The sequence below is a fragment of the Lagenorhynchus albirostris genome, chromosome 10, assembly GCF_949774975.1.
Source record: "Lagenorhynchus albirostris chromosome 10, mLagAlb1.1, whole genome shotgun sequence".
Classification (NCBI taxonomy): domain Eukaryota; kingdom Metazoa; phylum Chordata; class Mammalia; order Artiodactyla; family Delphinidae; genus Lagenorhynchus; species Lagenorhynchus albirostris.
The window spans coordinates 30,392,265-30,536,443 of NC_083104.1; positions in this window are offsets into that span (position 1 = coordinate 30,392,265).

Below are 144,179 nucleotides of genomic sequence, written 5' to 3' on the forward strand. Positions count from 1 at the left end.
AGTACAGCAGGCATTTGTAATTTTTAAAACTCCCTGGGTGATTCTGACTTGCAGCTGGGGGTTGAGAAACACTGAGCTACCAGCTTCTTGGAAATTCACTGGTCAATCCCAGCAGCACGTCCTGTTTGGGATGGGAAGAGGGACGACTGACAGGAGAGGAAGCCTCTAGACCAGAACCTGTCCAGAGATCCAGACCAGTCTACCTGGGCCTGTCTGTGCCCTCAGCAGTAAGAGAAACCGCTGCTCTACATCTGTGCACAGTCCACATGCCCTCCATTCTCCAAAGCAACCACCGCTTCATAATTGCAAAGCTGTGGATTTCTTATTGCTAACTGGGAATAAGAAAAGAGCATTTATTCAGAAATTCTTGACTTGTGGTAAACCAGATGCAACCTCAAGAAGAATTAATCTCATGTGTGCAGTGAAAATTTTTGTACAAACCCACAAAATGTCCAAGAAAAGTAAATAATGAGTGTCTACTTTCCCTCTGTATAATTTGACTAATTATATAACTTTCAGATTATAACAGTGCTTGGGTAAACATAATGATATCTTATTTGCCACAAATTCCCTTAGTTTAGTTAACGAATTACTTTTCTAATTCTTCAGGTATCATTAAAGCCATTCTAATTTAAGAATAATGGGCTTCCCTGGTGGTGCAGTGGTTGAGAGTCCGCCTGCCAATGCAGGGGACACGGGTTCGTGCCCCGGTCCGGGAGGATCCCACATGCCGCGGAGCGGCTGGGCCTGTGAGCCATGGCCGCTGAGCCTGCGCATCCGGAGCCTGTGCTCCACAACGGGAGAGGCCACAACAGTGAGAGGTGCACGTACAGCAAAAAAAAAAAAAAAAAAAAAAAAAGAGTAAGCAGCTGTGTATCATAACAGAGCTGCAAATTTAACCCCGGTTACCTAATAAATGTACAAAAGGGAAACAATTATCTATTCCTAATATGCTACTTAATTACATGGTTTGAGGAAGAAATAATACATGCTAATGATGAAATTAAAGACTTTAAGATCTAAGATCTAATTTGATTACATTCTGTGAACAATGGTTATAACTTGGCTTGCAGCTAAATCTATCAAGATGACCTTCCCATTCACATGGGGCTAAAAGCAAATTTCAGGCAAGAGGCTAGAGTCGTGGTGGATTGTTAGTGTTGGATAACTCTTATCATACGGTACCTCATGCTCTGGACCTATTAGTTGGTAACAAGCATATACCAAGCTAAGATGATGCCCATAAATAGTGCCATTAGCTGCTTGTATATAAGACAAAGGTGTCTAATGGACCAATATCACACACTTTCCTATAGCAGCAGGGCTTATTTTACAATGGGTTATTATGCTAATAGATTGTAAAATAGTATACAAGAATGCGGCTTTAATGTATTTACCCCTGTAGACAAGGCGGGGGGAAAATGCTTTGCAAGCGATTATCATGAATTATTACACTATCTAAAAAACAATTACTGTAGACTCATGTGTTTCAGTTTTCTAAGTTTATTACTGTTAGCATGCACACAGTGAAAATAATTGAGCAAGCCATTCAAATCTGCACTTACAAACATAACATCCTGAATGCAGGGATATGAGTATATGTGCTTCCATCTCCCTTTGCCCCCCCATTGTTCCCCCACTCCAGAAGGACTTTTCTTCTTGAATGCGCCAAGCACTTTTAAGAAAGGAATTGAACAATGGCTGTAATTTAGAATGCAATTAGGTGAGCCACTTTTCCTTTTTTACCTCAAATTATGCACAGCGACCTGCACACAGCTACCACAACCTCCTCCTCTCAGTCCCAGCTGTTGTTCTTGCATATCAGATCAGGGCGATGTAACTCAACCAGAGAAGCTGAGGCTAAGAGAGGTCCCCAAAGGAATCTGGCTACACCACAGCTCTTCTCCCGCTTCCTGCCTGGCTGACAACATCTGTTAGGCTGATTCCCTGGGGACTTATGCATCTTCACTGAAAACTCTCCACAGATTTGGAGTTCACGGTAACTACTCCAGCCCACACACTTCCCTGGCACGTCTCAAAACGTGTGCTCAGGGAAAGGGAATTGAGTCTGTGAAAGCAAGCTAAACGAACAGGGTCCTTTCAAAAGATAGGTCTGACCACGACCCCCTCCTCTACCCCTTTAAAACTTCTCATTGTGGTCTGCAAACGCTGCATGTTCAGATCTCTGCTCATCTCTAGCCTTTTCTTGACTTCTTGCACCACAGGGCCTTTGTACGTGTTGTTTCTGCCACTCATAAAACTCTTCATTCACCCCCTGCACCTAGTTAACATCTAACCAAACTTCAGATTTCAACTCCACTTTCCTCTCCTCTGACCTCCTTAGTTAGATCCCTCGCCCTACCTTCCCTGCCATGCCCATGTTATTCTCTCAGCATATCACATTCTACTCCTCCAAAGCCCTCACTGCATTTGCAGATTTGACTCTTATTTGTGTGATTACTTGCTTAATTAACATGGGTCCCACACCAGACTCCAAGCTCCACGAAGGCAGGAATCCATCTGCTTTACTTGCCATTGTAGCCCCTCTAGTACAGTATCCAGCACATGGTGGGTGCTCGGTGAATATTTCTGATTGATTAAACATATAAGCAAGAGCAGAAAGATAAAAATAAATATCATGTATGCAGGAACAAGAATAACTAACTTGGAGTGTGTGTATTGGGGCCCGGTGAGAGAGAGAATGGTGTAGATAGTAAAGAACCACTTACAGTCATCGTTGACAATACAAGATAAATTGTAACTATTTCTAAGGAAAAAAATCAACAGAGATGAGAGAGTATGGAAGATTTTCAAGGCAGAAAGCCTAGAAACTAGATGAAAATGTGTTTTAAATTGCGGGGCAGGTGGGGCACAGTGGTAATCAAGTGTCCAATATAACACGAACCAAGAATAGCTCAGGAAAGAGCAGAGAATTTGTCTAAAAAGGTAGAGAGACAGATGATTTTCAATGGAGTATTGGGGACAGGTGTCAGACTGCAAAGACGTAAAAGAAAATAGAGGTAAAGAAAAGAAAACATTTGGGTATGAATGGAGAGATAGAAACCAACCAACATTTACCAGCTACATAGTGTGGAGTGGAGAAGTGTTCCAAGATGGAAGTTCAGATGGATCTATGTAAAAAGGGGGAGGAAGCAGTTCATGGGGGGAGTGAGTGAGTGAGGGGCAGAAGACTGGGAAGAGGCTACATGGCCAGGCAGCACACAGGGAGCAGTGTCCCTCAGGAGACCACGGGCTGCAGGATGCTGATAGAAAGATTAGCTGTGGGAAGAGGCAGACTGCCTCCCAGGAGAGCACTAGCAAGGAGAGGGAAGAGAGAGGCACAGAGGATCCAATAGTACAGGTGTGGTGTAGCCTTGGTCTGTTTCAGGAAGTAAGAACCAAGGGCTTCAGGTGTAAACCCAGTCTGGAGAATAAAAGGAAGCCTGGAACATAGGCTTTTGATGCTTTGTCTGCAAAAAGAACAGGGAAAAGCAAATTCTCCCGCTCACATTATGAAGGAGAATGCCTCTTCTGGGTTACACCAGAGGAAAAGAAGTTTTAGAAGTTGTGTGTTGGAAGCACCAGTTGCCACAAAAGTGCTGACTTCCCCCGGAAGATCACATTTGGCCATCTGTTAGTGGCAGGGCTGAGCATTAGTAATGTGGACAGCAACCCAGCTGCCTGAGGAGACCCAGAGCATCTCCACCGCAGCATCAGGCGTGTTAGCCAGGACATATCAATTTGGTAACCTCGCTCTTATCAAATGATGAATGGCCAGGCTGTGAAGGAGAACCACGGTCCCTTAGCCCTGGAAGGCCTGGCCATCTGAACCACACTTGGCACTGAGTGAGGCCTGCACAGTGCTCCTCAGGTGGAACCGCCATCATCAGGAAACATTAGGAAAGGGGGGCATGCATTCCAGAGCCACACACAAGTTGGCAGCTCTGAAAAGGAGAGTTTGGGGGAAGAAGAATTACTACTGACAGCACCAACGTTTTTTCCAAACATACTCTTTTTTTTTTGCGGTACGCGGGCCTCTCACTGTTGTGGCCTCTCCCGTTGCGGAGCACAGGCTCTGGACGCGCAGGCTCAGCGGCCATGGCTCACGGGCCCAGCCGCTCTGCGGCATGTGAGATCTTCCCGGACCGGGGCACGAACCCGTGTCCCCTGCCTCGGCAGGCGGACTCTCAACCACTGCGCCACCAGGGAAGCCCTCCAAACATACTTTTAATTGATGAGCCCATTATATCCCTCCCAAAAGCATGTTTAAAACTTAATAAATGACTGCTTACTATGGAGCACAATACAATCCCTTACAAGTTAAGCTGTTCTCGTGAATCACTTGTAATTACTGGGCATTTTCAAGCCCAGGGGATGTATAACTATATTATTGTATTCCTGTGATTTTTATGAAGTCAAGACAAGAAAACAAATCACAGGAACTGAATTAATCTCTTCACCAGAGTTCATAATAATTAGCAGAAAACTTAAAAATCCCACAAACCAAAAAACCGTCACTATTAAATCATCAGGTCTTTTTCCAACCAGTACTTGGATTGTTTACTCCCGAAAGGAAAGGGGGAAAAAAAGGAGGTGAGAAGGGGAGGGAGAAAAGGATGGGAGGAAGGGGCTGAGTGAGAGAGATGAGGGAGAAGGGAACAGGGGGAAAGGGAAGAAGAGAAGAGAGGGACAGAGAGGAGGGAGCCAGGAGATTACAGTAGTTTCCCACGGCTGCTGTAACAGATTGCCACAAACTGGGTGGCTCAGAGCAGCACAAATTTATTCTCTCACAGATCCGGAGGTCAGAGGCCTAAATCAAAGTGTTGGCAAGACTGTACTCCTTCTGGAGGCTTCATGGGGAGAATCTGCTTCCTTGTCTTTTCCAGCTTCTGCAGCTACCGCATTCCTTAGCTTATGGCCCTTTCCTCCATTTTCAGAGTGCATTACTCCAGCCTCTGCTTCCTTCGTCCCAGCTCCCAGCCTTTGACCTGCTCCCTCTTATGAGAAGCCTTGTGATTGCACTGCGCCCATCCAGATAATCCAGGATAATCTCCCCATCTCAAGATTATTAATCACATCTGTAAAGTCTCATTTGCTGTGTAAAGTAACATAGTAACAGGTTCCAGGGGGTAGGATATGGACTTCTTAGAGGGGCCATTATTCAGTCGGCCACAGGCATTGAAAAGTTTGCCAACGGAACATGAAAAGTATGCCAACTGGAATCTCTACACCACTTTGATACTGAATGACCTTCAAGTCAGGCTGTAGGAATGGCTTTTTAAAATGCCCTCTCTAAAAAAGATGCAGAATGTGCCATGTTGTCCTCTTGACGATTTTTTCAAAACACATTCACACCTATAATCCGATTTTCTCCTCCAAAGATACCTTGTCAGATAAGAAAGGCAGCTTTTCCCTAGTTGCAAATGAGAGGACTGAAGGAGAAAGGCTGGCTGACTTCTGCCCCGCCCACCCCACCCCCGCCAATCACCCAGGGAGCCACCAGCAACTGAAGAGGACAGTTGTCCACTTCTCTTTCCAATGCATGACACTCATCAACTATACTTTCTTTATAGAGTTTCGTAAGAAAAAGGAAAAAAAAAGATGGAAAGAAAAGAAAGATGCAATCAAAGGCTCTTAAATTTTTCAAATCATTTGAAAAAGAGATCAAATAATTTACCCTCCCCCACCCACATGCTCTGCCTACCAAGCATTCCTGTCACTTGGCCGTGGTCACTGTGCATGGATATTTCCAGCAACGTGGACCTCACTGCTCGGCAAGTTAACCCACTCATAGGCACTACTCTTCAGGGTCTATTCCCTAAGTCAGTTGGAGTCCCAGGGCCTGCACTAAGGTGGTCTCTTACACAGAATTAAGGGCTGATACAGGAGGATATACAGGTGCTGTCCAGGGTCATAGGTCATTCTACAGGACATGTGTCCACAAGCAGTCCATTGGCATTGCACTGGCCAGGGAGTCTGAAGCCTGGAGTCCTTTTCCTTTTTATTCTTCTGCCACTGGCTTGTTGAACAGTGTTGGTTAAACCACCTTCCTTTATATGCAGCTGGTCCAAGGCAAAGTTTGGCGGAATGCTCTCACGTGATGCTCAAGAGGATAGAGCCCGGAGCCATACTAGCTACTAGTTACTAAATACTGAGCAAGTTCCTTAATCTCTCTGAGCCTCAGTTTCCTCAGCTGTAAAAGTGGGAGAGTAAAAGTCATCTGCATTGTAAGATCATTAGGAGGATGAGGGAGATGGTGTGTGCAAAGTGCACCAAGAGCATTTATAAAAGTAGCTCTTTCTCCAGGGATCTGGGCTCTCATTCTATGCTCAACTATCCAGCTTCCTTTGCTCCCACCCCATATGACACTGTGACTGGGTATATGCTCCCTCAGCAAAATCCCTTTGTTTCACATGCAACCTCTCAACACACACACACACAATAAGTGCTATGCCTATCAATGCTCTCAATATGCCACTGGTTCATTTAGCACTCAGCGTGCTGGGCACAATGTAGCACACAAAGGAAAATGAGAGTCTACCTTCTCAGAGTTTTACATTTAAGCAAAGAGAAGGCCCATGGGACAATAACTATAAGGCAAGATCAAATGTTGGAAGGTTCTAAGACAGATCTGTATAAATAATGTGCTTGAAGTTTCAGAGGGCAGAGAATAGCACTGGCTGAGAGTGGGAAAGCAGCAGCCGTAAATTTTCATTCATTGGTCTGGACCCGAAGATGTAGATGTGATGAGGAAGAGCACTGTAGGCAATGGAGAGGCTTACAGGGAATCAACATCATTGATGTATTTGCTAGGGCCCAATTCAGTCTTCCACTTTGCAGACCCAGAAAACTGATTAATTCAGAAGCCTAAGAGTGGAGCTGACACTCGGGGTAGACTCATATTAACCACCCTCAGGAACCTGAAGTATAACACCAGAGGGTCAGTGTACTGCTTCCAAAGAGCAATGACTTGGATTAGAGTAATCCCATCAGTATATCCATCATATGTTTTCAAATCATAATCAAAAAGTTGATTGACCATGAAAGCAGATCAAGGAGAGTTATGTAATGCAACTGTTTTCTGACTGACATAAGGCTACGGTGTCTGATGCACTTAGGTGTCCTCTGATAAGTACTGAGGACCAAGATGCCCTCTCTCCCTTTCCTTTATGACTAACCCAGCTCTTTCTAATTGACCCATCTTTGGTTTTTTTCTAAGTCAATTATTTTAATTACATCATAAACACCCTGCTGATCTGGAAACCAGCCCATCTCTTTGAAATGCTTTTGAATATCTCTACTCAGACTCATAACTCTCAGAGGGAAACAGAAAGCGGTTCAGTATGGTTCTGGGAGATGTGGCTGCAAAGGTCTGATGGGACCAGACCACAGGAAAGGAGCTGGACTTCACACAGTGGGTGTAAATGGGAAGACTATGTGACAGGGGGATAATGACACTGACGGGCCACTTTGCTGACCTTCGTGGTTATCCATCTGCTTTTCCACAAGGAAGGGATTGCCCAGGGTCTATGCCTTTCCCAGATGCAGGCTGCTGGGAGAAGTATTTTGGGGACAAGTGTGACTTTGAGTGCTCCTGAATCAGGGGACCATTTTCCGATCCACGGGTACAGCATCTGGGCTCACTCGGTATAAAACTCAAAAGAGTTGTGCTCTCAGGAAATGAGATGGGGATGAGGGAATGTGAGAGGGAATAAGAATAAAAGTGGCAAAATGTTCCTGTTCCTCTGTGTCATCCTGTCAAACTTCACCTCTTCAGTCTCCTAACACATTTCCGATATGATACTTCCTGGGAGCCCTCCTGAGCCCTCAGAATTAACCCCTCCTTCCTCTGTGCCAGGGGTCAGCAAGGGCTAAACAGTATGTATTTTAGGATTTGTGGGCCATATGGTCTCTGTCTCAACAACAATCAGTTCTGCTGTAACACTTGTTTCAAAAACGTGAATTTGTTCCGATGTGATTAACAACATGAGCATAACATGCATTTCATGTTTATTTATGTACAATTTCCTCTGTGAGAAATACTAGGTGGAGGCAGAAAACTGCAGCCTGCTGAAACAAGATGCATAGGAATACACAGAACACTCACATGCATTCACCTGCAACACCCACCGTCCACCTCGGGTCACCACACCATCCACATCCTGCGCTACAGCGTTCCGGCAGATTTCCCATAAGCCTTCTTCCACTACTTAACAGCTCACAAGCTGAAGCCTTTCTGGTAAACGCTAGGTCTTTTTTAAGGTAAACTTCCATATTTATTGTGGTATTTATATGTTTCTTAACCCCTTAACGTGTAAAATAGTGTTGCCATCTTTATTAGGTTCCGAACCATTTTATATGTGTCCCTGACCAAGTTTTTAAGTGTTGTCCTCAATGTCATTTTCCCCATATGTCCTTTGAATTATACTGCACAATCTTGCATAGTCTGGTGATTTTTAGGAATACGTACCATGTTGAAGCAGAACTGACCGTACTCAACTGTGCCATTTTAGGGCAAAAGTGGCCAGAGACAACACGTAAAGGAGTGAGTTTAGGTGTGTTCCAATAATATTCATTTATGAAAACAGGCAGCAGGCCAGATTTGTTCTGTTGTTTCTCTATGCTTTGTACATGATTCAGTCACTGCATTTAGCACCTGGAGAGAGATTTATTTATTTGAATGTCCCTCTCCCCAACTACACCATAAGTTCCATGGAGACTGGGCTTCTTTTATCAGTCTCTTTCCTCAGCACCCAGCACTGTATCTGGCAAGCAGTAGGCTCTCAGAAGTCCAGAGTAATCTACCTCAGAGGAGAGGCAATCTCCTCTCCCACCAGACATTCCAACCCCAAAGAGCAAGAGCTGTCCGTCCTCTATCTCTCATTTCAGCCTGAGGCTTGGTGTAAGTAGTATTTATTGAACCCTATCTCCTCAGCATACTGGAGTGGGTACATGAATTTATGTAATTTTATGCTGTTCCTCAAAAGAAACCTGAAAATATGTATATTATTTCCATTTCACGGGTAAGGGAGTTAAATCTCCGAGTGGTTAAATAATTGTCCAAAGTCACACAGAGCAGAGCAGGGAATACTTTGGGTCCAGGGGAGCGAACTCGGAGCTTATCTGGGGTGCCCTCATGCTGACTTCCTTTCCTCTCTCTCCACAGCCAATGTGTCATGGAAATAACAAAAAAAAGACCTAACCGAAAAACCCTCCTGTAGAAATGCCTTCTTATTATCTATTGGGGGGGCTTCCCTGGTGGCGCAGTGGTTGAGAGTCCGCCTCCCGATGCAGGGGACACGGGTTCGTGCCCCAGTCTGGGAAGATCCCACATGCCGCGGAGTGGCTGGGCCCGTGAGCCATGGCCGCTGAGCCTGCGCGTCTGGAGCCTGTGTTCCGCAATGGGAGAGGCCACAGCAGCGAGAGGCCCGCGTACCACACACACAAAAATCTATTGGGATGTTACAGTAACCTAAACAAAGAAGCTTTAGAACGAAATAGATGAGGTTTCTGGTACCCAGAAAAAGTATGGAGAAGCCAGTATTCCGCACAAACTTAACTTTCAGGAGTCTCTAGGACTACTTTGGCTCTTACTCAATTGGTTTGGTTTTATAGGATCACATTGGTTTTTACTCGGCTATGTGTGGTTCCTAAACTCTGTTTACAGAATGACAAAGGGTTTCAGTTTCACCTGATTTGCCTTAACACACTATAGCCAAGAAAGCATTTGTTTGGCCCATTCTCCATTTATGTAAGGAATATAAGCAACTGTGCATAGTATCTTGCCTGAACTGGCAAAATTACCATCTGGAGTCTGCAAATATGAGTCAAAGGAATCCCTGGGAAAAAAACCCAGAATGTTCAAAACCCACCTGGCCCCTATTATTGCTATGGGACCTTGTTCAAAGGCCCATGATTTAGCCAGTCCCCAAGGTCTGAGATGTCGATGAGGTGATCTGGTGCATTTCCTTGCAGACTGCCCTGGCCATGGCCGCCTCTTAGCAGAGCATGTCACAAACAGCCCAAGGGAGGAGAAGGTTTTCTGCTCTTTGATATGCTTCCTCCCTGGCTGGATGCCTGGACTGCAATGTGTACACAATCCATTTTATGAGACAGATGGAAATTGAGCTATAGCAGATAAATCATATGGCACTGCCTTTAGTGATGCCTTTCTATAGGGAATCCTCCTGTTGGCTAAGTGTGGCCTTGTACCTCCTCGATCAGGTATACAGATGTTTGGTTGACATTTGACTCCTGTGAGAAGCTTCTTATTTAAAAGCTCTCTGGAGCTTCTCAACATGCAGAGTCCTGCCACTTAGATACTGTGAAGAGATTTGGGAATTGATTATTACAACCACACTCATTCTGCAGACACACACCCAGGCCAACACAGTTATAGACACACAGCTATACCACCAAAATCGCCAGCGCCCCCAAATGTTTTGCACCCCACCCTACCAAAATGTCCCATGCAAAGGCTGCGACTTGTGCAAAGCAGGTGATAACTTGGACATTGTAGCTCAAGTATTTCTTTCACCATTCTCCAAATAGATGTCCTACATAAACGCTAGAAAATGCTTCCCAAAGAGGCAACAATCTGGAATTCCAGTTTTAACCATTATTGGCTGTGTGTCCACAGGCAACACAGCTCTCAAATCCAAATCTGTAAGGTTAGAATATTAATGCAACCTCATGAAGGTTTGGGGAGGAAAGCCCCTATAGCACAGTGCATCGAGCACTCTGTGTGTGTGTGTGTGTGTGTGTGTGTGTGTGTGTGCGCGTGCGCGCGCGCGTGCGCGCGTCTTTTATTTTTGTTTCTTTTGGAGGAGGAGGAGGGAGGTATTAATAAATACTACTTCTCTTCCCAGGTAACTTGCAAGTTTAAGGGCTGTCTACATTCTGGATGGCTTCTGGACTAAATATACAGAGCTGACGGAACTGCACTGCCAAGGAGCCAGACCTATTTATTGAGGGGAGATGATAACACAGGAAGGTGTAGCTATGCAAATAATACTATTGGAAAAAATAGAATATCAAATCTAGGAAAACAGACTAACACAGATTGGGCACCCACGGTATGCCAGGCACTTAACATAAATTATTTTATTTAATCCTCAAACCAAATGAGGAAGCTGAGCCTCTAAGAGATTAAGCATTTTGGCTAAGACCACCCAGCTCATGAGTGGCAGTCCTGCGATTACAACAAGGCAGGTGGGTCCGTCTAGGAAGACAGGCTTTAGTTTTGCCCGGGTGCCTCTCGCCTCCTCAACGCTAATCATGTAAAATGTGGGCAGTTACACAAGAACAGCACACATGAATAGAGACAAACAACACAGGACTACAATTCTGAGGAGGCCCTGTGTGCAGCAGCGGTGAGGCACAGTAAATCAATCGTCAAAACTGGTTAAAAAATATACGTGCGGCAGACCCCCTGAATAGCCACTACCGAAGTCCAGAGAAGCCCCCTCAAGACAAACAATGCTGATGTGCATACAACTGAATCCCGTTGCTTTTCTGAGATCAGAGTGTGAAAAGGAGTCAAACAGGTGGAACCTTGGATGTGCGCCAAGCCCATTCCAGATGAGAAAGAAAAGACAAATAGAAAAGCCAAATTCTTACACTTCAGAACTTGATGAACAAAGAGTGGAGATTCACTGACTGGGGTCAACTCTTCTGATGAACCAAAAAAGAGTCACCCTTGATTAATATTCTTTTGCATCATCCAAAGGAGATAGGTCAAGATAAGGTAATGATAAGGTAATCGATAGACCACACATCGCTATTAAAGGGGTCATCTGCCAGTGGAAAGGGGGCAGCTTTCTTCCCTGAAGAGGTCATACCATAGCTAGAAGCTGCTGCCATCCCATAATTCTTAATAAAAAGCTTAATCTCACTGTAATGACTTTTAAACTCCCATGATTTTCTTTCATGACATGGAGGGACAGCAAAATAAAGTCATCACCCGTCTCTATTTTTTTACCTAAATTGCTTCTTTTCTTGATTAATGACTAATTACCAGTTGTTTCATCTCTGCCTGGGGAGACTAAGGTGAAGAGCCCGCTGACTGCACATTAGAATCACCTGGGAAGATTTTACAAGATAATTGTTCCTGGCCCTGCAACAGACCAAATGACTCAGAATCCCTGGGAAGGGTGGGCCCAGGAACGGATTTTTTAAATAAGTTCTCCAGGTGATTCTAACCTGTGGGAGGGTAGGTAGAGAACACCGGATAGTGCCAAGCACCCAGACTTTGTCATAAGAATTGGGTCAGTGGTTTGGAATTTGAATTCTGGCTTCAACATTCACTAACTGTGTGACAATGGGCAAAACCTGATTTCTAAGGGTCAGCTCCCTCTCCAATAAAATAAAGATATTCAGGTTTCCAGGGTCAAATGACACAGAATATGCAGAAGACTTTCATAAGCTATGAAAACACTAAAAATAGGATTATGTTTATCACATATATTTGTTAGATAAAGTATGTTTTACACATAAATACACTCTACAACACCTTTAAATCCTATAAAATTGAGTAAGGCCATCTTAGGCTAGCTAATATGGATGAAAAAATAAAAATGATCAGGATCTCCTTAAACTTTTTGTGACAAGAAAATACAAAGGATATTTCTCTGGAAGATGGAAAGGGACATTCCCTGAAGCTGAAGAGTCGCCGATTTATCCTCAGGCTCACACTACTAAAGAGCTTATCCTCCTACAGAGGACATGTCCCCTTGGGTCACAGCAGCAAGTCCGTGTGTCAGTAACTGAGGCACCTGTACTTGTGGCATGCTAGCGAGTGATGACAATTATTCCTAAAGAGTCATTTATTGATCACTGGGTGGGAAGAGAAAGCAGATCCTTTATCTAAGTTACCTCTGATCAATTGATTTGACAGGTGCTGAAGATTAAGTGACAGGCAGAGGTTTGTATGAAATTAGCAAAACAGAATAAGCTATATTCCTGAATGATCAGCCAAAGTCTCCTAAGGGAGGAAAAAAAATCACAGATAGATTCAGTCCACGAGGCATGTGCTATTCGGAGAAGTACTGAAATGCAAAACTCAACAAGGTCTGATGATGGTTTGGAATAAGACACAAGAGGCTTGCTCCCTGTCTGACACAAAGGCCCAAGTGGAATACGGACAGTAACGACCAGCATTTGGGTGGCTACTTGAGGTTTATAAAGTAAGGGACCTGGAGGCCCCGAGGTGGTTATTACACGCTTGTACGTGCCAGCAGGAGAGCTCCGGGCCTGCCAACTTGCCTGCTCTAGTTGCAGTTTTATTCCACAGAATGGAAGAGAGAGAAGGCAAGAAAGGGACCATCTTTCCCAGAGTGTCATTTATTATAAAATTTTGCATACCATCAAGAGGTACCTTAATAGAGAATTGATTATGTAAACTGTCATGCATCTCTAAAATAGAATCCAAGGAGCCACTACAAACGATGTTACAGAAAAATGTCCTTGACACGGCAAATGTTGACAATATATTAGGTTTTAAAACGCAATCTATGTTTTATATGAGGCCTTTTATTAAAAATGGAGTAAATTTTACATATGTTCATACTACAAATATTTACTGGATGCCTGCCACAATTCTAGACATTGGGAAAATAACTGTGGAAAACAAAAGCCTCTGCTGCCTGGAACTTAGATTCTAGGGACAGGATGCAGGAAATAAACAAATGAGCATGTAAATATATAGTATGTCATACGATAATAAGTGCATGGAGAAAAATAAAGCAGAGTAGGGGGTGTAGGGATTTCCAGGGAAGGAACTCCCCTGCATATAAGGAAGGCCTCACTGTTAACCATCAGGGAGATGATTAGGAGATGATGATGTGCTTGGTAGAGAGAAGGCTTTGATGGGCAGGAGAGTGCTTGGTATACTCAAGGGATAGCAAAGAGTGGCAAGACAGATTAAGCAAAAGGAAGTGACAGATGAGGTCCCAGTGAAGTTGGAAGGGATCATGCCAGGCCATGTGGTATACAGATATATGCCACATATAATTACTTAGGGTATTCCCAGAGTGAGATGGGCAGTCATGGGAGGGTTTGGAACAGATTTGTGATGTGATCTGTTTTAAGATTAAAAGAGTCAATCTGGCTGCCATGTTGAACATGTGTTGGAAAGGGGTCAAAGCAGGAAAGCAGTCAGGAGTTTATTGTAATAATCCAGGTCAGCAACGACCATGCTTGGACTAGCATGGTGGTGGCACAGGGGCTGAGGAGGGGCAGATTCTAGACGTATTTGGCAGGTGAAGCTGACGTGGCTGCTGAAGGGCATGGAGTGTAAGAGAGAGGAGTCAAGAAGGACTCCAGGGTTTGGGGTATCACGTGTTGCTGACAAGGCATGTAGGAAGAGGACTGAGAAGTGATCATTGGATATGGGGACCTAGGTGATGTGGTTCAGATGAAATCTCAACTGAAGAGGATTGAAGAGAGGATGGGAGGAGAGGAACTGAAGACAGTGAATGTAGACAACTCGTTTGAGGAGATTTTCTAGGTAAAAATGGAGTGGTATGAGATGGAAGCTTAAGCAAGTGATAGAAATAAACGTGTTAACAGTGACTGGTTTTAAGTAGCAGGAGTCTGAGTAAATTTACACACCCTCACTACAAGTCCCCTTCACCCCCGGTTTGTTCACTGCTCATGTTTTCTAAATTTTCCAAATGAGCCTGCATTATATTTAAAAGTGGAAAACTAAAGTATTTTTTAAGAAAACACTAGGTCCTGGAAAATATGACTTCCTGACTTATAGGAGATAAGATATACAAAAAAGAAAACTAGCTCAGAACCAAAAATAGAAAAAGAGGAGAAAGAAGAGTAGAAAGCATAGCTCTCCTGTGAATTATATCTACGCTACCATTCGTGTAAATTAAAAGCGCATAATAGAAAACAACACTATATCTTTACGTCTGCGTGTGTGTGCATAAGTATAACAGAATAAACTGGAAGGATTCACATTAAATCCACAACAGCACTAAATCCACAACAGCGGCTACTTTTGGATGATGAGTAAAGGGTAATGGGCCAGGGTGTGAAGCAAAAAGGAACGTCAGTTTTATTTATTTTTGGTTAAAAATCAAAGACTGGAAGCAAATATGAAAAAGAAGTGTTCAAGGTAACATTTCTTATGGTGATTTCTTGTGGTGAATACGATGTTTGTCACGTTATTATTTTCAATGTTTTAAAAAAATCTCACCGAACACACACCAAAGAATCATACCTACTCCTTCCCCGCAACACCCTCATGCCATTCCATCTCTTTCCAAGTAGAATCTACTTACAATAAAGTCATGTGATAGCATCAAAACAATCTGTTAAATAAAGATTAAAAAATCAGCTTTTTAGCATTAAACACTTGTTTATTCATACACTATTAAGTGTGTACCCATAGTACACACATAAGATATTACAGTTGTAATTACATTGTAATGATCAGGATAAACAACTTCTAAACAACAAATGTTACATCCTATTAAGAGACTTAGAGTTGAGGATATAAAAAGGAAGAAAGGAGATGAGAGTAAACTCACCAACAGAAGACAAAATCAGATAATTCTGCATAGCATAGATTTTGATGAGATTATGACTTTTGATAAACCTTACATAGGTAATAGTTTAGAATATATATTAGCTGCTAAATCCAAATGCAAGGGAAAAATCAGGTATACATTGCTGATTTTTTGCAAGACTTCTTTCTTCCATTTTAGAAATAACCGTTTTGTTTCAAAAAGAGAACATAAATTTCTTTCTCATGTGAATGACGTCATCAGCCTTTATGGCCAATCAAAGGAAAAGGAAGAAACGCTTAGTGGCAACTCAACAATGTTAAACTTGTCCTTTTTCAAAACAGATTTACAGTTAGAAGCTAGTGAATTTCTACAGGACTAGAACAGGAGTGTGTATATCCCATTACCTCTGGAATTTCTAATCACCTTCACTGACCGCACTGCAGACCAGAATTTTCTCAGGAGAAAGCAGCAAGGTTGTGATTAATGTTTTCAGAACAGCATGGAGCTCAACAAACAAGAGAACTTTAGTCCAGAATAAGCTTCAGAATTCACATCCTACCAACCTGCACTAACCGAGAAAAAAAACCAAGAAAATAATGGATTTGTGAGGGTCAGACGAGAGAGCTAGAGCGAGGACTGGAAGCCCATGCCTTCTCCAAACTGTGAATATGTTTACATTTTATCTTTCCCAGGGTGATTATGTAACCCAGTAGCCAAACTTTAGCATAATTTAAGCCAGGTTTCTCATACATTTATAGTCTCTCATTCACTCATCACCCTACCCATCACTCTCACTCTACCTCCCTCTTGTTCTCTCTCTCCTTTCTAAACAATCTTTTTTCCCATCAAGTATAATATATAATACAGACTACTGAAAGAGCAGTTTTGTAAAGTACTCCCCTAAGGAGGTTCGCATATTTCACAAACACGAAAATGTTTAAACCTAAGTGAAATAGGATTAATCTTAAAGAATATTCTCAGTGAGAAAATGCTTCCTGCACTGCCTATTTCCACCATTAAAGTCAGTAAAGACAGAGTCCCTCAAATGAATTCTCTGTAAGAAATTACAATGGGTTTTTCAACTCAAAGATAATCTTCTTTTTAAAAAAGCATATTCTGGATTTCCTGGATGACTATTATCTAGTCAAGTACTGCCATGCAAATTCAGAGCCAGTATTTTTATTGGGACCCAGTTGGTAATACTTTCATTGTCTTGGGCAAATGAGAAAAGAACAAAAGCAAAATTAGCGAATATTCAAGATAAAAAGCCAAATTATGTCCAAGAATCCTCTATGAACAAAGTTTGAGAGGAAAAAGAAGGAAGAATTGAGTCATCACACAACAGATAGAACAGGCATGCTAAACTCAGGGGAAAAAAAAAACCCCTCCAATGGCCAATACTATACTTAAATTTTCTCAGCAATTTCATTTTCAGTAAAACCACATCATCTGTCACATTAAATTAGTGTACTTAATTTGAATTTTATTCGCTTTATGGATTGTTTGTATTTAATTTGTAAATTGCTTTAGTTTTATCTTTGTATAAGAGCTACAAACATGAGGTGTTTATAAGCAGTTTAATGTTTATATGTATGTATGTAACAATTTAATAAACATAAGTCACCATTGTAAAGCAATTATACTCCAATGAAGATGTTAAAAAAAAAATAAGTCAACACGGCAAGAGTCTATAAAATTTTATTCCTTTTAACAGGAGTCTATATATTGCTCAGTTTTGAGAAACACTAAGTTAAAATAATATCTACACTGAATATTACTTATAGCAATCGAATACTAGCCACCAAAATACGCTCTCAGCCCAGTCTCTGGAACCTGTGAATATGTTACTTTCTAAGACAAAAAGAATTTTGCATGTATAATTAAATTAAAAATCTTGTGACAAGGAGAGGATCCTGGATTATCCAGGTGGGCCTGATATAATTATTAAGATCCTTACAAGAGGAGACAGGAGATCGGAATGAGAAACAGATGTGAGGACAGAAGCAAGAGGTTGGAGTAATACAAGGAAGGGGGGAGGGGTCACAAACTGAGAAACTCAGGTGGCTTCTGTAAGCTAAAAAGGGAAGGAAACAGAGTCTCTCCTGAAGCCTCCAGACGGAGGTCAACCCCGCCAACACCTTTATTTGGTACTTCTGACCTCCAGAACTCTGAGAATAAATCTGTATTGTTTTAAAACACAGCATTTGTGGCAATTCGTCACAGCAGCAGTAGGAAACTAATGCACTTCTTAATCCATCTGTATAGAATGATCTTAAGACCAATGTGTGCCACTGTGTTAACCAGGAAACAGTTCCATTGCCCCCTTTTTTTTTTAAACATCTTTATTGGAGTATAATTGCTTTACAATGGTGTGTTAGTTTCTGCTTTATAACAAAGTGAATCAGCTATACATATACATACATCCCCATATCTCCTCCCTCTTGCGTCTCCCTCCCACCCTCCCTATCCCAACAAAGAGGCTCTAGTATCCTGAGCAAAGCAGAGTCAGATTTCAATGGGAGAAAGAGAAGGGAAACATGGAAGTGAAGAAGCAGCCAGGCAGAGCACTCAACTGGAAGGCCCTTTGTTGGAAATGGAACAGTACACAACTAGTTTTCTCATTAGACAGTGGGGGCTGGCAGGAAATGACAGGAAGCTGAAGCCATAGGACAGTAATCCGAAGGAGACAGTGGCTGGACAGGGGAGATAGTACTGGAGACTGACTGCACGGCCACCTTTGCAATTGTGCCTAGATCTGACCCTTGCCTCTGAATCTTTAAGTCTGTGCTCAAACTGTTTTCCCAGCATTTCTGTTCCCTGGGTAAGCGAGGCTCCGCAAAGATCTGCTCTAGGGAAGAAGGCAGATGCTGACAGCACTCCAGAGTCAAGGCAGATCACGCTCACCCCTACTGAAGCTGACCCAGGCTACAAGGCAGGGCCAAGGCATGGAGACCAACAGAGAAAGCCCTTCCCTTCCTGTCCCTGACTGAGGGATTGGGGAAGGAAATCGAGTCAAAGGACAGAGCCTGGATAATTACTCAGAAAGCAGCAGAAACGGAATATCAACCATCACTATTTTGTTATTTTATCCCCTAAGGAACTAGGAGAGCGATCATGCCCTATGGGTCTTGAATGATGCAGGCAAAAACCAAGCAAGATGTCACAGTGGCTAACAGGGAGGACAACACCAGCAGAGAAAAGAGGGTTTACTAAGTATAAGCTAAATGGTGTCCAGTAAGAAGTAATAGTATATATTCTTTCTGCCCCTGGATTCTCTTGTCTACACTCCAGTCATTTGTACTTCTTCCTGGGCCCCCTCCCTCCTTCACCAACCTCCCCCTACCCCCCAGCCCCCGCTCCTCTGTGGCAGGATTAAGTTGTTTTCAATTATCAGTCCTCTGATTCTCTTAAGTTTAATCTCTTTCTGAGCACAATCAGGCCAGGGCACACTAGTTTACTGCAGAGAAGTCCATCACAGCTGATAACAGGGCTAATGATGTTCTGTGTTGTCACTCAATACTTTCTCACCGCACCTCACACTGGTATTTGAACAGGAACCCAGTAAAGGGCCCTGCAGTACCATTTTATTAGGACTATCATTTAATAATCCAAGATTAGTTTACTACCTAAAAAGACAAAGATTCCAATTCTGTTCTAGAGCTTAAAGTCATCTCAAATCAGAAGCCTATTTTAAGCAATGGAAAATCTAGTGATACTATAACTATCTTCTCACAACACAGAATATTTAGAATACAAATGTTGCACAGGGAATTCTGAATCCATGCTTTCCACTCTTTAAAATATAATATCTTATTCTTACAAACTTATTTAAAGTGATTATTATCATCTTCACCACAATTTATTTTCTCATTTCAAAAACAAATTCCTTAAATTTCAGCTACCTCAAAATCCATGATAAATTTAAATTCGAGTAGAGTAAGGTTTATATCATAATATTTAAGAAAAAAGAAGGTTGTGAAGGAGATCATAACAGAATCTGTAAAATATTTAGGAAAAATGATTTTCTCATACAGTGTTGACATTCGTTTGGATGATGCTAATTACAAAATATGTCTCATCCTCTTAAAGAACTAAATATAGTCTCATTAAGCCATAGAACATTTGAATTGGAAGAGACCTAGAGTTATTTACTTCAATGGTTCAGACATGAGTAAATCTCCTCCACAATAATTCCGACTATTGGTTGCCCAGACCTCCTTGGACCACAGAAATGGAATGTACTCCAAACTTTGGCAGCTCACTTTTCCTTACTCTACAATGACAGTCTACCTTGGTGTCTTGTCCTTTCACCACACCTCTGCCCTTTGCAGCCATACACAATATAAGTCTTTCCCAAGTCAGGACCCCCCAGAGGCATCTCTTTTGACCCCTGCATACAGAGTCCGCCTTTGAACCTTCACCACCATTGTCCTGGGGCTCTGGTCACTCTGATTTGTTACTGCTTATCCTGTCATGTGGAGTCCACAACCCAAACTGGTATTCCAGCTGAGGTTTGGCCTTCTTTGGAGCACTTGGTTAAGCATCAGAATTCCGGTCAAACAGGGATACAATTACATTCATCAAATGCATTCTGTAAATCAGTCTTGCCATTGAGAATGCCCTGCCCTCCAATGAGCCCAAAATTAGGAATTGTTCTTCCTCTACTGTTCCTCTCTCAAGAGTCCAAATTGTCATTTCAAGTCATCCTTAGCTGTGAAAGTCAAAACAAAACAAAAGTAAAGTAAGCTTGCCTAAGAATCACCCCCAGGAATACAGAATAAATAGCCAAATATGATCAGGTGTACTATCTGCTCAATGTAAAAACTACTGAAAAACAAACTGAAAGAGAATTGGAAAAACAAGCTGGAAAAGTCTTCTAACCTAATAAAGTTTCTTTTATGAACTTTCCTATCTGAGGACAAATTGAAAGTAGAGTCATCCTTGTGAATGAAGTACAGAAAACATTATTTTAATAGTCCCTACTTTTGACACAAAGCCCTAAATTTACTAGCAAGATATTTACTAGGCCAGGTTTCAAAGCTACTTAACACTCTTGTTCTTAATGCTCAGAACTTACTAGGGGAAGCAGTGAATTTTGAAGGCGTAATGGCAGAGGAGAGAGAGAAGAGGGCCCACGATATCGGGGAGCAGCCCATTAAGCCTGCAGGCCCGATGGTGAGCAGAGGCGAGACCCAAGCTCATTGAGGGAACCATGGGCAGCTGTTCGGCAGGTGCCTTGGCTCCCAGGTGAACAGTTCACCACTGCTCTCACACTGAATTTTGTAATGAAACAAAAGATAATTACCCCCTTAGAAGCTGGGTGTTTGGGTTTCATACCTTCTCATTTGGGTGTTCTTTGTTTGGCCAACAACAAGGACTGATTGAAAAGAAAAACTCACAGAGATTTCAATTACTGTTAATGTTGCCTAAGTGCTTTCACTGTCACAGTATACGGCTTCAACTTTTTAATAAGTTTCCCGTAATTATTACAAGTTTTTGGCCTAATTCCAGCTGAGGGTTTAATGGGACTCATTCTGACAAGATATAGGATATTGTCCCAATAGATGTTCATTTGGAAATGGGCCACTTGCAATTTCAAGTGTGCAGAGCTGTGCAAGATTAAAAGCACTGGCAGTATAATTTCCACCTTGTGTTCCAGGCTCTGTGGATTTGTAGCTCATCCAGGCTGTCCATCTGGGGAGCAAACAGCATGTACTCCTTGATGAGAAACCCTGGCCAACCGACCAGCTGTGAAAAAATAGATTACTCTTGTCATTTTTTTTCTCCTAGGTAATTTGCTGGGAGTAAAAATATAATTTCTTAGAAGGTGTGCAGTTAAAAGCAAATCCTAGGGATGTGTCTGATTTGTATTTAAAACTTCTCTATACTTTTATTTGTTAAATTTAATTTTCAACAATACCCTGGCTGTGATAATATTTCCTAATTCAAAAAAGATGGAAAGGTTGGTTTCTGGCATTTGTACAGTAAGCAAGCACAGGAAGGGGAGTATGGAGGACAAAGAACGTAGGAGGAGGTCTCAGCTGGCAGGCAGAGCTGAGCACAGAGAAATGCACTGTTGCTCTTATTACAGGTAAAGGAGATATTATGATGGAATTAAATAACTGTTGAGAAAACAGATATTCCTATTGCCCCCAGGAAGCTAAAACGATAAATTCATCTTTGTAAACCTCTGACGTATAACTTCATCCTTGTGAGAATTCAGAAGGTCATGTTAGATGGATAATGAGGGTAATTCTGGATCAACTGAACTGAAGAGCTGAGAGAGGAATTGTTAATAACAGTCTGAATTGTGATGTAATATGTGACGTCTAGAGGTGTCACGTGTTCACCACGCTATATGTCTTCAGACAGGAGAATTCAACTGTTTTGTTTGTACCCAGCGGAGAGTTAATGATATAATTAGAAATTAAAGAATTTGCAATAATACTTCTGCACAGTGAATTACAAAATATATAGACATAAATGAGTGTTTCATGGTAACTTGCTATCTGGAATTTAAGCATTACAGTACTATACCTCACACAGTCTTTTGTCCTGACCCAGAAATTCTTAAAACAGAACTCCAAACAGGTGTGTTGGCATTTTAAAAACTTGATATATTAAAGTTACATATTATTTTATTTATTTTGACACTGACTATAGGTGATTGTACATTAGTATATATATTTACACACATACATGCATGCACAGACATAGGACTTGTATCCAGAGTCTACAATTAAATAAAGGAATCATTTTTACAACTAAAAAAAGGAATGATACTTATAATTCAATAAAAAGAAGCCAAACAAACCAATAAAAATAATAGGCAAAGATCTGAACAGGACCTCCACAAAAGAAGATATACTAATAGGTAATGAGCACATGACAAACTCAACTGCATGAGTTATCAAGGCAATGCAAATTAAAACTGTATTGAGAGGCTTCCCCGGTGGCACAGTGGTTAAGAATCCGCCTGCCAATGCAGGGGACACGGGTTCGAGCCCTGGTCCGGGAAGATCCCACATGCAGCGGAGCAACAAAGCCCGTGCACCACAACTGCTGAACCTGCACTCTAGAGCCCGTGAGCCACAACTACTGAGCCCGCCTGCCACAACTACTGAAGCCCGCGTGCCTAGAGCCTGTGCTCCGCGACAAGAGAAGCCACCACAATGAGAAGCCTGCGCACCGCAACAAAGAGTAGCCCCCGCTTGCTGCAACTAGAGAAAGCCCGCGCACAGCAAGGAAGACCCAACACAGCCAAAAATAAATAAATAAATTTATTTAAAAAAAAAAACTGTATTGAGATACCACTCCACATCCATTAAATTGGCTTAAATTTAAAAGCCTGACATTACCAAGTGCTTGGTGAGGATACGGAGCAATAGGAACTCTCAACAGTGCTATATATGCTATCTATTATATATAGTCATAATACTAAATATGACGGAACTGAATTCTCACGTTAAAAAAAGAGACGGTCCTTTTAGGATAAAAAACAAAACTCAACTACACTCACCCAACTAAAATAAAACAATCAATGTTGAAAATCACTTTATGTTAGAGCAATGCAAACAAATAAAAACAAAAGCAGCAATATTAGTATTAAAGGATATTAATCTAATATAGAGGATAAACTGTAGCTATCAAAAGTACAGTTTATGACGAGACTCTAACAGTTGTAAACCTACAGCCATCAAAAAACAGCATCTAAAATAAAAAGCAAAAATATGACAAATGAAGCAGAGCTTGATAAACAAGAATAATAGTGGAAACCTTTAACAGTTAAACAGATCTGGTAAACAAAAAACTAAGCATGGACACAAGGAAACTGAATGAAACAATAGATAAACTTGATTATGTGTGTATTTCTCAATGGAACACTGTCATTTCACTAAAATGTAAACTTTACAAATCAAGGTATATATATGTGCTGTTCACTGCTATGTTACCAGATCTGAGAAAAGAGCCTAGCATGGAGTTGAGTTTGATAAATATTGGATGAATAAATATCTGCATTCACAAAATTTGACTCTACTTGATTAACAAAACCTTTAACAAAATATTTTTAATGGATGTTTTAAAATTAGAATTTGTGCAAGCTACCCTCTCTGACCAAAAAGGTATACAAGCAGCATGAAATGCCTTTATTTGAAGCTATAAAATCATGTCATAGCAAAAAAAATCATAAAAGAAACCAAATTTACAATTAAAAAAGATATTGAAAAAGTAACCAGGGCTAGATGGGTTCACAGCTAAGCATAGCTAGACATAGAAGAGTTTATTCCAGTGTGACATAAACTGTTACAGATCATATGATAAAATATATTTCTCAAAAGAATGTTTCCTCAATTCATATTATAAAATAATTTAGCACAATTCTAAATAGAAAACATAATAGAAAACTGTAAACCAATATAATTCATAAGTAAGGGCGAAAAATGTTAAAGAACATATTAGCAACTGAATCCAACAATGAACCCATGGATAATAATAACCATGTAGTCAACTAAGGTATATTCTAGGAATGCAACAGTGACTTAATATCAGGAAATCTGTAATTATAATTCATCACATCATTAAATTAAAGGGGAAAAAACCCATGATCATGATCATATCAATATTTACTAAAAGGGCCTTAGATAAAATTAAGCAGCCATCACTAACATAAAAGCTAAATAGAATAGATACCAATGGCTTAAATATAATAAAGGTTATTTTCCAGTGACTGAAAAATATTATCCTAAATTATGAAACCCTAAACCCACTTTAATTAAAGTTGAGAGCTAGACTGAAGTGCCTGTTACTATCTTTAGTATTTAATAGTAACTTGGAGGTTTAAGAGAATACAACACAGCAAGATAATAAACTAATAGATATAAATATGGGAAAAAAGGAAGCAACACCTGTTTTTGTTGATTATACGACTGTATGCCTTATAAGCCTAAGAGACTCTAGTAAACTACTACTGAAATTAATGAAATAATTTAGCAAAGAGTTTGATACTGTGTAAATTATATAGAAGTCAATATTTCTGAATAAATGAAGAGTGATGTGCCTGAATGGGAATACTTAAAAGACACCAAAAAACTCCAAAAATTAATATACAAATTGAATGCAATTAAAACTGAGATGAGAGGGTTTTTTGAATTAGATCCACTTATCTTAAAGTTTAGATCTAAGAAAAAATGTCCAAAAGAAACTAAGAAAATATGAAGAAGAAGAAGAAGAAGAGACGACATGTCTTACCACATATTAGAACTTACTTCCATTCTAGTGTAATCAAAATATCACAGTGGCACTGAAATATTCACTGGGAGATTAGTGTAACAAATAGAGAATCCACAACCAGATCGCTTTATATTTAGAGAGAATTGAATATATATCAGAAATTATTTCAATTTAGCTAGGAAAGAATGGAAGGTTTAAATGGTACAGACCTAACTGGCTATCCATCTGGAAGAAAATACAGGTGGACCTCTCTCTCTTGCAACTAAAGTAAAAATAAGTCTCAGATAAAGACTAAATTATAAAAAATAAAACAATAAATCTAGGAGATTATATGTATAATCTAAAGGGTGTAAAAGACCTTTATAATAAGGACAGAAAACCCAGAGATAACAAAAGAATAGATGAATCCACACTGTAGATAAGTGTTAAACATTTATATGGAAGAAGATAACATAAAGTCCACAAAAAAATACATATAGATTTGAGGACATATTGGCAACAGAAATGAGAAATGGAGGGTTAGTATCTATAATACATAAAAATCTTTTTTAAATTAATAGGAAAAGATAAATATCCCAATAGAAAAATGGTCAAGAAATATGGGAAGATAGTTTATGCAGAGCAAATCCAAATGGCCACAAACATATAAAAACATGCTAAACCTCATTAAAAGGAAAAAACAATAATTAAAATATTATTTTCTATCTAGTGAAAAGGCAAAGATGAGAGGAAAATGGATTTATATCTCATTGCTGATGAAAATATTAATTGGTATAGCTTTTTTGGGAACAGTCTGGCAGCATTTATTAAAACTAAAATACCTTGTAAATCAATTATATTTCAATAAATTTTTTTAAAAAGTTGAATGACTGAACCAATAAAATTTGAGCCATTGTTGATTAAAAAAAAAATACCTAAAGGCTTTGCCCTAGCAATCCTGTACCTCAGAATCTCCCCTAATAAAAACACTAATACACAAAAATGTATTTACAAGAAAGTTTATAACAGCACTATTGGAGGTAGCAAAATACTTTAAAGTAAGTGGTGCCTTTCAGTAACAGGAAATTAAACTCTAGTCAAGTCACACTAAGGACTGTTATGTCTCTATTCAAAAGAATGAGTTTGAACTAAACCAATAGAGTTAGCGGACTATCCACTAGTATTATTAAATAAAATTTTAAAAGATACAGAAAGTAAGCATCACATAATAATATAATCCCATTTTTGTCGAACAGCGACGTAGAAACCATGTTTGTTCATGACCATACAACGACTGAGAATAATACAAGAGGATATATACCAGGTTGTTAACATGAGTTCCCTGTATGAGGAAGATTGGTGATGGGGACAAGTGGGTGGGAGAAAGGTGACAAGGAGGAGGAAGCCAAGCAAAAAAGGAAAGTACTACATTTTTAAAGCACACCATAGAATACTACATTCTTGAAGTATAAAGCAAGTAATCCCATTTATGCATTTGCAGTATATCTGTGTGTGTGTGTATGTGTGTGTGTGTGTGTGTGCACGCACGCACGTGCATGTGTACACTGTATATATATGTGTGACAGGAAGAGAGAAAAAGAGAATGTGAGAGAAATAATTCACTAGTGTCCCATGGAAAATACTTTTTTAAACTACCTTTAAATCATTTGGGCCTTTTCTGCTCAGATGAATTTTTCAAAACGTTCAGAGGATAAAAATACTTACAAATTATTTAACTATTTTACAACCTTTCAGCTCACATTTGCATTCCAGGAAAGAGGAAACACTTGCCTCCAGAAACTTTCTTATGACTGAAATGGTAAGCACTTTATGAAGACTGATAAAAATCACAGAATAATGCATATACAACATAAGTAACTTGAGTCCAGTCTCTTTTACTCTTAGGCTGCCCTTATTAGATTCTTATATCAGAGGGAGAATTATAAAATTATTTAATTTCATTAAATTATAAAATTATTTAATTTCATTAAAAAAATATAAGTTCAAGTTGGCTGTTTAATCAATAGACTGCAAAACCAAATTTAAAATAGTGAAAAAATACATAAAGAGCCTAGAATTTTTCAACATTCAAAGAATCATGAAATAAAGTTCAATTTTATCTTACAGATCATAAAGGATTTCCATAAGGATAGAAGAAACAGTCCATTCTCATAGACTATAATAGTTTCCTATGGCTGCTATAACAAATTACTGCACACTTGGCTTCAAAAAACAAAAATCTGTCTTACACAGTTTTAGAGTCCTGATGTCCAAAATCAGTGTCACTGGGCTGATATCAAGCTGTGGACAGATACACAGTCCCTTTGCAGGCTCCAGGGAGAACCCATTACTTTCCTCTTCCAGCTTCTGGTGGTTGCCAGCATTCCTTGATTTGTGACCACATCACTACAGTCTTTGCCTCTATCATCATTTTGCCTTCTCCTCTTCTGTCTTGTTTGTAATTTTCCTCTGCCTCTCTCTTATAAGGACAACTGTGATTGCATTTATGGTCCACCTGGATAATCCAGGACAATCTCTCCATCTCAGGACCTTTATTTAATTTAGTCACATCTGCAAAGACCCTTTTTCCAAATAAAGTAACATTACAGGTTCCAGAGATTAGGACTTAATACCTTTGGGGACCATTATCCAGCTTACTACAAACACTGGTAGAATAAATTAGTACAATCTTTATGGAGGATAATTTGTTAAACTATATTTAAGTCCTTAAAAATGTATATATCTTTGATGAAAAGTACCATTGCTAGAAATTTATTCTAATAAAACAATTCATTCAATTAATAGTTAATTTATACAATTATGTGAACATGGATATTTATCTAAAGGAATTATTTATAATAATGAAAAATCAGAATCAGCATAAACACCTAACAATAAAAGATAGGGTTTATAAATTATGCATTCATACAATGAAAAATGAAGTGACAATAAAATAATAATATAAATGTATATCTGTAGACATGGAAAGATATATATATTTTAAGTAAAGAATATAAGGTTATCAAACAGTGTGATTCCACTGAATTTTTGTTTGCTTACGTTTTTATGTGTTTGTGTTTATGAATATGAATTTGTGTATGTATATATATTCTGAAACACAAAGAATGGAAGTATATACATCGAAATATCAACAGTGATTATCTAAAGGTGATAAGATTATTTTTCTAAAGTGAACATGTATTGCCATAATAATTTTTTTTTTAAGTCAAAAAACCAATTTCTGCTACTGGAAATGAAAGACTAAGAGACTACTGAACAACTCCCCTGCAGACGAAAAACCGTAAAACCAGGATATAATACAAAAAAGTGCCAATCTGAAGGCAGTGGAGAATGAGCAGAAAAGACCAGTTCTGGTGGGAGTACATCCTCAGAGGAGGGGAGCTGTACAAAGTAAGATCCCGCTTGCATAGCCTTTAGCTCAGAGCTAAGTGTAGTTGACATGTAGCATGCAAGGTGGTAGAGTACAACTGGAAAAATCACAGTATTTCTGGCTTGAGTGACCAGAAAAATAAAGCTGGGGAAAATATGACTCTAGACGGTAATGGGGAAATCCTGGAAGGGAAAAAGCCAAAGAAAGAATCTCCAAATTCTTGACCCACATTTCTAACTAATCCATGAATCACACATTCATGGAACTGGCTCCAAACAGCTCCAGCTAGCAACAAAACATCTGAACTGAGGTCTGAGCTGCCACGACAAGAAGCAGGATTTGCAAATCCAGTTAATAAAATTACACGCTAAAACAAAAGAAGCAACATTCATGTGACAGATGACAGAAAAACAGAATACAGAAACTTCACAGCTTAGCATTCATAGTACCTAGTATACAATTCAAAAGCCCAATCAGGGCTTCCCTGGTGGCGCAGTGGTTGAGGGTCCGCCTGCCGATGCAGGGGACATGAGTTCGTGTTCCGGTCCAGGAAGATCCCACATGCCACGGAGCAGCTGGGCCCGTGAGCCATGGCCGCTGAGCCTGCGCGTCCAGAGCCTGTGCTCCGCAACGGGAGAGGCCACAACAGTGAGAGGCCCGCGAACCGCAAAACAAACAAACAAACAAAACAAAACAGAAACAGACTCACAGATAAGAGAACAAACTGATGGTTGCCAGAGGGGAGGAAGGTAGCAGGTGGGACAAAATAGGGGAAAGGAATTAAGAGGTACAAACTCCAGTTACAAAATAAATAAGTCACAGAGAGGTAATATACAGCATAAGAAATATTAGTCAATAACACTTTACTAATTTTATATGGTGACAAATGGTTAGTAGACTTATTGTAGTGATCATTTTACAATGTATTTATAAATGTTGAATCACTACATTGTACACCTGAAACTAACATAATATTGTACATCAGCTATACTTCAATTTTTAAATAGTCAATAGGAAACTTTAAATGAAATTCTTTAAAATATTCCCCAAAAAAGGTCAGAAAAAAAGAAAGACAGTTACATAAAATAGAGTGGACAAGCTGAAAACAAATAATGAAATGGTAGACCTAATCCCAATTACTTCAGTAATTACATGACATTAAACGGCTTAATACTCCAATTTAAAGGGAAAGGGCATCAGAATGGTTTACAAAGAAAAAGGACCCAAATATATATGGCCTATAGAAACTGCACTTTAAATATAAAGACACTTATAGGCTGAAAATAAATACTTGGGACAAAACACATCACAAAGACAGTAACATGAGAAGACTGGAATGGTTGGCTTCTGGATACCCATCTATGGGAGCACTGTCCTAACTACTTTTCGGATGATGTTTCCATCTCCAGTAGTTAGTGTGTGAGTTCAACCAGGACAGCCCTAGCACACGGTCTGCCCTTTGCCACCAGCCTCAAACTCATCATATAATCTCTCAACCCCACACTTATTGATTCACGATTGAATTCATGCCTCAAATGTCTTTGAAATTCAAAATATTTTCCTTTATTCTGGTAAACTTCTAATTTATATATCTCAAATGTAATTTCTAAAATATTCATCAAGTAACAATTGTGTGCAAAGTTTGGAGGTAAGGCTATGAGGCTAAAAAGATGACTAAGATAATCATCTCATAGCCTTTGTGAAAGGAAGGAGGAAATAAACAAGACCAAGTACAGTTCCTCTTTGCTTGCTATCTAGTAAGGATAAGCTAGGTACACAGAAATTATAAAAATTATATATTATAGATGAGATACCATAATGCTCAATTCTCAAGATTTTCAACTGAGGGTGAAGAAGGGCACATTTTTTTTAACCCAAATATATCAGAGAGTCTGATATGCCCATTCCTCTCCCACCTCCAACCAAGAGATAGGGAGAAATACTGCCATAGTGGTTTAGTGCCTTTGATGGAAGAGCTTCATATCCCTCATATTTCTTAGAGCTAAAAAATGGTGAAAACTTCAGCTACATACAATTATTTTCTAGTTAAGTACACATATATTAATGGTATACTGGAGTTTCATATGAAGTACAATGTAGTAATACAGAAAAAATTATGATGCATTAAATGTACATTCCATCATTTTGAATTTTTACTCATTTGACTCAAATTGCATGGCTATATTTCCAACAAAGCATGAACACCGACCGCTGACCTACTGACACACATAAAAGTCTTAAGGATACTCAAACTATGTATATAGATCTACATGCCAAATAACATAAATACATCATGAGGGGTTACCCCTACAGAGCAAAGTGCATGACCTAGGTCACGGTTAATTGAGTGACCCTGGAGACCTTTGGCTGTGTCCTGAATTGCTGAATGTTGTAGAAGTCAGCTTCCAGGTCACACGAGTTAGCTGTTATCACAAGCTATTTTGGTATTTAAATACAAGCACAAGCTATTAACTAGAATCATATTTTCATGGGAAAGAAAAACACAGATTAATTTTTCTCAGAGCTATCCACAGGATGGGGACTAGAGTGAGACAAATGCCTCACTTGCCTCACTCTGGTTCCAGATGAGAAAAGCCTACTTAGTGGGTCCACACATGTGGAAATCATACTTCTACCATTAACCTGGTGGCAACCATCCCAATAATAGGGATTACTGCTCTTGTCTAACTGCAGAGACTCAAACCTCCTGCACTTGCCCTAAAAAACTAAAATAATAGAAACGAACAGAATCAAGTGTTAAAGAAACCCTGGTTGACTATTAACAGATTCAACTATTTTCAGTTACTTGAGTTGTGTTTACATGATGCAAGGTCATCAGTTGATTGGGTTAATTTAGCCCAAGTGTTGACCAAAAGTTTCTAAAAGAGAAAAAAATAGCGACATCTGCCATCGTATTGCGTTGTAGTCAGATAGGTGTCAGCCCTTTAGTTGTGGTTACAGAATACTGAGCAGAGACAGAGGCGATTATGAAAATGGTAACTTCAGGTGTCAAATCAACACCTACATACAAATAGCAAAGCATCCCACAGAAACTTGACGCTGGTGAATTTAAGCTGATTTTGAAATGTTAAATCCATAAATACACATGACCAATTCCATTTTTAAACTTTTGTCTTTAAATGTTAAAATCTGGTATTTGCAATGAGAGATGTTGGGAAGCTTCCTATTAAATTGCTTTGACTATTTTGGTTTGCACAGGAAAAGTTATTTTTCTTTCTGTTTTCAAATTATAAATTTAACATACTTTTATATAGATAACTTGAACACTACAGAACTGTCAAAAAGCAGAAAGAAATCTCCCATAATCCTACCACCCAAAGGCAACTGTATTGTTCATTTAGATATATTTTCTTCTAATCTTTTTCTTTACATTTTATAGGTAAGATTATGGCAGGCCATTGCTTCATTATCCCTGTGGCTTGATACTACCATTTTCTTTGTGCTTATTTAAGAGGCAATTCCTTCATATTTTCAGGTGTTATTAGTTAAAAATCATGGTAGTGTATACTTGGAAAAATTCTTGGAAGAACTATGAGATAATGTTGTTAACAAAGGACTAGAAATATACTGCCAGCAGCCTACCGTGTCAACTGCATGCTTGAGACATCAGACATGCATTTCTATATCTGTGCAATTATGACTACAAATTTTATCTCCAAAGGAGTTTCAGAAAAACATTTCATGTATGTCCTGCTATTTTCTTGCAGGGTCTACCTAAAGTGATTCATTAGCAATAAACTCTCGAATAAAGGATTTTTTGTTATTATTATGTTGTTTATTTCTGTTTTTAATAAGAGCTAGTTAGTTTAATAAGAGCTAGTTAGCTAGTTTACACACGCTTTCCTATGAAAATCTACTATCAACAGTACCAATTTGGAGGACCTAAATGACATCTAGAGAATGACTATGTCTTCCTCATCAGAGCCGGGGTGTAATTAACCCCCCCACAACAATAACCTTAGCCCAGGAAAGCAGGAAACGAAGTTGGGAATGAGCCAGCTAAACCCGAGATGTTAAGGCTGGGAACATTCCAGAGCTCTGCATCTGGAGGCATCTACTGCCAAACCAGTCCCATCTATAACAAAGGCAATAAAGTCCTCTCTCAGAGGAGGGGAAATCAAAAAAGGTAAAACAATATTGCTTAGTCAGGTGTTTAGCAGCCAGTACCATTCCCCCCGTGAGCCTTCTGTTGGCGAACTGGTACCAAGAAAGGGCTAAACAGAACACAGGAAGTCAAGAATTGAAGCTAGAATGCTAATAAAATTCAAAAGAAAAAGCAAATTACAAGGATAATAAAGTTGGTGTAAAGAACATTGTTGTTTTCTTTTTCTCCCCCCCAAACCCAAGCAATAAATAAGATACAACAGTGCACCCTTCTGGTCAAAATATAAAATGACTGTTCAGATGAAAGTCTAGTCAACATTCTTTCTCTAGTTCCTTGGGGATAATCTCCAAAAGGGTTCCTGGTTTCCTCATCCAGTGTGAGGGTTCATAGCAATGCCCTCACTTGGAAACTTTTTTTTTAAGTGACAAATACACAAGATTTTCAAACACGAAACTTGTTTCCATGAGGGAGTTTTGTCATTCTGAATGAGGTGAACATTCAGGTTGCGAAGAAAATTGTAAACATCTTTGATGCTTCATTTATTTAATATTTATATGGGTATCTGATGCTTTATTAACTTGGCTTTCTTGGAGCTTTCCTATGGGGCCTTGAATGTGATGAAGACTTACTAAATATTTAATGAATCAATTAATCAAGCAAACTTCTGAAACTCTGGCCCTCAATAAAATCCAAAAACCAATTGTAATATTATCTCACAAGTGCAATAGCTCTGGAAGTTTCAATAAAGGGAAGTCCAAAGTACTGTAGAGTGGAAAAACAAGTATGAAAATGCCTAAGAAAGTCTTAGTCCCATTCTTGGAAATAACTATAGGTATGTCGCCACCTATTTTCAAAAGTTAAAGAGTAATCAGAACACGGATTCCTGAAGAGTAATTGAAATGCAAAATTCCACTCCCTCCCTAATGCAAATAAAAATATACAGCCTAGTATATTAGCCTTCCTTCCCTTTAGATATGCTCATGTTAGAATTTGGTATGTTCAAAGCATGTCTTCATGTATCATCCTTTTGTGGTTATATATGTGAAATTATCAAAAGACTCAAAATAGCATTATAAAAAGTCAGCAATATTTGCAAAGCATTCATTATCACAATATAACCATGTTTTACATCTCTATAAAAGTATCCATGGTTATCTTACTACCCTTAGTCACCTTGCAGCACTCTGTCTCTTTGAGAACTGTTTTCTGCCTTGGCCACAATATCTCAGAGAACTGTTTTCTGCCTTGACCACAATATCTTACTACCCTTGGTCACCTTGCAGCACTCTGTCTCTTTGAGAACTGTTTTCTGCCTTGACCACAATACCTCAGAATTGATGAGGTTAAGAATTAATGTTTTAATAAATGGGTACACTTTCTTTGGCACTAGGTTGACACTATGTTATACTTATAAATGCGTATTTGCCACAAGCTGTATCCCAATATAGAGTGCATTACATGGTCTGCTCAAGTAAATGATTCATCTGACAGACAACATCCTAAAAGCATAACAGTGTGATTCAGTGTCAGAAAAAATAAATTGTATACATTGATCAAAGTTTGGGAACATTCCTGTAAGGGACCTGCTATATACTACTTCCCAGGCACACCACCTAAGAACCTCTATATTGACCATATACAGAGAGTAAGAATTATTAGACATCGTAGAGCTAAAAGTAATCTCAAAGAATTATGAACGCTGATTTCCAAAAACAGGTGTTAGTCTGAAACTTTGCAAAAATCACCCCAGCTACAGGAAATCAATGAAAGCTGTAAAGAAGGTCTCTCCTAAAACCTACACCAAAAAAAAAAAAAAAAAAGGTTTCCTAAGATACATTTGGGATTCAATTTTTAGCAATAGATCATCTTGCCTATAAAGATTTCTTCCAGCAAGTTCAAGCCAAGCAAATATCAGACACTATAATGCTAGCATAAAAATTCATCACAGTACAATGGTATGAAGCAGAATTCACCAACAAAAGATCCAGACTTAACAGGGATATCAGCAGGGCGGAAGCAGAGAAGAGGGAAGAACAGAGACTTCCTGAAGAAATGAAAGCCTCTGCTCACTGGCTCCTCAGGGCAGTAGAAGAAACGCGTTTAAAACTGAAAAATATAGCCAAAGAGAGCAGCCAAGGGTTAATGTTTCTTGAAATAGAGATGAAACTGAGAACAATGAGAAGCAAAGGTTTCCAGAGCAGATAACCTGCTTCCCCAGATCTTGAGAATGCAGGCAGTGAAAGTACTCATATACTATAAAACACCCTGCCTATCACAGAAACACCTGGATCCACGGGCAATAAACCCAAAATGGCACCCATATCAAACAAAAGCTAAAGAAAGCATCAGGAAATAGCAGGCTGGCTTTGCGGAGTTAGAATGCTGTGATCAGGAAATGATATAAAATGAGTCGCTTGAAGAGTAGCAGCCATGGACAGGTAGGGGAGATTTATCTGGAGGAGGTCAGGCTCAGCAAATATTTTGTAAAATTAATTTAGAGGACTGTCAGAACTTAAACAGATGATACAATAAGCTAAGACTTTTAAGAGAGCCATTATATAGTGCTATATGAAAGGTTCATGGCGGGTGTACAAGTACAGAAATAATGGCAAAATCTATAACATGATGCAAAGATTTGACAACATGCTGAGGTTCATCTGTAAGCCTACTGTGTGCCTAAGCACTGTGGGGGCTGTTGACAGCATGAGGAGGAATAAGATGCTGTTTCTGCCCTCCAGGAGCACAGGAACTAACGCTTCTAGAGTGTTTTAATCTTTACAAAAGTCCTGTGAGATAGATATTATCACTTCCATTTTACAGATAAGAAAATTGAGGTTCGGAGAAGTTAAGTATCTTGCCAAAGGTGCACAGCTAGAAAATTGCTAGGTCAGAACGTGAAGCATGTGATCTTTTCACAGTTTCTAATTGATTACAGAATACGTGGCTTTTTAAAAAAGTAGCAACCAATACAAAATAGCATATATTAAAATTAAGAAAATTTGATAAAAGTAAAATGTATAAAAGTAAAATGTAAAAAGATAAAAGTAACATGTATGAATATAATGGAGTGTTAATTGTGTCTCCTAGACATCAATGCTAGAGCTGATCAGAAAAGACAGGGATCAAAGAAGACAGAAGGAATCAAAAAAAGCAATGAAAGAAGAGGGGGAAACCTCCTGGGAAGAGAACATGATGTGCAGATATGAAACTGAGCATGGTCCGTTCATGAGGCCTGACCAGAGTTGAGCTAGGAGGAGCCACTACTGAGAAATGCAACATGGGCAGGTCACACGGAACCTGGAGAGTCTGGTAAGACAGGTGAGATTTAACGTGGTGGGACAGGGGGCTGCTAAAGATTTCTGAGCAGAAGGGTGAAGGTCCTACTGCCCTACTGTAGTCCTAATCTCTCCTTCTACCAGTTTATTTTATAGCTGCTGTAACAAAGCTTAGTGGATCCAATAAAACACCAATTTACTATCTTACAATTCTGTCTGACACGGGTCTCACTGGACAAATTAATGTGCCAGCAGCGCTGCGTTCCTTTCTGGAGACTCTAGGGAGGAATTCCTCTCCGTGTCTTCTCCAATTTCTAGAGGCTGCCTACACACTTTGGCACCTGGGCCCCTTCCTTCATCTTCAGAGCCAGCAACATTACATCTCTCTAAACATTCTTCTGCAGTCGCCTCTCCCTCTGACCACAGCCATAAAAGCTGTCTGCTTTTAAGGATTCATGTGATTAGATTGTGCCCACCTGGATAAACCTGGATACTCTCTCCTGTGGTTAAGGTCCTTAACATGAATCACATCTGCAAAGACCCTTTGCCACGTAGGGTAACATATTCACAGGTTCCGGGAATTAGGATACGGATATTTGGGGGGCTGTCATTTTGCCAACCAGGCACCTATCACCTGCCCCATATGTCTCTAGCCCCCTGTGCCTGTAATACATCCTCCTTTCTGTCCCCTGGATAACCAGTCCTCTGCTCAAAATCCTCAATGACGAAAACCACTCACTGAACACCAAACTGCTTAGCCTGGCATTCCTGTCGAGCAACTGGGAGCAGCCCTTTATCAACTGAATAAAGGAATAAAAGCAGTGTATGAGGGAGACCTGAGAAAGATGAGAGTGAGGCAGAGGCAATGGATGGGAGGTTGTGAGCAGGACCTGCAGTTGAGTCCAGTGCTGCAGAGAGGCACACTGTGGCTTCAGAGCCAGACCCACCACTGGGGTCTGTGACGCGGGGACGTTATGTCATCCCTTTGAGCCCCAATTACCTGGCCTATTAAAATGCGGATACAAATAGTACCTTCTTCACTGGGTTGTTGTGGAGGTTAACGAAATAGACATAATTAAATACACAGCAAGCACTTATCACATAGTAGGCTCTCCACAACTGTTACTTTCCTCTCCTTTCCCAACAGAAGAACAAATAAAGCAACTGAATTATAGTGCATGATTCATGAGAACCATCAGAGAGATACAGAGGTATTAAATGTTAGGCTTAGTTCAGGATAATTGCTCTTTCCCTGTGAGTAGAAAATGCCATACTGCTCCTCTTTATGATGTGTGACCATATTTCTACAGAGAACTAATGAAAAATGTCATTAGCAATGAATATTTAATTGAAAAATTATAATCTAGAGAAACAGAGCCTATATGGAAGTGATAAGTACAAAATGAAACTTCTTAAATATGTGTATGTATGTGTGTGTATAATATCATCATTAAAAACCAAATGCTGTACTCATAATGACTAAGCATTAGAAAATGCATGAATTATTCATTTATTCATTCATTCAAATTTACTCATGGAATGCCTTTTATATGCAAGATGTAGCACTGGACACTTGAGATACATTCTGCCCTCTTAGAACTTACATTCTATCTAGAAGGGGGGAGACATATATAAAAAATATATATGTGTACATAATAAATATAATAAATGAATTCTCCAAGATTTTTTCATGAGCCCTTAGTAAGTAAAACCAATATGCAGATCTAAATTGTATTTTAATTTCATAAGTTTTTTTCACATTAAAGCAGGAAGAAGCGTTAAGAAACATTATTCCAAGACAAAACCTATAAATAAGTCAAGAAGCCTTAATAATATTATTCTTTTAGTTTTTCTTCCAGTTTTACTGAGATATAATTGACATACAGTACTGTGTAAGTGTAAGGTGTACAGCATAATGCTTTGACCTACATACATCGTGAAATGATTACCACAGTAAGTTTAGTGAACATCCATCATTCCATATAGATACAAAACAAAAGAAAAAGAAAAAAACATATTTTTTCCTTGTGATGAGAAATCTTAAGATTTACCCTCTTGACTTTCACATATAGCATACAGCAGTGTTAATTACATTAACCGTGCTGTACATTACATCCCTAGTACTTATTTATCTGGAAGTTTATAAACTGGAAGTTTATACTCTTTAACCACCTTCATCCAATTCCCCTTCTCCACAGCCCTCACACACCCCCAGCCCCACCTCTGGTAAGCCCCATCCTGATCTCTTTTTCTATGAGTTTGTTTGTTTGAAGTATAATTAACCTATGACACTATGTTAGTTCTTGGTGCACAACATAGTCATTCGATGTTTCTATACGTTACAAAATGATCACCACAATAAGTTCAGTTACCATCTGTCACCATAAAAAGATAATATATTATTATTGACTATATTCCCCACACTGTACATTTCATCCCTATGACTCATATATTTTGTAACAGGAAGTTTGTACCTTTTAATTTTTCTCACCTATTTCACTCAGTCCCCTACCTCCTCCCCTCAAAAATCAATTACTCTTAAGAGTATGTATACTCCTAGAGTATACTCTATATACTCAAGAGTATATAGAGAAGTACACTGTTTATGTTTATGCTTCACCTTACTTTTAAAATGTTTAGAGATAGCTAAAATAAACCCATATATGCAGCAATATACAGCAAAAGGATACATAACATAGGACAAAGGAAATAAAGAGGAAAAGAGAGAGGAAAAGAGAAAGAGAGAAACAGGGAGGGAGAAAGGAGGAGGGAAGGAAGGAAGAAGGAAGACTAAATAAAAATAACAGTGGGAAAACAAGATGAGTCCTGGAACACATGTTTCTTTTTTGGAAATTGCTGGAAATTTGGCTCTGAGTTACTTAGCAGACAAAGCAAAGAAGGAACATGACTACTAACAATAATCAAAGAGTTCTAAAAATAAAAATAGACATGTGTCTGAAGAGAAGCATACCTTTATTTGCTCCAAGACCTAAGAGGACTCTCTCACACAGATTTTTATAATACCTGTAATACCACATCTTCAACAACATCCAGTAATCAGCTGCTAGATGTTTCATAACTGGTTTGAAGAAGGAGGCACTGTTTTGAGGCACTATGCTGTAAATACTCCAACCATGGCCAAATTAAAGCTACCAACATGATGTAGTTTCTGAACTCGAGTTGCAAAGAGATATGCAACAGCACATCATATAGTATTTTCTTCATACAAATATGATAGATGTAAATAATCTCAAGACCATAGATAATCATAAAATGCAGTCTTTTAAAAAAAGTGATGTTTTAAATATGTATTACCTATCTTGTATTTTTTTATCTTTTTGTATTACCTACCTTTTAAATACAACTTATTTTATGTCAACTTTGGGTAATTATTAATAATGGCTGAACATCCCTAGACTACATAGCGAATTTTCCATGTTTGTTTCTTTAACACTCCTCAACATAGGCTTATTGTACACCACCAAAGAACAATTCAGTGAAAGTAATTTGATGAAAGGCCAAATCATCGTAGACCTGCAGGACCAGAATCATCCAATTATAAAATGTTAAATTTTAACACCAGTGTCTTCAGTACACTGGATGGCTGCAGATGAGTGGCAGAGAGAGGAGTGGAATTCCAGCCAGCACTTCAAGACTGATACCTCACAGCTGCGCCAAAGACACACAGTGAGCAGCCTCAGCAATGCAAGTATGTTGCACCATGAATGCCTTCCTCTACTCACGTCTGAGGAGAAAGACTGGAAGCCACTGATCTTGACAAATGAATGAAGCAAAGATTCTTTAGATATTGTTATATTGTTAAGTATAGGTATAGTTAAGTAGCTGAGCTTGGTAAAACCTGGAGTAAAGGAAATTCCAGAAGCCTGAAAAATGAACTGTCTAGTCAACTGGATGTAGGAGGTTAGAGCTGTTGTCTTCTTAAGAAAGTCAAAAAACATCCCTGCCTGCCCAGAAGACCACTTTACCTGTGCACAGAGGCCAGCTAAGCTAATGTACCTGACCACTGCAGCACCCTGTTGTGGACATAGCTACAGTCTAAATGTCTCTCTTGAATGAGACATTAAAATATTCAAATGAATCATACATTTGAAGAAAATATTCTCAAGATAATTTCATTCTGCTACCACAGTTTCATTGATTTTATATATTCCTTTACTTATAAAAGACATTCAAAGCAATTTACCCTAGTGGATTTTGACATTTTCTGGCCCTTAGAATACTATCAACTTCAATTAGTTGAAGTAACAATATCTTATCAACAGGAAGACATTTTGAGGATGAAAATGTCAACATCAGACACAATCAATTTTAAGGAAACATTAAAAGCCAAATTTATAAAACAGACAAATTAGTGGGATATAATTTACATTTCTAGAATTTTCCTGACTTCACAAAAGCATTCACTTCAGGGATCCTTCAAATTGTAGATTGCTCTTATGCATCTGAAATATTAACTAACAGACATTCCATTTTTTGGATATACTTACGGTGTTAATCCAGGCACACTGCAATGAACAAAGCCTAACTCTTCTACATGTAAACTGATGGAAAAGAACGCTTCTAAGCAGAATATGCAATATCGTAAGAATATTATGCTCAATATTACTGCAGTATTTCTATTGTGCATACCAGGTAAAAGCACTACATTCAGTACCAGTAGTCAGGAAACCTGGATTCTAATCTCAGTTGAGTCATTAACTAGGAATTTGGCTTGAAGCAAAATCTCTGTATGCTTCAGTTTTCTTTACTATCAAAGAGAAATAAAAATATGGGAAAACAGAAGTAAAAACAACACACAAATCCAAGTGGTGCTGACTTTTCCTTTCTCAAAAATGGCAGACTAGTTTATTTGAAATGAATCTTACTGCCATAAAACACAATAAAAGCTGGATAAAATTAAACAAAGATTTACCTGAAGGCATCAGAGAGCTACCAAGACAGTGAGGATTTGAAAGGCTAAGATCTTACAGAGAAAAGAAATTCAGACAGGTGAATTGGCATTTGGTACCACTTTTCCCTTTGAGGTATTTGTAAATTCTCAAGAAGCAGCTGAGAGACAAGAAAAACTAAACAGAAAATAATGTCTACAAGTCTTTAGAGCTCAACTAATTTACTACAGTCTCATAGGCTGAGGGAAAACTTGGGGTTCAGAGTCCACTCAGGAAGAAGGGCATAGGTAAACACCCTTAAATGCTATAACTTAGGAGTATGAACTCCAAATTGAAGAGCCTTCACAGAAACTGAAGCCCAGCTTTGAATCTGCTCAATGAACGGATTAAACTAAATTATATGCTCCTAGGCTACCTGCATGCTAGAAACAAGTGTAAATCTTCTCTGAAGTAAGATATGATCCAGAGACTCAAATTATCTCTATAATTTTTATGCACAATGACCAGCATCCAACTAGAAGTAACACAGCATGGCCAAAAGAAATAGCTAAAGATCAAAATAATAAAAGACAATAGAAATAAACCCTTAGAAGATACAGATACAGAATTATCACATAAGGATTTTAAAGCAACTAAGTATTATGTTTTAAAAAGTGACAAAATGGAGAATCTCAGCAAAGACCTGAAAATCATAAAGAAAAATTCAAAGAAATTACAGAAAGTTTTAAAATCCAATAAATGAAATTGAGGACTCAATAAATAGATTAAAAAGCAAAATAAATGAGAATCAAGATAGTGGAATAGAAGGACACAGAGCTCAACTCCTCCCACAAATGCATCAAAAATATATCCACATATGGAACAATTCTCACAGAATACCTACGAACACTGGCAGAAGATTTAAAACAATCAAAATTACAAGAAAGAGCACCACATACCCAGTAGGATGAAATTTAAAAAAAAAAGAAATCAGGACAGGCCCTGCACCCCTGGGAGGGAGCTGTGAAAGAGGAAAGGTTCCCTCACTCTGGGAACACCCTTCACTGGCTAAGAGATCAGCAGGGACAGAAAGGGAACTTCAGAAGCTCAGAGGAGAGTGCAGTAACCAGGTTGCAGCTGGCAGAACAGAGATAGACCAGTACAAATGGTCCATGTCACCCTGCTGCATTCCCCACCCTAAGAAACCCACCTGCTGGTGTGTGCAGGGGCTGGGTACTGAAACTCAGGCTTCAGCAGACAGACCCGGGGAGATGACTGGGGTTGGCTGTGCAGAGACAGCCTAAAGGGGCTGGGAGTGTGGTATGGGCCGCAAACAGGGGTGTACTCGGATGGAGCTCAGGTCCACCAAAGAAGCGCCATTGTTAACAGGCGCTCAAAGGGAGGGGTGACATCTCCCGCCACAGCAGCTTCACTCTCAGCATCCTCACAGCCAGTGCAACTCCACCTCTGTGAGCTCTGGGAGGGGGAGCGTGAGAGCACTGGTGAGTTGCCCACACGCAGAGGCAAGGCTAAAATCTGAGCCAATCCCCAGAGGCCACATGACTTAGGAAGCAGAGCTGAAATCTGAGCTCTTTCCCCATGGCTGTGCAATCCACAGATTTACAGCACCACCACTGGGCCTTTGTAAACTCAGCACCCACAGGACATCCAAATGGATTACTGGTGCTCCCACGGCTGGAGTGGGTCTTGCATTAGCAGCTGCGGGCTTTGTGGGCACCTGCAGAGGTGGGGCTGGAGTCTGGGCTGATTCTGTAGCTCCCATGGCAGGTCTAAGTGCACAACTACTGAGGTCCTGGTACCTGACTTCAGTGGATCTGTGCCTACCGATCTGCACTGGTGGCTTTGTGAGCACAGTGCCTGAGGGACACCAAGCCCTATTTCTTGTGTTCCCATGGTTGAAGTGTAGCTGAGGGCAGTGCAAATAACAGCATACTTTCTGAGCCTGCACAATGGGTGACAGGCAACACCACAGGGCACACTCCCTGGTGGACAGCTCCTGCGGAGGAATACTCAGTGCCTCCTCTCCCAGCGGGCATGCTCCTGTCCCCCCTATTTCACATCTCAGCTCAGAAACAGATCTGGGGTCTTCTACTCCAACAAGTGGGGAACAGAGCCTGCCCCCAACAGGGCTGTGACAACCACAGAGCAAAGAGAAGGCTTTGGTCACCACAACACCAGTCACACCCTCTGTCAAGGGGATAACAGCCAGTACACACTGAGGAAAGATGCAGCAGACATCCATGCTAAAAACAGCCCTTGCACAAAAAATATTAGACTCATGCAGGCTACACAAGGACATGCCCACATAAAAACAGCTCTTCAAGACCACAGTAGATAACTGTTTCTCCTAAACTCACAGAGTCAGAGAAATATAAGTAAAATGAAGAAGCAGTGGAACCACTCCCAAAAGATCAAAAGAATTCCCCTGAAAGAACAAACAATGAAATAGACCTTTCCAGTCTACTACACTCCGAGTTCAAAAAGGAGGTAATAAAAATACTGAAGGAATTAAGAAAGGCTATCGATAGAAATGCAGATTACCGTAAAAAGGAACAAGAAACGATAGAGAAGAGCCAAGTAAAATTAGAAAACTCATTCAGCAAGATGAAAGCCAAGCTAAATGCAATAAACAGCAAACTGAATAATGCAAAGGAATGAATAAGTGATCTGGAAGATAGATGAATGGAAATCACCCCATCAGAACACCAGACAGAAAGACAAATTTAAAACAAAAAGCAATATACGAGACCTATGGAATAATATAAAGCATGCCAATCTACATATAATAGGGATCCCAGAAGGAGAATAAAGAGAAAAGGAGATTGAAAATATATTTGAATAAACTACAGCTGAAAATTCCCCAAACCCAAAGAAGAAAACAGATATCCGGGTACAGGAAGCACCGAGGTCTCAAACAAGATGAACACAAACAGACCTACAACAAGACAAATTATAATTAAACTGGCAAAAGTTAAAGGTAAAGAGAGGATTCTAAAGGTGTCAAGAGAAAAACAAAGAGTTAATTACAAAGGAAACCCCATAAGGCTATTAGATGATTTCTCTACAGAAACGTTGCAGGCCAGAGGGAGCAGCAAGATATATTCAAAGTCCTGAAAGGGAAAACCCGTCAACCTAGGATACTCTACCCAGCAAGATCATCATTTAGAAAAGAAGGAGAGATAAACAATTTCTCAGATAAGCAAAAACTAAAATAATACAGCAATAGTAAATATATTTTAAAAGAAATATTCATGGTCTTCTCTAAATAGAAGGGAAGCAAGAATACATAGGAAAGAGAAAAACACAATTGGAAAGTAAATCTGTTAAATAAGCCAGTACACAGATTGAAAAGAAAAAAATTTGGGGGTGGGGGGAGTGAAAGCAATGATAACTACAATGAATAGCAAAAGGATAAACATCAATATGTAAAAGAGGACATCAAAATCATAAAATGTGGGGAGGAGAGTAAGAAAATGTAGATTTTTTTTTTTTTTAGAATGTGTTTAGTGACTTCCAGTCTAAAAGCAAGTAGATATAGTAATGGTTAACATGCTTGAAAAACAGGGTAACCACAAATCAAAAAAATTCAATATATTCACAAAAACCCAAAAGAAGAGAACACAAGCATACTATAAAAGAAAACCATCAGGTGGGTGAGGAAGATGGCGGAAGAGTAAGACGCGGAGATCACCTTCCTCTCCACAGATACACCAGAAATACATCTACACGTGGAACAACAACTACAGAACACCTACTGAAGGCTGGCAGAAGACCTCAGACCTCCCAAAAGTCAAGAAACTCCCCACGTACCTGGGTAGGGCAAAAGGAAAAAAGAATAAACAGAGACAAAAGAATAGGGATGGCACCTGCACCAGTGGGAGGGAGCTGTGAAAGAGGAAAAGTTTCCACACACTAGGAAGCCCCTTCGCGGGCGGAGACTGCGGGAGGCGGAGCGGGGAGCTTCGAAGCCGGGGAGGAGTGCACAGCAACGGGTGCGGAGGGCAAAGCGGGGAGATTCCCGCACAGAGGATCGGTGCCGACCGGCACTCACCAGCCCGAGAGGCTTATCTGCTCACCCGCCGGGACGGGCGGGGCTGCGAGCTGAGGCTCTGAGGCTCGGGTTTCGGTTTCCGACGGAGCGCAGGGAGAGGACTGGGGTTGGCGGCTTGAACATAGCCTGAAGGGGTTAGTGCACCACAGCTAGCCGGGAGGGAGTCCGGGGAAAAGCCTGCACCTGCCGAAGAGGCAAGAGACTTTTTCTTCCCTCTTTGTTTCCTGGTGCGTGAGGAGAGGGGTTTAAGAACGCTGCTTAAAGGAACCCCAGAGACGGGCGCGAGCCGCGGCTAAAAGCGCGAACCCCAGAGACGGACGCGAGCCGCGGCTGAAAGCGCGGACCCCAGAGACGGGCGCGAGCCGCGGCTGAAAGCGCGGACCCCAGAGACGGGCGCGAGCCGCGGCTGAAAGCGCGGACCCCAGAGACGGGCGCGAGCCGCGGCTGAGGGCGCAGACTCCAGAGACGGGCGCAAGCCGCGGCTGGAGGCGCGGACCCCAGAGGCGGGCGGGAGACGTTGGGGCTGCTGCTGCCGCCACCAAGGGGCCTGTGTGCGAGCGCAGGTCGCTCTCCACTCCCCTCTTCCGCGGAGCCTGTGCAGCCCGCCACTGCCGGGTTCCCGGGATCCGGGGACGACTTCCCCGGGAGAGCGCACGGCGGGCCTCGGGCTGGTGCAGGGTCACGCCGGACTTTGCCGCCGCAGGCCCGCCCCGCATTCCGTGCCCCTCCCTCCCCGCCGGCCTCCGTACGCCAGAACCCCCGAATCAGCGGCTCCTTTAACCCCGTCCTGTCTGAGCAAAAAACAGACGCCCTCCAGCGACCTACACGCAGAGGCAGGGCCAAATCCAAAGCTGAGCCCCTGTGAGCTGTGAGAACAAAGAAGAGAAAGGGAAATCTCTCCCAGCAGCCTCAGAAGCAGCGGATTAAAGCTCCACAATCAACTTGATGTACCCTGCGTCTGTGGAATACATGAATAGACAGCCAATCATCCCAAATTAAGGAGGTGGACTTTGGGAGCAAGATCTATGATTTTTTTCCCTATTCCTCTTTTTGTGAATGTGTATGTGTATGCTTCTGTGTGAGATCTTGTCTGTATAGTCTTGCTTCCACCATTTGTCCTAGGGTTCTATCTGTCCATGGTTTTCTCTTAAAATTTTTTTCTTAATAATCAATTTTAATTTTAAGAACGTTATTATACTTTTCTTTCTTTCTTTCTTTCTTTCTTTCTTTCTTTCTTTCTTTCTTTCTTTCTTTCTTTCTTTCTTTCCTTCCTTCCTTCCTTCCCTCCTTTAGACAACGAATCATCCCAAATTGAGGAGGTGGTCTCTGACAGCAAGATTTATGATTTTTCCCCCTTTACCTCTTTTTGTGAGGGTGTATGTGTACGCTTCTGTGTAAGACTTTGTCTGTATAGCTTTGCTTCCAACATTTGTCCTAAGGTTCTATCCGTCCCTTTTTTTTTCTAATTAAGAATTTTTTAATTCAATAACTTTATTATACTTTATTTTATTTTTACTGTATCTTCTTTCTTTCTGTTTTTCCTTCTTTCCCTCCTTCCTTCCTTCCTCCCTCCCTCCCTCCTTTCGTTCCTTCTTGCCTTCTTTCCTTCTTTGCCTTTCTTTCTTTCTTCCTTCCTTCCTTCCTTCCCTCCTTCCTTCCCTCCTTTCCTTCTTTCTTTCCTCATACTTCTACTAATTCCCTCTACTTTTTCTCTCTTTTATTCTGAGCCGTGTGGATGAAAGGCTCTTGGTGCTCCAGCCAGGAGTCAGGGCTCTGCCTCTGAGGTAGGAAAGCCAACTTCAGGACACTGGTCCACAAGAGACCTCCCAGCTCCACATAATATCAAATGGTGAAAATCTCCCAGAGACCTCCATCTTAACACCAGCACCCAGCTTCACTCAACGACCAGCAAGCCACAGTGCTGGACAACCTGTGCCAAACAACTAGCAAAACAGGAACACAACCCCACCCATTAGCAGAGAGGCTGCCTAAAATCATAATAAGGCCACAGACACCCCAAAACACACCACCAGACGTGAACCTGCCCACTAGAGAGACAAGATCCAGCCTCATCCACCACAACACAGGCACTAGTCCCCTCCACCAGGAAGCCTACACAACCCACTGAAACAACCTTAGCCACTGGAGACAGACATCAAAAACAGGAGGAACTACGAACCTGCAGCCTGCAAAAAGGAGACCCCAAACACAGTAAGATAAGCAAAATGAGAAAACAGAAAAACACACAGCAGATAAAGGAGCAAGATAAAAATGTACCAGACCTAACAAATGAAGAGGAAATAGGCAGTCTACCTGAAAAAGAATTCAGAATAATGATAGTAAGGTTGATCCGAAATCTTGGAGATAGAATGGACAACAGAATGGACAAAATGCAAGAATCAGTTAACAAGGACCTAGAAGAACTAAAGATGAAACAAGCAACGATGAACAACACAATAAATGAAATTAAAAATACTCTAGATGGGATCAATAGCAGAATAACTGAGGCAGAAGAACGGATAAGTGACCTGGAAGATAAAATAGTGGAAATAACTACTGCAGAGCAGAATAAAGAAAAAAGAATGAAAAGAACTGAGGACAATCTCAGAGACCTCTGGGACAACATTAAACGCACCAACATTCGAATTATAGGGGTTCCAGAAGAAGAAGAGAAAAAGAAAGGGACTGAGAAAATATTTGAAGAGATTATAGTTGAAAACTTCCCTAATATGGGAAAGGAAATAGTTAATCAAGTCCAGGAAGCACAGAGAGTCCCATACAGGATAAATACAAGGAGAAATACGCCAAGACACATATTAATCAAACTGTCAAAAATTAAATACAAAGAAAGCATATTAAAAGCAGCAAGGGAAAAACAACAAATAACACATAAGGGAATCCCCATAAGGTTAACACCTGATCTCTCAGCAGAAACCCTACAAGCCAGAAGGGAGTGGCAGGACATACTGAAAGTGATGAAGGAGAAAAACCTGCAACCAAGACTACTCTACCCAGCAAGGATCTCATTCAGATTTGATGGAGAAATTAAAACCTTTACAGACAAGCAAAAGCTGAGAGAGTTCAGCACCACCAAACCAGCTTTACAACAAATGCTAAAGGATCTTCTCTAGGCAAGAAACACAAGAGAAGGAAAAGACCTATAATAACGAACCCAAAACAATATAGAAAATGGGAATAGGAACATACATATCGATAATTACCTTAAATGTAAATGGACTAAATGCTCCCACCAAAAGACACAGATTAGCTGAATGGATACAAAAACAAGACCCTTACATATGCTGTCTACAAGAGACCCACTTCAGACCTAGAGACACATACAGACTAAAAGTAAGGGGATGGAAAAAGATATTCCATGCAAATGGAAACCAAAAGAAAGCTGGAGTAGCAATTCTCATATCAGACAAAAGAGACTTTAAAATAAGGACTATTAAAAGAGACAAAGAAGGACACTACATAATGATCAAGGGATCGATCCAAGAAGAAGATATAACAATTGTAAATATTTATGCACCCAACATAGGTGCACCTCAATACATAAGGCAAATACTAACAGCCATAAAAGGGGAAATCGACAGTAACACATTCATAGTAGGGGACTTAAACACCCCACTTTCACCCAAGGACAGATCATCCAAAATGAAAATAAATAAGGAAACACAAGCTTTAAATGATACATTAAACAAGATGGACTTAATTGATATTTATAGGACACTCCATCCAAAAACAACAGAATACACATTTTTCTCAAGTGCTCATGAAACATTCTCCAGGATAGATCATATCTTGGGTCACAAATCAAGCCTTGGCAAATTTAAGAAAATTGAAATTGTATCAAGTATCTTTTCTGACCACAACGCCATGAGACTAGATATCAATTACAGGAAAAGATCTGTAAAAAATACAAACACATGGAGGCTAAACAATACACTACTTAATAATGAAGTGATCACTGAAGAAATCAAAGAGGAAATCAAAAAATATCTAGAAACAAATGACAATGGAGACACAACGACCCAAAACCTGTGGGATGCAGCAAAAGCAGTTCTAAGGGGGAAGTTTATAGCAATACAAGCCCACCTTAAGAAGCAGGAAACATCTCGAATAAACAACCTAACCTTGCACCTCAAGCAATTGGAGAAAGAAGAACAAAAAAACCCCAAAGCTAGCAGAAGGAAAGAAATCATAAAAATCAGATCAGAAATAAATGAAAAAGAAATGAAGGAAACAATAGCAAAGATCAATAAAACTAAAAGCTGGTTCTTTGAGAAGATAAACAAAATAGATAAACCACTAGCCAGACTCATCAAGAAAAAAAGGGAGAAGACTCAAATCAATAGAATTAGAAATGAAAAAGGAGAGGTAACAACTGACACTGCAGAAATAAAAGAGATCATGAGAGATTACTACAAGCAACTCTATGCCAATAAAATGGACAATCTGGAAGAAATGGACAAATTCTTAGAAATGCACAACCTGCCAAGACTGAATCAGGAAGAAATAGAAAATATGAACAGACCAATCACAAGCACTGAAATTGAAACTGTGATTAAAAATCTTCCAACAAACAAAAGCCCAGGACCAGATGGCTTCACAGGCGAATTCTATCAAACATTTAGAGAAGAGCTAACACCTATCCTTCTCAAACTCTTCCAAAATATAGCAGAGGGAGGAACACTCCCAAACTCATTCTACGAGGCCACCATCACCTTGATACCAAAACCAGGCAAGGATGTCACAAAGAAAGAAAACTACAGGCCAATATCACTGATGAACATAGATGCAAAAATCCTCAACAAAATACTAGCAAACAGAATCCAACAGCACATTAAAAGGATCATACACCATGATCAAGTGGGGTTTATTCCAGGAATGCAAGGATTCTTCAATATACGCAAATCTATCAATGTGATAAACCATATTAACAAATTGAAGGAGAAAAACCATATGATCATCTCAATAGATGCAGAGAAAGCTTTTGACAAAATTCAACACCCATTTATGATAAAAACCCTGCAGAAAGTAGGCATAGAGGGAACTTACCTCAACATAATAAAGGCCATATACGACAAGCCCACAGCAAACATCATCCTCAATGGTGAAAAACTGAAAGCATTTCCACTAAGATCAGGAACAAGACAAGGGTGCCCACTCCCACCACTGTTATTCAACATAGTTTTGGAAGTTTTAGCCACAGCAATCAGAGAAGAGAAGGAAATAAAAGGAATCCAAATCGGAAAAGAAGAAGTAAAGCTGTCACTGTTTGCAGATGACATGATCCTATACATAGAGAACCCTAAAGATGCTACCAGAAAACTACTAGAGCTAATCAATGAATTTGGTAAAGTGGCAGGATACAAAATTAATGCACAGAAATCTCTGGCATTCCTATATACTAATGATGAAAAATCTGAAAGTGAAATCAAGAAAACACTCCCATTTACCATTGCAACAAAAAGAATAAAATATCTAGGAATAAACCTACCTAAGGAGACAAAAGACCTGTATGCAGAAAACTATAAGACACTGATGAAAGAAATTAAAGATGATACAAATAGATGGAGACATATACCATGTTCTTGGATTGGAAGAATCAACATTGTGAAAATGACTCTACTACCCAAAGCAATCTATAGATTCAATGCAATCCCTATCAAACTACCACTGGCATTTTTCACAGAAGTAGAACAAAAAATTTCGCAATTTGTATGGAAACACAAAAGACCCCGAATAGCCAAAGCAATCTTGAGAACAAAAAAAGGAACTGGAGGAATCAGGCTCCCTGACTTCAGACTATACTACAAAGCTACAGTTATCAAGACGGTATGGTACTGGCACAAAAACAGAAAGATAGATCAATGGAACAGGATAGAAAGCCCAGAGATAAACCCATGCACATATGGACACCTTATCTTTGATAAAGGTGGCAGGAATGTACAGTGGAAAAAGGACAGCCTCTTCAATAAGTGGTGCTGGGAAAACTGGACAGGTACATGTAAAAGAATGAAATTAGAACACTCCCTAACACCATACACAAAAATAAGCTCAAAATGGATTAAAAACCTAAATATAAGGCCAGAAACTATCAAACTCTTAGAGGAAAACATAGGCAGAACACTCTATGACATAAATCACAGCAAGATTCTTTCTGACCCACCCCCTAGAGTAATGGAAATAAAAACAAAAATAAACAAATGGGACCTAATGAAACTTAAAAGCTTTTGCACAGCAAAGGAAACCATAAACAAGACCAAAAGACAACCCTCAGAATGGGAGAAAATATTTGCAAATGAAGCAACCGACAAAGGATTAATCTCCAAAATTTACAAGCAGCTCATGCAGCTCAACAACAAAAAAACAAACAACCCAATCCAAAAATGGGCAGAAGACCTAAATAGACATTTCTCCAAAGAAGATATACAGAGTGCCAACAAACACATGAAAGAATGCTCAACATCATTAATCATTAGAGAAATGCAAATCAAAACTACAATGAGATATCATCTCACACCAGTCAGAATGGCCATCATCAAAAAATCTAGAAACAATAAATGCTGGAGAGGGTGTGGAGAAAAGGGAACCCTCTTGCACTGCTGGTGGGAATGTGAATTGGTTCAGCCACTATGGAGAACAGTATGGAGGTTCCTTAAAAAACTACAAATAGAACTACCATATGACCCAGCAATCCCACTACTGGGCATATACCCTGAGAAAACCGAAATTCAAAAAGAGTCATGTACCAAAATGTTCATCGCAGCTCTATTTACAATAGCCCGGAGATGAAAACAACCTAAGTGCCCATCATCGGATGAATGGATAAAGAAGATGTGGCACATATATACAATGGAATATTACTCAGCCATAAAAAGAAACGAAATTGAGCTATTTGTAATGAGGTGGATAGACCTAGAGTCTGTCATACACAGTGAAGTAAGTCAGAAAGAAAAAGACAAATACAGTATGCTAACACATATATATGGAATTTAGGAAAAAAAAATGTCATGAAGAACCTAGGGGTAAGGCAGGAATAAAGACGCAGACCTCCTAGAGAACGGACTTGAGGTTATGGGGAGGGGGAAGGGTGAGCTGTGACGGGGCGAGAGAGAGTCATGGACATATACACACTAACAAACGTAGTAAGGTAGATAGCTAGTGGGAAGCAGCCGCATGGCACAGGGATATTGGCTCGGTGCTTTGTGACAGCCTGGAGGGGTGGGATAGGGAGGGTGGGAGGGAGGGAGACGCAAGAGGGAAGAGATATGGGAACATATGTATATGTATAACTGATTCACTTTGTTATAAAGCAGAAACTAACACACCATTGTAAAGTAATTATACCCCAATAAAGATGTAAAAAAAAAAAAAAGAAAACCATCAAATCACAAAAGGAAAAAGAAAAAGAAGAAATACAAAATCAACTGGAAAACAAGGTTTAAAACGGCAATAAATACATTTCTATCAATAATTACCTTAAATGTCAATGGACCAAATACTCCAATCAAAAGCCACAGAGTAGCAGATTGGATATTAGCAATAACACTATAAAACAAAGGATGGAGTAAATGGAACTAACATGTCCAGGAGGTACTAACCATACTAAATCATACTAAATTTAATAAGTCAAAGATGCATGTAAAAACCTCTAGGGTAACTACTACAAGAATAATAAGAGAGAGCTAATGGTGGAGAAAGAAAGGGCCATAAAAGGTAATACAAAAGAAGGCAAGAAAGGAAAGAAAAAGAGAAAATAACGGTGACAAAAGGAAAAAAAATAGTGAAGTGTTACATTTAAATTGAAATACATCACGAATTCCAACAACTGAAAACAGATATGTATTCCAAATAAAAGGCAAAGATTTTCAGATCAATTTAAAACACCTCAAAGACTCAGAAAGGCTGAAAATAAAAAGACAGAAAATTATATACCATAAGAACAATGTAATACTAATCAGAAAAGACAGCCTCTTCAATAAGTGGTGCTGGGAAAACTGGACAGCTACATGTAAAAGAATGAAATTAGAACACTCCCTAACACCATACACAAAAATAAACTCAAAATGTATTAAAGACCTAAATGTAAGGCAGGATGCTATAAAACTCTTAGAGGGAAACATAGGCAGAACACTCTATGACATAAATCATAGCAAGATCCTTTTTGACTCACTTCCTAAAGAAATGAAAATAAAAACAAAAATAAACAAATGGTAACTAATGAAACTTAAAAGCTTTTGCACAGCAAAGGAAACCATAACCAAGATGAAAAGACAACCCTGAGAATGGGAGAAAATATTTGCAAATGAAGCAACTGACAGAGGATTAATCTCCAAAATATACAAGCAGCTCATGCAGCTCAATATCAAAAAAATGAATAACCCCATCCAAAAATGGGTGGAAGAGCTAAATAGACTTTTCTCCAAAGAAAATACACAGATTCCCAACAAACACATGAAAGCATGCTCAACATCACTAATCATTAGAGAAATGCAAATCAAAACTACAATGAGGTATCACCTCACACCAGTCAGAATGTCCATCGTCAAAAAATCTACAAACAATAAATGCTGGAAAGGGTATGGAGAAAAGGGAACCCTCTTGCACTGTTGGTGGGAATGTAAATTGATACAGCCACTATGGAGAACAATATGGAGGTTCCTTAAAAAACTAAAAATAGAACTACCATGTGACTCAGCAATCCCACTACTGGGCATACACCCTGAGAAAACCATAGTTCAAAAAGAGTTATGCCACAAGAGGGAAGAGATATGGGGATATATGTATATGTATAATTGGTTCACTTTTTTATAAAGCAGAAACGAATACACCATTGTAAAGCAATTATACTCCAATAAAGATGTTAAAAAAAGAAAAAGAGTCACGTACCACAGTGTTCATTGCAGCACTATTTACAATAGCCAGGACATGGAAGCAACCTAAGTAAGTGTCCATGACAGATGAATGGATGAAGTAGATGTGGCACATATATACAATGGAATATTACTCAGCCATAAAAAGAAATGAAATAGAGTTATTTGTAGTGAGGTGGATGGACCTAGAGTCTGTCACACAGAGTGAAGTAAGTCAGAAAGAGAAAAATAAATACCATATGCAAACATATATATATATATATATATATATATATATGGAATCTAAAAAAAAAAAAAGACATATATATACTACCAAATGTAAAATAGGTAGCTAGTGGGAAGCAGCTGCATTGCACAGGGAGATCAGCTCAGTGCTTTGTGACCACCTAGAGGGGTGGGATAGGGAGGGTGGGAGGGACACAAGAGGAAGGGAATATGGGGATATATGTATACCTATAGCTGATTCACTTTGTTATACAGCAGAAATTAACACAACATTGTAAAGCAATTATATACTCCAATAAAAATGTTTAAAAAAAAACTGGCTTAAAGCTTTACTGACAACAGGTAAAATCAAGTTTAAGGTAAATATCATTACTAGAAATGGGAAGAAAGATTCAAAATAATAAAAGGGACAATACGCTAGGCATTATGGCAATTCTGCTTCACACTTGCAAATGTACTAAGAATTGACAGAGAACTAAAAGGAGAAATAGACAAATTCACCTGATGTTGGAGATCAAAATATCTGTCTATATAACTGATAGAACAAGCAACGATCATAAAATGCAATCCCCATCAAATTAGCAATGGCATTTATCACTGATCTAGAACAAAAAAATTTTTAATTTGTATGGAAACAGAAAAGGCCCCAAATAGCCAAAACAAATCTTGAGAAAGAAGAATGGAGCTGGAGGAATCATGCTCCCTGACTTCAGACGATATACTACAATGCTACAGTAATCAAAACAGTACGGTACTGGCTCGAAAACAGACACATAGATCAATGGAACAGGACAGAAAGCCCAGAAATAAACCCACACTTATGGTCAATTAATCCATGACAAAGGAGGCAAGAATATACAATGGATAAAAGACAGTCTCTTCAATAAGGGGTGCTGGGAAAACTGGACAGGTACATGTAAAAGAATGAAATGGAACATTCTCTAACACCATATACCAAAAAAAAAAAAACTCAAAATGGATAAAAAAAACCTAGATGTAAGACCAGATACTATAAGACTCCTAAAGAAAAACATAGGCAGAACACTCTTTCACATAAATCACAGCAATATTTTTTTGGATCCGTCTCCTAGAGTAATGGAAGCAAAAGCAAAAATAAACAAATGGGACCTAATTAAACTTAAAAGCTTTTGCACATCATAGGAAACCATAAACAAAACAAAAAGACAATATACAAACTAGGAGAAAATATTTGCAAACAATGCAACTGACAAGGGATTAACCTCCAAAATATACAAACAGCTCACACAGCTTAATATCAAAAAAACAAACAACCCAATCAAAAAATGGGCAGAAGACCTAAATAGACATTTCTCCAAAGAAGACATACAGATGGCCAACAGGCACATGAAAAGATGCTCAACATCACTAATTATCAGAGAAATGCAAATCAAAACTACAATGAGGTACCACCTCACACTGGTCAGGATGGCCATCAACAAAAAGTCTACAAATAATAAATGCTGGAGAGGGTGTGGAGAAAAGGGAACCTTCCTACACTGATGGTGGGAATGTAAATTGGTGCAGTCACTATGGAAAACAGTATGGAGGTTCCTTAAAAAAATAAATGTAGAGTTACCATATGACCCAGCAATCCCATTCCTGGCATATACCCAGAAAAGATGAAAGCTCTAAGTCAAAAAGATACATGTACCCAAAAGTTCATTGCAGCACTATTTACAATAGCCAAGACATGGAAGCAACCTAAGTGTCCATCAACAGCTGAATGAATTGTATAAATTACAATATATAAAATAGATAAACAACAAGGACCCACTGTATAGCATAGGAAACTATATTCAATATCTTGCAAATAACCTACAATGGAAAAGAACCTGAAAAAGAATGAATATATTAATGTATATATTGTAAATTCATATACATATAACTGAATCACTTTGCTATACACCTGAAACACTGTAAATCAACTATACTTCAATTTAAAAATAAATAAATAAATAAGATCATGAAATAATTAGATGATTTACATTTTACAAAATTGACCTAACTGACTTTTACAGAAAATTACAACCAGCAACTGCAAATATACATTCTTTCCAAATATACATGGGACATTTACCAAAACTGACCATATTCTGGTCCATAAAGCAAGTCTCAAAAATGTTCAAGGATTAACATGTTAAAAGCATGCTCTGCCCATAACAAAATTAAGCTACAAATCAAGGCAACAAGAATAATAAAATGAACAACAACAAAATAACTAAAAAATCCACAAATGTTTAGAACTTTATCAATACTCTGGATAATCCATGAAGCAAAGAAGAAATCACAGATGTTTCTAGTTTGATTTTTAACACCTTTATATATACAAAAATTGTACATATTTAAAATGTTTAATCAAGCAGACCTGACATGTTACACACCTGTGAAATCAACACCCCCCCAAGTTTTCTTGTGCCCCTCCCTGTCCCCTATTCCCCAGAAAACCACTGATTTGCTTTTTATCATTATAGATTAGTTTGTATTTTCTAGAATTTTGCAGAAATGGAATCATCTAAATTGCACTATTTTGTCTGGCTTCTTTCGCTCAGTATAATTATTTTTTAGTTTTATACATATTGCTGCAGGCATCAGTAGTTCATTGCTTTCTGTTGCTCAGCAGTATCTCATTGTATGGTTATATCACATTTTATTTATCCACTGATCTGTTAACAAACATTTGAGGTTGTTTTCAGTTTTGGGCTAGTACAAATAACACTGCTATGAATATTAGTATACAAGTTTTTGGATGGACATATGCTTTCACTTCTCTTGGACAAAGGTGGCACTGAAGTATAGTGGGTAAAACTGGTCCTTTTAACATGATGCTATGTCAGTTGTCCAAATGAAAAAAGAAATAAATCTCAATCCATCCCCCACCAAACTTACATCATACACGAAAATCAATTCCAAGTACCTTGTACATCTAAATGGAAACAGTGAAAGCACAAAAGTACTAGAAGATAGCATAGGAGAATATCCTCAGGACTTTGAGTTAAGCAAAAGTTTCTTAAACAAAACACAAAAGCACTAGCCATAGAAGAAAAGAGTGATGAATTTTGCTACATTAAAATTAAAGATTTCTGCTCATCAAGAGGCACCATTAAGACAGTAAAAAAGCAAGTCACTGCATGGGACTATTTGGGGGATTACATGTATCCCACAAAGGCAGAATAAAGAACTCCTATAAATCAATCAGGAAAACAAAAAGACAATCCAATAAAAAATTGGTAAAAGGAACTTCACAAAACAGTATATTCAAATGGCCAATTAACTCTTAAAAGATGGTCAACATCGGGGCTTCCCTGGTGGCGCAGTGGTTGACAGTCCGCCTGCCGATGCAGGGGACACGGGTTCGTGCCCCGGTCCGCGAAGATCCCACATGCCGCGGAGCGGCTGGGCCCGTGAGCCATGGCCGCTGAGCCTGCACGTCCAGAGCCTGTGCTCCGCAACGGGAGAGGCCGCAACAGTGAGAGGTCCGCGTACCGAAAAAAAAAAAAAAAAAAGGCCCACAATGAGATACCACCACAAACCCACTGCAATAGCTAAACAAACTGGAATACTCAACTGCTGATTGTTGATGAGGATATGGAACAAGTGGACCTCTCATAGACTGTGGTATGCATATCTGATGACCCAGCAATTGTTCTTCTAGGTACATACTCACTAGAAATATGTTCACGTGGCACCGACACAGACATGTGCCAGAATGTTCATAGGAGCCTCATTCAAAATAGCAAAAAACAAAACTAAACTGGAATCAATGTCTATCAACAGAAGAATGTAGTTTATTCACGTAACAAATACTTTAAAAGCTATTAAAATACACAGGGTACTATCACATGCAACGACATGGATGAATTTTACAAAGAACGTTGAGGTAAAAAGCTAGACTCAAAAGACGATGTACTGTACAATTCAATATATTTAAAGTGCAAAAATGCATAACACTAATAAAGGAGTTGGAAGTTAGAATTATCTTTTTCTGTGTGTATGGTAAAATATACAAAATATAAAATAAACCATTTTTAAGTGTACAGATTCCTGACATTAAGTACGTTTACATTATTGTGCAACCATCACCACTATCCATCTCCAGTCTGAACTTCCATACCCCTGAAACAATAACTCCCCATTCTCCCCTCCCCCACGCCCCTTGGTATATACTAATTACTTTCTGCTCTATGAATTTGACTACAGTAGGTACCTCATATGGATCACACAATATTTGTCCTTTTGTGTCTGGTTTATTTCACTTAGCATAATGTCTTCAAGGTTCTTCCATGTTTCAGCACGTATCAGAATTTCCCTCCCTTTTAGGACTGAATAATATATATGTATCACATTTTGTTTATCCAGTCATCTGTCAACGAGCATTTGAGTTGTTTCCACCTTTTGGCTATTGTGAAAAATGCTGCTACAAGCATTGGTATACAAGAATCTGTTTGAGTCCCTGATTTCAATTCTTTTAGTATATACTCAAAAGTAGAATTGCTGAATCGTTTGCTAATTCAGTGTTTAATTTTGGGGGAGAACTGCCACACTTTTCCACAGTGGCTGCACTATTTTATATGCCCATTAGCAATGCACAAGGGTTCCAATTTCTCCATCCTCACCAACACTTATTTCCCAGGGTGTCTGTCTTTGTCTTGTTTTGTTTTGATAATAGCCATCCTGATGAAAGTGAAGTGGTATCTCATTAGGGTTTTGATTTGCATTTCCTTAATGACCAGTGATGCTGAGTATCTTTTCATGCACTTATTGGCCATTTGTATATCTTCTTTAGAAGACATGTCTATTCCAGACCTTTGCCCATTTTTTAATCAAGTTGTTTTGAGTTTAGGAGTTCTTTATATATTCTGAATATTAATCCTTGATTTGGAAATATTTCCTTCCATTCTGTAAGTTGCTTTTTCATTCTCTTGACAGTGTCCTTTGATGCACAAAGGGTTTTAATTTTGATGAAGACCAATTTATTTTTTCTTTTGTTGCCTATGAAGAGTTATCATCTTTGATGATGAGAGAGGAATTAGAGAATGATCAAGAGCATGAGAGGGGCTTCTGAGGTGCTGCTAGTGTTCTACACATTTATAATTTGTGCATTTTTCTGGTTACGCATTCTGTATGTTTGTATGACTGGAAAACAGAGGTTAAAAGGATAGTCAATTTAGTGTGTTTGGTCTGGTTTAGTGATCAATTTAGACCACTCCTGTGCTAAGTCAATTGACTGCAGAAATCAGCCATTACATAGGACCAAAAATCAGTTTTACTTATATAAAATATTTATTTTTAAATGCTTATTTTCAAAATATTTAAAATTAATGTCAGATGTATTTACTTTTTTGTTTAAGTGGTAACAATATTGCTAAATTACAATAATTGACTATTCAGAATATAGCTAAGCATTGTTCTCCTAGGTTGCCAGTTTTCTAAAGTCAGAGATTGCCTCCTTCACTATTACAGTGCTTATAAGACAATTAGTTATGCACTGATATCAACTCTGAAGGGCAGTCTGGCAAAATGTATCCCAAAAAACTTTAAAATGTACTTGCTCATTAATTCATCTATTCAAGTTTTAGGAATATATCCAGAGGAATAACTGAGCAAGTAAACACAAATATATGCAGGGATATTCCCTGAAGCATTGTTTATAACAGCAAACAAATGAGGATTGGTTAAATGAAATATGGTCTATACATACTATAGAATAGTATACATCCATTGATTTTATAATTCAAATCTATATTGACATGAAAAGGTAAAAGATTTACTTACATTGTAAGTGCAGTTTAGAAAACCAATGTGTATAGTATAATCTCATATTCTAATGTGAAAGAAAAATCAGGAAAGACAGACATCAGCATCTTAGTGGGGCTGTCTCTGGGTGGTGAAATTTCAGCTGATTTTTCCCTTAATTTGCCTATTTATAATTCTAAATTTTCTACAGTGAAATGTATTATTTTGTATTAAACACATAAACACACTCAAAAAGTGGTTTTCCCTAAGGAAGTGAAAAGTGTCATCTTGGATCAGTTTTATCACAATTTAATTATTAGTGTATGAGATGGCATTTTCAGTTTTCATTAAGTAGATATGTTTACACATGCACAAGCACACACATAGGTAAATATGATGAAATGACAGTCTTCATAGCAAGCCAATATATTCCAATTTTAGATTAAAGTTTCCATGCAACCTTGCAAATAAGGGGGACTTTACCAGAGCAACTGATTCTTTTCTCTCACTGTGGGGAAGGGCTGCCATTGGTGAATCATTAAGATAGACAGTTTCTACTCCATTTAGTTTCTGCCAGAAACCAAAATCCACATTCAGCATGTTAACAAAAAAGTCCATGCAGTCTTTACCAAAATGTCAACAATATAGTATATCCCTGGGCCATATAACTACTGGATTTCATGCTGGGGGAAATGTTTCAAGAAAGGCCTGAGAACCATTCTGAGTTACGAGAAGTGCAGAGCTGCAAATGTGTTGATCTGAAAGTATGATATTGACATCTTCAGAGAAGAGACTCTCATACTCCAAAATGGGTTGAATGACGGAAGGCTCATTTGAGGCTTATGACACCGTGGCTTACACCTAGCTATCTCCTGGATGCCTCTATAAGAAAAACTTTTGAATATAACACGATAACCTTTGTCAGTGAAGTAACTCCCACCTCAACTGCATTCTGGAATTTATCATTTCCTAGTGTGTAGATCTTACAAGTGGTATATTCTTCAGTCAAAAATATGACTCATCAACTAATAATTCTGGACTTCTCTCTGTATCACCACCCAAATGGACAAGTCTATTTACAACTACACATTTTGAAAATGAATCAGTTTTCCAAGTTCAGTTGATCTCAATATTTTTTTAATCAACCAAACTTTCCAAAATTTGGTGAATTATATTCAAACAATATAATTACATTTACAAATAATCAGGATTGTTTTTTTAATAAATTTATTTATTTTATTTATTTTTGGCTGCGTTGGATCTTCGTTGCTGCGTGCAAGCTTTCTCTAGTTGTGGTGAGCGGGGGCTGCTCTTCGTTGTGGTGCATGGGCTTCTCATTGCGGTGGCTTCTCTTCTTGTGGAGCACAGGCTCTAGAGCACAGGTTCAGTAGTTGTGGCGCACGGGCTTAGTTGCTCCATGGCATGTGGGATCTTCCTGGACCAGGGCTTGAACCCTTGTCCCCTGCATTGTCAGGCGGATTCTTAACCACTACGCCACCAGAGACGCCCGTTTTGATTTTTATTTACAAAAATCCAGAAAATGAACTGAAGACTGGCCTTGTGAATTAAACCCTGTTCTGCTATCAATGCCTTGTACCAGGTTCCAAGGTGAGCAGCGCAATGCTGCAACTTTGATCAGAGACTAGCAAAGGGCATTTCAAGAAAGCTCCCAGTAAAAGGGATTTGGGGAACACTATAAACAACTCATATCCCCATAGGAATTCATGTTGCAAATTAACACATTAAAGACTCTGTGAACCCAGAAATAAACTTTTAAAACTTTGCTTCATCTGGTGTTCCCATATCTACTAAAAATCCATATTTGATAAACACCACCTAAGCATAAAGGAGGTATCTGGAATACTGTGCAATAGAGATACAATGTAAGCCATATATGTAATTTTAAATTTTCTTATAGCCATGTAAATATAAAATAAAAGAGCTGAAATTAATTTTATTAATATATTTCATTTAACTCAATATATACAAAATATTTTTCAACATATAATCAATATAAAATTATTAAAGAAATATATTTTTTGTAATAAACCTTTAAATTCAGTGTATATTTTACACTTACAGAACAGTTCAATTCAGACTAGCTGGGTTTCAGGGGCTCAATAGCTACAGGTAACTAGTGGCTACCTAACTGAACATTGCACATGTAGAAGATTAATGATGATATGAATTTAAATGTTTAAAATATTATAATATTTAACAAATTTATTTTTAAAACAGCTAATCAACAAATGATGTACAGGATTATTATATATTAACAATGACTATTTAGACAATGGTACTAGTTTGAAATGTAATTCTACTTTACAAGTGGAATCAGAATTGTCTATGTCCAGTGACTTTTTCTTTTGCTTTTAATAATATCTTTATTGGAGTATAATTGCTCTACAATGGTGTGTTAGTTTCTGCTGTATAACAAAGTGAATCAGCTATACATACATATATATCCCTGTATCTCCCTCCTCTTGTGTCTCCCTCCCACCCTCCCTATCCTACCTCTCTAGGTGGTCACAAAGCACTGAGCTGATCTCCCTGTGCTATGCGGCTGCTTCCCACTAGCTATCTATTTTACGTTTGGTAGTATATATATGTCCACGCCACTCTCTCACGTTGTCCCAGCTTACCCTTCCCCCTCCCCGTGTCCTCAAGTCCATTCTCTACATCTGCGTCTTCATTCCTGTCCTGGCCCTAGGCTCTTCAGAATCATTTTTTTTTTTTTTACATTCCATATATATGTTAGCGTACGGTATATATTTTTCTCTTTCTGACTTACTTCACTCTAAATGACAGTCTCTAGGTCCATCCACCTCACTACAAATAACTCAATTTCATTTCTTTTTATGGCTGAGTAATATTCCAATGTATATATGTGCCACATCTTCTTAATCCATTCATCTGTCAGTGGACACTTAGGTTGCTTCCATGTCCTGGCTATTGTAAATAGAGCTGCAATGAACATTGTGGTACATGACTCTTTTTGAATTACTGTTTTCTCAGTGTATATGCCCAGTAGTGGGATTGCTGGGTCGTATGGTAGTTTTATTTCGAGATTTTTTAAGGAACCTCCATACTGTTCTCCATAGTGGCTGTATCAATTTACATTCCCACCAACAGTGCAAGAGGGTTCCCTTTTCTCCACACCCTCTCCAGCATTTACTGTTTGTAGATTTTTGATGATGGCCATTCTGACTGGTGTGAGGTGATACCTCATTGTAGTTTTGATTTGCATTTCTCTAATGATTAGTGATGTTGAGCATGCTTTCATGTGTTTGTTGGCAATCTGTACATCTTCTTTGGAGAAATGTCTATTTAGGTCTTCTGCTCATTTACGGATTGGGTTGTCTGCTTTTTTGATGTTGACCTACATGAGCTGCTTATAAATATTGGAGATTAATTCTTCGTTACTCGCTTCATTTGCAAATATTTCCTCCCACTCTGAGGGTTGTCTTTTCATCTTGTTTATGGTTTTCTTTGCTGTGCAAAAGCTTTAAAGTTTCATTAGCTACCATTTGTTTATCACTGTTTTTATTTCCATTTCTTTAGGAGGTGGGTCAAAAAGGATCTTGTGATTTATGTCATAGAGTGTTCTGCCTATGTTTTCCTCTAAGAGTTTGATAGTGTCTGGTCTAACATTTAGGTCTTTAATCGATTTTGAGTATATTTTTGTGTATGGTGTCAGGGAGTGTTCTAATCTCATTCTTTAACATGTAGCTGTCCAGTTTTCCCAGCACCACTTATTGAAGAGGTTGTCTTTTCTCCAACATATACTCTTGCCTCCTTTATCAAAAATAATGTGACCATATGTGTGTGGGTTTATCTCTGGGCTTTCTATCCTGTTCCATTGACCTATATTTCTGTTTTTGTGCCAGTACCGTACTGTCTTGATTACTGTAGCTTTGTAGTATACTCTGAAGTTTGGGAGCCTGATTCCTCCGTCTCCATTTTTCTTTCTCAAGATGGTTTTCACTATTCGGGGTCACTTGTGTTTCCATACAAACTGAGAAATTTTTTATTCTAGTTCTGTGAAAAATGCCATTGGTAGTTTGATAGGGATTGCACTGAATGTGAACATTGCTTTGGGTAGTATAGTCATTTTCACAGTGTTGATTCTTCCAATCCAAGAACATGGTATATCTCTCCAGCTGTTTGTATCATCTCTAATTTCTTTCATCAGTGTCTTATAGTTTTCTGCATACAGGTCTTTTGGCTCCTTAGGTAGGTTTATTCGTAGGTATTTTATTCTTTTTGTTGTAATGGTAAATGGGAGTGTTTCCTTAATTTCTCGTTCAGATTTTTCATCATTAGTGAATAGGAATGCAAGAGATTTCTGTGCATTAATTTTGTATCCTGCTACTTTACCAAATTCATTGATTAGCTCTAGTAGTTTTCTGGTAGCATCTTTAGGATTCTCTATATATAGTAACATGTCATCTGCAAACAGTGACAACTTACTTCTTCTTTTCCGATTTGGATTCCTTTTACTTCTTTTTCTTCTCTGATTGCTGTGGCTAAAACTTCAAAAACTATGTTGAATAACAGTGGTGAGAGTGGGCAGCCTTGTCTTGTTCCTGATCTTAGTGGAAATGGTTTCAGTTTTTCACCATTGAGGATGATGTTGGCTGTGGGTTTGTCATATATGGCCTTTATTATGTTGAGGTAAGTTCCCTCTATGCCTACTTTCTGGAGGGTTTTTTTCATAAATGGGTGCTGAATTTTGTCAAAAGCTTTTTCTACATCTATTGAGATGATGTTTTTCCTCCATCAGTTTGTTAATATGGTGTAACACGTTGATTGATTTGCGTATATTGAAGAATCCTTGCATTCATGGGAGAAACTCCACTTGATCATAGTGTCTGATCCTTTTAATGTGCTGTGGATTCCGTTTGCTAGTATTTGGTTGTGGATTTTTGCATCTATGCTCATCAGTGATATTGGCCTGTAGTTTTCTCTGTGACACCTTTGTCTGGTTTTGGTATCAGGGTGATGGTGGCCTCATAGAATGAGTTTGGTAGTGTTCCTCCCTCTGCTATATTTTGGAAGAGTTTGAGAAGGATAGGTGTTAGCTCTTCTCTAAATGTCTGATAGAATTCTCCTGTGAAGCCGTCAGGTCCTGGGCTTTTGTTTGTTGGAATATTTTTAATCACAGTCTCAATTTACAGTGCTTGTGATTGGTCTGTTTATATTTTCTATTTCTTCCTGGTTCAGTCTTGGAAGGTTGTGCTTTTCTGAGAATTTGTCCATTTCTTCCAGGTTGTCCATTTTATTGGCATAGAGTTGCTTCTAGTAATCTCTCATGATCCTTTGTATTTTGTAGTGTCAGTTGTTATTTCTCCTTTTTCATTTCTAATTCTATTGATTTGAGTCTTCTCCCTTTTTTTCTTGATGAGTCTGGCTAATGGTTTATCAATTTTGTTTCTCTTCATAAAGAACCAGCTTTTAGTTTTATTGATCTTTGATATCATTTCCTTCATTTCTTTTTCATTTATTTCTGATGTGATCTTTATGATTTCTTTCCTTCTGCTAACTTTGGGGGTTTTTTTGTTCTTCTTTCTCTAATTGCTTTAGGTGTAAGGTTAGGCTGTTTATTTGAGATGTTTCTTGTTTCTTGAGGTAGGATTTTATTGCTATAAACTTCCTTCTTAGAACTGCTTTTGCTGCATCCCAAAGGTTTTGGATTATCTTGTTTTCATTGTCATTTGTTTCTAGGTATTTTTTGAATTCCTCTTTGATTTCTTCAGTGATCTCTTGGTTATTTAGTAGTGTATTGTTTACTCTCTATGTGTTTTTATTTTTTACACCTTTTTTCCAGTTTTTGATACCTAGTCTCGTAGCATTGTGGTCCAAAAAGTTACTTGATATGATTTCAGTTTTCTTAAATTTATCAAGGCTTGTTTTCTGACCCAAGATATGATCTGTCCTGGAGAATGTTCCATGAGCACTTGAGAAGAAAGGGTATTCTCTTGTTTTTGGATGGAATGTCCTATAAATATCAATTAAGTCCATCTTGTTTAATGCAGTATTTAAAGCTTGTGTTTCCTCATTCATTTTCATTTTGCATGATCTGTCCATTGGTGAAAGTGGGGTGTTAAAGTCCCCTACTATGACTGCGTTACTGTCAACTTCCCCTTTTATGGCTGTTTAGCATTTGCCTTATGTATTGAGGTGAGGTGCTCCTATTTTGGGTGCATAAATATTTACAATTGTTATATCTTCTTCCGGGATTGATCCCTTGATCATTATGTAGTGTCCTTCTTTGTCTCTTGTAATTGTCTTTATTTTAAAGTCTCTTTTGTCTGATATGAGAATTGCTACTCCAGCTTTCTTTTGATTTCCATTTGCATGGAATATCTTTTTCCATCCCCTCACTTTCAGTCTGTATGTGTTCCTAGGTCTGAAATGGGTCTCTTATAGACAGCATATATACAGGTCTCGTTTATGTATCCATTCAGCCAATCTATGTCTTTTGGTGGGAGCATTTTATCCATTTACATTTAAGGTAATTACCAATATGTATGCTCCCATTACCATTTTCTTAATTGTTTGGGGTTTGTTATTGTAGGTCTTTTCCTTCTCTTGTGTTTCCTGCCTAGAGAAGTTCCTTTAGCAATTGTTGTAAAGCTGGTTTAGTGGTGCTGAATTCTCTTAGTTTTTGCTTGTCTGTAAAGGTTTTTGTTTTTGTTTTTGTTTTTTTTGTAAAGGTTTTAATTTCTCTGTCAAATCTGAATGAGATCCTTGCTGGGTAGAGTAATCTTGGTTGTAGATTCTTCCCTTTCATCACTTTAAATATGTCCTGCCACTCCCTTCTGGCTTTCAGAGTTTCTGCTGAAAGATCAGCTCTTAACCTTATGGGGATTCCCTTGTATGTTATTTGTTGTCTTTCCCTTGCTGCTTTTAATATTTTTTCTTTGTATTTAATTTTTGATAGTTTGATTAATATGTGTCTTGGTGTGTTTCTCCTTGGATTTATCCTGTGTGGGACTCTCTGCACCTCCTGGACTTGATTATTTCCTTTCCCATGTTAGGGAAGTTTTCAACTATAATCTCTTCAAATATTTTCTCAGTCCCTTTCCTTTTCTCTTCTTCTTCTGGGAACCCTATAATTCGAATGTTCGTGCATTTAATGTTGTCCCAGAGTTCTCTAAGACTGTCCTCTTTTCATTCTTTTTTCTTTATTCTGCTCTGCGGTAGTTATTTCCACCATTTTATCTTCCAGGTCACTTATCCGTTTTCTGCCTCAGTTATTCTGCTATTGATTCCTTCTAGAGAATTTTTCATTTCATTTATTGTGTTGTTCATCATTGTTTGTTTGCTGTTTAGTTCTTCTAAGTCCTTGTTCAACTTTTCTTGTATTTTCTCCATTCTATTTCCAAGATTTCAGATCATCTTTACTGTCATTACTCTGAATTCTTTTTCAGGTAGACTGCCTATTTCCTCTTCATTTGTTTGGTCTGGTGGGTTTTGCCTTGCTCCTTCATCTGCTGTTTGTTTCTCTGTCTTCTCATTTTGCTTTACTTACTGTGTTTGGGATCTCCTTTTCACAGGCTGCAGGTTCGTAGTTCCCATTGTTTTGGGTGTCTGCCCCCAGTGGCTAAGGTTGGTTCAGTGGGTTGTGTAGGCTTCCTGATGTAGGGGACTGGTGTCTGTGTTCTGGTGGATGAGGCTGGATCTTGTCTTTCTGGTGGGCAGGACCGCGTCTGGTAGTGTGTTTTGGGGTGTCTGTGAGCTTATTATGATTTGAGGCAGTCTCTCTGCTAATAGGTGGGGTTGTATTCCTGTCTTGCTAGTTTTTTCGCATAGCGTGTTCAGTACTGTAGCTTGCTGGTCATTGAGTGGAGCTGGGCCTTAGCATTGAGATGGAGATCTCTGGGAGAGCTTTCACCATTTGATATTATGTGGAGCTGGGAGGTCTCTGGTGGACCAATGTCTTGAACTCAGCTCTCCCACCTCAGAGGCACCGGCCTGACACCTGGCCGAGTACTGGGTGTGAGCCACACAGCTCAGAAGAAAAGGGAGAAAAAAAGAATGAAAGAAAGAAAAAATAAAATAAAAAGAAATAACATTATTAACATAAAACAATTTGTTTAATTATTAAAAATTTAAAAAATTAAAAAGTAATAAAAATAAAGGAAAGCAACCAAACCAAAAAACATATCCACCAATGATAACAAATGTTAAAAACTATATTAAAACAAAACAAAACAAAATGGATATGCAGAACCCCAGGACAAATGGTAAAAGCAAAGCTATACAGACAAAATCACACAAAGAAGCATACACATACACACTCACAAAAAGAGAATAAGGAAAAATATATATGTATCTATATAAACAAATCTACCAATGAAAATAAACTCTAAATACTAAACTAAGATAAACATAAAACCAGAAACCAGTCAATCGCATACCACAAACCCCAAGTCTACAGTTGCTCCCAAAGTCCACTGCCTCAATTTTGGGATGATTCATTGTCTATTCAGGTATTCCAGAGATGCAGGGTACATCAAGTTGATTGTGGAGATTTAATCCGCTGCTCCTGAGGCTGCTGGGAGGAATTTCCCTTTCTCTTCTTTGTTTGCACAGCTCCTGGGGTTCAGCTTTGGATTGGCCCCGCCTCTGCATGTGGGGCGCCTGAGGGCTTCTGTTCCTTTTGGGAAGTCTGAGGTCTTCTGCCAGCATTCAGTAGGTGTTCTGTAGGAGTTGTTCCACATGTAGATGTATTTCTGATGTATTTATTGGGAGGAAGGTGATCTCCACATCTTACTCCTCCACCATCTTGAAGGTCTCCATCAGCAATCTCCAGTGACTTTTTTGAAGATAGGAATTTTTATGTATTTTGTTAATTGCTATATCCACAGCACATAGCACAGTGCCAGGCATATAGTAGATGCCCAATAAATATTTGTGAAATAAATGCCAGTATCACTTAGGATAAGGTCATGTCTATATCAAATGGTCAATAAATGCTTAAGCTTTGCTTTATTCAATTAAACAAACTATGTCCTATTCAGAGCACTGAATATGTGCTATTTACTAAGATTTGAATACTTAAAGAATTGAATAAATCCTCAAAGAAGGAGCTTACCAGCAGGGATTAGCAATTTTTTTCTGTAATCGTCCAGACAGTATATATTTTAGGTTTTGTAGACCATGGGGTCTCTGTTGCTAAGAGTAAGTATTATAAGTTGAGTACTTTCTCAGCTTTGCCTTGGGAGCACAAAAGTAGCCATAAGCAGTATATAATTAAATAGGCATGGCTGTGTTCCAATAAAACTTTACTTGCCAAAACAGGTGGCAGGCCATATTTGGCCCAAGAGCTATAGTTTGCCAACCTCTGGCATATACAGTATAGTAAGCAACTAAGATACATAAAGCCTAATTATAACCCCACTGACAATAACGACAGAAAATATGTAACAGCTAAAGATGAAAGAAAAATTTAGAAAAGAAATGGGCAGAAACTATATGAAGAAACATTTAAAATTCTACTACAAATATATATATATATATATATTATCTGTATCCTTTCTAAAAAGCTAATTTTCTGAAACTGTACTTTATCTTTTGAATTTCAAGCCTATTTAAAACTATAAACAATTTGAAAATAAATAATAATTAAACAATGAAGAATTAAGTAAGTGTTAAATAACAGTACGAGCAGCATGATACACAAGCATAAGAAAATAAAGGTTAATTTGATGGGATGAAGCTTCTTTCTGGGATCAGCCCTTTGCTTGTAATGTCAGGTATGTTTCATATGGTCATAGACAGAATCACAATTGAAGATGTGAAGGGAATCAGAAGCTAGCCTCTATCCCTAATCTGCCTTGCAACTGCTCACTATCCCTACTTCGTCTGAAACGCCTACAATAATTGGCAGCTATACACAAATTGGCAGCTATAAAACCATCCAATAAATTTCCCCATCTCATTGAGACAGGCTGGGATCTGGGACCTGGGATCCTTTACTGCAGTGCGTGCACCTGGGCAAACGTCAAACGTCTCCTCAAGCAACAAAATACGAAGAAACTATAAGGGACTAAAAATAACTATTGATACGTATGCAGCTGGGGCAAATTATGGACAAGATACTAAAAGGCCAAAACCCAACTGCCACTTCTGAGATACTGGGATCAAAAGCAGGGTACTGTGTATGATCCATGCACACAGCACCACCAAGAAAGTGGGCAGCCCACATAAGCCACCCCTCTGGCCCAACCCACCATTCCACCCTTACCCTCACCCCACTTAAGGGACCAACCCCCCCTTCTCGGGTGGCAAGCAAGGGAAGCTATTATTTGTTTTTGCTCCCTCGTGCTGGAGTCCCATAAAGCCTTGCCTAAATTCCTCGTCTGGCCTCTTGTCAATTTCTATTGATTAAAGAGTGCAAGAACCCAGGTTGGTAACATCATCATCAGGGAAATAATGAACAACTTGAACAAATGTCTTGCCAAAATAATCACCATACCTCATATTTTAGAAAGTATTTGCACCCAAAGAAAAACGTATTTAAGCAACATTCATTCATTCAATGGGCATTTATTGAGCCAGGGCATTGTTTAAAATGGTAGGAATACAGTGAAAATCAACACACGTGTGATTTTCAACCCCATGGAATTTGTATTCCAGTGGGAAAGGGGCCAGACAGTAAACAAACAAGGTCATTACAATATAATTTTTTATATATTAATAAATGTCTTAAATATAAACAATAATATAATCTTTTATGGAGATTACCTAGGTAGCTATTTTAGAGCAGGTGCTTAGGAACTGTCTTTCTGAAGAGGTGGCTGTGTGTAAGCAGCCCCAAATGATGAGGCTCTACACTGCCTATGGCATTTCCTTAGCCCACTGGTCTAATGAAAAAATCAAAAGATAAAACAATACTAATTTGGCCTGACTTGAAAAACCTATGTTAAGAATGAGTCATCACAACTTTTCTTCCAATTATTCACAAATAGTCATTTTTAATTACTTCAGATCCAGGTCAAGCTTATTAGCCAACTGGTTTTTATTTTTAAATCCTCTCCTTTTGAAAACTGGGACACTAACCCCTCTCTAGGATTCTGGAAATTCTCCCACACTCCATGATTTCTCAAACATTATTACCTATAACCACAATTCTTTGATCAGGGTCATGAAACAGAAGCTGCCTTTTGATCTGGGCTTTTATAAATGCCCCTGCACTCTTCTCCAAATTTCTCTTGGATTTTAATTTTTTTCTTTTCTTTTTTTTTTTTTTACTGTGTTCTACTCTATCCTTCTTGCTTGAAAATCATTCTTAATGGATTTTTTTTACTGTGTTTTAGTCTGTCCTTCTTGCCTGAAGACCATTCTTCATGGAAAAAAAAAGTGAATCAAAGCAAAATCAAAGTCCTTCTAAGAAATAAGCTCTCATTTGTTCTTTTCTATGAGTTTTTTTTTTTATCTTTTGAGGCAAGTTTGATATCTCTTCAACTCTGATAATCTGCATAAACAGATCATTCATTGTCAGATCACCGTTTATTATGATCACACACACACACACACACACACACACACACACACACGCATATGCACACACACATACCCCAAACCGATTTCAAAAAAATAAAATTCATCAAAGAGGGAAGCCAATAAAGCTAAAGTTTTATTCACTCCAGTGGCCTTGTATGACTTTTCCCTAATTACAACAAAATGCCTAGTGGGCACAATATGCCTCCAGAAATATTTTTATTCTTTTTTTTGAGCATGAGTTTTGTTAGTTGAAACAAGGCACTATGATCTTTCTGTGTCTCTCTGGAGCTTTCTTTCTTTCTGGCTTGATACTTTATTAAGATAAAAGGTGAACAGATTTTCCTTCATTTCTCCTTCTTACAAAAGTTCATAAGATGTGCCCAAAGGATAATATATTTGGCCGTAGGCAAGTGGCTGGGCCTTAAGCATCTGCACCCTTTCTTGTTGGCTTTCTCTGGGTCGTTAAAGATGAGTGCTTGAGTACCGGAAAGGCAAAAAAAACTCACATGAAAATAGGCTTTTTAAAAATTGAGCTAAAATTAACTGAAGGGACCATCTGAACAGACCATCAGAAAATATAAAGCTGCCTTTTTCTCATGATCTCTCAGCTGGAAGAAAGAATTTCAGCAGAAAGAACAACAGAGCCACCCATTCCACCTCGGAGAATTTATCCCCCAAAGCCAGGTGTGAAAGTACAGACGAAAGACTTATCTTCCCACTCTGCTTACTGGCCAGTTTGCTAGTCACCAAGGTTCATGTTCTCTATTCTCTCTCTCTCTCTCTTTTTGATACCAGTAATTTTCAAGGCTCTAAAATATCCAGAGAGGGGGGCTTCCCTGGTGGCACAGTAGTTAAGAATCCGCCTGTCAATGCAGGAGGCATGGGTTCAAGCCCTGGTCCGGAAGATCCCACGTGCCACAGAGCAACAAAGCCCGTGCACCACAACTACTGAGCCTGCGCTCTAGAGCCCACGAGCCACAACTACTGAGCCCACGTGCCACAACTACTGAAGCCCGTGAGCCTAGAGCCCATGCTCCGCAACAAGAGAAGCCACTGCAATGAGGACCCCACGCACCGCAACGAAGAGTAGCCCCCACTCACCGCAACTAGAGAAAGGCCACATGCAGCAATGAAGACGCAACACAGCCAAAAATAAGTTAATAAATAAATAAATTCACAAAAAATAAATAAAATATCCAGAAGAAAGAAAAATCTCTAAGCACTTTGATTCACCATACCAAAAGCTGGCAGATGAAACAGCACAAAATTTTACTTAGAAGTGATCAAAAATTTAATACAAACCTCAAATAAGAATAGCTAACACCATTTATTGACATCTTTCTCTGGGAATGTCTTATCAAATAGAGATGCTATATAGTAAAATAAATTGTCCTTTTAGCTTTATTTCATTGGGAAATAAATTTCTCTTTTCAAATTTTTCTCTCATCAAAATGGTTTCTTTCTTCTTTTTACCATGCTTGTTTCCTTCTTTTCTTTCTTTCATTTTGGTTTTCCTTGTGAGGACAACCTACCTACACTGGTAAGGCACCACACAAAAGCAAAGGGTCACCAGTTAATCAAACTTGAAAGCCCTGACATCCTTCATCTCCTAATAAACCATATTTATTTTTCCTAATCCAGATTTAGATTCCACTAAAACACTCCTGTGTATTTCAGAGAAGAGAATATAAATGTCAAAGTTAAGGTCTTCAAGGAAAAAGAAAAAGAAACATTCCCAAATTAAAAAATGATCAAAAGTTTGGAGGAAAAATAAATGACTGGGATAAGAAAAGATATCACAAGGATCCTAATTCAGAAAATTCTCAGAAGATTAGAGTCTACACAAGCCTCTCATTGTAAAATAAAGCAATGTGCTTTGTTCAGAGGTATAGAATTAGCCTTTAAATTATATTACAATGCATTTAAATAAAAGGACATAAATATAGACTTTTATTTCTGTTGTAGTGAAAAAGTCATTAAAATTACACTTTATTTTCAAAATTATCACAGTTGCAGGACAATTTGGGGACCATGTTATATTTTGGATAATGTGTCTTTCTCTCAGGATATAATATCTTGTGGATTGGGTCATATTTATTCCTGTACTTAATCTTAGCACCTGGCAAAGTATCTGGTAATACAACAGAAAAACAGCAAATATTTAATTGTGTTTAAGTTGTGATACCTCTACTTAAAGACTCTTCTCTTTTTTTTTTTTTTGCGGTATGCGGGCCTCTCACTGTTGTGGCCTCTCCCGTTGCGGAACATAGGCTCCGGACGCGCAGGCCCAGTGGCCACGGCTCACAGGTCCAGACGCTCCGCGGCATGCGGGATCCTCCCGGACCGGGGCACAAACCCGTGTCCCCTGCATCGGCAGGCGGACTCTCAACCACTGCGCCACCAGGGAAGCCCAGACTCTTCTCTTTAAATGTTATCTGGCTGCTAGGTATATCCTTGAGGATAGAAATAGGGGTGGGGGTAGAAGGTGACCCTGTTTTTTAACCTTAAACTTAAGTGGTTCATAGCTCCATTGCAGGCATGGTGAAAAGCTCAGTACTCCTTCCTACTCTGATTTTCAATACCCTCAATTCTTCTGGACTGAGTCGTGGTCTCATCTTGTGACTGCTCTGACTCTATATTAACCCGAGGGAAACACAGCCAGTTTTTTTTTTGGATTTCCCCAAAATTCTACCTGTAATAGGCATTTGTGTATAACACTTCTAATATTCAAAAGTAACAATGGAGAGAGACTGCATCACATCACAACAAACAAATTAAAACTCAAGCCTAAACACACTCCAAGCCTTTCCAACCTCTGGACTATTTCTATGGCTACCTCTTGTCTTTAGATGCCTCCTCTTCTTCACACTCTCCTTATCACTCCTCCTCTGAAACCCCTCATGTCCTCTCTGGCTGTACCACCACCGCCACTGCCACCGCCTTTTAGGAAATTCAAAATTCCTATACATTGTCTAATGCAAAACAATGCACCCCTTTCTTTTTCTGCCTTCTTAATTTAGACCTGTTATTGTCCAGTACAGTAGACACTCGCCACAAATGCCCAAAGACCATTTGAAATGTGGCAAATCCAAATTAAGATGTGCTGTAAGTGTAAAACACACACCCGATTTTGAAGACCTAGTATTTTTTAAAAGATTTATTAATAAAATATCTTATTAATAATTTTATATTGATTATACATTGAAATTATAATATTATATATTGAGTTAAATAAAGTTATATTAAAACATATCCACTTCTTTTAATGCCTTTTAATGACTACTAGAAAATTTTAAATTACATATGTGACTCATATCCTAGTTCTACTGGACAGTGCTGTTCTAGACCCTAGGGTTTCACTCCTCCACAGCAACACAGGCTCATTAAAATGGTTACATTAACCCCAGAGATGAACTATGCGAGTCCAAAAGAAAGGTTATAGCCAGTGTTTGCTTTGAGTTATCTCCTTTCTCCCATAGAACATTTCAACAAATACCCTAATTTTCAAACAGTGCTACAGTGGATTCTGATATTAAATGCCAATTCCCACTCAGAAATTGCTGAAAATACTCAACTAAATGTGATTAAGAGAACTGCCTTGGTTTTGGTTCAAATGTGGTTTCTTTGGTTTAGACAGGTATTTTAGTGCTGTGGCAAAAAACCATGCTTCGGAGTCAGACAGACTTTTATTCCAGTCTCAACTATCTGAGCAGGGCTGATTTATCCCCTAAGCATGATAGGTTCAGTGCCTAGAGCCCACAATACTTTTAGGAGTCCACAGAAATGTTTTATTTTAATCTCTTTTAAAATAAGGGGGAAATTAATATAATAATAATGAGTAAAGCTTGGGTTATTTCCATATTTGTGCCAATATATTCATAAAATATAATTTTAAATATTTTTTATAGAGGAAAAAGGCCCACGAAAGCAAAAGTGCACAGGGCCCATGAAAGTCATGATGTGGCCCCAGAGCAGAGTGGCCTTGGATGAGTATTTTTAATCCCTCTGAGTATTGGCTTCAGAATCCATAAAATGAAGATAGTGATGGAACTTATGTCACTGATGAGGAATACATATATTCTCCAATATCTGTTTCCCTTTTCTTCTGAGTACTTGGGAGGATTACACTTTACCTTCTTGTAGTTACTCATAAATGTGTGGCTTGCTCTGGCCAATAAAATGTGAGCAGCTTTGACATGTATTACTTCCAGAAAGAAGCATTTAATGGCTTATGTTTGGCTCTCCACCTCTCTCTCTTCCCCAGCCTTGGTGGCCATAGTAGGATGCAATGATATGCAAATGTGATATGATTAAAGCAGGTTGGAATTTTGAGCTCAAACAAAGGACAGCAGCTCCAGAGAGCTTTCCTGAGCCTCCAGCGGACTTTACATAAGCAAGAAATAAACATACAATTGCTAAACCATTGGGATTTGGGGATTATTTATTACTGTAGCATAATTCAGATGAACCTAGCTGATATAATAGGGCTGTAGTGATGATTAAGTAAGATTATATACATTAAAAGCTCTTACATTATCATCGTCAGGTGGTACCTAATAATATGGTACAAAATGATAATAATTAAGTACTTTGCACACAGAGTTCAATAAACGATTGCCTTCATTATTGTTGTTATTGTTTTTGATTAAGTCCTGCTGCTCCCCCTTCCATGCCACAGGATGCTCTTAACCCACTATAGTTTCCATTGTCAGGAAATTTATTACTATTGCAGAAATGTTTCAACCTCTTAGGTACAGAATATGTGTCAAAGAGTGTATTTAAGTAAGTGTGGCTTTGGTCCAAGGTAGCCTGCCAAATGCCAGCTGGAAACATCACCCTCTATTTATGAACCGGGGCAGGTCCCCTCTCTCTCTCTCTCTCTCTGTCTTGGATATATTTCTCTTGCCACTGAATCTGCCTCTGAGTTTTCTACCTTTATTCCTTGCCTTGTGATAATGGAATGTTTCCTCCCTTACTTTTTGACAAAGAGTAACTGCCAAGTAGAATCTAAGTTGAAAAGTATATATTAGGCACAAAAGGAGATTCTATGACATTTCTTGCAAGAGCTCAGGAGCTTTAATTTAACTATTTTATACCCACTGTCATATGGTGTGTGGATGCTCACTATAAGAGAGATGGTGATGATGTCAAGAGGGAAGGAAAAAGGAAGGAATTACAAGTGGGAAAGAGAAATTACATTTTTGTACTTATTAGTCCCTTTGATAGGCACTGTCTATACATTACCTACTTCTGAATAAAGGACTTTGAGGGGCAACTCTAGAAAGTTCCTCAGAACAGCTGGTTAGGTCTCTAAATACCATACAATTAAAGCAAAGAAATGGGAAAGAGCCATTTGTCAGTAGTGTCAAAAGTTACATGTGCCACACGAGGATTTGGAGAAATTGGAACCCTTGTGCATTGCTGATGGGAATGCAAAATGGGACTGCCACTATGGAAAACAGTATGGCAGTTCTCCCCAAAATTTAAATAGTAAATCACCATATGATCCAGCAATTCCACTTTCGGGTATACACTAAAAGAACTGAAAGCAGGGACTCAAAAAGATACTTGTACACCAATGTTTATCGCAGGATTATTCATAATAGCCAAAAGATGGAAACAACGCAAATTCTCATAGACAGATGAATAGGTAAACAAAATGTGGTACATGCATATTATTCAGTCCTAGAAAGGAGGGCAGTTATGGTACATGCTACAACATGGATGAACCTTGAAGACATTATCCTAAGTGAAATAAATAAGCCAGTCACAAAAAGACAAATATTGTATGATTCCACTCAAATGAGGCACCTAGAATAGTCAAATTCATAAAAACCCTGTTGGTTTCCAGGGGCTAGTGGGAGGAGGGAGTGAGGAGTAGTTTAATGGGTATAGAGTCTTAGTTTTGTAAGATAAACAAGTTTTGGAGATGTGTAGTGGTAATGGCGGCACAACAATGTGAGTGTACTTAATGTCACTAAACTGTACACTTAAAGATGGTGTAAATGGTAATTTTTATGTTGTGTACTTTTTTTTTTTTTTTTTTTGCGGTACGCGGGCCTCTCACTGTTGTGGCCTCTCCCGTTGCGGAGCACAGGCTCCAGACGCGCAGGCTCAGCGGCCATGGCTCACGGGCCCAGCCGCTCCGCGGCACGTGGGATCTTCCCGGACCGGGGCACGAACCCGTGTCCCCTGCATCGGCAGGCGGACTCTCAACCCCTGCGCCACCAGGGAAGCCCTGTTGTGTACATTTTACCACAATTTTTAACAAGACAAGAAAAATTCCACGTGCCACAGATAATGCATATTGAGCTCTACAAGAAGGATCTGCCTGTGGGAGTTCTGTGCTCTTTCCCTCTGATGTAAGCGGAGCAGCAGTCATGAGGAAAGGATGAAGATGTAGATGACACCAGTTAAAGCAGAGCAGCCAAGCAATTCAGTCGAAAGTATTTTGACATTTAATTTAACTGCAATTTCCCAAGCATGTGATGCTTTCTTCCTTTAGGGAGAACAGACAGATTCCATTGCCTTGACTGTTCTGTCCAGTAGAGTTTGTGAGTTCTTTCCAGCATCACTTCAGAAAGGAGATACAGATGGCAGCATTTCTTTTTTCCTTGTCTTCATCACCTTGCCAATAAATGCAGCTGCCTTTCCAAAGCGCCCCTGTTGCACATGTCATGCTTTTCCTTCTCCCCTCTCCTTTTATTAATTTTTCTGTTTGAGACATATGGAGAGCCATGTGTCGGTGCAGGCACAGTTTCCTGTGCCACTGCCAAAGTTAAGGGCAGCTCTGAAACCTAGGGAATTGATCTTAGACCTGTAAAACTGATTACGAGGCGAGGAGGACGTCCGAAATGCTAAATAAGAAATGGTATGTGACCAGACTGTAGCCTTTTAAAACCAGGAAATAACTCAGGCCCTGCTGGCAAAGATACCACATGTTAATCCATGTCACCCAGCCTTAAAAATATCACAAGGCTGTTCACTGCAGCACTGGCTGTATTGAGAGGAGGAAGGGGTGACCAAAAAAGTGTCAATCAATGAGAGACACATTAAATATATTATGCAACATCCAAAACAAGCTACTGCTAGCAAGCCACCCTTTTGTGAGTTAGGAAAAGTGCATCCTCTGGTGGCAGACCAGTAGCAAAACAGCAGACCATACCACCACCACCACCACTCCACTGCCCCCATTCCCCCACCCCAGACCTCCACTTGCATCCTTGGGTAAAACAAGGATGTCCCTTAGATAAAGATGTCCCTGCCCCTCAGGTCTCACCGCTCATGCCAGTGATGCACAGACCGGATTTCAGCCTCCAGGATACAATTTGCTCACAACCTGAAATGCATGGAGCCATTACAAAAGAAAACTCTCTGAGATACATTGTTAAGTAAAAATGAAAGGCTCAGAAGAGTGGTTTTTAATACACAAAGGGATATTTCTGAAAAAGACATCCAAAAAATGGGGTATGTTAACAGTAATAACTCTGAGGCTTGGCGTTTCAGGTGACAGGTGAGTGAGCCTGGTACATGGAATAAAGGCCAGGTATGCTTGCTGCGGCAGCATTACGCAGTATCTTTCCACCTCCCCCTCCTCCTCCTTCTCCCCCTCCTCCCCCTCCCCCTCTTCCTTCTTTCCTTTTGGTTACATGAGGTTGCATGCTTTGAATTGGAGAACATAGGATCTCCATTTGTGTAATTTTCCCCGATTTCTTGGATAGGACTCAAACCAGGAGAAACGTTAAAAACCTTCAAGAAGTAATCTGGATCGTTCTTGCTAAAGGACGCCACTGACAAGCAGTTTTCACTTAAATTAACGAGAGCTGAGGGCTTGTTCTAGTTAATAGCCTCTAGAATTATCTACAAATATTTGACTGAATTACTTGTCTTTGGCTCAAAACCATATCTTCCTTTGAAAGGGGGAGTGGGGAAGGTAGGGCAAAGTAGCTCAAGTCTGAGGTTCCTTATTTAAGTTTGCCACCAAGAGTCACTACGGTGTGGGGTGGGCGCGGGGTGCGCATATATATGTGTATATCCTGTTGGCTTTGTTACTTTGCAGAACCATGACTAATACACTATCTGATAGGCTAGTTTTCCTTATTATTCATGTTGGTTTATTTTTCCATATAAATTTATAATCACCTTGTCTAGCTAAAATTAAAAACTGGTATCTGGGGCTTCCCTGGTGGCGCAGTGGTTGAGAGTCCGCCTGCCGATGCAGGGGACACGGGTTTGTGCCCCGGTCCGGGAAGATCCCACGTGCCACGGAGCGGCTGGGCCCGTGAGCCATGGCCGCTGAGCCTGCGCGTCGGAGCCTGTGCTCCGCAGTGGGAGAGGCCACAACAGTGAGAGGCCCGCCTACCGCAAAAACAAACAAACAAACAAATAAAAAACGTGTATCTGTTATTGGAATGCTATTAAATGTATAACTCTATAACATATTTAAAACTGGTAAGTTGTAATTTTAATTTAGGGAGAATTGAAATCTTTATGATACTATTGAGTTTTCCTATGATTGAGTCTTATTTTGTATATTTCAGGGTTATTTTATATGCTTTTTCACTCATCCAAATATTTTTTGTTAAGATTATTCTTACACATTGTCTTTTTATTCTTTATTCTTATATGATATCATCATAAATTCTATTTTTGTCCATCATACGCTTTGTTTATTACTTTTTTGCATACAGGAAAGCTACTGATTGAATATTCATTTTGTCCTGCAACACGTTTTAAAATTTCTTTTCTGTTTGTGGTAGCTTTCCAGCTGATTTCCTGGTTTCCCAGGTATAGAATCCTATCATCTGCAAACATTGATAGTTTTGCCTCCTCTTTCCCTGATTTTATACTCGTAATCACTCAGCTTTTAAAAATTGCTTTGGTTTAGCCAAGTACCATATTGTATTAGCGTCGATAATGGGCAAAAACCTGTCTCTAACCTCAGTGGGAATACCTCTAGAATTTTACCTCTAAGCAAAATGCTGGCTTTGGGGCTGAGAGAGTTAACTATTATACGTTAAGGAAGAATTCATCTTGTTTTATTTGTATACCAGACTTTTATTGCAACTGACTGCTAAATTTTCTCAAATTACTTTTCAGTAGCTATGGAATGATGAGAGGAGTTTTCTCCTTAGATCTAATGATAATTTTTATTAATAAATCTCCTAATAGTAAGCCATCCTGGCATTCCTGGGAGGGGAGGGATTGTCTTCATCAGGATGTATTCTTGTTTTAATTTTTTTTGTATGTGTGAAACATAACATACATAGAGAAAAGTGAAGACATGTATGTATACTTCAACAGGTAATAACCCTTAACCACTACCCAGGTCAAGAATCACAACACTGCTAGCATTGCAGAAGCCTCCATGTTTTCCTTCCCCTTAAAGATGAACACATTCCTGATTCTTCCAGCAATAATTTCTTTAATTTTCTTTATAGATTTGGTAATGTTTTCTCAATTTTATATGAGTGGAATCATAAGTATATATTAAGTTATGTCTCACTTCTTTTGCTAATCTTTACCTTGGGAAGATTGATCTATGTTAATGCACATAGCTGTGTTTCATTCATTTTCATTGCTTTATAATATTCTACTCTGCAAATGTACCACAATTTATATATCCATTCTATTGCTGATGAACACTTGGATGGTTTCCAGATTTGGGTTGTAAAAAATACTCCTGTGTTTATGAACTATCTTGTACATACATGTGTACATATCTGCTCATTTTTCTAGGATATACACCCAGGAACAGAAACACTGAGTCACAAGGTATATATATCTGCAACTTTACTTGATAAAGCCAAATGGCTTGACAATGGTTTTATTAACTTTCACCCCAACCTCAAGCAGTGTATGATAGCACTAATTGCTCCAAATCTTTACCAACACCTTATATTGTCAAACTTTTAAATTGTTAAGTGGTAATGGTATCTCATAGTGGCATTAATTGTATTCCACTACTAAGAATAAGAATGAGCACCTTTTCACATGTTCAGTAGCCATTTGGATTTTCTGTTTTTAAAATTTCTATTCCCACTTTTCAGACGCTGCTACTTCCAATTTTATTTTTCTATCTTTCTCTTACTAATTAGTAGGAGTTCTTGATATATTCTGCATGTGAGTCCTTTGTTGGTCATATGTGTTAGAAATATCTTCTGTTCTGTGCCTTATCTTTTCATTCATTATGTAATACCTTTTGATGAACAGAATTTCACGATTTTAATATGGACAATTTTTTTAAATTTTGCTTTATAATTAATTGGTTTTGTTATATAAGATCAATATATAAAAATTAATTATGCGTCTATAAAGTAACAACAGATAATCAGAAGTTGAAATACTAAAAATATCATTTATGTTATCAAAAGTGAAATATTAACAATAAATCTAAGAAAAGCTACGTAAGAACTATACACTGAAAACTACAAAACACTGTTGAGAGAAACTAAAGAAAGCCTAAATAAATGGAAAGATATTACATGTTCATGGGTCAGAAGACTCAATATTGATAAGATGTCAATTCTCCCCAAACTGGTCTATAGGTTCACTGCAATCCCAATAAAAATCCCAGCAGGTTATTTTGTAGAAATTGAAAAAAAATATTCTAAAATTAATATAGAAATACAAAGGTTCTTAAACAACTTTGAAAAATGAAGAACAAAGTGGAAGAATTAATATTACCTGATTTCAAGACTTACTGTAAAGCTACAGTGATCAAGACAGTATGGTATTGGTGTAAACATAGGCAAAGGAATAGAATAGAAAGTCCAGAAATAGAGTCACAAATATATAAACTGATTTTCAACAAAAATGCATAGACAATTTAATGAATAAAAGACAGTTTTGTTTCAACATATGATGCTAAGACTGGATATCCATGAGAAGAAAAAAGGAGAAAGAAAAACTTTGCTCCATACTTGGCACAATATATAAAAATTAACTCAAAATGGATCACAGATCTAAGTGTAAAACTGAAAACTAGACAACTTCTAGAAGAAAACATAGGAGGAAATCTTCATGACCTTGGATTAGGTAAAGAGTTTTTAGATATGATACCAAAAGTATTATCTACCAAAAAAATTGATAAATTGGACCTCATGAAAATTTAAAACTTCTCTTCAAAAGACACTGCTAAGAAAATGAAAGATAAAACCCAGACTGGAAATAAAATTTTTGCAAATCATATATCTGATAAAAGATGTACACAGAATATGTAAAGAACTCTCAAAACTAAGAAAATAAGCAATCAAACTTTTTAAATCAGCAAAATATTTGAATAGACACTTCATCAAGATAATGGTAAATAAACACATAAAAAGATGCTCAGCATCATTAGTTATTAGTGAAATACAAACTAAAACAAAACTGAAATTCCACTACACACATTTTGGAATGGCTAAAATTAAAAAGCTTAACAATATCAAGAGCTGGCAAAGATAGGAAACAATACCACTGTTGGCAGGAATGTAAAATGGTACAATCACATTGGAAAATAGTTGGCCATTTCTTAAAAAGTTAAGCATACACCTACCATATCATGTAGCCATTTTAGTCCTAAGTATTTCCCCAAAGAAATTAAAACATATGTTCATACAAAGACTTGCAAAAAAAATTTTTATAGCAGCTTTAGTTACAGTAGCCAAAAACTGGAAATGACCTATATATCCATCAACAGATGAGTGGATAAACAATTATGGTATGTCCATAAAAAGATGTACTACTCAGCAATATATACAGAACAATATGGGTGAATCTCAAAAATAATTATGCTGAGTGAAATAGGCAAGACGAAAAAAAAAGCACATACTGTATGATTCCATTTATAATGGAATTTTGGATCTAAAGTGACAGACATCAACCAATGACGGAATGGGGACAAAAAAGAGACACAAGAAAACTCAGGGGAATGATAGATGTATTCATTATCTTGATTGTGGTCATGGTTTCACTGCTGTATATATATTGTTTTCATATCATTACACATATAAAATTTATCATATTGCATATTTTAAATATGTAAGGATTACTGTATGTCAATTATACTTCAAACACCAACAACAACCAGCTTTTTTTATCTGATAAGTCTTTGGATTGATAAATTAGCAGTGGTCTGCCTGATCTAGGATGGAGTCAAAGGAGACAGCTCAGATCAATTCAACGGGCTCTCTCATCCTCCAGCAGTCTACCCAAAGCTTATTCTAATGGCAAACACAAGGGTCCAAGAGGAAGAGGGGAAGAACACAATGACTAGTAAGATATAGGCTTGGAATTGCCCTATTACATTGGCCAAGATAAATCAAAAGGCCACCACAGATTCAAGGGATAAAAAAATAGACTCTATGTCTTGATCGTATTTCAAAGGGTATAGATACAGGAAAGGGAATAGAATCATGATCGTTTTTGCAATTAATCTACCACACTTACTAAGTAGCAGGCATTGCTGTATACTAGGCAATACAAATATTCCTTTGTTTGATTCTCATTACACCTCTAATCAAGTAGGATTAGGCAAAATCCTAATTTTGAAGACGAGGAAACTGAGGCCTAGAGAAGTTAAGTAACATGACCAAAGTCCCACAGCCAAAATCAGTTGCAAAGGTGGGATTCAAGCTTTACTCCAATCGACTCCACAGCATCTGCTTTGTCATTTCTCTTTACTACTAAAATGTTCATTCCATAATGCTTCTGCCTCAGAGTCTAGGGCTCCATCTCAAAACTTCAGAAAAGATACCAGAAACTGTTTTGTAGATGGTATAGATAAGATGGAGGAGGTGGAGGGCTTTTACTATTCCCAATTTCTATAAATCAAGCTTTATCCTGAGTATTAGATTTCACTTTAAGGATGAAATCTTTGAAGCAGTCTGAATTTCAATCCAAATCAAGAAAAACTTTGTTGTGTATCCAAAGATTAGATACTAAACCCCAATACTCATTTCAAAATGCATAAGAAAGATTGTCCGATTTTAAAAATTTATTAGGACAATTTGATCTAGTGAAGGTCAATCATTAACATTACCTACCTGTTTGTGCCTCTTTGTATAGGCAATTTCCAGGTAATTTCCAAACAATGAAGTATGTTCCTAAAGTTCATATGTAAGTCAATGATTTAGAAATCAGGCATTTTTTCATAGAAATAATTCAACAAATGCTTCCAAGGTAGTCTAATAAAGCCCATTTAACACATAAAGGCTAAAATATAGTACAAAGAATAAAAGAGTACTTCTCTGCAGTTTTTTAAAAAATAAAATGTTTCTGAATAAAATGTCTGACAAGTTCCAATTCAGTATTCCATTAGTAGAATTCTCTTCCTATGTGTCCTCTGAAAATGGAAGAGCAATATAGAGATTTATTTCCCAACAGATACAAACTGTGTCACTTGTTTTAGAAGGCAGAATCAAGTATAGACACATTTGGTTTTAAATAACAGTTGTTTTCATCTCACTACATGTATAAAGGACATTCAACCTGTGCATTAAAAAAATATCACAGGATATTTCCAAATGTAAAATATAGTTCAGATTTTCTATACTAAAACTGAAAATAAAAATAACTTCTAAATTTAACTCCTCTGCTCAAATCTTCTAATGGCACCCCACAGTAGAAGTCAAAGTCATTAAATAGCCTGTAAGTCTCCACATGACCTGCCCTCAGCCCCCTTATCTCTGTGCCTTTGTTACCTTTATCTTTCCCCACCTCTCTTACTCTGTTCCAACTGACCTGGATCTCCTTACTTTCCCCAAAATAGGATAAACACACTCCTGATTCAGGGCCTTTGCTCTTGTTCCCTCTAACGGGAACATTCTTCCCCCAGATATCTACATGGCTCCCTCAAACCTTTAAGGCTTTGCCCAAACATCATTTTTCAGCTGGGGCTTTCACCTACTATGCCATGGAATACTGCAACCACTATCCCTCTTTCTGCCTCTGCGTTTACTCTCATCATTCTTCCTCACTTAATTTTTCCCCATATACCTTTTCACTTTAAACACATCACGCAATTCACTTATTATTTGTCATCTCACTACCACCAGCACTAACATGTCAACTCCATGATAAGAGTGATTTTATATCTTCTGGTCTTTACTGCAGGACACAATACCTCCATGTTCGAGAACTCTGCATAAATAACTCTTCTAACTTATTTCATGATCTATTTATCTATACATCTATTTATCTATACGTTTCTTTCACATACATGTTTTTTATTTGACTGTCTTGTTTAAGTCTTCTGCAGAAAGGGAAGAGATCGTCTTCTCTTTGGCAAAAGATTTACCTGCTGAGCTATCAGAATTGCAGATGGAAAATTCCTTATTGCAACAGCCTTTCAAATAATTTTTGGTCTTCAAATCATTCTTGAAAATTTCATGTTTTCTATATTCCTATACAGTGGCATAAGTTTGGTTGAAGCTGTTCTCTTATCAATACTCATTTGGATTGTACAACTGTGTCATGGTTTAGCACCCTGTAGAATTAAGTATGCTGTCAATAAATTATCTGTTTATGAATAGCATGTATTATATTATTTAAAATCTAAAATTATGTCTATTATGAAAAAGATCCAGTTCAATGATTGCCTGCCATTCAATTTCATTGAATTAAAATTCTACTACTTCCTTAAATCTGCTTTTTATCAATTAATCTGGATAAAAACCAACCCCCAGGACCGTCATGAATAAATCTACATCATAGCTCCCAAGGATTTTTTAGCACAGCAACTCTGTCATTTGTTGGTGTGATTTCTGTAATGCAGCTCTGTTCATATGTTGCTATCTTAAAACTCACTCACTCCAATTTTCAATTCATTGGATCTGGTTGGGTAAACACTGTAGCCTCCAATCAGTCTGCTAATGGTGCCAAATCAAGAAATAGTTTTGCAAGGCTTATAAAATCAGAGGTGGGATACAAATTCAAATTTCTTTTCAACTTAGCTTGGGAGCTAAAGAAAATATATTGTGTTCTGCCTATATTCTCACACAAATCATTCACATTGTATGGATTTGGTATTTAACGTTGGTTCTCCACACCCTTTTCAAGTGTGCATCACTCAGAATACAACCATGAGTTAAACACATTCTGAAGTGTTCTTCGCAGGGCTCTGATGAATTCTGAAAACTAGAATATATATGTCATTTAAAATTCTTTTCAAGTGAAATAAACTTGTATTGTAAATGACCGTCTTTCTTTGATAGTTATTTAGGACACATATTAAAAACATATTGAAATGATACATTAGTAGCAATATCAAAAATCCATGGAAATAGAAATCACATTGAGTGAGTACTATGTACTCAATCTCATATGTAATAAAAATATGAATCTGTAATAAAAAAGAAAAATCCCTGCAAACAAAAGCCCAAGACCGGATGTCTTCACTGGGGAATTCTACCAAACATACAAAGAAGAACTTACACCTATCCTCCTCAAACTCTTCCAAAAGATTGAAGAGGAGGGAAGGCTCCAAAGGTCATTCTATTAAGCCACCATGACTCTGACACCAAAACCAGACAAAGACACTACCAAAACAGAAAATTACAGGAATATCTTTGAAGAATATAGATGCAAATCATCGATAAAATATTAGCAAACCAAATTCAACAACAGATAAAAAGGATCATACACCATGACCAAGTTGGATTCATCCCAGGGTCACAGGATGCTTCAACATAGGCAAATCAATCAATGTGATACACCACATAAACAAAAGAGAAAAATTACATGATCATCTCAATAGATGCATAAAAAGCATTTGATAAAATTCAACATCAATTCATGATAAAGACTATCACCAAAGTGGGTATACAGGGAACATATCTCAACATAATGAAAACCATTTATGACAAACTCACAGCCAATATAATACTGAAAGCCCTCCCACTAAATTCTGGAACAAGACAAGGATGCCCACTATCACCACTTCTATTCAACATAATATTGGAAGTCCTGACCACAGCAATCACACAAGAAAAAGAAATAAAAGGTATCCAAATGGGAAGGGAAGAGATAAAATTGTCATTATATGCAGATGACGTGATATTCTATATAGAAAACCCTAAAGACTCCACACAAAAACTACTAGAACTGATAAACAAATTCAGCAAGGTATCAGGATACAAGATTAATATACAGAAATCTGTTGCATTTCTTTACACTAACAATGAAATATCAGAAAGGGAAAGTTAAAAAAAAAAAGAATCCCATTTAAAATCTCATCAAAAAAAAAGAACACCTAGGAATAAACCTAACCAAGGAGATGAAAGACTTATACACAAGAACTATAAAACACTGATAAAGGAAACTGAAGATGATTTAAAGAAATGAAAGATAAACTCTTGGACTGAAAGAATTAATAGTGTTAAAATGGTCATACTGCCCAAAGCAATCTACTTAATGTGATCCCTATCAAATGACCCATGACGTTTTTTCACAGAACTAGAACAAATAATCCTAAAATTTATATGAAACCACAAAAGACCCAGAATTGCCAAATCAATCCTAAGGAAAAAGAACAAAGCAGGAGGCATAACCCTCCCAGACTTCAGACAATACTACAAAGTTACAATAATCAAAACAGCATGGTATTGGCACAAAAACAGACATATAGATCAACAGAACAGAACAGAGAGCCCAGAAATAAACCTACACATCTACAGTCAATTAATCTTCGACAAAGGAAACAAGGACATACAATGGAGAAAAGAGAGTCTCTTTAGCACATGGTGTTGGGAAAGCTGGACAGTACATGTAAATCAATGAAGTTAGAACACTCCCTCACACCATACACAAAAATAAACTCAAAATGGCTCAAAGACTTAAATATAAGACATGACACCATAAAACTCCTACAAGAGAAAACAGGCAAAAACATTCTCTGACACAAATTGTAGCAATGTTTTCTTAGGTCAGTCTCCCAAGGCAATAGAAATAAAAGCAAAAATAAACAAATGGGACCTAATCAAACTTACAAGCTTTTGCACAGCAAAGGAAACCATAAACAAAGCAAAAAGACAACCTACAGACTGGGAGAAAATATTTGCAAATGATGCAACTGACAAGGGCTTAATTTCCAAAATATACAAACAGTGCATACAACTCAATATAAAAAACAAACAACCCAATCAAAAACTGGGCAGAAGACCTAAATAGACATTTCTCCAAAGAACACATACAGGTGGCCAATAGACACATGAAAAGATCCTCAACTTTGCTAATTATTAGAGAAATGCAAATCAAAACTACAATGAGGTATTAACTCACCCTGGTCAGAATAGCCATCATCAAAAAGTCTATAAATAATAAGGGTGTGGAGAAAAGGGAACCCTTCTATACTGTTAGTGGGAATGTAAATTGGTGCAGTGCAATGAAAAACAGTATGGAGGTTCCTTAAAAGACTAAAAATAGAGTTACCATATGATCCAGCAATCCCACTCCTGAACACATATACAGAAAAGATGAAAACTTTAATTTGAAAAGATACATGCACTCCAGTGTCATAGCAGCACTATTACAATAGCCAAGACATGGAAGCAACCTAAGTGTCTGTCAACAGATGAATGGATAAAGATGATATGGTATGTATATTTATACAATACATACATACAATGGAATATTACTCAGCCATGAAAAGAATGAAATATTGCCATTTGCAGCAACACAGATGGACCTAGAGACTGTCATACTGAGTGAAGTAAGTCAGACACAGAAAGACAAATATCATATGATAATTGCTTAAACGTGGAATCTAAAAAATTTACAAATGAACTTATTTACAAAACTGAGACAGACTCACAGATATAGGAAACAAACTTATGGTTACCAAAGGGGAAAGGGCAGGGGAGAGATAAATTAGGAGCATGGGATTAACAGATAGACACTAGTATATATAAAATAGATAAATAGCAAGGATTTACTACATAGCACAGGGAACTATATTCAATATCTTGTAATAACCTATAATGGAAAAGAATCTGAAAAAGAATACATATACAGACACACACATATACATATATATACATATATATGTATATGTATATACACATATACATGTGTACACATATACATATATGTATATATACATATATACACATATACATATATATATAAAACTGAATCATTTTGCTATATACCTGAAACTAACACAATACTGTAAATCAACTATACTTCAATTAAAAAAAGAAGTACATGAAAGAGTTAACAAAAATATGCACAAGACACAGACCCTGCCTCAGGAAATTATAAACAATACATATATACAAATGAGTATCCTTATAAGACAAAATATGATAAGTATTAAAATAACATTTTGTTGATGTCAATAAATACTGAACAAATGATGAGAAAAATGAATGGATTGTATAAGCTTTCCTATGAGCATCACAACTTCCTTCCAAAGATTCAACTCTTCCTAAAAATGTTCCCCCAACTCAGTTTGTTAAAATTTGAATTACATGTTCAACTATATGAAGTAATTTACTCATCCTTACAGATAACTAACAAGAAAACATTTCATCATCTCAAAATATGGAAGTTCTCTCTCCAATTTTCTTGCAATTATTTTCACTGCTATTCTTTGGTAATTTTAAGAACTGACAGAGTAGTAGTAAATTATGTATGTATACATATATCCTTCTCATTTCTCTTCATAGGAAAAGTTAATCTTATCCTTTTCTATCTAAAACAAGTCTTAGTTATTAAATAAATGAGTCACATAATAAAGAGATTATGAATATGTTTGATAAATATTTCATCATGGCTTACTGTCATCATAATTTCAAAAAGGATTACTTTAAGCTCTATGTTAAAACATAAAATATTGAGGCAAAGTCTCAAGAATTTTAACTCAGATAACAGATAAAATATGAGAAATTTCAACTGAGTATTTTCTATGAAAAAAGACAAAATTCCAAATTCTCTTGGTGCAGAATTATAATGAAGTTAGAAATATTTAGATAATATTCATCTAAATATTCATTAATTTATAGATTATTTTATTAAAGTATCAGAATAACATATTTGAAAACTACCTTTCAAAAACCTCACATTTCTCTGGAGGTGGAGGTGTCTTCTGAAGTTTCGCTTATTGTTTGAAACTCTCCTTGTCTACTAGCATGTACTATTTGACTAGTTATAAATGAAACTATACGTTCTAAGAATTTGCATACATCAGGAATTTTATAAATAATCACTTGATTTCAAACACCTCCATGGCTATTTATGCTGTAATGGATAGAGTGGTGAATTTTGAGAAAACTCAAAATTGTGGCATTTGATTGCTCAACATCAGGATTCTATTATTGTTGATCTGCCCCCCAGTGTGCAAATTAAAGGGAACTTTTCATTTAAACCAAAATTCAGCTATATCTGTCTACAAATACTTGAACAGTTGTCATGGGAAGATCGTTAGTCTCAACCTGTGGTTGCAGAGCTACATTTGGACTAAAAGAAGGATCAGGCAGGCAGATTTCAGCTCAAAATAAGCAATGGCTTGAATTAGAACCAACTGGGAAATGGAGTGTTCTATCATATGAGGTAGGCATTCCTGGTCACTTGATGTGTCCTACAGTTTATTGAGGATGTTATAAATGAATTTGAGCTCAAATTTTAGAAACAAGTTACTTGACACCACTTTCTGCCTCTCAGGGCCTCTTCTACCTCATGAAACTCTGGACTATGGCCAGCTCTACTCACCACTCACTCAAGCTGGTATTTTACATTTGTTCAATATGAATTAATATATTTACATTCATGCCACCACAGTGTATAAAGCAGCCTCTTAGTGACACCTAATTTTCTACCAATTTCCATGTGTAAATAATTACCCCTGGCAGCAATGTCTTTGATGAACCAGAAACTGCTAGCACAGTTACAAAGGTCCACATAGGGCAGAGATCATGAGATGAAAGGCCAAAGGCAGATGAAGAAATACAGAGGTAGACTATTATCCTGGTAACAATTCAGAGAACTTTTCCTTTTCCTTATTTCTTGAGATAAATTTATAAAGCAATCTTTAACAGCACCAATATTCTCTCTCCTATCAATGTTCAATATGAAGTGTTGAGGTCACTGATGGCCAAAGAAAGATATTTTTGTGTGGTTGAATGGCAGCATATTTTCACGCAGCTGTTCCAATAGTGCCATATTGATTGATATATCAGAATGTAAAAACACTATTAAAAATTACAAATAATGTTTGCAATAATACCCCTATCCATTACCTTCAGAGAGGCTCCCTTCACCCTTCACCCTAACTTCATCCTCACTTCATCCCTCATCCAACCCTGAGTGTCTAACACCTCACTCAGAGATGGAGTAAAACATGGAGTCAGGCTCAGGGTTGAATGGAGGACAGGGATTGAATGAAGCTAAAGGACAGAGTCAGGAATAGAGCATGGGCTATGGAGGGGGTGGAGTAAGAAATAAGTTAGAAGAATGGAGTGAAAATGTCCAATGCACACATTACTTTATAATTTGTAAAATCTTAATACAAGTTTAAAGGTCCTTTTTTCCACCTAGATCTAAATCCACCCTCACCCACCCACTTAGGGAAGCAGGGAAGCTTTCGTAAGCAGAGCTTATTGCTGATGCCTCTGTGAACTCTGCAGTCCCTTCCAGAATGTGCACCACTAGCGGGTGGCTAAGAAATGACATCCCATCATTAGATGGACTGGGAGTGGTATAAACTAGAGGAGGAGCAGCTCATCTATTCCCCTCCCTGGAAATGAATGGGTCTTAACCACTGTGCTATTGGATAGATTTGCCACTTATATTGTCAATACTCATGAGTTCCAGACTTTTGGGAACCCTAATACCCTATTGTTACTTATTTGATTTAACAGAATTTCCTTTACTTCTCTTAGAAGAACTCTGTTTTGTACAATATTAAAATGAATGAAAATTAAATGGGATCTGAGAGTCTTGACAATTCTGCAACATGCTTCGAGATATGCAGAGAGATTCCAAGTTGCTAACTTGGGAATTCAGTTAGTGACAATAGCTGAATCTGTAAGAACACAAAGAAGTATTATTCTTTGTCTTATCTACTGCCTAATTAATACAGAATAAAGGGAAGAAGGATGAACAGAAAATATGAAGAAATGAGAGAGCTAACAAAACTGATTCAGTTGTTGTAGGGTTAGTCCCAGTTTAGAGCAGTCAACAGTGCAATGAACAGTGTCCAAAGACCTCTGGTCAATTTGAACCTACTTCCTGCAGATGTCATCTTCCAAGGAGGTCTAACTTTGTGAGAGAGCTTAAACAAAGGACTGGAAAAGGACATGACATATAAATTTCAAATGGCTTTCATGAGCTTGATAATTATACAGCAAACACTTCTTGAAATCAAAGAGCAGTTGGAATTTATGAAAATTCAGTGGACTTGACATTATATTCATTATTCTTGCATATCCTAATAATTATTAATAAAACTTGAATATATTTTAGTTATTTTCTATTTATAAAGTTGATTATTAGGATAATTAAATACCTAATTCTTCTTAGATACAGTATCTGAATCCAATCATCAAAATTTGAATTGTCTATACTCATGGGTTTTTAAAGATATAAACAGATAAAGTCCAGCCTGTCCCTGGGAATTGTGAATGGTACTGTGCCATTCTGAATGACACTGAAATAGCTAAATACATGAAAAACTACGTTCTTCTTAATAAGAAAATATATTTGTACCCCAGTAAATGTAATATGCAACAATTCAACAATGATTTACATTTATTTCAGGCTTAATATATTTATTACAATAAAAAACATTATATCTTATTAAGTATTATGATGTACATATATAGCATATGTACCTATGTAATATACATTATATGTAATATGTATATATTCTATAACATACAATAAAATCACATTATAACACAAATTTACTGTTTTATGCTGTTCTACACAATTACAGTTTATGATCATTTATGGGTACTCTCCTATTTCTTTAGTCCTATGAAGTTTCTTCCTCTCATTCCAAGTCATTTTTCTTTCTCCACAGATGTTTTTATTCAGTGTGATGAATTTTCATTTTTGACACTTGATATATTTGATCTCTCCTTTTTAAAATTTTTTTTAACTTTTTTCTTTTTTTTTGCAGTACGCGGGCCTCTCACTGTTGTGGCCTCTCCCGTTGCGGAGCACAAGCTCCGGATGTGCAGGCCCAGCAGCCATGGCTCACGGGCCCAGCCGCTCCGCGGCACGTGGGATCCTCCCAGACTGGGACACGAGCCCGCGTCCCCTGCATCGGCAGGCGGACTCTCAACCACTGCGCCACCAGGGAAGCCCTGATCTCTCCTTTAATGTTTCATTAGCATTTCTTTTACATACTCTCAGAAGTTCTCAGGGTTAAGCATTATACATTTATTTTACTTTGATTACATAAGTAAATACTGAAAATATTTAAAATTCTTTTAGTAAAAGTTCTTCATAAACACTTAATTCTTATAAATTGCTTAGACATTGTATTAAGTTCGTAATATATGATATCTCTTAAACCTTGTGCTTACTACTCAGAAATTTATGTAATTCTTAAAGCAGTCACTACCTATTTCTCACCCTTTGATATTAACATTTATAAGTTATTAGATATGGTTTTCATAAATTACTGAAGGCCCATTCTAGTAACATAATCTTGTAAAAACCACAGACTTAAAAACCAAAGACAGCACAGCTATATCTTGAAGAAGTAAGTCTAAGGTTTTTGTTGTTGCTTGTCTTTTGTTTTAATTAAAGGATAATATCCACCTCTGGGAATAGGAGTCTGTCAAAGATAGACTATCAGTGTCTCACTGGGGAACCACAGTACTAAGCGGAGCAGCTAAGGAAAGTACCACGCTGTGAACCCTTCAAGCTCCTCCTAGGCACAACGATAAATAATTCTGCGGTAGTGTAACTAAATTCATACACTACTGACTGGTAGGGTTGAGGTACAGAACATTAGTATCCCTTGTGCCATCATCAAAACTGGCTCGGAATCTGAGTAAGGTATTGGAAACTACAGCAGGCAAGACTGGGGAAAGTACACTTTAATAGAAAGCAAAACGATCATGTCTAGAGAAAGATATTGTGATAACCAGTGCAAAAAGACTGCCTCTCAGAAATGAATTACTGACCTACTCATTCATGAAATCCTTACAAAATGTGATGAGGAGACTTCCCTGACCCTTTCCTCCTTCACACTACTGCACCTCCTCTATCACTTTCCTTTCTCCAGAGTGCTGTACAAAAGAATCAGGCTTTGGGCTGAAATACTGTCTTAGTACGTATAATCCTAATGTTTTATAAGCATAGTGCATCCCACTGGCCTGCAATAAGATTTGTTTTCTACATTAGTTCATTTCATGGGTGTCTTCATTTTTTAAAATTATGAATCAAACCCCTGAAATATTAATGGTATATTAATATAAAACTCTATGTGGAGCTTCCCTAGTGGCGCAGTGGTTGAGAGTCCGCCTGCCGATGCAGGGGACACGGGTTCATGCCCCGGTCCGGGAAGATCCCACATGCCGTGGAGTAGCTAGGCCCGTGAGCAATGGCCGCTGAGCCTGCGGGTCCGGAGCCTGTGCTCCGCAACGGGAGAGGCCGCAACAGTGAGAGGCCCACGTAACGCAAAAAAAAAAACAAAACTCTATGTGTATTCATGATGGTTATATATAAGGGACCGTCAGATCCCAACCCCAATTATGTGTACTTACTGAAAACACATTCACAAATGAGTAGAACTCAAGATCATAAGTTCTATTAATTTTAATGCTCCCAAGATGAGTCAGAATTTTTTAAGAAAATGGTTCATTTGCTTAGATCCTTAGCTCTGGAAGTTGTTTTAAATTAGTGAAACTGGTTGTCTTGAAATGTTTAAGTTGATGTAGAGTTTTCCTTTCACTTCTGAGGATTCCTCCCAGTGATTAAAGAGATTTTATATTTTAATATTAAATTAAAATTTGCTCTCAATAACTTTAACATTTTTAATAGAATATGCATGCTTTACCTAACATTATTCAGTTCAAAATGATGTATAAACTATAAAAGATTGAATTTCATTAGTGTTCTAATTTCTCTATGAGCTGCTATGTTATTTCCCCTCTGCTTGAATCTAAAATATTATGTGACAATAAATATTTAAGAGGATAATTCCACAGCAATTTTGGTTAATAGAATTCACCATAACTAAGAAAAATATTCTAATAAATATGTATTAATATCCATTTCACCAAATCCCAGAATATTAAACATTCACAAAAGCCTCTAAAATTTAAATATTCTTATAGAATGCAAATTTGTAAAATTTATCATCCAGAGAAATAGTGCAAACAAAAATGTGAGTTGGTTTAGAGACACTTAGAGAAGTTTCATAATCACTAATACTTAACTTTTTACTCAAAGTTAAATTCAGATGAATATGATTCTGTAAAAACATATCCATTTTGATGTTAGGGGAATTGTGATACAGCTTAGCATGACATTTTGCTGGTCTCCTTTTACTCGTTTAATAACTTATTCATTCAGTAAAAATATATATCATGCATTCCCAATGTTCCAAGCACTGTTTTGGCCCTGAAAAGCAAAATAGACGTGTTTTACATGTCTAGAGCTGGCTGTCCAACTCAATAGTAGCCACTAGCCATTTGTAGCTATTGAGCACCTGAAATGTGGCTTGGTTAAACTGAGATGTGCCATGATGAATAAAACGCACATCAGATTTAGACTTTGTACCAAAAAGGGAAAATACCTCAGTAATAATTTTTATGTTGATTGCATGTTGAAATGATAATATCTGGATGTACTGACTTAAATGAAATATGCTATTTAAATTAATGGCACATGTTTCTTTTCAGATTTTAATATGGATACTAGAAAAATTTAAGTTATATATGTGACCCTCACTGTATTTCTATTGGATAGTGCTGGTCTAAGGGAAACTGACAATAAACAGGATATATACATATATTTATATATATGGATACAGATAATTTATTTTATGTAAAAAAAAAAGCTTTCTGAATCTGATGATAAAGCATGTAGTAGGCTGAATAATGGCCACCCAAAGATATCAAGCCCTAATGCCTGGAAGCTGTAACCTTATTTGGAAAAAGGATCATTACTGGTGTTGTTAAATAAAGGATCTGGAGTTGAGAAGAATCTGGGTGGGCCCTAAATGACATCACAAGTATCCTCAAGGAGAGAGGCAAAAGAAGGTAACACCGAAAGAAGAGAGGAGGCAATGTGAGTATGGAGGCAAAGTTTGCAGAGATGCAGCCACAAGTCAAGGAATGCTCACAGCAACCAGAAGCTGGAAGAGAAGGGAGTGAATTCTTCCCTAGAGCCTCCAGAAGGAGTATGGTCCTGACAACACCTTGATTTTGGACTTCTGGTTTCCACAACTGTGAAAGTATAAATTTCTGTTGTTTGAAGCCACCCACTTTGTGCTAATTTGTTATAACAGCCCTCAGAAACTAATACAGAGCTTAATGGTGGAAAGAGGTGGTTTGGAGTGGCATTTAGATAAAGTGGGGAGAGGAAGCTACTTGAGTGCAATGATCGGGGAAAGTCTATCTGAGAAAGCTACATTTACCTGAGATTTAAAGAAGAAGGTGCTAGCCAGTTGAAGAGACTGGGGAAAGCGCTCCAGTTACTGGGAACAAGATACAGGCAGGCTTTGAGCTGGGAAAAAGTTTCACCTCTTCTAGGAACAGAAAGAAAGCCAAAGTGTCTGAAACATGGTGAGCAAAGAGGAGCGTGACTCAAGATGAAAACGGAGAAGTGGAAGCCATGTAGAAACATGGTTGCCATGATGACGATTACGGATTTTATTTTAATTATATTTAATTTCATTTTAATTATAATAAAATATGGATTTTATTTTAATTATAATGAACTGTATTAAGCAGGGGAGTATCATAGTTAGATTTATGTTTAGAGAAAGACTTCTATGGCTGATTTGTAGAGACTGTTTTGGAAGAGAACAAGTGTAGAGCAGAGAAATCAACTAAGAGGCTGTTGCAGAAAACCAGGCAAGAGATGGTGATAATATTGATCACGCTGGTAGTAGTAGAGACTGTGAGAAGCAGAGAATATGAAATATATTTTGAAGACTGAATGTAAGGAAATTGCAACAAGAATCTCTAAAATAAAGAAGCCTCAGGCTTCCCTGGTGGCACAGCGGTTGAGAGTCCGCCTGCAGACACAGGGGACATGGGTTCGTGCCCCAGTCCGGGAAGATCCCACATGCCGCAGAGCAGCTGGGCTGGTGAGCCATGGCCGCTGAGCCTGTGCGTCCGGAGCCTGTGCTGCGAGAGGCCACAACAATGAGAGGCCTGCATACCGCAAAAAAATAAAAAAAAAAAAAGAAGCCTCATGGTAGGGGGCTGCTGGGTATGCATCCTGGCTCTTTATCTAGACATGTGGCTGTGACTGGCAATGTGTTCATTTAATGCAGCCTTCAAAGAAGCAGATGCCTCCTTGAAGTGGATGACTTGGCAATGAAAGTTGAAGTCAGGCACTTGCAGTACAGAAAGAAAAGCCAACTGTTAGGGTTTACACTACAACCAAATATGAGGGATCTTCAACAAGATCATCAGTAGATTTCTCATCAGAAACTTTGGAGGCCAAAGGCAATGGGTGGAAATACTCAAAGCACTAAAAACCAAACAAATAAACCTACTAAGATCCTATATCGGCAAAACTGTCCTTCAAAAGTGAGAGAGAAACTAAGAAATTGCCAGATAAACAAAAGCTGATCGAATGTGTTACCACTACACCTGCCCTGCAAAAAATGCTGAAGGGCATTTGTAGGTTGAAATGAAAGGATACTAGACAGTAACTCAAAACTGTATAAAGAAATAAGGATCTCTGTAAAGGTAAACACATGAAGAATTATAAAAGACACTATTATTGGAACAACAAATTGTAACACCACCTTTTGTTTTCTACATGATTTAAGATACTAATACATTTAAAAAATAATTATTAGTCTAAAAGCTATTATTAAGATAACTGGTTTGTAACTCCACATTTTGTTTTCTACATAGGTTAGAGACTAATGTGTTTTAAAAACACAATTATTATTTTACGTTTTCAGACACACAATGTGTAAAGATGTAACTTGGTGACATCAACAGCTGAAAGGAGAGGAAAAGAGGCTAAAAAGAAACAGTTTTTGCATGTTATTGAATTAAGTTGGTATAAATTCAAATTATAATGTTATCATTTTAAGATTTTAAATGTAACCCCCATGGTAACTGCAAAGAAAATAGTTATAGATTATGCAGAAGGGAATGAGAAGAGAATAAAATATTTCACTACAAAAAGAATCAACTAAACAAAAAGGAAATGTGCAGGAAATGAGGACAAAAGTGCTACAAGATACACAGAAAACAAACAGCAAAATGACACAAGTAAGATCCTCCTTATCAGGAAATACTTTAAGTGTAAACTGATTAAACTCTCCAATTAAAAGACAGAGACTGGCAGAATACAATGCTCCAACTCTATGTCGTAAACAAGACAATCACTTTAGATCTAAAGATACAAAGAGACTGAAAGTGAAAGGATGGAAAAAGATATTCCATGTAAATATTAACCAAGAGAGAGAGGTTGGCTATACTAACAGCAGACAAATACATTAAATCAAAAAAAGTTTACAAGATGCAAAAAAGGATATTACATATTAATAAAAGGTTCAATAAAAAAAGAAGATATAGCAACTATAAGGATTTATACACCTAACAGACCATCAAAATATATGAAGCAAAAAATGACAGAACTGAGATGGAAATAGACAGTTCCACAATAATAGATGAAGACTGCAATATCCCATTATCAGTAATGAATAGAACAACCAGACAGAAGAAAAGTAAGGAAACAGAAGACATAAACAGCACAAGAAACAAACTAGATCTAACAGAAATATGCTTAACACTACACCCCCCAGAAATAGAATACAAATTCTTCTGTAGTGGAAATGTGATATTTTCCAGCACAGACCATATGTTAGGCTGCAAGTTAAGACTCAAAAGACTTAAAAGAGATAGGTGTCATACAAAGTATCTTCTCTGACATCAACAGGATGAAGTTAGAAATCAGTAACATAAGAAAAACTTTAAAAATAACAAATTCATGGAAATTAAACAACATGCTCTTAACCAACTAATGAATCAAAAAAGACATCAAAAGGGAAATTAGAAAATACTTAGAGATGAGTGGAAACCAAACCACAACATAGCAAAACTTATGGGGTGCAGCAAAAGCAATGCTAAAGGGGAAATTTATAGCAATAAACTCTTACATTAAAAAAATAAGAGAAGGTCTCAAATCAACACCTAACTTTATAATGTAAGGAACTAGAGAAAAAATAAGCTAAACCCAAAACTAACAGAAGAAAGTAAATAATAAATTATAGATCAAAGAAAACTAAAATACAGAATAGAAAAACAATAGAGAAAATCAAGGAAAACAAGTCTGTTCTTTGAAAAGATCAACACAATTGACAAATTTTAGATTGACTAAAAATGAAAAGATTCAAATTACTATAATAAAATCAGAAATGAGAGTAGGCATGTTACTACTTATTCTATAGAAATAAAAAGTATAAGAGAGTACTATGAGAAATTGTATTACAAATTGGATAACCTAGGTAAAATCAATTCTTAGAAACATAAAACCTACCAAAATTGAATCACAAAGAAATAGAAAACCTAAATATATCTGTAACTAGTAAGAGGAATGAATCAGTAATATGAAAACAGAAACAAAAATGGACTTCCTTGGTGGTGCAGTGGTTAAGAATCTGCCTGCCAGTACAGGGGACACAGGTTTGAGCCCCGGTTTGTGAAGATCCCCCATGCTGCGGAGCAGCTAAGCCCATATGCCACACAACTACTAAGCCTGCGCTCTAGAGCCCACAAGCCACAAATACTGAACCCACGTGCCACAACTACTGAAGTCCGAGCACCTAGAGCCTATGCTCCACAACAAGAGAAGCTACCGCAATGAGAAGCTCGCGCACTGCAACAAAGAGTAGCCCCCCTCTTGCCACAACTAGAGAAAGCTTGTGTGCAGCAATGAAGACCCAATGCAGCCAAAAATAAAAAATAAATAAATGAATTAAAAAAAATCTCCCAGATAAAAGATCCCTGGAGCTGATGGCTTCACTGGTGAATTCTACAAAACACTAACACTAATCCTTCAAAATCTTTTTCAAAATAATTGAAGAAGAGAGAACACTTCCCTACTTATTCTATGAGATGAGAATTGCCCTCACACCAAACCCAAAGACACTAGAAGAAAACAACAGACCACTATTCACTATGAACACTGATGCAAAAATCATCAACAAAATACTAGCAAACTAAATTCAACAGCTTATTCAAAGGATTATACACCATGACCAAGTGGGATTTATTCGTGGAAGTGTTCAACATATGAAAATTGATCAATGTATTATACCATATTAACAGAATGAAGGGAAAAAAGCACATGATCATCTCACATGGTACAGAAAAAGCATTTGTAAAATTCAATATAATTTCATGATAAAAATACTCAAAAAACTAGGTATAGGAAGAAATTACTTCAACATAATGTAAGCCATATATGAAAAATTCACAGCAAACATCATACTAAATGGTGAAAAAAAAAGAAAACTTTTTCTCTAAGATCAATAACAAGGCAAGGATTCCTGCTTTTGCCACTTCTATTCAACAAAGAACTGGAAGTCCTAGTGGAGAAATAAGGCAAGAAAAAGGAATAAAAAGCATCCCAACTGGAAAGGAAGAAGTAAATTATCTCTGTTCACAGATGATATGACCGTATATGTAGAAAACCCTAAAGATTCCACACAAAAATACTGTGAGAACTAATGATCAAATTCAGGAAAGTAACAGGATAATAAATCACTACACAAAAATCAGTTGTTCTTCTATACACTAACCATGAACAATCTAAAAAGGAAATTAAGAAAACAATTCCATTTATAATGCCATCAAAAATAATGAAATATTTAGGAATTGATTTAATCAAAAAGGTGAAAGACTTGTACATAAAAAACTACAAAAGATTGCTGAAAGAAATTAAAGACATAAATAAATGGAAACAAATCCCATGTTCATGCATTAGAAGACAATATTAAAAATAAAACAGGACTTAATATTGTTAAGATGTCAATACTATCAAAGTGAGCTACAGATTCAATACAATCCCTACCAATTTCCAATGATTTTTTTGCAGAAATATTAAAAAAAATCAATCCTAAAATACATATGAAATCTCAAGAGATCCTGAATAGCCAAAAGAATCTAGACAAAGAACAAGGTTGGCTCATACTTCCTAATCTCAAAACTTACTACAAAGCTACAGTAATCAAAACAACATGGTACTGGCATAAGACAGACATATAGAGCAACTGAATAAAATGCAGCACTCAGAAATTAACCCTCACAAATATGGTCAAATGAGTTTTGCCAAGGGCACCAAGACCATTCAATGAGAAAAGAACAGTTTTTTCAATGTATGATGCTAGGAAACTGGATACCCACATTAAAAAGAATGAAGTTAGTCCCTGATTTCAAACTATGCTACAAATCTATAGTGATAAAAACAGTATGGAACTGGAACAAACACAGACACACAGATCAGTGAAACAGAATTAAGAGTCTGGAAATAAACCCACACATATGTGGGTTTGGCACATATATAGGCAATTAATTTATGACAAAAGAACAAAGAATATACAATAGAGAAGGGGTAATCTCTTGAATAAATGGTGTTGGGAAAACTGGACAGCCACATGCAAAAGAATGAAACTAGACCACTATCTTACACCATATGCAAAAATTAGTTCAAAATGAATTAAAGGGGCTTCCCTGGTGGCGCAGTGGTTGGGAGTCCGCCTGCCAATGCAGGAGACGCGGGTTCGTGCCCCGGTCCGGGAGGATCCCACATGCCGCGGAACGGCTGGGTCCATGAGCCATGGCCGCTGGGCCTGCGCGTCCGGGGCCTGTGCTCCGTGATGGGAGAGGCCACAGCAGTGAGAGGCCTGCGTACCACACACACACACAAAAAAAACAATTACAGACTTGAATGTCAAACCGCAACCATAAAATTCATACAAGAAAACATAGGCAGTAACTTCACTGACATGGATCTAAAGATGTTTTTATGGATCTGACTACAGGGCAAGGGAAGCAAAAATAAACAAATGAAACTTTGTCAAACTAAAAAGCATCTGCACAGAGAGGCTGCCTAAAATCATAATAAGGTCAAAGACACGCCAAAACATACCACCAGACGTGGTCCTGCCCACCAGAAAGACCAAATCCAGCCTCATCTAGCAGAACACAGGAGCCAGTTCCCTACACCAGAAAGACTACACAACCCACTGAACCAACCTTAGCCACTGGGGGAAGACACCAAAAACAATGGGAACTACGAACATGTAGCCTGTGAAAAGGAGACCCCAAACACAGTAAGTTAAGCAAAATGAGAAGACAGAGAAACACACACCAGATGAAGGAGCAAGGAAAAAACCCACAAGACCAAACAAATGAAGAGGAAATAGGCAGTCTATCTGAAAAAGAATTCAGAGTAATGATAGTAAAGATGATCCAAAATCTTGGAAACAGAATGGAGAAAATATAAGAAACGTTCCACAAGGACCTAGAAGAACTAAACAGCAAACAAACAATGATGAACAACACAATAAATGAAATTAAAAATTCTCTAGAAGAAATCAACAGCAGAATAACTGAGGCAGAAGAACGGATAAGTGACCTGGAAGATAAAATAGTGGAAATAACTACTGCAGAGCAGAATAAAGTAAAAGAATGAAAGGAATTGAGGACAGTCTCAGAGACTTCTGGGACAACATTAAACGCACCAACATTTGAATTATAGGGGTCCTGGAAGAAGAAGAGAAATAGAAAGAGACTGAGAAAATATTTGAAGAGATTATAGTTGAAAACTTCCCTGATATGGGAAAGGAAATAGTCAATCAAGTCAAGGAAGCTCAGAGAGTCCAATACAGGAAAAATCCAAGGAGAGAAAAAAAACAAATAACATACAAGGGAATCCCCATAACCTTAACAACTAATCTTTCAGCAGAAACTCTGCAAGCCAAAGGGAGTGGCAGGACATATTTAACGTGATGAAAGGGAAGAACCTACAACCAAGATTACTCTACCCAGCAAGGATCTCATTCAGATTCGGTGGAGAAATTAAAACCTTTACAGGCAAGCAAAAGCTGAGAGAATACAGCACCACTAAACCATCTTTACAACAAATGCTAAAGGAACTACTCTAGGCAGGAAACACAAGAGAAGGAAAAGACCTACAACAACAAACCCAAAACAATTAAGAAAATGGTAATAGGAACACACTTATCAATAATTACCTTAAATGTAAGTGGATTAAATGCTCCCACCAAAAGACACAGACTGGCTGAATGGATACAAAAACAAGACCCATATATATGCTGTCTACAAGAGACCCATTTCAGACCTAGGGACACATATGACTGAAAGTGAGGGGATGGGAAAATATATTGCATGCAAATGGAAACCAGAAGAAAGCTGGAGTAGCAATTCTCATCTCAGACAAAAGAGACTTTAAAAGAAAGACTATTACCAGAGACAAAAAAGGACACTACATAATGATCAAGGGATCAATCCAAGAAGAAGATATAACAATTGTAAATAGTTATGTACCCAACATAGGAGCATCTCAATACATAAGGCAAATGCTAAACAGCCATAAAAGGGGAAATCAACAGTAACACAATCATAGTAGGGAACTTTAACACCCCACTTTCACCAATGGACAGATCATCCAAAATGAAAATAAATAAGAAAACACAAGCTTTAAATGATACATTCAACAAGATGGACTTAATTGATATTTATAGGACGTTCCATCCAAAACCAGCAGAATACACTTTCTTCTCAAGTGCTCACTGAACATCCTCCAGGATCTTGGGTCACAAATCAGCCTTGGTAAACTTAAGAAAATTGAAATCATATCAAGTATCTTTTCTGACCACAATGCTATGAGACTAGATATCAATTACAGGAAAAAAACTGTAAAAAATACAAATACATGGAGGCTAAACAATACACTACTAAATAACCAAGAGATCACTGAAGAAATCAAAGAGGAAATCAAAAAATACCTAGAAACAAATGACAATGAAAACACAACGACCCAAACCCTATGGGATGCAGCAAAAGCAGTTCTAAGAGGGAAGTTTATAGCAATACAATCCTACCTCAAGAAACAAGAAACATCTCATATTAACAACCTAACCTTAAACCTAAAGCAATTAGAGTAAAAAGAACAAAAAAACACCAAAGTTAGCAGAGGGAAAGAAATCATAAAGAGCAGATCAGAAATAAATGAAAAAGAAATGAAGGAAATTGTATCAAAGATCAATAAAACTAAAAGCTGGTTCTCTGAGAAGATAAACAAAATTGATAAACCATTAGCCAGGCTCACCAAGAAAAAAGGGAGAAGACTCAAATCAACAGAACTAGAAATGAAAAAGGAGAAGTAACAACTGACACTGTAGATATACAAAGGATCATGAGAGATTACTACAAGCAACTCTATGCCAATAAAATGGACAACCTGGAAGAAATGGACAAATTTTCAGAAAAGCACAACCTTCCGAGACTGAACCAGGAAGAAACAGAAAATATAACAGACCAATCACACGTATTGAAATTGAGACTATAATTAAAAATCTTCCAACAAACAAAAGCGCAGGACCAGACAGCTTCACAGGAGAATTCTATCAAACATTTAAAGAGGACCTAACACTTATCCTTCTCAAACTCTTCCAAAATATACCAGAGGGAGGAACACTCCCAAACTCATTCTACGAGGCCACCATCACCTGATACCAAAACCAGACAAAGATGTCACAAACAAAGAAAACTACAGGCCAATATCACTGATGAACATAGATGCAAAAATCCCCAACAGAATACTAGCAAACAGAATCCAAAAGCACATTAAAAGGATCATACACTATGATCAAGTGGGGTTTATCCCAGGAATGCAAGGATTCTTCAATATACACAAATCAATCAATGTGATAAACCATATTAACAAAGTGAAGGAGAAAAAACATATGATCATCTCAATAGATGCAGAAAAAGCTTTCAACAAAATTCAACACCCATTTATGATAAAAACCTTCCAGGGGCTTCCCTGGTGGTGCAGTGGTTGAGAGTCCGCCTGCCGATGCAGGGGACACGGGTTTGTGCCCCAGTCCGGGAGGATCCCACATGCCGCGGGGCGGCTGGGCCTGTGGGCCATGGCCGCTGAGCTTGCGCGTCTGCAGACTGTGCTCCGCAACGGGAGAGGCCACAACAGTGAGAGGCCCGCGTACAGCAAAAAAAAAAAAAAAAAAAAAAAAAAAAAAACCTTCCAGAAAGTAGGCATAGAGGGAACTTACCTCAACATCATAAAGGCCATATATGACAAACCCACAGCCAACATCATTCTCAATGGTGAAAAACTGAAACTATTTCCTCTAAGATCAGGAACAAGACAAGGTTGACCACTCTCACCACTATTTTTCAACATAGTTTTGGAAGTTTTAGTCACAGCAATCAGAGAAAAAGAAATAAAAGGAATCCAAATTGGAAAAGGAGAATTAAAGCTGTCACTGTTGGCAAATGACATGACAATACACGTAGAGAATCCTAAAGATGCTACCAAAAAACTACTAGAGCTAATCAATGAATCTGGTAAAGGAGCAGGATACAAAATTAATGCACAGAAATCTCTTGCATTCCTATACACTAATGATGAAAAATCTGAAAGAGAAATTAAAGAAACACTCCCATTTACCATTTCAACAAAAAGAATAAAATACCTACGAATAAACCTACCTAAGGAGCCAAAAGACCTGTATGCAGAAAACTATAAGACACTGATGAAAGAAATTAAAGATGATACAAACAGATGGCGAGATATACCATGTTCCTGGATTGGAAGAATCAACACTGTGAAAATGACTATACTACCCAAAGCGATCTACAGATTCAGTGCAATCTGTATCAAACTAGCAGGCATTTTTCACAGAACTAGAATAAAAAAGTTCACAGTTTGTATGGAAACACAAAAGACCCTGAAGAGCAAACGCAATCTTGAGAAAGAAAAATGGAGCTGGAGGAGTCAGGCTCCTGGAGTTCAGACTATACTACAAAGCTACAGTAATCCAGACAGTATGGTACTGGCACAAAAACAGAAATATAGATCAATTTAACAGGATAGAAAGCCCAGAGATAAACACATGCACATATGGTCACCTTATTTTTGATAAAGGAGGCAAGAATATACAACGAAGAAAACAGCCTCTTCAATAACTGGCACTGGAAAAACTGGAGAGCTACATGTAAAAGAATGAAATTAGAACACTCCCTAACACCATACACAAAAATAAACTTAAAATGGATCAAAGACCTAAATGTAAGGCCAAACACTGTAAAACTCTTAGAGGAAAGCATAGGCAGAACACTCTATGACATAAATCACAACAAGATCCTTTTTGACCCACCTTGTAGAGAAATGGAAATAAAAACAAAAATAAAGAAATGGGACCTAATGAAACTTCAAAGCTTTTGCTCAACAAAGAAAACCATAAAGAAGATGAAAAGACAACCCTCAGAATGCGAGAAAATATTTACAAATGAAGCAACTGACAAAGGATTAGTCTCCAAAATTTACAAGCAGCTCGTGTAGCTCAATATTAAAAAAAAAAAAAAACCCAATCTAAAAATGGGTAGAAGACCTAAATAGACATTTCTCCAAAGAAGACATACAGATTGCCAAGAAACACATGAAAGGATGCTCAACCTCACTAATCATTAGAGAAATGCAAATCAAAACTACAATGAGGCATCACATCACACCAGTCAGAATGGCTATCATCAATAAATCTACAAACAATAAATGCTGGAGAGGGTGTGGAGAAAAGGGAACCCTGTTGCACTGTTGGCGGAAATGTAAATTGATAAAGCCACTATGCAGAACAGTATGGTGGTTCCTCAAAAATCTAAATATAGAGCTGCCATACAACCCAGCAATCCCACTACTGGGCATATACCCTGAGAAAACCATAATTTAAAAAGAGACATGTACCACAATGTTCATTGCAGCTCTATTTACAACAGCCAGGACATGGAAGCAACCTAAGTGTCCATCAACAGATGAATGGATAAGATGTGGCACATATATACAATGGAATATTACTCAGTCATAAAAAGAAACAAAATTGAGTTACTTGTAGTGAGGTGGATGGACCTAGAGTCTGTCATACAGAGTCAAGCAAGTCAGAAAGAGAAAAACAAATATTGTATGCTAACACATACACATAGAATCCAAAAAAAAAAAAAGGAAAAAAAGGGTCATGAAGAACCTAGTGGCAGGATGGGAATAAAAATGTAGATGTACTAGAGAATGGACTTGAGGACACCGGGAGGGGGAAGGGGAAGCTGGGACAAAGTGAGAGAGTGGCATGTACATATATACACTACCAAATGTAAAACCAATAGCTAGTGGGAACCAGTCGCATAGCACATGGAGATCACCTCGGTGTTTTGTGACAACCTAGAGGGCTGCGATATGGAGGATGGAAGGGAGACACAAGAGGGAGGAGATATGGGGATATATGTATATGTATAGCTGATTCACTTTGTTATAAAGAAGAATCTAACACACCATTGTAAAGCAATTATATTCCAATAAAGATGTTAAAAAAAAAAAGGCCACCTACTGAATGGGAGAAATATTTGCAAATGACATGTCTGATAAGGGATTAATATTCAAAATATAAACGAACTCCTACAACTCGACGACAAAAAAACAAAAAACCTGATTAAAAAATGGGCAAAGGGTATGAATAAACATTTTTCCAAAGACACACAGATTGCCAAGAGGCACATGTTCAATATCACTAAGTACAGTAAGTCCCCTACATAAGAACATTCAAGTTGCGATCTTTCAAAGATGTGAACGTGTGTTCCATCAACGTCAGGCGTGAGTGAAATTTCAGCTTACCCTCAGTCTCCTACTTCTGAGATCCTTCAGCTCTACTGTCTCCCACCTCCTCTCCCTCGTCCCGTCAGTAACTCTTCTTGCCTGTTCACTCGATGCCAGGCCCTGTATGCCAGCTGTTGTACTGTAACTACTGTACTTTTCAAGATACTGTACTGTTAAGGTTAAAAATGTTTTCTTTATTGTTTGTGTTTGTTTTTTTTCCTGTATTATTTGTGTGAAAAGTATTAAAAACCTATTACAGTATGGTACTATATAGCCAATTGTGTTAGTTGGGTACCCAGGCTAACTTTGTTGGACTTATGAACAAATTGGATTTACGAATGTGGTCTAGGAACAGAACTCATTCGTATGTAGGGGACTTACTGTGTTAGGAAAGTGCATATCAAAAGCACGATGAGATATCAACTCATACCTGTTAGAATGGCTATTATCAAAAAGACAAGAAATGACAAATGTTGGAGAAGGTATGGAGAAAAGGGAACCCTTGCACACTGTTGGTGGGACTATAAATTGGTGCAGCCACCACGAAACACAATATGGAGATTCCTTAAAAAATAAGAGTAGAACTACCATATAACCCAAATATTCCACTGCACGGTATTTACCTGAATAACACAAAAACGTTAATTCAAAAAGATATATGCACCCCTATGTTCATTGCTGCATTATTTACAATAGTCGAGATATAGAAACAACCTAAGTGTTCATCAACAAATGAAACTAGCAGAACTTTGGAAGAACTCTGAACAGCTCCATGGGGGCTACTGCGATGAATTAGATCCTGAGGAACCCTACTCACAAGCTAGTTTTCCCCAATTGTCAATTCTTTCCCATGGGATTTAATCAAATGTCAAATGCTGGGAGTAGGTCAGCAGAGCTGACAGAATCTGTACCAAATACAAACACCAGGCAGTGGCCCACTGAGGCCTGAGGGCAAGACAGGAGAATGGAGAGAATTCACTCTGAGCCTTCACCAAATGAAGGCAGTGGATGCTGAAAGCTGAGGGCAGGGCGAAACACCAAGGGAAACCCCCAAAACATTATGCTAAGTGAAAGAAGCCAGACACAGAAGAGGACATATTGTATGAGTCCACCATATGAAATACCCAGAATAGATAAGTCCAAAGAGAGAGAATGCATACTGGTGGTTACCAGGGGCTGGGAGGAGGATGCCAATAGAGGGAAACTGCTTAATGTGTAACAGGTTTCATTTTGGGGTGATGGAACTGTTTTGGAACTACTGTAGGTAGAAGTGGTGTTTGCACAACATTGTGAAAGTACTGAATGTCACCGAATTGTTCACTTTAAATGGTTAATTTATAGATCATGAATATCACCTCAGTAAATTATATAAATAAATAAATAATAAAATGCCTAAAACCATTTTTTAAAATGCTGACAGAAATCCATCCAAGCTACTCTGGGCCTTAACAGAGGGTACTACAGCAGTCCTCCAGAGGCTAGAACAGGGTAGCTAGGTGAAGAGAGGTCCCCTGGGGTACAGAAAGCTGGGGGCAGGACTAGAAAGCAAAGAGGATTCCCAAAGACAATTAAAGCTGTCAACTGACATCTCTGGAGTCTCACTAAACCCTGCTGAGGGGCATGTCTAGATCCCATCATCAAAACGTTTGAAGCCAGTGGTGACTACAAAAAACTAAAGCTAGGACAAAGCCCAGATCCAGCTCCACTACAGATGAGATTGAATTAGTCCCTCATACTAACAGCCTAACAGAAGCAGCAACATCACTGTTATGGTGGTAAATATTATTTATATAAATATGTTTATCCTTTTACATACAATGTCTGGCATAAAGTGAAAAACTATGAAACACATGAAGAAGCAAGAAAAATGTGACCCATGATCAATAAAGACAAAAAAGCAATAGAAGCAAATCGGGAGAGAGCTCATATATTAGATTTATCAGATAGGGACTTTAAAATAATTATGACAAATGCATTAAGGGAACTACTATAAAAGTTGAGCAACATGTGTGAATAGATGAGGAATTTTGCAGAGGTAGAAACTATAGTCAAGAACTAAGTAGAAGAGGGGGCAGTGGTGAGAACTGTATTCTTTTGATATAAGGTTCTTACATTGTTCATGTCCTTTATTTAAATATAGAGAATTTATCTTTAAACTATATTATCTCTAGAGCAACCACTAAAAATATACAAAGAGATATAGATAAAAAGTCAATAGAGGAAATAAAAAGAAATAATAAATATACTGATTCATCAAAAAAAGTAGAAAAGGGGGTAAAGGCAATAAGGAACAGACAGGACAAATAGAATCAAATAACCTACATGATATACTAAAATCCAACCATAAAAATAGTTACATTTACTTTTTTTAAATTTATTTATTTTATTTGTTTATTTTTGGCTGCGTTGGGTCTTCATTGCTGCACGCGGGCTTTCTCTAGTTGCCGCGAGCAGGAGCTACTCTTTGTTGTGGTGCGTGGACTTCTCACTGAGGTGGCTTCTCTTGTTGCAGAGCACGGGCTCTAGGCACACGGGTTTCAGTAATTGTGGCACACGGGCTCAGTAGTTGTGGCATGCGGGCTCTAGAGCACAGGTTCAGTGGTTGTGGCACATAGGCTTAGTTGCTCCGCGGCATGTGGGATCTTCCCGGACCAGGGCTCGAACCTGTGTCCCCTACATTGGCAGGCAGATTCCCAACCACTGTGTTACCAGGGAAGCCCATTACATTTACTTTAAATTGACCAAGTACTCCATGTGAAAGGCAAAGATTGTCAGACCAGATTTAAAAAGGCAAGACCCAACTTTTTGCTGTTTGGAAGAAACATTTTAAATATAAAGACAAATACATTGAAAGTAAAAGTGTATCATATATTCCCCATTATAAAAGTTATAAATTCACACAGAAAATATGGAAAATATGTAAAGAAAAAACTCAAAAGTATTTCATTTAAAAATCCGTAGATTATAGCTTCATAACAGGTAACAAAGGAAAAGCTAAGAATATCCTGAGTTCTGCCCATTTTGAGACATAGAACTGAGAGAATAAAGGCTATATTCTCTCCCCCAAAAATTCCCTTAGAGTTCTTGCCATGAAAATTGAATACTGAGCTGGAAGACCCATTCCCATTGGCATACTCAGCATAACATTCCAAATTTTCATGATTTTATGCATATATGTAATGTATTTGTAATATGTATATATACACACACATTTATAAAACACATGTATATGTGTATGTTTGTATATGTATGTATGACCCCACACACACATATTAATTAATTAAGCACACATATTAATTAATTAAGTGGCATGGACCAGAGCTAATGTTAACTCACAGGAAGTGCTCAGGCTTGAGTAAATAACAGATGAGCTTTAAGACAAGACTCTAAGTAGGAAAAGACCCTTCCGAGCAAAGGAGTGTTCAATCTCCTCTCCAATGGCCACAGAAAAAAAAGGGCATAACCACACTAGCATGCTAATCCTGCAGAGAGAGTACATCACCAGAAAAACAAAAAAACAAAAAAACCCCCAAACTTGAGGTGTTCTAGTGATCCTTAGAGCAATCTGCAGAGCACACGTGGGAGGAGCAAAGCTTTACATAGACATTAGCTGATAAACTCTCAGAACTTAATGGCCACACTATGAGTAAGTGCAGGAACAGGTAACAGTATCCAACTATAAAGGTCTGGAAGCAAGAAATGGGCATCACAACGTAAACCAGACCAACAGGAAAAATAAAATAAAGATGAGTATCTATACTGCAACGACATTCATTTAGCCATATTTTGTTAGGGCTATCACCAGGTACCTTAGCAAGGAAGAAGTCATCAAGAATATTAGAAGTCACTTGTATACTCAGTTGTACATATTTATCAGAGTGTGGATGCAAATATGTTCAACAAACAATAGTTATTGTTGTATCTGAACAATATATAATTGTATACAATATACAATTCAGTATCTGAATTGCAGGGACCCTGATTCTTTCTCTCTAGGTATGGGACACACTACATATTATACATACTTGACCAAATACATGGGCATGGGCTGGCAGGGGAGAACTAAATCATAGGACCGTGAACAGCCATGTCCAAAAATGCCCAAAGCTTTATGACATAACTGATAACTAATGGGGGGAAAAACATGTGTTTTTATCAACAAAATATGAAACCAAATTGCATCAAAATCCTTCAGATATTAAAGAATATACACATTTACCTAAGTCATATTTTATCCCCTTATATGTCAGGATTACATTTCTCTACTCTGAATTACATAAATTAGTACCATCCCTTCACTGCTTTACAATAGTTAAGAGCCATTCAGAGAATAGGGAACAAAGACGCCATTGTTGAGGGACTTTGGATTTAAAAGCCTACAGGGATGCATAAAGATGACACAGACACACGTTTAATGGGACAGTGTAAAATAGTAGGTGGTCACTTGTCCCTGAAATCTTCACGGAACAGAACCATTTTGAAAGAAGAGGAAAAGACTTTGATACAAACTAATAGCAGGCTTGTATAAGAGAGAAAGAACATACCTTTAAAAAGATGTGAGAAGATAAAAAGCAGGAAGTCAACCTTCCCAGGACAGAAGTCTAAATCAGAGTTGAGCTGCTTTTCCCCAAACTGACTTGAACTTATTAATGTCTTGAATATGAACACTGGCACTTGGAAATTTCAGAATAGCTCATCAATTTTTAGTACTTGTGCTTGAGGCCAGGAATGAAACAAGAACAATTAGAGCAGGTGTGCTTGCTTTTTATATATGTTTCCACCAATTGAAAATGAACCCAAAGTGAAAAACTACTTATCTGAACCCTGAATCATTTCCCATGTCAGTACCATCACCTCCTATTTACATCTCTCAAAGCATTTACATACTTATCCTAGTGTGGTGGGAAGAAGTATGCACACAATCCAAGAAGAACCTGTGCTCAGTTCTGAAACTGTGCTGCTATTAAGGAAAGCTGGAGCTGCTAAAGTTCATGCTACCTTTAAAAGTATTTTTAAATGTTATCAAAATAATCATGCACATAACTTAAAATAGGACAAAATGTACCTGGGAAGTTTTAACTTGAAAATTACTGTGTTAACTTTTTCATTTAAACATTATTTTTACTTTTTAGTTGTGTTTATGAAAGTTATACTTGAGACATAGTTGAAGGAATCAAATGACACTATGGGGAGAGGGGAGTTGCTTATGAAAAACAGCAGTTCCCTGGGCCCCTCACCCCTGATTCTTCGCCTTCCAAAGACAACAACTTGCATCTCCTTTAGGTAATAATTTCAGAATTTGCCTCCATATCTCTAATTAACATTTGTATTATTTTTATTCTTCCATTTTTAATTTCCTCCTAAAGAAGATGCAATTTAGCACCTTTTCCTACTCCTGCTCCTGCCACACGCTCACACCTTTGTCCCTTTGCTCACCACTAATGCAGATAAATGGGGAAGATCAATAATCACGATTTTTGATATTATGACTATATAAGGACCATCCACAGGTGAGGTATGAAGTGAACTATATTCTTTTCCTGCTATCATTTTGTTTTCTCTGGAGCTACTAATTATATTACTATATCATCATTTGCTTAGCATTCTATATATTTATCTCTAATTCAAGCCCTAACTCTTGGACAATTTTCTAAATCTCCTCTCAAGATAGACATGTCAAGTTTCTATCAGTTTCTTCCTTCTGAAGAAGTCTCTCTTAGACTCTCTGATCTACTCTAATCCATACTGCATCCTCACTCCCAGGAAACCAAAGATACTCCCAGAATTAACAGTAAATTGTTTTGGGGTGGAATTACATAGAAAGTGGAAGAAATGGCATCTTCCCCCTGCCTGAATGCACATGCTAAATGGCCATGTAAAATGGAAACTTCAGTGTTACTGGGAGATAGTTCATCCAAACCAGCTAAGTTTCTGTGAAGCACATGGGCAGGGCCCACCCTGACATACTACAGGCAATGAAGCATAAATTATTGCCTCTGACCCCATCCAGATCTAAACTCATAGCCCAATGTCTGGTCAGCCTGTTTGGCTTTTGACTAAATCACAAAGGGGGTCTTGTTAACACAGAAAAAGTAGATAACAGACCACCAATTTCTACTCGCTGATGACCATACAATTACCACAAAAAGCAAAAGATAGTGCTTTTAGTCCATATCAGGATTTGGATTTTCCCACCAAAACTTAAAATGACTATGCTCTTTTTTATATAACACTGAATGATTGTTACCCAGATTAAGACTGGAGATATACAATAAGTGAAATAATATAAAATTGCAACTTTTTTAAATTAATAAAAGTTTTTAAATTTTAGGTTTATAGAAAAATTTAACATAAAGTACAGAGAATTCTCATATATATCCTCTCTCCATAAGTCCCCACTCTCTACACATAGTTTTCCTACTATTAACATCTTGCCTTAAATGGATTAAAGGCCTAAATCTAAGGCCAGACACCATCAAACTCTTAGAGGAAAACATAGGCAGAACACTCTACGACATAAAGCACAGCAAGATCCTTTTTGACCCACCTCCTAGAGAAATGGAAATAAAAACAAAAATAAACAAATGGGACCTAATGAAACTTAAAAGCTTTTGTACAGCAAAGGAAACCATAAACAAGACGAAAAGACAACCCTCAGAATGGGAGAAAATATTTGCAAACGAATCAAGGGACAAAGGATTAATCTCCAAAATATATAAACAGCTCATGCAGCTCAATATCAAAAAAACAAACAACCCAATCCAAAAATGGGCAGAAGACCTAAATAGACATTTCTCCAAAGAAGACATACAGATTGTCAACAAACACATGAAAGAATGCTCAACATCATTAATCATTAGAGAAATGCAAATCAAAACTACAATGAGATATCATTTCACACCGGTCAGAATGGCAATCATCAAAAAATCTACAAACAATAAATGCTGGAGAGGGTGTGCAGAAAAGGTAACCCTCTTGCATTGTTGGTGGGAATGTAAATTGATACATCCACTACAAAGAACAGTATGGAGGTTCCTTAAAAAACTAAAAATAGAACTACCATACGACCCAGCAATCCCACTACTGGGCATATACCCTGAGAAAACCATAATTCAAAAAGAGTCATGTACCAATATGTTCATTGCAGCTCTATTTACAATAGCCAGGGCATGGAAGCAACCTAAGTGTCCACTGACAAAGAAGATGTGGCACATATATACAATGGAATATTACTCAGCCATAAAAAGGAATGAAACTGAGTTATTTGTAGTGAGGTGGATGGACCTAGAGACTGTCATACAGAGTGAAGTAAGTCAGAAAAACAAATATCATATGCTAACACATACATATGGAATCTAAAAAAAAAAAAAAAGAAAAGTAAATGGTCAGAAGAACCTAGGGGCAAGACGGGAATAAAGATGCAGACCTACTAGAGAATGGACTTGAGGATATGGGGAGGGGGAAGGGTAAGCTGTGACAAAGCGAGAGAGTGGCATGGACATATATACATTACCAAACGTAAAACAGATAGCTAGTGGGAAGCAGCCGCATAGCACAGAGAGATCAGCTCAGTGCTTTGTGACCACCTAGAGGGGTGGGATAGGGAGGGTGGGAGGGAGGGAGATGCAACAGGGAAGAGGTATGGGGACATACGTACTGATTCACTTTGTTATACACACCATTGTAAAGCAATTATACTCTATTAGAGTAATAAAGATGTTTAAAAAAAAGAAATAAAGGACTATAAAACAATAAATCTTGCCTTAATGTACATTTGTTGCAATTGATGAACCAATACTGATAACTTATTATTAACTAAAGTCCATAGTTTACATTAGGGTTCATTCTTTATTGCTGTAATTCTATGGGTTTTGGTAAATATATGCCATATTATCCACTATTATAGTATCATATAGAACAGTTTCACTACTCTAAAAATTCCCTGTGCTCCACTATTCATCCTTCTCTTCCTGCCTCCTTCTCAACCACTGCTAACCACTGATCTTTTTACTATCTCTATAGTTTTGCCTTTTGGCCCAGAACGTTATGTCTTTAGTATTCCCCTTGAAAAGAAGTTGGCCTTATTTTCCTTTTCATTGGTGCTCCAGTGATGCTTGACACAGGGGACAACTGATTCCTGCACACTAAAGTCCCAGGATGCTAGAGCCAAGAGTCAGAAAGAAAGAAAATGAATTTGGGAGTAATTTAGAAATTTAAATACACAGTTTGGTAAGACAATATATATAATGGAAAATCAAAGCTTAGTAAACAAAGAAAAAACTATAGCCCCAAATGAGGGAAAATTTACATTAATAAACTATCATTTTAAGCAATATTTTAAAAGTGGTGAGTCAGGCATAGAAACATTAATTCATTAATATTGACAAAAAAGTAAATGTTCTATCACTAAAGGCCTGTAGGTCTTTGCTGTCATGCTCTAGCCCCTAGATCATATGAAACAGTATATTATGCAGTCCCAACGCCCAAATTTAGTTTCTAGAAGCTGATTCTGTTTCTGGGACAGAAGAACTTAGAGTGGGGCGGGCTCATCTAGTTAACAGGCAGCAAGGATACTTCCAAAGCTTTGTGGTGGTGGTTACAAGGAGCTAGCTTGAAGGGATTCTCATCAGCCAGAAGGTGAGGAGTGTGAATGTGAATCAAAAAGAAACTGTTTATAATTAGAGACTGGAACTATTTGAGTCTCAGAAAGACTATGAGTATATGATGACGTTCTAAAGGGAGAAACAATAGAAACTGGTAGATAAATGTACAGGTGACCCCTTATAAACTTGAAAAGAAAACCCACAGCAGTTGGATGTACTACCATGCACCGAGAATCGACATGTCTGCAGAGATTTGCTCAGGTGGCAGCACGCAGATCGTCAGGGTAAGCTATTTTGGAATGGTGTTGTAGGCTGTATAAAAGCAGTTAGGACAGAGCAAAAATTCTACCATTTCTTTTCTCAGATGAGGCAGGACTCTACTGTGCATGGACACTGGCATCTGGGCATTCCACTAAGGAACTTGAGGCTGGGGAAGAATCATGCTAAGATACATAGTGGCCCTGCCCATCGTGACCACTCAACTACCAATAACAACATTCTGGGTTCTTGGGTAACCAAATGAGGAACTAACAATGTGCATGAGTGTGTGTGAGAAAGATCACTTGCCAACCCATAACTCCCCTGAAATGCTGCATGATGAGATATCACTTTATATACAAAACAGTTTACAAGGATAGATACCAACATGTTAACAGTGATTTCATCTGGACAATTGGGTTTAACGTGAGTTTCACTCTCTTATTTACAAAAATAATATTAGGAAAAAGTCACTTTTACTTTGAAAATTAAAAGATTAAAATTAAAATTAAAAATTAAAAGATTAAACTTTCCATAAAGTTGTGTAAATAAAATAACAGAATTAGTTGTTCAAGAGCTACAGATTCCATTCTGACATTTTGATACAGAAGTGCTAAACTGCTGAGGTTACACCAATAAGTGCAAAAAGAGGGACTCTGAATCCTAGCTCCAATAATGTATGAACTTGGGGCATGTTGTAACTCCCCTGAGCCTCAATTTCTTCATATGTAAAATGGAGAAAAGACTACCTACTTTATGACTGTTGTGAGCATTGAAGATACGTTGATGGCATGCCTGGTCTACACATCTCGTAAGCATATACACTATAATTGCCCCATTCATAAAATACTTCACAGTAGTAAGAAATGGGGAATATGAATACATTGCTGTATTTGCTTGAATTTGCAAAAAGAAACCCTAGGAGGGTAAATATGTAGGAAATGGTATAGCTTCTTGGCCTGGGGAGATGAGGAAAAACTGGGATGAATGAGAGAATACAGAAGTGAGACTTTTTACTGTACCTCTTTGTTTTAATTGGTTTCATAGTAAATTTAAAATTTCTACTCCAAACTCTATCCATCAGGGCTAAACATTTTGCATGATACTCAGTCATTTTTCATGTTTTTGATAATAAATCACTCATAGATTCAGTTCCACATCCATGCCTTCATTTTCTGTGACTTTATATAACTGCCAATTAGCAACACAAAACAAAATGTAATTCTGCCCGTTTGCATCAGACTTTCAACTTCCCAGCAAAACCCAGCTCTGTGTTCTTGTGTCACAACCACAGCCGTAAGCAAATCACAGATACACTGATTTTAGGTATCTACATAATTTGTTACTGCTTCAGATTCTTCCTTCATTTTTTTAATGAATTCTAAGGGAAATATATTTGGCAAACTGGATTTCTTTGGTAATACCAAATGACCTACCCCAGAAATCTTCAGCCAAAATAAACAATCATTGACTACATTTCTAATATTAATTTCAATCTCTACTAATGCCAATTATTCTACTACCTTGCTGAGAAATTCCCATGTTAAGAATCAAAAAAGCCAGTGTAGAAAATGAGCTAATAATGCTTTGATGCATTACAGTAGGAAGGCTATTAATGGGTAGAGGAAGGAATATAGGTGAGAGTGATTTTAGTTTGTCTTCTGTCTTGGTGTTAAAAGTTCCTGCTCAAGGAATCTAGAGAAAAAATTACTACTTGTGATAAGTTCTTTATATTCAAAATTTGACACATTACAAGGTTTGCTAATGCCATTGTTCATACAGACCCCAAATCCTTCTGCTTTCTTTTCTCTCTTGCGGGAAAAGTTTCTCTAAAAAGTTTTGAGACTCAGTTGAACTGCGTACGTCTGCTTTTTTTTTTTTTCAGCTCTGATAATTCAGGAAATGAAAATGTAAGCTATTTATTCATGCTTAAAATGAAGATGTACTATAACTGGAGAACCAGGAAAAACACTAACCTAGTTAAAATACATGCCTTTTATTAGGGGAGGAGCAGAGTGAAAAAAAATAGTTTAAAGTTATGTTTTCAGTACTTCTGGCTTCATTTTCAGACATGCTCGTACCAAAAGTTGATGATCTTAGAATATGCCAATTTAGGGAAGGAAACAGAGATTCGACAGTCTCAGGGATTCTTGTATAGGATCTATAATTACAGTATTGTTGCCTGCCTAGTAGCAGGACAACATGCAGCTTGACTAAAGTGACAGGTCTAAGCTGTAAAAAGTCAATCCCAAAATTCGGGCCTTTCAATTCCAGTTGAAATTAACCAAATCAAAGGTGTATATGGCATAAAAACTGTTTTCACACCTCTAAGCATATCAGTCTTTTCCTTTATGAAAAGACAACCTCTTTCTTCCAGTGCACTTATAAAATTTCCATTAGGATGGAAAAACAGAATCCCAATTGATGTTTTAATTAGAATGCTGAACAGGAATTCATCAACCTTGACTACATGGTACCTTACAGGAGACACTATCCAAATGCATTTTCTGAGTTCCTCACTTTTCACTTGGATGCAAATGGCTTCCAAATGTTCTCACTCACATTCTGTCTTTGGTGAGAGTCGTTTGTACCCTCATCCTATCCCTATGCCAACTATCTTGCTCCCATTTCAGAGCATTGTACAGTATTTACCTTCTGCCTAGAACACTCCTTCCTGGATCAGCACATGCCAGCTTTCCTATCGCTCAGGTTTCAATTCAAAGAGAGGCCTTCCCTTCATGCCACCAGACTCTATATTATCTTCAAATAGCACTTACAGTGTCTGAAATTCTTATTTATGCACTTATTTATATGTTGATTTGTTTCTTTCCAACTATAATCTTAGTTCATCAAGGCCAGGACATCTGTCTTTGTTTACCACTATTGCTTGTGCTTAAAATAGCACCTGGTCCATTATAAACTCATAAGTGATTGTAAACTCCTTAACAGCAAGAATACACTCTTCTATGCTCAGAAATGCTATGGACAGAGTAGCTAACCAAAAGTTATTCATTCTCAAAGGATTGAATACCCTACCCTTAAATATGAACAAATGAAACTAATCACTCAAATCCAGTCTAAAACCAAATTTAAAACCAAAATTTTTCAAAAAATTTTTTGAAACTTTGTGACCTTATTTTGCTAATTGCCATAAAATCTGATTTTAAGTCCATAATAAACTGTGCAGTTGAACTGTAAGTCATCAAAGTTTGAATCCATGCTTGATAAGGTTATGGGAAAGAGGATATTTTAACTCCTTCACCGTACTATGATAATTTAGTTTAATAATGTAACTATTATTACTAATTTAACAGAAAGAATTAAGGCATATTTAAGAAGGCTCTTGTACCAAAACGTGTCTTCAAAATAGGAAAAAATAGTTTATTATATTGTCAGGAAAAGAGACAAAGAAAAAAATAACTAATAGAAATACAGAAGAACCTGACTAAAATGACAAAATACTTTTAGCTATTTAGTTATATCAGGTATATAGGTACATTAGATATAAATATAATAGGCATAAAAGAGTTGTTTTGTAGGTAAATAGCAGTTTAAAATCAATAATTACATGTGGTTAAACTTTCCACATACTTAAGATTTCCTAAATGCTAAACGTTGTAATGGCAATCAGCGCATTGTATCATTTAATGCTCCCAAAAAACCTATGAGCATTATCCCTATTTTATAGTTGAAGAAACAGGCTTAGAGAAAGTAATCAAACTCTCCAAGGTCTAAGAGTTAGCCAGTGCCAAAGCAAGGATTCAAACCTGAATCTCTCAATCTCCACAGTCCATTTCATTCTACATTACCTTACACTGTGTAAGCATGTGTTTTTTGTTTGTTTTTATTGAAGTATCATTGATGACTTATATTAGTTTCAGGTGTACAACACAGTAATTTGATATTTTTATAGATTATACTCCATAAAAAGTTATTATAAAATAATGATTATACTCCATGTGCTGTACATTCTATCCTTGTAAAATTTATTTTAAACGTAGTGGTTTGTACCTCTTAATCCCCTTCACCTATTTTGTCCCTGCCCCACTCCTCTCTCCTCTGGTAACCACTAGATTGTTCTCTATATCTATGAGTCTATTTCTGTCTTGTTATATTTGTATGTTTGTTTTACGTTTCAGATTCCACATATAAGTGAAAACATACAGCATTTGTCTTTCTCTGACTTATTTCACTAAGCTTAATACCCTCAAGTCCATCTATGTTGTCACAAATGGCAAAATTCCATTCTTTTTTATGGCTGAGTAATATTCCACTATTTACAGTGGAATATTAGCCATTCATCTTCTTTATCCATTCATCCGTTCATGAATACTTAGGTGGCTTCCGTATCGTGGCTATTGTAAATAATGCTGCTATGAACATTGGGGTGCATATATCTTTTCAAATTTGTTTTTGTTTCCTTCAGATAAATACCGAGGAGTGGAACTGTTGAATTGTGTTGTAGTTCTATTTTTAACTTTTTGAGGAACTTCCATACTGTTTTCCATAGTGGCTGTACAAATTTACATTCCCACCAACAGTATACAAATGCTCCCTTTCATCCACATCCTCGCCAACATTTGTTATTTCTTGTCAATTTTTGACAATAGCTATTCCGACTGTTGTGAGGTGATATCTCATTGTGGTTCTGATATGCATTTCCCTTATGACTACTGATGCTGAGCATTTTTTAATGTACCTGTTGGCCATCTGTATGTGTTCTTTGGAAAAAGGCCTATCTGGAGAAAAAAGAATAAACCTGGAGGCCTCACGTTCCCTAACTTCAGACTATACTACAAAGCTAAATTAATTTAAACAGTATGGTACTGGCGTAAAAACAGACACATAGATCAGTGGAACAGAATAGACAGCCCAGAAATAAACCCACGCACATATGGTCAATTAACCTATGACAAAGGAGGCAAGAATACATAATGGAAAAAGGTAGTCTCTTCAATAAATGGTGCTGGCAAAACTGGACAGTTACTTGTGAAAAACAAAATTAGAACATTTTCTCATACCATATACAAAAATAAACTCAAAATAGATTACATACCTAAATGTAAGACCTGAAACCATAAAACTCCTAAAAGAAAACATAGGCAGTATGCCCTTTGATATTGGTCTTAGCAATATTTTTTTGGATCTGTCTCCCCAGGCAGGGGAAACAAAAGCAAAAATAAACAAATGGAACTGAATCAAACTTAAAAGCTTTTGCACAGTGAAGGAAATCGTCACCAAAACGAAATGGCAACCTACTGAATGGGAGAAGATATTTGCAAATAATATGTCTGATAAGGGTAACTATCCAAAATATATTAAAAACTCATACAACTCAATATCCAAAAAACAAACAACCCAATTTTTTTAATGGGCAGAGGACCTGTAAGCATCTGTTTTTTAATTAATTACCATCATCTTTGCCTAAAAGTTCCTACATTCATTGCTGGCTGGATCTCCATGGTTAGATGCTTAAAACTCAGCATTATAATTAATCCTTTTTATATTACCATTAACAAATAAAATAGGAAAAGGGAATTGCCTCTTGAGATACATCAGGACGGTAGCCAAGCCATTTCTCAGACCAATATTTATGTTCCCATGAGGCCAAGGGCAATCTTTGTTTTCATCTTTAAAAGTTTATTTTTCTGCTATTAATTTGGAGGATGCATGGAAAGCAAGTTTACAGCCTAAGTTAAATTGTGAAAAGAAAGATACTACGAGAAATAATGTACTTGGATTCAGATGAATCATTCAGGCTCTGGGACTAATGTACAGCAAATTGAGCTCAGTCCAGAGAAAATGTAAATAAAATGAGTTTAGGAGCAAATAATAGGATGTGGAAATACATATTAAATGGAACAATGCTTCAGGTTAATAGGAAGCTGTTTTAAGAATTAAGGCAGGGGCTTCCCTGGTGGCGCAGTGGTTGAGAGTCTGCCTGCCGATGCAGGGGACACGGGTTCGTGCCCCGGTCCGGGAAGATCCCACATGCCACGGAGTGGCTAGGCCCGTGAGTCATGGCCGCTGAGCCTGCGCTCCACAACAGGAGAGGCCACAACAGTGAGAGGCCCGCGTACCGCAAAAAAAAAAAAAAAGAATTAAGGCAGAAAAATTCTCATAGAATCCACTAGTCTGTAAAACAGATAGCAAAACAAACAGATATGGTACATAAGGTGATGGCTATCTTGCTAGAGGCTTATTGGTCAAATAAAAAAAGAAAAATATTGACAATTTTTTGATATGGTGAAGGGAATTACAAATGTCATTCAGTAGGGATTTGCCTAACTTCCCACAAACATTTTCAAACATTATCAGAAAATTAAGTGCCCTCTAAGGCATGAGTGAGTAAGACAAGACAAGTCTGAATCTTGACTCTACCTTTAGTAGCTTTATGATGGAGGGAAGGCATCAACTTCTTTAAGGTTTCTGATCAAGTAAAATAGAGTTAATAGTAACCACCTCACAGAGTGTTTAAGAATAAATAAGACGGCATATGTGGGAAGAGTTTGTGATCTGTAAAGCATTATAAAAATGAAAATTAATAATATTAATAATAGTAAAAGTTAAAATAAAATCAAAAGGTAATATCCTACAGGAAGTGTTATGATCTCACTTATAGAAAATTAAAATATGTGTGTTTATAAGTACAAAAGATAATAGTACCATGACTAGTGAGGTGCAAGGTTGTGATTTTTAGGTGAAAAAAGCAAATTGCATTCAGCATGATTTTATTTCAATAACAACAAACAATGAATCTGTGCTTGTATGCTTACATATATTTGTAAAAAGGAGAAGATTATGGAATGGGTTATTTCAGGCTCTCGGGGAGGGAGATAGAGAATTGTTCAATTTTCATATAATGCATAAACACATCTGCACACACACATAACTTTGTATCATTTGCATCCTTAACCACAAGCCCATATTATATTTGAAATTTGAGAAACAAAGGGAATTTTTTAAAATAACATTAGTAATATAAACCCTTGATAGCAATATTAATTGATATCCAAAAAAAGTCACCAAAGTGTGCAGCAGCATCCAAACTTATAGAATCACATATCTTATTAGAAGTGTTCTAGCTGATAATCCAACATACTTCAAGTCACCCTTGAACTATCAATCCAAACTAACAAAATGAGGCGGCTTCACAAAATCATCCCCATAATGTCAAAGAAAAAAGTACACTGTGGGATCTGAATCTAATCTGAGGGTCCAGAAGCTCTGGGCATCTGAAACTCTGACGCAGTGATTCAAAGCAGGAGGGAGAGGGAGCGGTTATTAAGGACCTCAATGCATAACATGAAGCTCTTTAAATTTGGGAGCATCTAGGCCACCCAAGAGCTTGTACTACCTTAATGGCAAAGTGGTGCCATTATACTGTATTGATATGCTTAGTTTCAAGCCATTTCAGTTATATTTTCCACCTTCAGTCAGTAGGGGAAAATTAGTGGCCATGTCTTCTATTTCTTTAAAATTCCCTTCGAAAAGGCTCTAAAAGTGTAAAAACTCTATACAGGAATGTTGACTGGATATAAGCTTATGCTTAAGGGCTCTATGTCAGATAAATCCTAATGAGAATCAATAAATGAGCTTTAAAGAAGCCTGTTGAACTCTGCTTCTCTTTTGTAATCTTTTGTCTTTCATTCTCATGAAAGGTCTAGTTCTGTGCAGAGAAATTACGATGTTTGCCAGAGCAGATGCTTATGTGACAAATCAAAGGAGTTGGGGATACTTAGGAAGGGGAGTGGAAATCTTTGTAAGCAAGGCAGTAGTTCTTCATTTTTGGTGACTTCTCCCAACTGTTCATAAGTTTTCCCCTGGTGTTTGGAGTGGTCCACTAGGCCATAGCCCTGCTCAGGGAGACAGCCTCCCCACAAAAGGAACATTTACTCAACTTCTGTAAGTAGAGAGTAAAGTGTTGTCATTTCATTAAAAATGTTTTCATTCCCTCCAGAAACACTTCTTTGAACTTAGGGACATCTTTATTCTCACCAAGGAGTCCTAAGGTACTTTACTTTAGTGGCAATTTGAGGATGATACCTAGCTAGGCCCTTGGTTTTTCCAGCTGACCCTGTCACATCTTCAAAACAGCATTCCAAACCATAGAGGTATAGCTCTGAAAGAGGCCAAAGGCTTTGAAACTGATATTCTTCTGTCTAAATTGAGAGAGAAGCTGGTACAGAAAGGAGTACTCTTCTAATCTCTTTAAATAAATGATACAGAAGAGAATGAGTGTTAAACAAATGAGGACTCTGGCCCCTCCACAGAAAGACATGAACCCAGCAATGGTCCTTTGAACATGAAACGTCATCTGTAGGCTGCACAGAATATATTGTACTCTCTTCTAGCAATATTTACTGGGTCTAGCAGGCCTGAGATCCTCAGGATGAGGAAGGTCCAGCTTGGGGACACTCGAACAAACACATTTAAAGCCAGCCTTTCTTTCACCTTCAAGGTACAAGAACAGTACCAGAAATTCACAGGATTGTACTCAGATAACCTAAAAGATATACAAAAGGAAAATTCAAAGGGGAGTAATTCTCCAAAGGTGGGCAAAGGAGAGAAAATAAATTAAGGTGGTAGAGGAGCTGTGAATTCAATGAGTTGAGTAATTCTGAATCTAACTGTATTTCTCAGTAGTACCCAGTACTGGAAATGCTGGCTCCCCAGGGCCTTCTGCTCTTTGTTTCTGATGAGATATCAAGGAATACTACCATCTTCTCACAGACTTGAGGGCAGGAAAAAAAAAAAGTTCTAACAGAGGCAAAGTTGGAAGCAAACAAAAATTTTAACAAAAATTGAAATGCGGACAGATATTTGAATTTTGGTCATCCTTTTATAAATTTTTTTATAAAAATCTACTAATTAAAGAAGCTTTCTGAATCTCAAAAACTCGGCTTTTACAGAAAATCCAAAGGAGCTTTTTAGAAAACTTTAAGATTTGTCAAAAGATGATGAAATGCAACTGGATGAGTTTGGAGAGGTGACAAGTTCAAATGTTGAAGCAGTAATGAGCTTGACAGAATGCCAGGAGATGAAAGAGATTCTTTGGCGGTTTAGGGGGAAAAAAACAACCATTTTCCTTGGTACATAATACGTAGCATCTTTTTATACAGTTTACAAAGGAAAAAGTTCTTTAGTTCCTGGAGTAAAAGCCTGATATAAAGCCTAGTTGGCTGTCTCTTTGAAAAGCAACAATGATATCTAGTGTAATTAAGATAAGTACAAGAGAAAAGGATACAAATTCTTAGCCATAACTTTAAGATACTATTTTCAGGAAAAATCTAGAAAATTAGGCATTCATGAATACATATTTCAACAATTTAGAGAAGCAACTTTTATCTGACAAAAGTTAGTTTTAATACAGTAAGATGTTAAGGTTTGAACAGTACCACCAATACATTTTTCAATGATGGATCAAACTGGGAAGAATTAAAACTTGAATCCAGCTCAGTGTCAAATCTTTTATATGAGAATGAGTCATTCAGAACTCCACTGAAAGTCTGCAGTAAGAGGGATCCTGGAGAGCAGGGCAGATTGTGTGAAGGCTTAAGCTGTGGTTACTTTTGCTGTCAAGTTAACAATGCTGTATTAGTGCAACTACAATTTTAAACAAGTCTTTCAGACTAATAAATAGCAGCTCCTACGAATAATTAAGTTTCCTTCCCATCTGTGGAGTAAAACTATGTGTCACTATTGGATTAATAATTTCTTTTACACACATTACAGAGAAATTGGGAAAAGATAAGTGCCCACGCCATTTTTATTGATTGTACGGATAACTTGATTATCCTTGCCTCACTAAATTTCTGTGCTAGGTTGGAACTGTGATTACCTCACGTGAACCTAGAAAGCATTTTTTAGTAAAGACGTGTTTCTGGTAAAGTGGCTCTGAGAGGTTTACGATGGAATAAATCGACTTCAAAGAACTCTGGAAGATCATCTGTGACAGATCCAGGTTCTTTGTCCCCTACACCTTTTTTTTTTTTTTGCTTTCTCAGCCTCCTTCTTGGTGGAAGGAGTCCTTTTTGACACAGTTACACCAGACTTGTGCTATGAGGGTTGCTCTATTAACACCAGAAAGACTGGTTTTATATAACAGATTCCACTCCAAAGAATCTGAAAAGTTTAAGCCAAATCCCAGGGAAGGCTGTGAGGTGCCGCCAACTCTGATTCCTCACTGCCTTCCAGAAGAGGTCCAGGAACAGTGGTTTCCCCAGCTCTGACCACATGGGGTGGCTAGAGGAGTGAAACAAGAAGGGAGCAAGGGAAGACGTCTAGAGGAGAAGGGGGCTAAAGCTGACTCAGGCTAAAAGAGCACAATGAGAATAGTAAAATATATATATATACACACATACATATATTTGCATCATACTCTGGACTCTGAGAATATCTGCAGTCAGCTACTAGTAAGACTGTATTTTTTCCTGGCAATGGACTATACATGCATGCCTCCTCAGACATTACAGACTATAACAAAGGGTTACATGTAGAATGTGAAATAAACTGCTAAATGTTCAGAAAACAAAATCTCCTATTTTACACATGGCAGTATTCTTGCTTCATTGCAATGTGGACTTTTAGAGGATTATTTAAATTAACAGTAACAGAAATATGGCTTCAAACCCTTCTTACCTCTAAAGGACCGATTGGACCCCCAAGTGTCCATATATTAAGAATAAGCTTAAATGGATAAGCCAGAATTATGGAAGAAGTAATCAAAGTTAGAAAACCAAATGAAGTCAACTATAAGATACTGATTTTCATTTTTCCTGTGTACTGTAGGAAATGTTGTGTACAGACAGGGACTCTTTATGAAGCATTTATGTAACTTGAGATTACTTTTATGCAGACTGCGTTATGACTGTATTGTGTATTATGCTGTGTTAGCTGCCCTTACAGCATGATTCATAAAATCAGGAGAAAGTGGATTCCTCTGAATTCTGATAATTGTTAACTATTTCAATCATATGGAAAGAATAGGGGAAATGACACACAGTGATGATCTTATTATTTGATCCTCAAACAAGCACAGGTTATCTAACTAAGTAGCCAGCCTCAAAGAAGCACAGGTTATTTCCTATATATCACTGAGTGACCAGGCATGTAAGGAACTTAAGGAGGAACATTATTCTTCCATCTCTCTGACCTGGCACAGTCATCTTGAGTGACATCAAGATGAGAGCAACCTTCTGACCCACAGGATATTACAACTCAGCTGAACAGGCTAGAGTAATGGCATTTTACACTGTGCTTCTACCAGAGATATGATACCTTGTGGATATGTCTTCCTTTGGGTTTTAGGTAAAATGCCACTTCCTTAGAAAGACTCCCCTGATGTAAGGCTTCCAAGCACTCATCCCTTCCTCATTATTGTCTCTTACCGTACCACACTTTTATCATACTTATAACACAATGTGGTTAGATATTTATTTTGCTGTTCACACAGCAGCAAGCCCAATAGATATCTGTTGAAAGAGGAAATGTAATCAAATGGTGGCTCCTTGTGGCGCTCCTCACCAGGCAAGGAAATCCTCCGTGCCTGGGTGTTAGCATCAAATAGACACTTCTCCAAAGAAGATATACAGATTGCCAACAAACACATGAAAGAATGCTCAACATCATTAATCATTAGAGAAATGCAAATCAAAACTACAATGAGATATCATCTCACACCGGTCAGAATGGCCATCATCAAAAAATCTAGAAACAATAAATGCTGGAGAGGGTGTGGAGAAAAGGGAACCCTCCTGCACTGTTGGTGGGAAGGTAAACTGACACAGCCACTATGGAGAACAGTATGGAGGTTCCTTAAAAAACTACAAATAGAACTACCATATAAACCCAGCAATCCCACTACTGGGCATATACCCTGAGAAAACCATACTTCAAAAAGAGTCATGTACCAATATGTTCATTGCAGCTCTATTTACAATAGCCAGGGCATGGAAGCAACCTAAGTGTCCATTGACAAAGAAGATGTGACACATATATACAATGGAATATTACTCAGCCATAAAAAGAAACGAAATTGAGCTATCTGTAATGAGGTGGATGGACCTAGAGTCTGTCATACAGAGTGAAGTAAGTCAGAAAGAGAAAAACAAATACCATATGCTAACACATATATATGGAATTTAAGAAAAAAAATGTCATGAAGAACCTAGGCATAAGACAGGAATAAAGACACAGACCTACTAGAGAATGGACTTGAGGATATGGGGAGGGGGAAGGGTAAGCTGGGATGAAGTGAGAGAGTGGCATGGACATATATACACTACCAAACGTAAAATAGATAGCTAATGGGAAGCAGCCACATAGCACAGGGAGATCAGCTCAGTGCTTTGTGACCACCTAGAGGGGTGGGAGAGGGAGGGTGGGAGGGAGGGAGACGCAAGAGGGAAGAGATATGGGAACATATGTATACGTATAACTGATTCACTTTGTTATAAGGCAGAAACTGACACACCATTGTAAAGCAATTATATTCCAATAAAGATGTTTAAAAAAAAAAAAAGAGTCCCTTTCTCACCTTCCTGCCTCTCAGCCTCACCAGGAGAACATCACCTGAAATTGCCATCTGAGACAACCCCACTACCAAGGAGAAGGTTTCATTAAAAACCTAAATGTCATCATTCGGCCTAGAATTTAGGAACTGGATAATTTAACAAGCAGCTCTGCTGGGCAAAGTATATGAACAGACAGCTCATACCACAGGGAAAAAATAATAAATAAACATGGAAATATATACAACATCAGGAGACATGAAATAAAAGCTAATAAAAGCATACTTGATCCTCTATTTCCACCTACAAAGACGGGGAGGTTAAGAAAAAAAAACGTAACAACTAGTGCTAATGGATTTGAGTTTGAGGTGTAACAGGTGCACTCATCCATTGAAAACTATCCTTACCCTTTTGGAAAAGACAATATGGAGGGAAAGTAATGATGATGTTAATACCTTTGACCCATTCCTTTGAATTTATACTTGAGATAATTCAAAAGACATTAAAAAGTCAATATACACAAAAACATTACTTCAGTATTTGTACCACTGTAAACATCTAAATGTCCAATACTTAAAGAATGGTTATGGTACAAAAAATTAATAGAAAGTTAAGAGACATTAACACTTCTGCAAATGAAATTAATACTAGGGAAAGGAATCTATTTATATAAGCAAAATACAAAATAATACATACATGTATCATACATTCATTCATTTAAGAGCTACTTATTAAACACCTATTGTATACCAGACACTATTCTATGAGCTGAGACTGTGTCCACAAACAAAGCAAACCTCCTTTTTTTGAGCCTTTATTCTAGTGGGTAGAGACAGACAACAAACCGCTAAGAAATAAAATTAATGATGGTTTTCCACCTATGACAACAGCTCATTACAGTCAACCTCCAGATATATGTCTATAAGAAAGTAGAGTAAAATAATTTTGTTCCTAAAATAGATGCTTTTAAAATTTTAATGTCTTTTCTGCAAATTAAGCATGTCTGGGTTACTGATAAAAATAAATGCTAAGTGTGTCTATCGCAAAAAAGACACAAACTCAAGTTAATTCTACTTTTCAAAAAAGGATGACAAGGATGAACTCTATAAGCAAGCACACTTGCCTTCACTGATGGGGTCTAATCTACCTCTTCCCTTTCTATACGGGTTGTAATTTTATCTTGTTTAAATAAAACCACACTTTTTTGAACAACTAAATTCCCTAGAAACTATATATAACGTAAGTTAATCATTTCACTTATGTGGCATGCTTAGCTACTTTGGGTATGTCTCCCATTAGGGAGGTAAGCCCCATGGTGGCCAAGGCTTAGAATGTCTCATTTGCCACCCTATCCCCAATGCCAAGTACAGGGCCTGGCAAAAACCATAGCATCATTCTGGACTCTCTTTCTCTTTCATCCCATATCTGGTCTGGGCTCTATCTGAAAAACACCTCCAGAATTTAGCCACTTCACACTATACTCTTATTGAGAGACAATTCTCCATGGATCTTTTACTCTTCTGCCCATCTTACAAGGGAAGACACTGATAGCTTTTGTTCTGGACTATCTTTTCAAGGAGATTTGTGTAGCAAACAGCCTTGGAAGATAGTGATAGTGTCGCCTCTGAAACAGAGGACAGGTTTGTTCGCCTCCCAGAATAATAAAGATCATATAGGTAACGTTGCAAAAGAGAGCAAAGGTTAGGCACGTCTGCTCGCAGACCATCAGATTGGGGTTTCCTAAGTTTGGAGTCCCTCAGCTGTGACACAAACCACCTGTATGCACAGTGTCCACCTGGGCCATTCTGCATCCCCCGTGGGTCTAGTGCTGAACTATTGCAGTGTCTACAACTTGTTTTCAAATGGTTCATAAAAGATACACATATGTGTGTACATATGTATATAAATATGGAGAGAGATTTAAAAATGTGACAAAAAATATTAAAATTTGTGAAACTTAGTGAAGGCATACAGGTGTTCATATTATTATAGGTTGGTATTGGGGGATGAAACAAACCTGAGGCTCATATTTCCTGCCAGCATGCAAGAAACTAGCTAACTTGATAGCTCACCAGTAAGTAGCAGGATAAAATCTCAAGCCCTCACAGCTCTTGACAGTGCTCCACTCCTATCCTGGCACAGCTGACTATCATCTCTCACTGCAGTAGCCTCCTAACCAGTCTCCTGCCTCCACCCGGGTTTCCCTACAGGCTTTTTTGCACATGGAAGCCAGAATGATCCATTCAAAACTAAGTCAGATAAAGTTAACTCCTCTGTTTAAAACTCTCCAGTGGTTTCCAGACTTACAAAGCTCTAAGTCTCTGGTTCCCTAGTGTCTTCCTTTATTTCATTTTGTTCCACTCTCCCCACTGTTCCATGAGCTCTAGCCATACTGGTCTCCTTGCTGTTTCTCTAGGCACGTTTTCATCTCAAGGCCTTAATGCTTACCATTCCCCTGTCTTAAATGCTCTCTTACAGAGTTGGATCAACCCCTCAACTCCTTCAGGCCTCTGCTCAACCACTGCTTTCTCAGCCAGGCCTTCCCTGACACTCCTAATCAAAATTGCAATCCCTCCTCCCCTACTTCACAACATTACCCCCTTTCTCTGCTTAATTTTTCTCTAAAGCACTTTTTAGATTCTAATATACCATTTCTCATTTTGTTGTTGTTGTTTATGTCTTCTCACACTAGTATGTAAGCTCCAGGAGGGCAAGGTCTTTGTTTTCCTCATTTCAGTATCCCTAATCTAGAACAATTTCTGGTACATAGTCGGCATTTAATACATTCTTGTTAAATGACTGAAAATGGACTTCTAATTAGGCCAAACTCAATTTCTTATTAACTGTGCCACTTTGGACATGTTGTATAGCCTCTCTAAGACTTAGTTTCCTGTCTGTAAAATAGAATCACCTTCTTCATGTGATTGTTGAGTAGACTGGACAAGGTACATATGAAAAACACCTACTAGGTATTTAATTAATGACATTTCTCCTTAACCAGATCTCAGTAAAATTTGTGTTAATTTTACAGTATACATTTTAGTATCATCAGGGAAAACCTGATTTATCTTACATATCGCTATGCATATCTTTTCATCTTGATATCTTCAGCATACAGCCCAGTTTCTAGCAAACACTAGTCATTCAATAAGCGTGTGCTTATTTGTTTTGCTTTCCCTCATTAAAAAGATAGTATCACATTAAAATAATTTGGAAAATACAGAGAAGATACAAATCACCTATATTCCTATCATAGTAACATGACTGTCATTACTATTTTATCGTATTTTCTTTTGGAATTTTTTTCTATGACTTTTTCAATTGAAATTATAATGTGCATACATTTTTATATGATTTTTTCTACTTATTTTTTGATATAAACATTTTTCCATATACCTATGCTGTCTTTCCAACCATTACCTTTTGAGAGCTGCATCACTTTGTCAAGTAGAAGTATTATAGTTTATTTTCTCTTTAGTGGATATTTAGATAATTTCCGACTGTTAACTTCAATACATTTTAAAAGATTTAAAAAGAAAGGAAAGACTCTACTTTTTTCTCTTTCTCTCCCTTCTAAACTAAAGCATGTCTGACCCTTTTGGGAAAAAAAGGAACTGAATTCCTCTACTGTGCATTTGCAAGAGAACACTTCTGAATAATTCATGGGTACATAAAGATGGAAAAGATATACATCATCTAGCTCATTATTAACATAATACAGCCAAATGAAACATTATCCTAAAAAGTCATTTAATTGCAGCTGAGAAATGAGACTTTGACCATTTTAGAAAGAAGTCATATTTGAGATGAAAATAAATACATTTCAAAATTATTTTCAGGCATTGCCTAATGCAAATTCTTTGCTGTAAATGGTGGTTACTGGGGTTTTTTCCTTAAAAATGGAAAATCAGTCTTTCCAATTTACCAAGTTAGTGAACTATCTGGAGAATAACGTAGTAAACTTCTAAAATATCTATAAATAAAAGGTAACAAAGAAATCACCTAGATTTCTGTAGGTAAATGTTAGTGGCTTTTTTTTTTACTTTTTAGTTAGGTCCATGAGAAATGATTCAAATTGTAATATTAAAACTATGTGCTAATTACTTCAATCATTGATAATGTTTGATTATATCATTCCTTAAAAAAGGTATACTTATTCATCAAAATGGAAACCATAAAGAGAGATGAAAAAATAAGTATAAAAACATTTATTTTATACAGGGCCAAGCAAAGTAAAAAGAAAATGGAAGGACGGAGCACTGCTAGCAGACTCTTTACAGATTATTGAATGCACACATGATTTAAAACCTCTGAACATCTAAATTCATTTTTTTTTCCTTCAGTCCCCTCTCTCTTAGCCCCTCTTCCAATCTATGTTCACCCGTACTCTAGACCTAATTCTGTCCTGGTTGTGTAGTTGTATGCTGAATTTCCTTTTGCAATTCTCCTATATTCAAACCCATTTCCTGGACTCAATGTCTTCCTATTCTTGGTTTATTCCCTTATTTTGATTAAAATACATCCTCTAGTTGCCTCCTAAGAAGGTCAGTGTTTTGAGTACTCATGTATCTGAAAAAATACCTTTATTCTACCATTTACCCTACTTGATTAATCTCTTAAATAGCTGGGCACATACTCTTAAAATTTCGAAGGTATTGTTTCAATATTTTTTAGCATCAATTCTTAGATTTGAGAAATCAATGCTATTTAGAGTTAAGGATAGAAATAGAGGGCCTGGCTGTCAGATTTCTGAGATTAGAGTGGAGATGAGAGATGGTGCTGAGAGTCTCATTGTTCGGTACGTGGACTCACTTAATAATCCCTGTTTCAGTCCTTGCCCTGGTGCTTCACTCCACTCTGCTTAATGTCACTCACTTCAAGTCTCCTCCAGTTTAAATCCTCTAGAGAATAACCCTATTGCTCCTGAAACACAGGTGGCCAGGGTCCAACCACTTACATGTCCCTTCCTTTTATCTTTACATATCCCTCCTCCTCACCTTCTACAACCCGTGGTGCTCCAAGGGCTGAGCCTCCAGAGGGTGTTCAGGGTGAATCAGCATACTTCTAGTCTAGTCAGTCCTACCACCTCATTTCATTCTGTCCTCCAAAAAGTTTTCATCCATTCCTATCTCCTCTCTGTGCTCTCTGTCCTTGTGAAAGAAAACCTTTGTTTTATTCCTTTATTGTCTTTTTCTAAGAAGTGTTGAAGGGAGAGAGCCTTTTTTACTCTTCAAGTGGTGGCACATGCCACTTCTTTTCTGAGGCCTCCCTGACTCCAAACTCCTCTGGTCCACTGTCTATTACTCCCTCTCAGGTCCCAGAGTGCTGGGAACAGATCCCTAGTAGCTACTTTCTATTCTTTGTTGATCTCTTCTACTAAAATACTACTTCTATATTCTGTATCATAAGGTAGAGCCCTTGCTCACTTTTCACCCTGGTTTGCCTTTATTTCATGCATCAGTAGGTATCTTATTGGAGGGACAGAGACTAACATTTTTTATGCAGCCCCACAATGCTTAAAATAGGTGATCTCAGACTTTAGTGTGTCTAAGGATCACTTAGAGAACTTGTTTGAAATGAAGATTCCCTCAGAAAAATTGAATATGACTGTGACACTGTCCTGAAAACTAGACATCTAATAGCACTCCAATGTGATTCTGACGCAGGTTGTTCTGAACCATAATATGAGATATTATTGTCTAAGGACACTCCTAAGCACTTGTTCAAGAAAAAATGAATTGATTACTTTGGTTGACTTATTGTTGTTCTTCCCCATTTTATTTTTAAAAGGTTGGAATTCTGGTTTCCCTTAATATACTATTATGAATCAGACATTCATGAATTTATCTGTCTTTTCTTTAGACTTGTTATAATTTTATTTTCCTTTAATACCTCTTAGGATTACAAATTTCATAAGTTTATGGTCAATCATATAAAGTATAGTTCTATATTACTGTGTTGCCCTTGATTAATTTCTTACAAGATTCACAGGTATTCTATTTATAGAATTCCTGGACTTGACAAATGTATTAGTTAGCTCAGGCTGCCATAACAAAGCACCATAAACTAATTGACCTAAACAACAGAAATTTATTTTCTCACAGTTCTGGAAGCTAGAAGATCAAGGTCAGAGTACAAGCATGGTTAGGTTCTGATGAGCACCCTCTTCCAAGCTTGCAGACTTCTTGTCTTGCTGCCTTCTCACTGTGTGATTGTATTAACTTTCCTTGGTATGTGCATGTGAAGAGAGGTAGAGAGAAATTTCTTCTTTTTATAAAGCCACCAATCCTATCAGGTTAGGACCCTATCCTTGTGACTTCATTTAACTCAAATTACCTCCCAAAAGCCTTAGCTCTAAATACAGCCACATTGGAGGTTAGGGCTTCAACAAATGAATTGGGTAAGGGGGAATCAATTGAGTCCAGAGCAGCAAATCACACACAATGTTTAGGTACAGCTATTCCTACATCTAAACATGTGCACCCAGGACTTGGTACAGCACTTAGAATGTGACAGAAGCTCAAAAAGCATTTTTTGGATAAGTGAACAACCAACATATAGTAAACAAAGGTACACAACAGCTAAGAAAAGAAGATTATCTGATGTGCTCTGCTTTACATCAAGTCACTGTGTGAAAATGTTAAAATACACATACTGATATATTCAATACACAAAAGAATTCACTAGGACTTCCTTTGGGCATATAAAGCATTTAAAAATTCCATTTATACCTGTTTTCGTTCTAAAAAGTAAATTGAGGTACATGTATAAATGGATAATACATTCAGATGAAGTTAATAAAAGGAACAAGTAATCAGATTGAGAATATGGATGGTTCATCTTCACAGGTTACATGAATAAGTGCTTGGCAATAGTCTGGAGAAGACAGCGGTGGAGATTCAAGCTTTGGAAATTAAATGCATCCACATTTCACTGGCCAAAGGCAATTCCCATGACCACATCTGACTTTAAGGATTGAGGGAGTATAATTCTCCCTTGTACAAGAGAACTGGTCAATGAATAGTGTAGGAAAGCCTGCCACAGTGACTATAGGAGGTTTTCAATGGAAAATCGACTTTATTCTCCAAGGTATTTTTTGAAACATTTTATTTTTGCTAATTTGAGTGTTAGCTTCAATTCCTGACTGCCACATAGAAAATGAAAGCCAGAGATGGATTTGAGTTATACAGCTGCCGCTAGATGTGCAGCAATTTCCTTTCCACGCCTCTCTTTGGTGTCTGAGTGGATCAGAAGAGACAATTTTGGTCTTTGTGGCTTCAGAATTGATTGAAAGTGAAATAACTAGGGTCTCTTGCTTTGCCTGAAAAAGCCAGAACCTGAAGGGTGCCCTCAAGGGAAGAGTAGCATTGAAGCACAACATGCTCTAGAGAAGAGAAATGCTGGCTCCTACAAATCCGTTGAAAGCCTCTCCCTCAGCGGTGTTCTTGCCCTTGTCTCCTCAGAGAGCAGAGCAGCAAGTTCAGTGAACAGAGACAGAAATCTAACCCAGCCATCTGGCATACCACCACAGGAAAGAGTCTTCCTCGGGACAGCATTCTCAGGGCTCACAAAGCAGGAAAAACTTCTCTTAGAAGGAATGGTCAAGTAGGAAAAGCAACATTCCCTTCACAGTGAGCCCCACCTCTGAGAGGATTCCAATGTGGGAGCTATAAAACTTACAATACTGCTTTAACAGAGTCAGAAATTCATTGGAGTTGCCTCGGAAACAATCAACAGGACTACTGACTAACAACTCTAAGATTCTATGCCATGCTCCCAGCAGATACTGAAACAGTGCCTGAGCAACATAATTCCTAAATGAGCAGCTTCAAATTATTGGGGGTGGGGGCGTTATAGAATAAAAGGAAAGGAAAGTGACCTAAATGTACCCATTTGTGACTGTAACAAAGTCTAAAGCCATTTTACTTAACTCAACTAGGGGAAGGGCCTTGGCAGTAATTGAGACAGAAGAGATTATTCATAAACTCATCTGACCAGAGGATGACTATGGACAAAACTTAACTGTGTATGAACAATATTGAATCCCGTTTGTAACATAGGCTAGTGAACATTTGACTACAGTAGACCCTCTCTAACCAATCTCCACTCAAGCAATCTGTTGGATTAACCAACTATCCACAGCGTCACTGTGAAATATCCCTGCTAATACGACAGCATAATAAAACCTTACAAGTGGTAGGCTACTCTTTTAGACATCCATGTACTTTTTCAGTCCCCACTAGTTGAGCTGTATATTTACCGAGCATTAAATGTATTTGTCCCCAAACTTGCTAATATTTGTTGTACCTATTGTTTTAATTACATTTAATTACATATCATGTAAACTAATAAAATGTAAATGTGAGAAGAAAGAGTTGCTTCTTCTATAAAAACCAGTCTGAATAACTTGGAGAGATTCAAATAAAAATGAATTGTAGGAGAGAAATGTAAAATAATAAATATGTAAAAATATGTAAAAATGTGTAAAAATGTGTAATAAATACGTAAAAATATGTAAAAATGTAAAATATTTAAAAAATGTAAAGTATTAGAGGAAAAAATTTACAATAATTTTGCCTCATTGGAAGTGACGTTACTTAGTTTTACAGTAACTGAAAATGCACATCCTTATAATTATGGTGTGATTTATGGAAGATAGATTCAGAACTCCAACTGCCTATTTCTTGCCTAAAGAGAAGGACTTGGTCCTACATTAAATATTTTTAAATTATATTAATAAGCTTTAAGTAAACATTAAATTCTTAAGATATACAAAGTAATATTTCTAGTTTTAATTTTTCCAATTTTTTATTAGAAAAGTGTTCAAATTTATAGAAAAAAAAAACAAATCCACGGTACTGTAAACACCTGTATACCTTCACCAAGTTTCACCAATTTTAATATTTTGCCACGTTTTATCTGTCTCCATACATATATACACATATATGTGTATGTTTTATGAACCACTTGAAAGTAAGTTGCCAACACTGCAACACTTCACCCCTAGATACTGCAGCCAGAATCTCCTAAGAGTACAGATATTCTCCTACATGACCAAAATACTAATATCATATTTTGAAATTTGATAATAATTCAATAATGTCATCTAAAATATTGTCCTTATTTAAATATTCCAGAAGCTTCTGAAATGTCTTCCATATTACTTTTTCCCACATCCAAAAGCCAAATCAAGTTTTACACATCGCATTTGCTTCTTATGCCTCTTTAGTCTCTTTTAACTTAGAGCATCTTTTTTTATTTTCTTTTTTTTCATGACATTGATTTTTTTATGAAGAGTCCAGGACAGTTGTCCTATTGACTACCTCATATTATGGAGATGTCTGATTATTTTCTCAATACTAGATTCAAGTTGAAACTTTTTTTTCCCCAAGAGCACTGGATAAGTGACATGCACTTCTTACTGCATGATACCAGGTTGCAATATTATTGTCACTGGTAGCAGTACCTGTACTGGAAATAATAAATCTGATCACTTGCTGAAGGTACACTTTTTCTTTTGTTATTAGAAATTGATCTGCGAGAAGATACCATACTATCACATGAATATTCTATTCCCCAGCAACCTTGGATCCAATAGTCATAGCATCTATTAATGATCTTTGCCTAACTCAAGTATTACATAGACAGTTTCAAAAGAAGAATTTCCTAATTCTACAATTCCTTCTACTTTTATTAATTCATATTTTTTGCCTCCTCCCATCCCAAAAAGAGAGGTTTCTCTCAATTTTCCCTTTCTCTATTTATATTTATCTCTTTTTAAGTACATCGTGGACTCAGAAATTTCTTCTATTTAATGTTCTGTAATCCATTACTTTCATCATTTTTGATACCCAAGTTATTCCAAATTTGGACAATGGAAGAACCTTCCCATAAGCTTCTGTTTCTTTCTGAAATATCACCATTAGTCTTTGAACACTTCCGTGTTTTTAGCACTAGACTTTTTGTACTTTCCCTGAACCAGATCTGGAACCAGCCAGTTCTTGAGTAGAGAATGATACTTAGAAAACACAGGTACTTGATGTGCTTATTGCTACTAGAGTATCTTGCTTCTAGTCTATAATAATTCCTAATATTATGAAATATCCAGGCAATGTTCAAATCTCTACAAGTATCAAATTTCTACAAGTGTCTGTCTCTTTTTCTCTTTCTGTCTGTTCTTGTTTTCCTTGCCACTTTTCCTTATAGTTCTTATGCTACAATCAGAATCCAAATAAGGTCAATATATTGTAATTGGTTGATATGTGCCTTCTCTTATCTCTTTTCTTTTTTCAATTGATTTGTTCAAGAAGTGTTTTTTATTCCCCTGTGGGTTATCCCACAGTATGGATCTTGCTGATTGCATCCCCAAGGTATAATTCAGCATGTTCCTCTCCTTCTAGCATCTCCTGTAAATTGGTTGCTAGATCTAGAGGCTTTTTGGTTTCTTGGCAAGGATATCTCATAAGCAATGTAATGTACTTCAAAAACCAATGAAGATCATTACTGAGACCCATTAACTTATTAGGATTGCAAAATAGTGACACTCTACTTATTCCATCTTCATGTATTAGCTGGAATACTAATAAATACACATTTCCCCTCACCAAATATTTGGTTACTCAGGGATACATTTTGAATCAGAAAATAAGAATAAATGCTTGATACAACACTTTCTCTTTAACAGCTATTTTTTCCAGAACAATGAGTTGATAACCTAGAATTGTCCAAAAGTGACCAATGATTTCTTTGCTATCGTTATGAATTCATGGATTTAAACCAATTTGATGTGTTTCAAATCACTGCGATTCTTTTCCTAATGACATTAAAAGTATTCCATATTTCGTCCAAAAAGAATCTATTCAAGATGGTTCCTTTATCCTTTTGGAACAACACTAGTTGTCTTTGATAATTACCTTACTTTATTGTATAAAAAGATACTTCAGGATTACCTTGTAAATTTTCTGTCCAAGATTCTGGAATCTGCATTTCTTCATCAAGTTCTGGTTCCTTTAAATGGGAATTGAGATATAGAGACCACAATCAGTACACTAAAGGTATTCATTGATTAGGGATCATCATTGTTTTGCAGATCATTTTAGAGGAAAGAGTTACAAAATACTTTTCAAAAAAATGATATAATAAATCATGTGTTTATACTGATATTTCAAATTCAGAACTACAGGACTTTTATTAACTTAATCAATCTTATTATCTGTATCTCCTTTCTCCTATATAAAACAGTCCAGCTCTCAACATCCAATTGTTATATTATATCCCATTTACATTATCCCACAATACTCTCCAGTCTCAAAATAGCACCTACATTACCACCAACCATATGATTACCAAAAACAGTGTAAGATTATTTTGTCTTTTTTTGCTTTTTCCTTTGGTCCTTTGTATATAATCCATGGGGATATACAGTCAACTTTGGTTTACTTAACTATAATATAAATTTAATTGACATAACACCCTTCTTTGTGGTTGTGCTAACAATTTCATACATTTAGATTCATTTATTTTGTTTCTGGTTTTTAGTATTATTTTAAATTTCATTTTGTTTATAACAATATAAAACTTACATTGTTACCAAGTCAAATCTATAAATCAAATTATGTTCAGAGAAATCTAGCTTCTGTCTCCTTCATACCGTGTCCTCTCCCAAAGAATAATCAGTATTTTTTGTTTAACCTTCCATTAAATATATACACATACACAAAAATACATCTGTATTCCTACATTCGCCCCTTAAAAATACAGTAACATAAAGGCACTCTTTTCTATACCTTACTTTTTTTTTTTATTTATACTAGATATACTGGAGGTCCTCTATAAAAGATAGTCCTCATTCTCTTCTACAGCCGCATGATAATTTATTGTGTAGTGCCCACAGTGCCCTGCTGATGAACAGGGAAAAGTTTGGAAATTGCCAGACTTTTGCTATCACAAATAACGCTGGAATGAAAAGCTTTTCACTTTTGTTCTTTGCCTTTTTGCTTCTTTACTCCATTTTGCTACTGTACCTTCTAGAGCTCTAGAAATTAGATTGCTAGATCAAAGTATAAATGTACATATAATTTTGCTAGATGTTGACAAATGCCTCTCCAAATTATTATATTATTTTGATTCCTATCAGCAATACATGAGAACACCCATTTTCCCCATAGCTTCACCAATAATGAAGGTTATCAAAGTTCTGGATTTTTGCCAATATGATAGGTAAAAATTATGTTTCATGGTATGTTAATTTGCATTTCTCTCATTATAAATGGGCATTGTTTTATGCTTTTATTTTTAAGAACCATTTCATGAGCTATTCAAATTACTAGTCCAGGGCTTCCCTGGTGGCGCAGTGGTTGAGAGTCTGCCTGCCGATGCAGGAGACATGGGTTCGTGCCCTGGTCCGGGAAGATCCCACATGCCGCGGAGCGGCTGGGCCCGTGAGCCGTGGCCGCTGAGCTTGCGCGTCTGGAGCCTGTGCTCCGCAACGGGAGAGGCCCAACAGTGAGAGGCCCGCGTACCGCAAAAAAAAAAAAACAAAAATTACTAGCCCATTTTCTATAGAGTGGTTGTCTTTTTTTCTTCTCCGTTTTAGAGGCTACTTGTATATTAGTACTTGGTCTGTGATAAAAATTGCAAATTTTTTCAATTTGCCTTTTGTCTTTCTATGTATGGTAAAAATATTTCTTTTGTTTTGCTTTTGCTATGCTAAGTTCTTTCTTTTTATAAGATTAAACAATCTTTTCCTTTCTGAATTTCATGAAATTTTCACTCATGTTTGCTCCTACAACTCATAAGACTTTTTTTACCATTTAAATCTCTCATGTATTTGGAAGAAGACTAAATTAAATCCAGAGCAAGCAGAAGAAAAGAAATAATAATAGAGAAGAAATCAATTTAGTTGAAAATGGGTAATCAATAGATAAAAAGCCATGAAATCAAAACCTGCTTCTCTGAAAAGATCAATAAAATTGATAAACTTCTAGACAGACTAAGAATAAAAGAAAGAGGACACAAATTACTAATATCAGAAGTGAAAGAGGAGATATCACTACAAATCCTATGGACATTAAAAGGATAATAAAGGAATATTATGAACAACTAACTGTATGCCCACAGATTTGATAACCTAGCTGAAATGGACCAATTCCTTGAAAGACACAATCTGCCAAAACTCAACAAGAAGAAACAGACAATTTTAATAGGCCTATATCTATTACAGGTATTGAATCAATAATTAATAACTTTTCAAAACAGAAAAAATACCAGGCCGAGATGGGTTCACTGGTGATATCTACCAAACACTTAAGGAAGAAATTATATTAAATTTTTTACAATCTTTTTCAGAGGATAGAAGCAGACAGGAAGTGGCACAACAGAAACTCTTATTCATTGCTGGTGCGAATGCAAATGGTACAGCCACTTTGGAAGATAGTTTGGAGATCTCTCACAAACTAAATATACTCTTACCATATAATCCAGTACTCACACTCTTTGGTATTTACTCAAAGGAGTCGAAAACTTATGCCCACACAAAAACCTGCACGTGGATGTTTACAGTAGCTTTATTCATGATTGTCAAAACCTGGAAGCAACCAAGATGCCCTTCAGTAGATGAATGAATAAATAAACTGTGGTACATCTAGATGAGGGAATATTATTTAAGGCTAAAAAGAAATGATCTATGAAGCCATGAAAAGATATAGAGGAAACTTAGATGCATATAACTAAGTGAAAAAAGTTCATTTTTAAATGCTACATATTGTGTGATTCCAATCTGAAAAAGCTACATACTGTAAAATTACACGGCATTTTGGAAAACGCAAAATTATGAGGACAGTAAAAACTCAGGAGTTGCCAAGAGCTGGGGTTTGGGAAGGAAGATATGAATAGGTAGAGCACAGAGGATTTTTAGGGCTATAAAAACACTCTGTGTGATACTATAATGATGGTACATGTCATTATACCTTTGTCCAAATCCATGGAATGTACAAACACCAAGAGTGAGTCCTAAGGTAAGCTGTGGACTCAAGGTGATTATGATATGTCAATGTAAGTTCATCAATTGTAACAAATGTCCCACTCTCGTGGGGGATGTTCATAATAGGGCAGGCTTAGCATATGTGGGGGCAGGGAGAATATGGGAAATCTCTGTGCTTTCTGCTCAATATTGCTGTGAATGTAAAACTGCTCTTAAAAAAATAAAGTCTTTAAAAAATTTATATGGAAATCCAGGGGCCTCAAGCAGTGAACACTATTTTTAAAAAATCAAAGTTGGAGGATTTACACCGTCTGATTTCAAGATTTATTATAAAGCTACAGTAATCAAGACAGTGTAATATGGCATAATGATAAACAAACATATAGATCAGTGGAAAAAGTCCACAAATTCACCCTTACATATCTAATCAACAGATTTCTGACAAAGGTACAAAGATAATTCAATAGTGAAATTATAGTTCTTTCAATAAATGGAGCTAGAACTGGATATCTATATAGGAAAAGAAAAAGATAAGCCTCTACCCCCACTTCTTACCATACACCAAAATAAACTCAAAAATGTCATACACTGAAATTTTAAAGTTAAAACTGTAAAACTTAAAGAAAAAAATAAGAAAAAAATGTTATATTCTTTGGATCAGAAGATGTTTCATAAATTAAACACAAAAATATCTAACTATAAAAGAAAAAAATGATAAATTGGACTTCATAAAAGTAAAAACTTCGACCCTTCAAAATACACAATTAAGAAAGTGAAAATGCTAGCCACAGACTAAGAGAAAATATTCAAAACAAAAAATAAGAAAATATCTAAATAAATACATCTGAAAAAGATCTTGTATCAAGAATACATAAGGAACACTTAGAACTCAATAAGAAGAAGACTAGCAACCAATAAAAATAAAGTTGAT